The sequence below is a fragment of the Anabas testudineus genome, chromosome 11, assembly GCF_900324465.2.
Source record: "Anabas testudineus chromosome 11, fAnaTes1.2, whole genome shotgun sequence".
NCBI lineage: Eukaryota > Metazoa > Chordata > Actinopteri > Anabantiformes > Anabantidae > Anabas > Anabas testudineus.
The window spans coordinates 14,196,959-14,339,898 of NC_046620.1; the positions used below are offsets into that span (position 1 = coordinate 14,196,959).

Below are 142,940 nucleotides of genomic sequence, written 5' to 3' on the forward strand. Positions count from 1 at the left end.
TTGTGATTATGACTAACGAGAAAATTATAATAATAAAAAAATAATAATACAGTGATCAACGCTCACATCACATTTAAAAACATTTACCTAAAAAAAAAAAAACTTCACTTGTTATTAACCTAGTTTCAAAATAAGTCGTAATTTACACTGATAATGTTGTGTTCGTTCCCCAAGAAAACATCTGTGACAAAAAGCGAAAAAATAATCGACGTTACATTCATTTACAATCAACTTCGACGTGTTGAATTAGTTGCGTCAGTGGTGTCATTTTAGTAGGTTAAAGTAGGTAGTTGTCCATTAGAGGAATGTTAATTCAGTAGTGTAACTACATCTCGTATAGCATATATAAAAGTATAGTGTGATAGGTAGTTATTGGGCTGCCGCTTTCTTACGCACAGCTTGTTCGAAGTTTCAGTATGGAAATATAAAACTCACATCTAGAGTCTGTTTTTAATGCTTGTTACTAAACGCATTCATCTGTCTTTGAAGTTATTTGCTAGATCATGACTAGTGTGGGACAGTTCGTGGGATTTTACTGTCCCCCTGTTTAATGTTGGGTATATTTTGGTAATGTCCTAACTGTCAGTCTCTTTGTTATTTTGCAGCTTGTGCAAAGTTTCTGACTCCAGACCGGGGCTCCGGGTGTCTCCAACTTCACGTCCCTCGGCCTCGGGAACCGCTCGAACAGCACAGTCTGTTTCCGCGGGGTTCGACACCGGATCGTCCTTGTGGTCCTTCTTCCACTTCATCCTGCGGTTCTGAAACCAGATTTTAATCTGCCTCTCTGTGAGGCAGAGGGCTTGGGCTATCTCGATCCTCCGCCTGCGAGTCAGGTACCGGTTGAAGTGGAACTCCTTCTCCAGCTCCAGGGTCTGGTGCCGTGAGTAGGTCTGCCGCCCCCGCTTTCGATTTGGATCTGTGGGAGATATGATGCGTTGGCTGCATGAAAATACAGTTGTCTTCATGCGTGAGCTGTGATACAGTATGACGCATTAATTAATATGTTATTAATTACAAGAAGAATAAAAAATTGAAAATATCCTGGGTCTCTTTTTTTTTTATTGTGCAATAATTGTAGCTCATGATTTAATATTAGCCCCTATTCCCACACTCATTCACAAACACACACGCTAATAAGCAGGAGAAAACTGTTTTAATATCTGTGGAGCTGTGTCCTGCTCGTGTATTTGGCTCATGATACTCTCCATGCCTTTCCAATTAAAAGCCAACACTCCGCGCACCATAATTAAATTACAGCCTTTACGCATTTTCTTTCAAAAACGATTACAAATGTCTGTGTTTCAAATTATTTGCTTTCTAAGTCCGCCTGACTTCTTTATAACAGCACTGTTGCGTATTGATCCAGCAATGTGCTCGAACGAGTTTCAGAAAATAGCAGAGCCTCTGCAGTGCAGACCCAATTAGAAAAAGGAGCTGGAGAAAAACTGATTTACACAACAGGCTGGTCTTTTTTTACAACCACAAAGGGGAGAAGAGGCTATAAGAGTAATAGGAGTGCAGAGAAAACCCCCAGCGGCAAGGTCTCTGCGTACTGAGCACAGAAGCGCTGGCCAAATGAATTTATGGCTGCAGAACTCATTAGTTGCGCAATAAAACTTTTACGATTCTTTCCATGCAACACCAATGGCTTCACGAAATTAATTGGACCACTAACGATCAGTGTAAATATCACAATGTTTTGTAGAAGTATTGACCTGAGAACAGAGAAATAGCGCATGAGAGACCGTGTCAGCACGTACCTGATGCTTTCATCCAGGGGTACATCCGGTACTGTTTGTCCAGTGGCGAGGTGAGAGGTCCCTGCCCAGGATTGCAGCAGCTGTCGGCGAACAGGCGGCTCTGGCCAAACCGGCTGCAGTGCAGCGTGTGTGCGTCCTGCCCCTGGCTATAGGGCGAGGTAAACATAGGGTGGCTCTGGCACACGGCATTATTGACGCTGTAAACTCCAGACAGGGGTGGTGCAAAGGCGATGGCCGCAGCTGTCCGAGCCGAGACGAAGTCCTCTCCACTGGGTCCACTACTGCAAGAAGCCCGCTCCACGTTTGGGAACAGAGAACTACCCGCCGTATATTTGCTAAGAAGACCATCCACATAATAAGAACTCATATTTTTTCGCTCTGATTTGTTGGCCCAGAATCCTCAGTGTCGTTTTTACGAGGTAGCGTGATATATGACAGCAATACACCCTAGATTTACACCAAACCCCATTTTTACTCTGGACCAAAGAACTCACCCACGTGACTCAGGCCTTGCTCTCCCTGTCCAATGAGAGACGGACTTCATTGTGGCGCAGACTGCAGAGTGGGATTAACGCTTTAAACACACATAAACACACACAATGGAAAAATTCACACAGGTCCACTGATATTTAGAGTAGCCCACATAATTTACAGCTATGTATTTAAGTCATCTTTGTTTACCACAGTTTTGCAAATATTCATATTCTAGCTTTAATTTTTAATTGCATGTACATTTGTTGAACATGCTATTTGCCACTCTATGACGACAGTTTACCTTTAAATTATAATTATAACTTCTGTAGTAAATATACTCTTGGTTTTTGTATAATGGAGAAAAAGAAACGAATTTAAACAGATCTAATGGGAACTTGCTTTAAAAACAGCACATACACTCTCGTGTCATTAATAATAAAATGCATTATTCTTATATATTTTAATGCTGGAAATAACAAGCGCTGCGCGGAAGGAAATATATTGTTTATGTCCTGTTAGGGTTGAAATGTGTAGTTTTAGATTTTTCTTTTTTTTCTTTTGTCAAAGTAAAGTAGCCTGTGCTTATAATTAAAACAAAAAAAATGCGAATGATCACATTTACATATACATTTTGAACGGTTTAAATAAAAATACATTTTGTGGAAACTAAATCTGCATGCAGTGAGGAAAGGTGTCATGATTTTATTACTACATAACCCTGCTATTAAAGAAATTCTCTTACTCTTAAATTATTCGCGTTTACATTTATGTTTTTAGGAAGACAACAGTCAACAGAGCGCGGCTCTTTGGGGGCAGCAGCAGTGACTGTGCAGCCGCTGAGAGCTGCCTGTTTCATTCTTCCCTGAAGAGCTGCAGCCCGAAGAAGCGGTTTCAGAAGCGAGACTGTAAAAAAAAGGTGTGAAATTATTTTTGCTAGACTCTTAAAAATGTTACTACAGTTTGTTCCCCTGTGCAGGTTCATTAGGGGAGGGAGGGGGGGGGGGGGGGGTGTTAAAAGCTGTGATGTTGTGGAACAGTGGCGCCACCCGCTGGCGACTTGTAGAGACGGCAGGGTGGGGAGACAGCAGTGCGCAGGCGTGTTTTCCCTCTTTCTGCAGCAATCAGGGCAAAAAAAATAAGACAGGAGAAGGAGACAAAAGCTAAAATGTGACTTTATGGTTTAGTTCAGCAAAGCGCGGACATTCCTCACGTCTTAACAGACTCGTTTATATTAAAATACATACACAGGCCTGACTACAGGCCAACTACTGTGCTTGAAGCTAGCTGCTGGCTTTATTGCTCCTTCTCCATTAAGACAGGCCCAGCGAAAGACCAGAGGGCGGAAGGTTCCCAGGTAGAAACAAAAGATCCATCCAAATGACCGTGAGTCCTGCGCGTCCCCGTCGGGAAGAATCCAATAAAGCTGATCATTTCCGCTCGGCCTTTTGTCCAGAGCCCAGTCTCACAGAAAAGGGAAGGAAAAAAACAAATGGGTGCCATTCTGGAAACAGCCTAATTGTGTCTGGACGGCCATAAAGCCATTAAAACTGGAATGCCAGACAGTATAGCAGACCAGGCGTTTTATTGCACTGTCTTTGGTCGAGTCTTTGAAGTTTGGGTCCATCTGCGTCCTCTAACGCGTCACAACAGCTCTCCAGTTGGACTAAAGTCCGACTCACCTTTTACTAAAATAACCTGTATGCGCACTCCCCTTATTGATGATAAATTGGCTGTATGTGACAGAGCCTGATGGAGCCTCTCTGCAGCTCACACGGGTTTTACTTTTTGTATTTTGTGTCAAATACTTTCTGCAGCGTGCAGAGACTTGAAGCAGCCTCACACATGGAGGACCTTTCGTTTCTTGATAAACTATTTCAAGCTATTTTACCTACTGAATTAAAAAAATCACAAGACAGTTTAATTCACACCATACTGTCATTATGAGGTGGTTGTTACTTGTGTGGAGATGGTGCTAATGACGGTGGCTTTATTCCGAGCGGCCCTGTCATGTCTGAGCTCAACAGATACACACCGGCTGCATTATTTTGGGCTTCAGCCGTCGAAGCCCTCGATGTCTTTTTTTTTTTTTGTTTTGTGTCCTCTCGCCTCGCAGCGCTTTGCACCCCATAAAAGGTTATAGCGGTAATTGTCTTTTATGGCTGTATACAGCTAACAACATCCTCTGCCAAGACACAGCTCTGTCCCCAATCCAGATACACACACACACACACACACACATTAGGTGTGTACATTTAATTGGTGTGTGTGCTACCTGCAAAATAAAATGGTTAAAATTGGTTATTTGCAAAATATAATATGCAGTCAGTCCAATTATCCAAATATATATTGTATATTTCCATGTGCGTATTAATAGCTGGTTTACAGAAGCATTAAGTGTTTGTGTGCAGCAGGAAATTGCGAATTAGGAAAATTATGGAGCATTATTTCTTTTGATGACAGGGCAAAAATGAAATAAGAATATAACGTGGATGCGTTCGCAGATATAATTTGTTTTATTTAATAAATAAAGTACAAATTACATTTGTGAAGTCAGACGGTCAGCAGACCGTGAGGTATTCAATAAGTAGCCTACAGTGTTTTATTTCATGTTCTCTCACTAACAAACATTATATTCTTTCAAAATGTTACTCCCTGAAATTCATAGTATCTAATGCAAGCAAATCGACTATAATCCGCCATCGAAAACGTAGGTTATTGTAGGTAGTTGAAAGACATGTAGGTAGTCAATCATGTAATATAGCATCTATAACATATTATAATTTAGTAAGTATTTTCAAGAGGTTTCTGAGGTTTATGTAGCTACTTCGAAATACGATCAGTCTTGTTTATCTACGGCTCCAATGTTAGATTCAAACTCATGGTCATCAGTCATAGTTCTATAGCAGTGAGGGAGAAACAACAGGAAAAATAGTGGATATTTACAAACTATACGTTTCGGTAACTCTGAGATAGACAAATGTCGCTACAAACCAGGAAACACACACAGCTAAAAACACCCATACACAAACGAGCACAGGGACCAGGCCAACTAATACACATATACCGAGGTATTAATTCAAATTAACATGAGGAACGAAATTTAGAAAAATCATAAGAATCATCATCATCATCATCATCAGACGAGTGGGCACTGTTAAAATTGTGCAATATAAAGGTAGTCGCATCAAACTGAAGCCCAGCATGCTTTTTCTTTAAAAACAAGACAAGCCTAACAGCTTCTGTTATTATGGAACAATAAGACAATGAAGTTTAAAAACAAGGTCCAGCAGAGTTAAGAGCTTTCCACACGCAGAAGCTCGCCAACAGACTAAATACTGGTTCTCTAGGGTTCAGTCACTCGTCTTTCGGTGCGCCGTCTTTGTTAAACTTCTTCATCTTCATCCTGCGGTTCTGGAACCAGATTTTAACCTGTCTCTCGGTGAGGTTTAGCAGTCTCGCCACCTCGTACCTACGGTCCCTGGTCAGGTAGGTGTTAAAGAGGAATTCTTTCTCCAGCTCCAGGATCTGGTGCTTGGTGTACGGACAGCGCTTTTTTCTCGTGGCGCTCGCGTGGAGCCAGTTGGACACTGGGTTATCTGGAAAGAGTGGGGTGCGACAATGATGTGAGGGACCTGTGCTGTGCTGAGGGGCCAGATTTTAAAATAAACAAAAAAAAAGAAATACACACACACCGTTGCTAAATTGGGGCTGAGTAGGTAACTGTATGGTGGCTGCACACGTGTGGACGCAGCCAAACACACTGCGCTCCACTTTTAAAGCTGCAAAAGGTTATCTAATATAGCAATGGGAGCTGGCCCATTAACAGTCCCCATAAGGAAATGGCACGTTCAGAATGGCATCTGTTCAGACGCGCACCCCCCCATCACGCACCCCAACCCTCGCAGCTTAATGCGGTATAAATAGTATAACATAAAGGACTCGGCAGCGACTTACTTGGATCCAGGCCTGGTTTCTCTTCGCCCTCCCCGGTTATTTCCGCTGCTTGGCCGGACAGTGCATCCTTTTCCACCGGTGATGCCGTCGCCACGGTCCCGTTGGCGTAATCAGAGAGCAGCAGCGCTGTGTGGGAGCCCGGCATCGTCCCCTCAGCTCGCGCTCCCAGACCCTCCGGTTTGATTCCGTAGTGATGGGTCGTCGGTAATCCGGTCAGAGGCAGGGAACCGGACATGGGCTCCAGCAGCCACGATTGATATCGGCCATCTGTGTCTGCAGCCACCGGGCCCTGTGGATGCCCATAGTGGTGATGATAAACAGAGGAGACGGTCCCTGGGAACTGAGTGGGGACGTGGCTCCACGACGGCCCGAATACTGGAGGTTTGGACGCGAAGGTGCAAGTCCCAAGCTCGCTGTGGTCGCTAATGGAGGCGGGTTGTCTTGGGTGCTGAAGCCCAGGACCGGAGGGGTATCTCGGCACAGAGAGCTCCTCGTTCTCGGGCAAAATGAGGGAATCGACGTAGTAACTAGTCAGCGTTCCGGATGTCGACATGGCAAAAAAATTCTACTTTCACATGTACACAGTCATACAAACAGATGCATGCAAGAGTAAAACGCGCACACACACCATGCACACATACACATACACACGCAGTAAACCCAGCCTCACAAAATAACAATGTGGAGAAATCAAGTAGCAACTTGGCCCCACAGAGAACTACAGTGGACTAGTAATGGGGAGACAGGCTGCCATGCCATTGGGTAGCAGACACACGTGATCATAAAGGCTGAACAATAAAGGATAAATCAATCCCTCTGGTCATTAAATACTCACCCGCTCTCCTATAACAACCTCTAGTTTTAAAGCTGAGAATTATCAAGATATGTAAAAGATCTGCTATAAGTGGGACGGAAAATAGGAATAGCTGAAGAAAAGGATCTTGTTTTTTTTTTACAGTATCTCGCGCAGTTGCTGCTGTTTAAATCCCTCCTAGGTTATCCAAAACGATACAGTCTGTTTTTGGAAGCCTTATTTTACGAGGTACTTTATAGGACACGTAAGCACCCTACCATTGCTGTTCACCAACACATATTTTAACCACCACCGTATTAAAAAAAAAAAACGTTGCAACATAAAGCTCAGACGACGTCTGGATCTGACATCAAGTTGGTACAAATTGCATTTTACATATTTTGTCGCGTGTTGGCACTATTAAACACCGTCTTCTACCTTCTCCTCTTTTCACCTTCAAATATCAAATGCTCACAGAGAAAAACAAGACTCGTAAAAAAGCTATTTGCAGTTCAGCATTTAAATAAGATAAATCTGTGTAGGTCCGGGTTCAGTTCAAATAAAAGAATAGACTGACCCAATGCATATCGTAAAGGAGAATATATATATATATATATGTATATACATATATTTTTTACAATATCCAAACACCAGTGATTTGGACAAAGATACTCACCATACGCGTAACCGCATAAGATCTGTGCGTAATTTTTACCGTAAATATTTCAGGACTGCATTTTACACAACTCACCAAGAACACCAATATGAGTTATTTCAGATTATTCAAAAGATTTTATTTGGACATTTTCAGTCAGGTTTTAAAAAAAAAAACAATAAAGAAGCATGACTATTTTAATTTCAAGTTTGTTTTGTTAATTGTAGTTTACAGACTATTGTTAGTCTGTAATTACGGCGTCAAACTGTGGTTTTATACAAACCTAACATGCATAACCTCTAACTGCGTTTGCAAAAAAGAAACTTAAAGAAATGTTTGTTACAAAGTAGTCACAAAAATACAAAATAAAATAGAACAACACTGATAAAACGAGAAAGCAAGAAAAAAAGAAAAAGAATAAATATGGCGTACACACTGTGTTACTGAGCTACTGCGTTAAAGATAGAGGGCCATTTATTAATTATTGAATTAATAAAAGGAGAAAAGAAACAAAGCTGACAGTGACTCCCGGTTTCTTTAGGCTTAACCCGTTTATTGTTGCACAGGTCTACATGCTCGTATTCACCGCCATTATCAAATAAACTAATGTCTGCTAGCAGCCCAAGGTCCGGTGTAAAGTTACACTTAAATAGAGCAAAGAACATGCGTAATGTGATGTTTGTGGTTTCCTCCTTTTAAAATGAAATGGTGCAAGGAGTGGCGGGAACACATTTCAAACATACTGCGCGTAGTAGCGGTTCTGGTATTTGTAATAAATAAAAATAAATATATCATCATATGATACTGCCCGATAATGTGTTGTAGCGTTAAAAGGAAATTATACATCAATAAACACCTAATTAACTATGTATTATCCTTAATTCTGAGCTGGAGTAGGAGATGGTTTCATATTTTGTTATTTAAGAAGTAAGCGCAGTCTCACAAAATAAAATCCATGGAAATTTGACAGAAATCTGGTGGCTGTGTGTGTATAAATAAATATACATCTTAAGCTCAATGTTGCAGATCTACAAATCAGCAACCTTGAGTTCTCACATATTCCGCTGCACGTTTTTTTTTTTTTTTTTTTTTTATTACCAGCAAATAAATGGAGAGCTTGGCCAACACCCCACAAGGCCACAGGCAATTAAACGCACAGGAATTCTCCCCACTCTGCTGTTACTATTCTGCATTTCGCAGAGGAGCACAGCAGACGACATAAGGTGTCTATAATGTGCATTCTAGTTACAGTCTAGCACCTCACTGTTACTTGCACATTATTTGGCCAACAGACATCAAACAAGCCGAGGGGGGAAAGGAGCGGCTGTGCGCCTATTTGTGCACTAAAAGTTAGAATAGACAAACACCTTTAGAGCAGGAAAAGACGCCACTATGCCAATGGCTCTCAGGCTGTAAACCTAAATCAGGGTGTTTTTTCACCCAGTTTACCGCAGGGGCTATTCACTTCTTTTGCTTCTGCAGATAACAGCCTGTCTGGCGGATCTAAATATCGCCATAAAGCCCTTCCCCTCCTTTTGTCTGAGCCACCATTGCGCAGCGGAAGCATCCGGTCTCATTGCCCACGGAGGTCGCTGTTGCCCCATTCACCTTCCCCTTCCCCTCCACTGCAGTGGTCGTAACCGAGGCCTTGTCTGGCGTGTCTGCGTCACTACTACTCACGGAAAACACTCACGGCTTTAGTCTTAATCCCACATCCACGACGCATGCAGCCCGGATTTGAATGTGTTTCAGCAAATTCAGCACACACACCCGCTCATGCTCATGTTAACGACAAAAACACGTATAGAAAAGACAACATTAAACAGGCTAACATTACACACATCTGCTACCCATGCACCCCCCCTCTCCGATTTATAAGCCAGACAGGGTTTTGTGCTTCCAAAGACAACCTATGCACAATTTCTGACAAATCCCATCATCTTTATGTCTCCGATTTGCTTCCCGTTTGGTTTCGGTGTATGTAACTGGGGCAATTAAGACAGTTTCATGTTGCAGAGTTAGAAAACGACCCCAACAACATGAAACTACCTAAACCACTCGACAGTCGCTCTGGGCCTCAAGTCAAACACACTCAAGTCAATTCATAATGCGCCGTGGTCGTCGGTTCCGTCATCGAGAGTCCACAAAACCGTCTGGATTGAGAGAGTATACAACTGCATTGTACACACTACAGTGAGGCCGCTGCAACAAGGCGCAAAATGAACAAATTCACAATGATGGATGGACTTACCCAAACCTTCAAATGTCAGTCCCAGTATTCCCAAACTAAAGCACAATAATGTTTTATCCACAGTGTGTCTGTACAGATCAGATTAGTAGCTGAGTGCACGGCCTCCTCTCCGTCTGAAAGGCTCTCTCACGACTGAAGCTGCTCTTAGAGGAGAGGGAGAAACCTCATGTAGCAGCCAGTCATAAAACTCTACAATAGCCGGCTGGGCATGCAGCTAGACGGCTTATAGCCTAATATCTTAATTATTTCCGATGGCCATTACAGTAGTCCCTAGAAACATTTGTGACTCACAAAGAAACAAGCACATCACCAGTGGAGGAGTTCCTACTATTTTGAATTTGGGATTTCAAACACAATCATTTTCTTCTACTGTATGACGCTCATTGACTAAAAAAAAAAAAAAAAAACATAAACCACAGTACAAAAATACAAACACCTAACTTCTTATAATGCGAGCTTATAATTTATTAAGCATTACACAAAAAAACACAACGTCATATGTACACAGAAATATACAATTAAAACAATCCTCCTTCACTTTGCGCACCGTTGTGGGTTAAACGTCCTCAACGTGAATAAAGACTCAGTTTATACATTTAGGTCATACACGGAATATCCTATATCATCGTAGACTACATCTAATGCTCAAGGATGAAATATTCATTACATTATATTTCAGAGTGTTTAAATTGGATTTTTTTTTTAAAATGAGGGTAAAGTTTAAACAACAATTCCAAATTTAAATCAAATAGTTTGGAATATTTTTCCAGCTGTGGGGGGAGAGTGAATAATCGAGTTGAAGAGGCTCTGTGTTTTATAAATTGCACTGATTTAACTCCACCGACGACACAATCCGACCACACGACAAGAGGGGGACAGAAACGGGCCATCTAACAGAACCCACAACACTCACTTGTTTTCTTTTTCTCAGTGAGTCACAGCGGACGATGCGTTGACGTTAAAGCGTGTGTGGAAATTACAGAAAGCTGTAACCCGCAGTGAAATTGAAATTAGTCATTTGGTGGGCAAAGTGATGCGGGAGTGTGGTGGGGCTGGAGAAAAGGGGGCCTCGTTGATTTCGTGGATTTTCTTGTATTTTAATATATTCACCTCGTGTATCATGAAAATCCGTAGTTGGAGGTGAGCTCGCGGATCCTGTTCTCCCGCGTCATTTTCTTCAGTTTCATCCTGCGGTTCTGAAACCAGATTTTAACCTGTCTGTCCGTCAGGTGGACGCTTTTGCTGATCTCTAGGCGGCGCTCTCGGGTCAGGTACATGTTGAAGAGGAACTCCTTCTCCAGCTCCAGCGTCTGGTGCTTGGTGTATGGACAGCGTTTCTTCCGGCCGCTTTTTGCTGTCAGCCAGTTGGCAGTGTTTTCACTTTTTGGGTCCCCTAAAGAAAATGGCAGACAAACATGGGTTTTTACGCACTGCATCACGATATCCCGCAGTGTATGTGACACTGCACAGGCATCATCTGGTGTGTGTGTGTGTCCATGTTTGTATTAAATCAGGTATCATTTACACATGGCAGTAACATTTGGGTGTGTGTGTTGTTTTAAGCTTTGTCTAACATGCCTTGGTGGTTAAAACAGGGAAAAGTAGTTAAACAAATATTACATGCCAGCACATACCATTTGCCATCAACAGTCCAAAGTGGGAAAAACATTTTAGTGTTAGGACAAGGTGCAATATCCTAAAAATATTATGGCAGACATATTGTGTGCCTGGACTAATTCATTTAGGCGAATTTTACGCAGCGGGCAAAAGAAAGACTGTCTATAACTATTACGTTTTATTACTTAAAAATAAACTATTTGTGGCTAATCACACGGTTCAAACAAATATGGCACATTAAAGAAAATCTGGTTTTAACCCATACTTATTTAAATACTAATGTTTAAATGATACGAAACGTGTTCATGCGCAATTACGCAATTTTAACGCATTTATTTCCATAGCAACTTTTGTAATTTGAGGTATATGAGTTATTAGGGTTTCCAGCACCTTGACTTGTCATTGCAGCCTGTCCAGTAAAATAAAACTAGACAAGCGCCACTAAAAACCGCCACTCTACCTGTGTACAAACACAACAGTGCCGCACCACACCTGTGTCACACCGTGCTCACCTTTCGTGGTCTTCGCAGGTCTCTCTTTGTCATGCTCGTCTGTCTCTTCTGCTGAGGAGGCTTCTGCATCAGAGGAGTCGCGTGCCTCCTCGGCCCCCGGTGCAGTGTGAGGCTGCAGGTCGGCTTTTCCCGAGGACGCGGGCTCCTCGGTGTTTCTCCCTTCCTGCGCCGTCGCTGGAGCAGAAGTAGAGGTTGGCGGCGTGTTGAAAGGAGCGGGAGCAGTGGGGTGTAGGCCAAAATGAGAATGGGAAGGGTTCGGTTGGGGGCCGTTGGTGTTGTAAAGTTTATGAGAATGTGTATGCGTCTGAGACAAGCGGAAGTAGCCCGGCACAGGCACAGAGCCCCCGCCGCCATCAGTAACTGTACAAGCTGTAGTTAATCTGGAATATGTAAGATCTTCGGCGGTGGAGGCTTTGGGGCACTTCGGCTGCTCATACAGGCAGTAGGTGCTCTCTTCCTTAATGTTCTGCGGGAACGAGCAGGGCGCGACCTGGGGACCTACCGGGTGCTCTTGTTCCATTCGACATGACCTCTGCGCGTCCATCCACATCTCCATGCTGGACATGTACGCGCCCGAGGTGGAAACCATATTTTGGGGACCAACCTCGCCACGCTTACCCACACCTGGGAAATATCCATAGTTGTGTAGTCCGTAAGGCACTTCTGTAGCGGTACTATGAGGCACGCACACCGCACTTCCCGTGTAGTGACCTCCGCCGCTGTCGGTTCGGCCACTGATCAGAGAATCCACTAAAAACGCATTTCCTGACGGGCTGTCCGAACATGACATTATTGTGGTGTATTTTGGCGAAGGGAGAAGATAGCCCTTTCTGGCTGACATTTCTTGTGCAAAACATGCTGGATATGATTAGAGGCACCCCCTCTCCGCTGTGTGAACTGTAAAACCAATGGCAATGCTGGAAGATGGACAGCCCCTCCCACTGTGAAGCTACGTAGCAGAGCGTTATCCATCATGGAGCTGAGGCAGAGGAAGGAGATAGCACAGCAATCAGTGCGTTCCCAAACCCTTTAATACGCTACTATTAGCCCGTACAACGGGCGAGGTCCAGCACGATGCAAAGTCTGAAAAAGCATTTTCATCATACAAATCTGCATTTAATGAATACATTACCTAAACAAGCTTGTGCAACGCATCTCGGCTGCACAGATCACCGAGTAATGTTTGCAGCAGTGATTGCCCCACATGCAAATGTGACCACAAAGCTCAGCAACATATGCAACACAGGCGAGCCGTGCTTATTAATACTCAAACCTCCGAACTGACACATAATGATAGTTGTGGAAGTACAAAAATAAAGCTAAAGAATCCAACTGCTTTTCGTTTCCAACACATCCAAACTAATGTACGTGAAGGAAAAATGTGGATTCACGTTGGCAAATCAAGTTTTAAAAGTGCATTGCTGCTGAAAAGCACCACAAAAAGACATAAAGTAACAAAGCCTTTGGATTTAGTGGTAGTAAAGTGTTTTAAAGTGCAGCGAGAATTTGCCTTTGGCAATGTGACTTGGCAAAAATTCGTTTTATAGGACGCATCCTTTAGCCTGGAGAACGTCGGAGCTCTTCCGCACCAAGGTGTTAAGACTAATGTTGCCTGGAGGATACAGTAAGTAATATCCAACACACTACTGTGTCAATTTTATTCAGATTTTAGTTTATGTGTTCTTCCAGCGGGACGGTCTTAGAAACAACAAGTTTACATTGTTTCATTTCTTTCAGTACTACAGAAAAATACTGCATTAGATTAATAATAACCTAGTTACAAATACAATGGCCTACAGCAGAGGTAAATTAAGTCAAATTAATTTTAGTTGCTAAAACTGTGCTCGTGCCTAAACAAAAGCAAAACCGTTCAATGCAACACACGAGCAAATAGAATTACAATTACCAACACGCCTATGAAAAAAAAAGAAAAACAAGTAGCTCATTCAATATTTGACAAATAATTATTTGACATATTTTCGCACCTATCAGCCTAAAGAACATCCCCCATATTAACTATAATACTTTGTCTTAATATAAAACTCAGGCGAACATAATTTAACATTTCTAATACAACATGAAAATAATTTTGAGGGTTTGTATTTTAGTAGCTATTATACAAGCATGTTTTGTTTTGTTTTACTAATATAGTAACAGGAAATGAGCTCTAATCTCAATCTCTACCCGAATAATCATTACGCATGATGTCAAAACAGTTAAAGCTGCGTATACAGACATTCAAAGGCATTTGGGGCAAATGGTTTATTTCAGGTTTTACAACAGCATTATTTTATATTTCGTGTAAATATCAAATAATCATAAGAACTGCTGTACACACATCTGACATTGTGCAAATGGCTAAATTTGTGCAGGAGCAGTCACAGTGTGCCACAGCAAAGCAGACGTAAAGCCTGCACATACAAGTCATCCTGTCGGTCCAATTTGGGGCAATAAGGCCAACAATAAAACTCTCCTTCCATCTCATAGTGTCCTTGGCCATGTGCACTCTATAGCTCTCTCCAGGTTGAAGTTAATCTCGGCCAGCTTTGCCATTACCAGGCCCAGGTGGCCGCTATCCCCCCCGGGTTTGTTTGCAGCCTGTTGTACTGAAACGGGGAAAATTTGGCTGAAATTCATAAATTGAGCCCATTTAGGTTTTCAAAGGTTTAGGTTTCTCTCTCACTGACAGCTCATTTATGGACTTTGGCTTAGATTTTAGCGCGTCCACGGTGGAAATTTGTCAATCGCAGCTGTTCAAGGCGCACATATTTCAAATAACTTGAGTGACTTTAAGTCGGTCGTGGGTTATTTATATGTACATGAATATGACACAATAGCCTATTTTAAAAGCATTACATGTTATAGTTTTTTGTTTTTTTTTTTTAAGCCAGGAGTATTTTCCGCAGTGCAGGACTGTTAAAGGCCGCGCGTCGAGCAAATTCCCCCCAAACCATAAAATAATTCACATGAATATAAAGAAAGGCAACTATAAGCTTACTACAGCTATAAGTCCAAAGTCTGTGTACTCTTCCCCACAGTGGTCTGCTCCTTAAGAGACATATGAGCCGGTAAGGAAACTGAATACATCAATTAATTACGTGCGCGCAGTATTAGGTTGTGTAATCCTGCACACTTCGTGGCGTTGTGCTGGCATGGAGACCTATCGATATCTTTGTGTTACAGTTATTAATTGTAGCTATTAAATCTTCATTTTCACAGCTGCCCGGCTATTAGATCCTCAAAACAGTTTACTCTGACCACTGGCTTTGATCAGGCCCATATAATCGTGGCCGAAGAGGCCGTTTGAGCCGTATCATGTTCGTCCCGAGTGCAGTTATGAACAATAATGCGGCGTTTTATTACATCCAGCGGAAGCATTTATTTTTCACGAGAGACAAAAGAGCTAGAGACTCGGTCCACACGCATTAAGGTCCAGAATAGCCACTAGTCACTTGGACTGACACCGAATAGCCTCACAGTACAGATCGGTGTGTGTGTGACAGGGAGGAAAAGGGAGACGCGATTGTTGCTCTATCACAATCAAATCGACGCTCCTAATAACGGCGTTTGCACACTTGGCACGTACAGGGAAGAAATGCGTCTTGGAAGGACGTCAAATGTTGTTAGCGGATTCTTTGAAGAGGAGAAAGGCGAAGACGCACACGAGCCAGCTGCTGTAATTTCAGATGAGCTGCTTTAACACGAGAACCATCTGAAAAATGAAATCATTTGTTTTGTATCCAGCCCCCACTGCTTACTGCTGTGTCATTAAGATACTAACTGTAGCCATTTTTAATCATTAAGGCAGACTTTCCCCCAAATCCAAAACATTTGTGGTTAGATTGGACGGGGCTGCAGATCTCTCCAGGTATAAGCCGGCCATGCTATACTTCACCCATTAAAAAGCTCAAGCTCAGCAAAATGAATAGCACATGCAGCATGAGGGCTTGGCACAGATGTGTTGCCTTATTAGGGCCCCCAGGAAGAATCTCTCTACCGCACGGACCAGCGCACAGCGCCGAGGAAACTAGACATGAAAAGGTTCCTATCTCAAAACCAGCGCGTCTCGCATGCCAGAGAAGAACGAGTGAGGCAAACGCGTACAGAAAAGCTGCTCTCGCAGCAGATAAACTATTCAAGCCCCAGTGTGTGTTGACAAGTTTTACCTGCTCCAAGACGAAAAGATCCACGGCCATGACATTGGTCCCAATGGCGCCGCCCGGTGGCAGAGGAGAGGCTAATCCTGCGCGCGGCCACTAAACTGATTCGAGCTGTCGAGGGGGGAAAAAGCCTCCAGAGTGAAGTCTACGCTGCAAACAGGCAGGAGCTTTTCCAGTTCGTCCTCTCCTTGTCGTTGCTCCTGCTTCCTTGGTAACACAGTTAATAACCTTGGGTCTCAGACGGTTTATTGCACTACACTCCAATTCTACAAATGCTCCAGACTCTCAGACAGCTTTTATGGCCGCGTTGCTGCGGCAACGGGGAGGATGTCCCGTAATTAGGGACGGAATTCCAGCGCGCAGTAAAGGATGCGCAAGGCAAGGCCGGACTATGGCAGAGAGAGGCAACCATAAACTTCAGCCTCTCTCCCTGCCTTTATGGCCCTTTTGACTGTCATATATGAACGCCAATGCGCTGCGGCTAGCTCCTATAAACACTGTGATAACAACAGCAAATATGGCGACCCCCGCTACAGGAGAGGGCTGTTGGAGTAGTGTTTCCAAAGCCAATCAGCGAAATGACAGCTTGCACACACACACACACGCAAGACAAAAAAAAATAAAGACACGAATGGAAAACAAAGTGTATGATGGTGAAATTCTGAACGTGTGGTGAGAACAAAAGTCATGGAGACTGATAAATCTATAAGCTATCCACGCAGGTCCACTAACAATTTCCTTAAGATTAAATTCCAGAGTTGTAAAATATGTTATATGTCTATAAAAGATGGTTCAAAGTAACATGACAACACAACAGCATGATAATAACAACGTTTTCAGAGCTTATGTGTGTGTGTGTGTGTGTGTGTGTGTGTGTGCCATCTATCAAATCTGCATTAAATGACAGCACTGTTTGACAACAACTGACAGCTTTTTAAATGTAATTTCTTACTTTATTAACATTTATTTTAAACATCAACACGTTTAATTGGCAAGAGGTAGTGGGTGTGTGCGCCACTATACAGTCGGACTGTTTGTAATGTGTGTGTGAGCCCTCAGATCTGCTGCACGTTAGCGTTTGTTTGTTTTGTTTTTTTAAATCCCTTTTCTACGTGCTAAGGCACGTAAATGTGACAATGCTGCTGCAAACGTGGCCTTCATGTGCTGATTTTGCGTGCGTAAAATGTTTCCTATGTGCGCTTTTCTTTAAATTCACCGGACCTACATTTGAAAAAACAAATCGTGTGAGACACCAAAATGAACACGCAGAAATCGATTTTCCCCAATAATCATTTCATTTTTTTTTTTTTGTTTGTTTGTTTTTAGTTTTTTTTTTCTTTTGTTTAGTTTTTTTTTATTATTATTATTATTTGGAAATACAATACACAAGAGTTTGGGCATACCAAGCAATTGATTCAACGCGATGACCCTGACCAGCCTTGTCCTGACAGTACATTTGAAAATGTAGCTTTTCTCTTCTTTAGACTGCAAGTGTCAAAGAATCACGAGTCATGAAAAAATATTCTGTTATGTGGAACTTCACGCCGAACACCTCGGCATATATATATATATATATATATATATATATATATATATATATATATATATATATATATGATTATTTTGGGCGTGTACCTCAGTGCAACTCCACACGGATCCAATGGACAAGCTTATCTCTCTGGTTTGGCCTGGTTATCAATACTCGACTAGTCTCCAAAAATCACAAAGACACTGTGGATTTGTATTGAAAGATGAGCTAAATAGAAACACTCAGCCCTTTTTTCTACCGGCTGCAGGAGAGACGACAAAAGCTTGTTTTGGGGTCAGCCAAGACTCAACATGAATCCCAATAGCCAGTTTTTAATAATGGACTAGGTTTGCCGTGGCATTAAAGGAGATAGTAAACGAGTGGCTACAAAATAAATAGGCACACAAAACAAACACATTACATTCTCATCCGTTCGGACGTATTTGGTCACACCAATATAGATTCAGTTATTTAAAGTCACATATTCTCCATCATTCTAAATCCACAAGTTTTCTGATTTCAAAACAGAAAAAAAAAAAAACCAAATAAATCTTTTGATTACAAAATACACTGGGTCAGTCAATTACTGACTGCTGACTGCCCCCAACGTGAAAAGAAATGAAACAAGGCGTCTGTGAGATGTAATAATATTAACACGGGCCTTCGTACGCGCTGTCTTGGCGAGGAAAAAAAAATCTTTTTTTCTAAAGTTTTCCCTCACAAACAGAGTCCGAAGAGCGAGATCAAAGTCCACAGACTGTCTTAATTCACGCTCACTCTTTAGTTAATTCAGATCACAGGGTGCTGTTGTCCTCGAACTTGAAATTAACCATTGAGCAGTGCTGTTGCTCCTGTCGCGGCCATTGTGGTATGCAATGTGCACAGGCAGAGTCAGTCAGTCTGTAAACTCAGCCAGTCCCTCAGCATGGGACCGCTGCTGAGCTGTGGCGGTGCTGTTGTGACCCCCCCCCCCCCCCCCCCCCTCTAAAGCAGAGGATTGGACGTGTAATACTGTAATCTATCTCTGTTCAGTTTCTTCTCCTTCATGCGGCGGTTCTGAAACCAAATCTTCACTTGTCGGTCGGTGAGGTTGAGCATCCGAGACAGTTGCAGGCGTTTCTCTTTGTTTATGTATACACTGAAAAAGAATTCTCTTTCAAGTTCTCTGATCTGATATTTGGAATAAGGGCATCTCTTCTTGCGCGTCCTCTGTCCATCTGAAAGGAAAAATATAAACATATCAAATTAGCCATGATTATGTTACATATATATATATATATATATATATATATATATATATCCGTTCTGGATATTATCCCGATTACGCACGAGCGGATTTCCTGTACATAAAGCATTAATAAAATATTTCCCATTTCAAACGTCATAGCTTACACACTGATAATATATTACACTAGAAAAATCACTAAACCATTCGCTGCTGGTTCACTACACAGTACAGTAGGGTTTTGACCTCTTCTAGCAAATGAAAACAACAAGCTCAGTTTCAAATATAAGCAGCTTACAGCTACAGGAAGAGGGGAATGTGTTGCATTACACAGCTTATATGGAAATATTGGTTTTATAGAACACATAAAGGGCAAAACGTACAAGTGGGAACACAGACTCCATGATAGCTTTAACACAAGAGCTCAGGCGTGCTAAAAGTCAAACCCGAGGCACCACCCTTATGACATGCAAAGTTCTCTTTTAACGTTAAGAAACCGTGAAACAAGCGCGTTTATAACGCGCAGGTCTGTGTAAAGACATTTACATTCATAACTGTTTTTTTTTTTTTTGTTTTTTTTTTGGAAACGTCAGGAAGTGTTGCAGAAAAATCACTGGCCTGAACATTTTCACGGCCAATTTCAATTCCAAACACGTGATCCTGCAGTTTATAACAAAGTTTTGTTGGGGGTGGGGGGTCTACGGGCCCTCTATAAACCTTATATGCTTATAAAACAGCATATAAAATGTTTAACAGCGGCGCACAAGATTGCAAACTTTCTCTCATAACCAAGGCGCTGACTTCAATACGTACTGCTGCTGCTGCTGCTGGATTTCTCCTCATTGTTGCCGGAAGATAACTCCGGGCTGCTTGTCTCATCTCGAGGTTCCTTTGCTTCGGTGTCCCGGCACGATGGCGCGTCCTCCGGCGCTGAGATGGGCTGCTTGCTCGCTGTTTTGTCCCCCGAGTAGCCATTTGTGGAGGAGCTCTCCGACGCGTTCCCGTACGCCGTCTCGTAAAACTGATCGAAGGCTTGTGGCAGCACGCCATTTCTGCCCACATTCCCGTAGAAATTGGAGGCAGTGGAGCCGGCGCTCGAATGGTGGTGGTGGTGGTGGTGGTGGTGGTACGCCGCGGCGGCGGCGGCGGGGCTATTTTTACCGAACATGTCCCCTACGACAGCTGTTTGCGCCGAAAGACAGTCTCGGTGCACCATATCCTCCGCGCTGGGGTAGCACTGGGGCAAGTTCCCCCGATGCGGCCATTTACTAGACGCGTCAATGGCTGCATAGTCCCTGAACGTCACCTCTCTGACGGGCTGGACCTGCGGCAGGTTGGAGGAGTAGGAGTATGTCATGGGGCGAGTGGACGGGGTCTGGGATAAAAACGAGGGCAGACCGGAGAAATCAGCCCCGGCCGATACGTAATAAGTGCAACTGGGCAAATACATGTTCGATCCGACGGGGACCCTCTCGTCAAAATCCATCATCGTAGTTCACCCTCTACTATAACTCTATGTTGGGGTTTGGTTCCTCTATAACCGCCCTGAACATGGCTCTGAAGCGCCGTGCCTCTTGCCTCTTTGAAGCAGGTTCGCTAAGCAGAAATTTGGAGACGTAGGCTGACGTGGAGAGCCATCTCCATCCACTCCACGGAGGAGGAGGTCACGTGACCGCGCGGCAGAAATTGACAGATTTTTCAGGCTGTGTGTTTGTCCGCATGTGTGTGTGTGTGTGTGTGTGTGTGTGTGTGTGTGTGTGTGTGTGTGTGTGTGTGTGTGTGTGTGTGTGTGTGTGCGTGTGCGTGCGTATGCGAGCGTGCCTGCTTGTATGTGTGCAGGAAAGAAAAAAGAGTGTGTATAGGAATGCAAGAGGCATGACTGCTGTGTGTCCTAAAGCTTGACATTGGTGGTTTATCGCCATGTCGGCATAAAATGAATTCCTCAACATGTAACGAAGTCAGAAGAAGAGAAAACCAAATCTGAACGTTGACTTGTAAAAGGCAGAAGATGCATTTCAATCAAAGCCTTTGCAAAAATATCAATATCAATTACGCAGACGCCCTGTGCGCTTCCACGTTGGGTCCGTAATGGAAAATGTTTGTCTGTATTTTGAGCTTCTGTGGTGCTTCCTGTTTATGAATTATATATGCAATGCAGGAGAAGTTGCAGGATTCTGTCATTAACTTGCCTGGATCCTACCTGGCAATGACATTGTCTTAAACTGAGTACACAGAACACAGCCCTGATTTGAAAGAAGGGGGCACAGCCAGCTTATCGGTAAAGTCTGCTTTTGGAAACGTCTTAGTCATCATCATTTGGTGGTTTTACAACACAGCATTCAACCCAGTGGGTATTTAGTTATCAGGGTCATGTTCAAAGTAGCGACTAATGTTTCAACTGGCTATACCCTTGTGTTTAGTTCCAGTATAACAAAGACCAAAATACACGCACAGGAAAATGTGAAAGTTTGTAGTAAACAGGCTCCAAACAAAGGGTAAACACAGAATTATTATTTGGCTGTCTGTGTCACCTTTTTCAAACCACCAAGTAAGAATGAGAAATCGTAACATTAAGATTATTTGAGGCAGTATTGATAATATCAGTCACAGCAGCAGAGAGAAATAATACAGGTTTGCACCGAGCGTTAACATCTGACGCCTACAGTCATTAAAAACCGCCTGGTCTGTTATAATAAGCTCCTTAGAAAAATAAACTTTTCTGTTTTTATATGAGCCGTTTCTCGTTATTTTGGTTTTCCTAATACAAACATTAAAGGATTCGCCAGCAGCTCCCAACGTTGCAACATCCAAGGCCGTGACACTTTTACGCACGGCTATTTCTTCACGTTTTGGCACAAATATTTATTCAGATGTGCTTCGGTCAGTAAGAAGAGATTCAAGAAATTTACAAGGCACTTTTATGTTATGGTAAATAATAGGTTTCCACCATTTCCCCCTTTTGTGTTCATTGCAGTGGCGCATATATTTATACGTTTCATCAACATCGTAGTGCTAAAACAGGAGGTTTTTTTAAAGAGATTGCGTTGAGGAGGGTTTGTAAATATGTGCAGTTGTATTTTGTTGTTGTGATTTAAAATATATAAGCACTGTTTTATGTTGATGTTCATTTAAATTTTTTGAATGTAAACATGCCACACATCTTGAGGTCATAAGGAAATGTTGTGCAGGTTTTAGTTTTCAAGCTAAAGTAATGTCAGACCAATAAGCAGAACCTGTAAAAGCAGAGATTTCTTCTATTTGATTTGGTAAACACTTCGCAGTACACATTCCCTGGCTCTCTGCTCTGAGGCCACCGTGGAGCTTGTTTTGAGGAGGCTGCAATCTGACTCTAATGTGCTGTGAATGAGAGACCTGAGCTCGGATTAAGACCGCCGCGGCTGGCCGGGCCCCACAGTCTGATATGCACATGGTGATCCAAGGGACTTTTGATGGCACATGTGAAACACAACCTTAAAATATCACACCCACTAAGACGGTGGAATACCAACTAACGCCCTGTGAGTGTATGAAAACAGTGGAAAAAAGCATGCAGCCTGAGTACTATCCACCGTCCTTCTCACTCGCCATTTTACTAGGATAAATTGCTGGGACAAAAACAACTCAAGTGTCTTTGCGACCACACGCTCCGCCTCTCAGTCAATCCAGACAAATTCTCCGAGTTGTGTTGAAGCTTTTAAGCTGTAATTGAGCACAGGATGCCCAGGAAAAGCAAAGCCAGCTCTGCACAGACCTGCGTTTTTATAGCTGCTATAGTATTCTGCTGGCTTTTTTTTTTCCTCCCCGGCCAGACAGACACCACAAAACTGGCCAAGCGTGATAGGAAGTCGCCACCTACCCGGACTCAAAGTCAGCAGCTGAGGATTCTCAACGACAAAGAAACATATTATGTCTGTGTACATCTAAGGTAAGATTCCTATTTGGATAAATTATAAATCTTTTTAGCCATTTAACAAAAAAATCAATTGCAAGTTGGTAAATTATACAAACAACAATTCTACTAATAGAAGAAATGAAAAGACTTAGTATTTGTAGAGGAAGTCAGTGTGATAATCATCTGGCCATTCTTTTTCTACCACCAAAAACAACAGTCTAGTGCTGCGTAAAAAGCTCTCAAAGCCAAAGTTTTGTCTACACAGTCGACTTCAAGTTCGGGGGAGGGAGACCTTCACAGAGAGCGTAGGGCCCACTGTGCCCCGGATGGAGTTCCTTTAATTGCTTTTGCATTTACGCAGGCATTGGGTTACAAGATTGGTCGATAATGTGAGCGCGTAACTCTAAGCTGAGAGAAAGTCAGATGAGCTTCACCTTTGCTGGACGTAAGGCCTTAATATTCCGTTGGTGTGTGTTTGAATTTCTGTCTAAATAGGCGTATAAACCGACAAATCATGGACACGAAAACTGGTGCTAATCAGACCCGGTAAGTGTGATGGTAACTGCGTTTTATGCGCTTTACGCAAAGACGGATGTATTACAGCAAAACTGAAAACAGGGTTTATAAGATAAATATGAAAGCAGTGATGTTTGATAAATAAACAGCAATGAGTGACTGTGAACTATGTGACTGTGAGACAGACTTAGACATAGGCCTAGTGTATATTTGTCTTTAAACGAACACACACATACAACACACAAATACACACATGCGCAGTATACTGTTTTTGATTTTTCTATGCGACTTAACTCTTAAGTCCAAGAGATGTGATATATATTAACACAGTATTGCTTTAAGTTGAGAGGAATTCCTAATCTAGGGTGACAGAAGGGCAGTGTCAGGAAGAGAGTGCGACACACTAGATTGCCCAATCCTTGTACCATAAAACCTTGCCAGACAACAAGTAAACAATCAAGTGTGGGGATGCTCTGGAAGTACAGTTTAACGTCGTGTCAGGTAGGCCTGCAGGCAATAAACGAGGCTAAATAAACGCATCTAGTCTCTTGCAAAGGAGCCTCCTGTAGCGTTAAGGTTTCAAGTGGAGAAAAAGCCTCAAGCGTTAGTGCAGGCTGTTTTGTTTTCACCATTGTAGAAAGAGACAGCCACCACACCTGCGCCTCAAAGCATCCATTGACTGTATTGTTAACCTCAAAATGCAAACACTGTCTATAGTGCACTGTGCTGTGCAGGAGGCTGAAAGGATAGACAGGCAGTTTGGCCATGCGTAATAAGGAGATGGCTGCTAACTGAGGCCTTTCATTTCACAAAGTCTACCTCGTGCACAAAGCAGGTCGCAAAATACACTCATGCTAAACATGGAGTTCAGTGCACAATGGTGGCACAGTCACTGCCCCATTTTCAGCCAAAATAGATTCGATTAAAATGTAAATTTACGCCTTCATTAGCTTGTGTTAGCCTGTGGATTCACAGGTTTTCCACGTGTTTTTGAACTTGAATAGCACACGGTCTTCAGCTCAGTCGTTATCACGTCGCTGCCTTTGATATGAGCCTGGCGCAGCGCGTGCATTATGAAATCCCCGGACTGAAACATGAACTAATGGCAGTTTTGCGTTTAAGTTGCGTACAGATGAAAGTGCAGGAATCGATAAGTAAAATTGAACCTGGTTCGACAAACATCTGTTGATTTATCCACAGGTGACAGGAGCGGGGGCCGACAGCGTTTGTAATGACAGACGGGGCGAGGCGGACCACACACGGGCCATGCAGGCAAACTGACCAACTCCATGGTCAACGGGAGCACAGCTGACAAACCAGTGGAGTGTATCCAGGGAACCAAAGCGCCAGGAGAAGCAGGCCTGGACATAAGGACATTAACTGGACTTCAGTGGGGGAATAAATGAAATTTTACAATGGAAAAAAAAAAAGAAAATGAAAAAGATAAGTGCAGAAAAAATGTTTAAACCTTTTGAAACAGGAACTCTAGGTACAAACGTGACATTTTTCAGAAACGTTGCGTCTTTATATCCCTTTTAATATTGATTATATTAAGATACAAACTTTCACAAAATTTGAAATGAAATGTCTACTTAGGACGCAGCCTCCAAATAGCTCAAATGAGAACATATCATAAAGAAATAACTGTGGAACCTGGTCAATAGTAGGCCATGCATTACTTAAAATGCGTTTTCACCCTTTTGATTTTGTGATTTAAAAAGAAAATAGTCTAAATCCTTTAGGTTTTCAGAATTTCTATCCTTTCCCACGCCGTTATAAAACACAGTGTTGAGGCTACCAGCTATGGACATGACATTGACGTGGCAGATGGAAAATATTTCGCCCAAACCAAATCTGCTTAATCCATAGTGTGTTTCAACAGGAAATGTTGAAATTTGACCTTCTGTGTAAAAGTCTTAGGATCCAGAATGTGAAAATAACAATTAAAAGCAAGGGCAATAAGGTTATTTAGGCTGAACGGCCAATTCCACAAAAGCGTCGCCGCTGAATTATATTGTTTTCCTCTCTACAAACATCATATTATGTTTAATAATCACTTTTATATCTATGTTTGGATCCAAACTCAAATAATGACGAGGGGATCTAACGACGGGACAAATCACAGTTTGGTTTAAAGATTTCAATAGATTTAATTTGTTGTGGCCCAGTAGATGATCATCACAGAAATATCTGTTGTACCGAGTGGATTTTACAAATCACATAGATTTTAGTTAGTTTTATTTATTTTGGATTAAAGCAGCAAAGGCGCGTTTGCAGAGAAGTAAAAAGAATCAAGGACACGTTTCCTGCGCGTCTTTTTTCTTCTGCGTTAATATTTTCAATGTAGAATATATATATATATATTTAAAAATGCTGTAGAGTGTAAATTAAGTGTAATTTCTTTAACAAGATTTGAGGAACAAACTGAACGCACCTCCTGCAAGTTTAGGTCTATTCTTTGATTTCAAGTAACGTGAAATGTGTTTTCGTTGAGCGGTTTTTACTTCATCTGTTTACGCTGCGGTCAATGAAGCACGGAGGCTCCTCGCAGTGTCTTCCTCTCAAAATACAAGTCTGTGAATCGTTAAGAAAGGAATACTGGCAACTGTTTGACATGTTGAAACCAAATGGGAGGATGTACGGATGTATCAGGGCAGGAGACCTCCGTGCGTACAGAAATGAGGCTGGAGCACGACGGAGGATTTCACGTAATCTCGGTCAAGTGCTTCCATTTGACCGCTTTCACGGTCTTAGGTGAAATTGTGTCGGCTCAGGTGTTTGTGGTGCATTAAGAGATTATCTTCCAAACTCCTGCTTTTAAGCGTGCAGAGCTACAACGCACTTGTCGAGCTGACTGAAGGTTGCAGGCCGCGCCTCCATCACGCACACAGACAGTGAAGGTCAATGTAAAGAGCAGCGGCCGAGTCCTCGCAGGCGAAACCCCCTTTTAGATGTTTGGGTGCATCTGGCACTGAACTCAGTGTTACTACACTGGGTTCAGTCTCTGCACAGATTATAAATTAGGCTGTGTTTAGCATGCAAATCGGTCTCTGCAGTTATCATTATTATCTGACATTTCCACTTTTGGTGCACCAAGGACCAGCTGTAAACTCTTGACTTTAAAATATTTAGTTTGGAAACAACCCTTAGCAGATATGTCTTTCCTTCATCATTCACCGCCTTCATCTATTTGTGATGAAAGTAAATACACAGTGAGACGCAGTGAGCCCCATGCGCAGCTTCTTTTTTCCTACTGAAACGAGGTTAATTTATGCTTTTAACGAGCATTAAATTAATTGTAATTCATGGTGTTTCCTTAGTGTGGCAGCAGAACACAATTCTTGAGCAGTGATCCAGTCTCCGGTTTTCCTGCCTCAGGAAAAGGTCTGTCCCATCAAAGATGGCTCATGAGAGGGGCCGGGAGAGGCGGAGCAGAGCGCTGCGAGCTTTGGACTCTCACGTTATGTGTCAGGCCGGAGGCGGGACTTGCAGGCTTGTTTTGGTCTCGACCGAGCCAATGAGGAGCTGCCGTGCTCTCTGGCAGCCAATGAGCTCCAGCAGAGGCTGCGGACCACGTCGCTGCTGCAAGCTTCCGCTCCACAGCTTCCGCTCGTCCCCGTCTCCGGCTCCAGGACGCACCGATCAGTCAAGACATCACTTTCATCATAAAAAACGCGTGCGTGACAGGCCGTGCCCACGTCAGGGGACGTGGAGCCAATTCGGCGCTCGTGTACGTGCTTTGTTCCATTCCTCCCAATTAGCCCGCTGGCCACGATCAGGCCGTAAGCACGAGAAATATGACTACTGTCTGTGTCAGATGGGCGCAGGAGTCAAGGATTTAATTGACCGTGAGAATAAGGCTGAATGTGGAATGTCTGTCACACAAACATTTAGAAAGAGGAAACTCGGTGTATAAACAAAGGCTGTTACATCAGAAAAACCTTCGTGTCCTAATTGGTTGCTTCCTACGGATGAATATGGGAAACAAACACATTCAGGACCTTAGAAATTGAATTTCCACATACATTAAATCTATTCCAGTCGCCGACGTGAGTTCGTCTGCTCAAAATGAAACAAAGAAACGCGTCGATTGATTCATTTACACAGAGTAATGTGTGAATCGTCACTGTAGCTAATTAGGATACTAATTATTTTATGTTACAATATGCTTTGAAATAGTTTTTTGATGACATCTTACAATATACTAGATACAATTACAACGGTATTATTCATTAGCACTAGAACCACTCCTACTACTACTCTATCTGCTAATACTACGCCCACGATTGCTAAAAATAATAACATCTCAATTATTTAAGACACGTCCTTAAAGCGAATCAAGCCATAAATTCATTGCAATTTATTGCACAAAGATGGCCCATTTATTAAAACAAGCTGAAACGTTTACGTGAGCAAGTAAATCAGACAAACAGGTGGGGAAAGCCAGCCAGAAGGAATAAGGAAAAAGGAGGGATTTGGGTCCACGCCTGACATTTGACTGCCAGTAAGACTGAATCATTTTTATTAATGCAGCCCAACCGAGCATGCTGGGATGACGGGATTTTGGCTGTAGCGTCGTTGACTGCAATTAATCACTAACAAAGAAAATCTTTTGGGATAAAAAAAAAAAAAAAAACAAAAAAAAAAGCTAATATTTACACAGCTACCACATCATTTTTCGACACTGAACGACACCGGAGAAAGAGTTGAGATAGAAATTATTATTATTATTTAAATTAAAATACGTTTCACTTTCACGGAGTAAGCGTTTTAAATCAAATACTAACACATGTAACTAATTTAACAAATGTACATACTAACAATCAACTTTAGAGAATCCAACAGAAAATGCAACAAATAAAGCTTCAGATGAATTTTTCACCACAGTGGCCGAGGGTGGTTTTTAACCGTTTAGTTTATATTAATAGTCATGGAAATCATATACGGATAGCAGAATTATATCCAAATACATATAGGCATCCAGACGATTCGTATGTATACACATAGGCTGTACTATATTTAAATATAAAGACTTTTAAACAGAAAAACGAAAACTCGGCCGTTCAGCGCTTATATAGCAGGAAATCTAATATTGATTTTAAATAGTACAAAATAAACTCGTAGCCTACTCTACCTCCTGCGTTGTTTGGAACCTGTCTCTTAAATGCATAAATGTAGTCCAAATTTTTTTGAGTCATGTTTGCTTTTATCAAAAAAACTATTTACAAATTTAGCAAATGTCACGCAAAAACCAGTGGAATCCGTGAACGCAACGCGCTTCTTGGAGCAATGGCGTTATCAGGGCAATTATCAAAAGTGACTCTTGTTGAGAAGTAAAAAATAGCACGAATTGTACATTTAGCGTGTCTGTTTTAATCTTTTAATCTTCTAATTTAATGAAGTTTAAACACTTTTTTATTTTTGTGCTTCAGTTTTTAATCGTAAACACAAATTCTCTGCAGCGCCCTTCAAAATAAAACGTCCTTATAGCAATAGTTATGCTGCATAATATTTTGCCAATTGTTTCTGTGTACGGTCACGTTAAGGGATGTTTTTGCAGTCTCTTCTACATGTTTATAACAAAAATAAAAAAATTTCCTATACATTCTACTTGTGTGTGATTGTTATTACTATAACGCAACTATACTGTTATTATTAGTATTATCATTATTAACATTATTATTATTATTATTATTATTAGTCTTATCGTTATTATTATTACTATATAGTGCAATCTCTGCATGGGATGGCCACTGATCGTGCAGTTGAGTATGTCAGAGAGCTGTCGCTAGATGGCAATGTCCGCCTATGTTTGACTTTATGACTATATGACTTTTTTTTCCTCTCCTGTCGGTGCCAGACAGAGGACAGAGGTTTGCTTCACATTTAAAACAGGCCGATTTGAATTTCAAAATAGACTTTGTGTATATCTGGAGGAGGTTTATTACAAACCCTACAAAAGCCTTTAGAAGACACTATTTCACTGTTCTGGCCTTGTGTGTGACATGTGGGCCTTGTTGATATTTGTTTGGTTCACGGTTGAATGTAAAATTATAAATAAAAAGAAAAAAGCTGAGCCATCACCAGAGCCTCAAACGATGAAACGGGTCCATTTTTTTTCAACAAAACTTGGATAAAGTTCAACCAAGTCCATATTTTATTGGGACGGACTTTAAACAACGACATATGGGACTCACACACAAACAACCTGGATATCATGCCGGATTTTACTTTATGTACAACCACATGAATACGCACGCATTATAAAAGCTATGATCGATATGAACACATATCCCGCATGATTATCTAAGCATTATAATAGGATTTGCACCATGGATTGGATAGGAATGAGAGTACGGATTCCTATGATAAGACTAAACTTCATACAAGCTAAGCATGTGAGTAGGTTTTAAGGGAAGCCAGGAAAGATTAATATTTAACATTCCCAAGGTCCAAATCCGTTACACCGTCACTTCCTGTGAATCTTCGCCTTTATCGCCCTCGTTAAACTTGCAGATAAAGGTGTAGCTCGGTGGCGCGCACCTTTCTGCACAGGGGTCACTTTTCCTGCCTTTGCGAGTGAGCATGCCAGAAGAAAAAAAAAGTGCAGATATATATGTTCTCTGTTCTCACACTTGACTCCTTAAACAATATTTAACATCAAGTGGAAATAGAGGCTCCAGTATTCGCAGGCCTCAGAAATGTTGTTCGGAAGCTCCGGGAAATCATCTGGCAACATACAAATGAATCAGGTTCAGTCAGGAAGGAGTTTCTTTTTTTTTTTTTGGTTGTTCCAATCCATGAGTCCAATTGTGTGTAGTGTTGTGTAGTGTAGTGTAGTGTAGTGTAGTGTAGTGTGTGTGTGTGTGTGTGGGTCTGGTAGTTTCTCCCACAGATACTGTCCGTGATTTAAAGAAAGAATTTAAAAAAAAAAAGGAAGAATGGGGGAAAAACTAGCTGATAGTCTTCAACTTGTTGACAATTTTCTTCTCCTTTACGCGTCTGTTTTGAAACCATATCGTGACCTGTCTCTCGGACAGGTTGGTCTGGGCTGATATCCTCCTCCTTTTGTCCTTCGTGATAAATTTATTGGCGGCATACTCGCGCTCGAGTTCCTTCAGTTGCACCTTGGTGTACGGGACGCGCTTCTTTCTTCCGCGCCGATAGGAGCCGGACTCTCCTCCGGCGTGGGACACTGCGTCTGAGGGAAGAAGAGACAAAAAAAAAAAAAAAGGGGGGGGCTTTCATAAGTTGCTTCCCAACAAGTGTATCCTCCTCAGCAGACAGACACACTAAAGTGGTCTTTTTTTGTTTGACTTCTACTAAATAAAGCTGCATTCAGAACTGAGTCACACATTCTCATTTGGTCCAAATCAAATTATTTTAAGGTCAACTGTGTCTTCGACACATAAAAAGAGTTTAAAACACAGGCTGACTAATAAGAAACACAGCTGACAATTAATTCTGTATAGAAAATAGGTAACGATAGCCTGTTTTATTTGTAATATACACATGTCAGCGCATATTGTTTTTTAGTTTTAAGCTATTTAAATCATTTTGAAGACCGCCTGCACACATTATTCCACTAATTTTTTAGCCATACTATAATGCTGTTTGTTCTATAAGTTGACACAGTAGCAGACACTTGATACACCCAAAGCTGTGTGGTGTGTATTTTTGTACAACACCGACATATAAAAGAGCTCTTTCCTATTAAGGCTGAACACTCAGGGATGTATACTACCTGGTAAGGACGACTTCCACATGTGTCCAGGCTGGGGCTGATCCTTGGGGCAGTAAACTTGACTGTTCCAGCCGTTGGCTGCGAGAGTCCACGGTTGGTAACTCTCCATAGGCAGCAGGGACTCGTGTCTGGCCTCGGACGGTGCACTGATAGTTGGCACCACGGGCACGTCCAGGTAACTGGGGACAGGTTGATATGGACCTGAAGGGTAAGTTGGATAAAAAGCGAATTCCTTTGCCCGAGAGGCGAAGTCGTCTCCTGACGCGGACGTGTCCATGTATTTCTCTCCATACGCGGAGGGCGGTTGCGCTCCGCACGGTTTTATGCTGCTGTGATGCGACATTCTGCACGGGTAATAGCTGCTACCGAAATACCCATATGGCAGGGAAGCACTGGATGAATTCTGGGCTGCAGAGCAAGGGCTGCACTGTTTCACTGGCTCGCCCATACCGGAGGTGGGCACGTCGCTGGAGGAGTAAGCCGTGCTGGGTGCCAGGGACGCGGGGTGCGCCATCAGATTCCTGCACTGGTTCGCAGCAAAGTTGCCACCAGTAAAACCCTCCATGTTCTTGCTCACTTCATCGGAACCGCCGCCGTTGTCGTAGAGGAACATCACCGACTGGTCGACCCAGCGCGGACGGAGGAGCAGTGACGTTGTCATAGCACGGCATCCAACATTGAAGCTTCTGGCTCTTTTTTAAAAAGCCCAGAGACTGAAAAAAGGAGATACTGGTTCTCAGAGCGTAAAGCCACTCTGACGTGAGCAACAGCGCCGAGGGTGCGCAGTCATTGGCCCAGATGTTGCCACGTGACCGGGCTATGCAAAGAGGACGGTAAACATCACCCAGTACAGATAATTAAATGGAGAAAAATGCGGCGAAGTAAGGTGGTCGTGTGTGTCAAGGGATTTAGATTTTGGTCAAGTCTGCGGGGAAATGTGTGGAATATTGTGTGAACTTTGAAAAAGTAAGATCCTCGTCATGTAGGTACCGTCGTATGCATATTAGGTAATATATTTCAGACTCCCAAATATCTTATGATCTTGATAGCTCTGTTTTCTACACCTTCTCTTCCTAGATGAAGTTTAAAGGAAAGTCGCTTATTTGAGAGTGATCAAAAAAAAAAAAAAATCTGAGCACAGCTATGATTCGTCATGTACGCATTACTAATGCATATGGCCTTGACGCACGCACACTCACCAGGCTTTGTCTGCGACTCAGTAGAAACTGAGTCTCATTGCACAATCATTTACATTTAAATATGTTAAAGAAGTATCTACTGTACTGTAATGTTATTACACAGTGAGCTACAGTAAATTAAACATAATACTATTGCTTGTTGATGCATAGATACACTTCGCAGTATGTATGTTACACCCGGTGTGGATTTTGCACAAAGAGCGAGCAATGTGGTATATAGATAGATAGATAGATAGATAGATAGATAGATAGATAGATAGATAGATAGATAGATAGATATGTACAGAGGGTTCACACATTTCAAGTACTGCATTTTACGCATACAAAGATACTTAACAGTAGCTCTTTACCCAATCCAGATAAAAATACAAGGAAAATCGGATGTAACGTCATGTTTTAAGTGAATATTCCGGATACTTCGGACATGTTTACAATACGCAAAGACACAAAACAGCTCTCCGCTTGGCAGTGCGTGTTTTTTCTTTTTTTTTTTTTGTTTGTTTTGTTTTTTTTACATAGGAGGTAGACGCGGCTGGAGGCCAAGGTCAAGTTGAAAGTTGCTGTCTAGCCATCCAGCCTGTCGGGCTTTTCAGGCTTTGAAGGAACCGTCTGAGCTCTTGAAAAGAGCGGAAGAAGGGTGAGAATTCCTGTCCCAATGAAAGCTATTGGAGGACATTAACTTTTACTATCATTTTGTTTTCTCCACCGTTTAGTCTCACGGACTAGTCTGTACCCGCTTGACTTGGGTGGTGCGTACTTTTGTACTTTATCAGCATTGGGAATAAGAAAAGAGCATTCCTTTTAAATCTGCAAATCTTCTGGAGGTGTTTTTTTGCAGATACGTGTGAAACTGATGTTGATCCCTGAAAAAAAAAGGGGATGGGGATAGACGTGTGGTATGTGTGTGTGTGTGTGTGTGTGTATGTGTGTGTCTGTCTGGTCTGCTGCTTTGTCTTTACGATCAGTGCCTCTCCTATTCTGTGCTGGAGGAAATGGACCTAGTGGGGCTTCCAGTGGATTTGTCACCAGAGTTTCAAAGTCGAGCATGGGCTTCGGCCCATGTGGAATTGGATGTATTTGTGCTGGTATGTTATCTGCTGTGAGATTGTTAAAAATCAACCAAACAGAAACTGGCACCCAAGCGCGTAAAACGTTGATGCAGAAGGGTGGTTTGGCCTAATGACGCAGACTTTCTAGTCAAAGTAAATTCTAAAAGCTATTTCTCATCATCTTCATTTGATATAGGTAAATATGGACTTTTACGCAGTAAACGTCAACGCAAAGTAAATAAAGAACATTACATTTTATTTATGATCAAGAGGGTTTTTAAAAAATAAAAGCCTGACAGAACAACATTTTACAAATTTTAAGTTAAATTGACAAAGGTGATTCGGTTTTATTCAGGAATATTCAGAAGCATTTGGCGTTTGTGGTGTTGTCTTACTGACACTGAAGAAAATTTACAAAATGCAATTCAAAATGTGCCGTACATGGCAAACGATGATTAAAATAGTTCTGTCTTTATAAGAGCACAGATGTAACGCAGTGTGCATTATTGTAAATAAATAACACGAAAGATTTACGTTTTGTTTGCTTGTTTTTTTTTTTCCTTTGTTTTTTTTTTTTATTGTTGAGCTGCATCCTTTCTGATTAATTCCTTTAAAATGTGATTGTGTTATTTAAGATGATTTGATTGAAGTAATGAGTCGCTTTGGATTCAAATAACAGTTGTTATCATACTGAAAGTCTAATTAAAGGAATATGAAATATGTTATAATCACCGTATTCTAATGGGCATTAACGGGCAATTAAGCACATGCGTACACCACTTGGGGTAACCACTTGTTATAGCAACAAATAACAACGAAGCAAAAGTTAAAGGTATGATAACCATGCGTATAACTTTTATTGATCGTTGTGCATTTGAATTACAGGGACTTTATTTAAGATATTTTCCATTTATCAATTCTCCACTTTACAGTTTACATTAGCACATTCACCTCTGATGTGACTATATCATATATTATATTTTCAATCCAACGGCTGTAGCTTTTCGCACTGTTTTACTGTTTCACTTGACAAAATCCCGGAGGAAATGCAAAGTGATTCATTCCAAGCTATGCACAGTAGTCTCGATTTCTCTCCAATCTATCATATAATGAATAAGTAGCGGTGATATCATGCAGCAACAACATGCAGCAACAACATGAGTCAAGGAATGTACAGGGCCTAGCCTGTTGCGTACTGCCCTGTGGCATTTTCTTCAGAGCAGGTAAATCAAGCCTCAAAATAAACACATTTGTCTTAATCTCTTTTTTTTGTGTGTGTGTCCATACGTTACAGTTGGTACAGTTATATGTCATGTATTCGCATTGGCTTTGGCTTCTGCACGCTGCAGAGAGGTGTTTTCAAAAGATCCTTCTTGATCTTTCCACTTCCCATTTTGCGTCTTTTGATTATTTTAATGCAAGTGTGGCCGTCATAACAATCAGGCGTCCTCGCCGAGGTGGCCGCCGGCGCGCACATGTGGTCAGTCCAGACTTTAGGCAACCCAAATTACAACGAAAACGCACACAAACACACAGTGGGGACACAAGCATTGTCCCGCCAAAAAGACACATTTCCTCTCCAACACTGCGCCCCAGGAACCCTGGTGGAAAACACTTGTTACCAGTTAAATTAGGTTAGAATTTATGCTAAACTAACAGTGGAAAGCATGAGAGAGATGATCAAAATGGACCATGATTTAGCTTCTGCAAGTGGCAATGAAGATCAATAGGTCACTTGATGTCCATTTGAAGGATCCCTAGAGGTTTCAAGGGATCCTAGCCTAGAAGGCTCCACTTTGAGAACAGGCAGCACAGCCAGGAGGCTTTTCTCTAAGGTTGTTATCAAAGCTTAACCCCTTCTTTGCACTAGCATTCAAATTACGCAGCCAGAGAAAGAAAGAACCCGTTTATTTCCACGGTCTCAGCGCCGTAAGCCTGAGCAAAGTAGGGAAAAGGTCCATATAAAGTTATCCTCAGCTATAAATTTCCATCGTTAATAGCATACATTGTGTTATAAAACAGGCTGCTAAGACGAACTACATGCAGTCTTGTTGATGACACGTGCGTAAAGCAGGCGGCTGTCAAAAAGTTGTCAAAAACATAACAGCCTCATATGCTTTGGTGGTCAAAGCACTAAACCACAAGGGCGGTCACACACTTGACTTTTCCATATTTTTTGGACGCTCGCCCGCCGTGTGATTGTGAAGGATTGCATCTAAAAAAATAAAAAAATAAAAAAAATAAAAGGAACAAAACGGACCCAGCTCGTGTTTGGACACACGGACACGCATACAAAGCCACCTCAAGGCAGGCACTTAAGTGGAAATTTCACTCCCAAGGTGTTCCTGGTGTGCGCGTTGACTGGCACGTTTGCTGCAAACTTCGGTCGTTTCAGTTTCTCCACCATAAGTTTTAAATGTTGCGTTTACAGCCTGCTAAAGCTTTGGCCTATAAGACGCATGTGAAATCATTTATTGGCAATCCAGGAATCTCGCTGAAAAGAAAGGTCTGCAGTTTGTTTCATTGCAGGTTTCCGCCGGTGCTCAGTTCCACAGCTGGTGTATGTTGTGTTGTAGAAGCCACATCTGCAGCCAGGCGAGCTAAGATAGAGGGGAAAATCGTATTTGTTTTTTAAATATCATCACTGTCTGCAATGAAAGAGGCGCTACAGGCCTCAGCATTGTATTGTTATTATTAATATTAATATTATTAGCAGCAGTAGTAGTATTGTTAGTATTATTATTATCACTTTTATCATCGTCATGATCTCATCTATAGAACCTCCTATTTTGGCTTTTTGATTTCTGCAGACTGCAGAAATTAAACAAGGCCCAAAAAAAAGGAAAGGCTTTTCTCAGTCCAGCTCCAGCATTCGTGCACCCCCTAAATTAAATACGAACTTCATGCAGTGACACGACTTTATGCGTCAAACAATCCAACGTAGCAGGGGGTTAACACGCACCCATTTTACATTCCAGGTGGTGTTTGGTTAATTATCTTTTTGGAAAAAGAAAAAAATAAAATCAAACTCTTGGTGCCACTTGTACAGTTACACGAAGAGACAGTCGTAAGTTTAATTTGGCTTGAATTGTAGAACTAATTAAAACAAAACGAAAATATTTAAAGATCCGAAGCAGACAGCTCTGAACAGCCTAAACGACGTTTGCATTCATTTTAAAAATTGGTTATCTTAAGGTGAAATGGAAGTATCGCTGAAATGTGGAGATTTCGGCTTGACTTCGTTTATTTGTTCTAAATAAACAAGCATCCTTAAAATAATGCATCACAGTGTCCTGCGTAATATGGTTATATATGTGTTAATGAAACATTTTTGTGTATTTTGTGATTTAAGTTCTTCATGAAATAACGACTATCATCTTCATCCATCCATTCATCCATACATTAATTCATTCAGTCATTATTGGCTACACCATGGCTTGAATTACTGCGCAAATAAACAAGAATGGATTTAAAATGGGGAATAACACCTTTTCATGTCAGAAAACATCATTTCCAATTTGGCAACGTGAGCCAACTGAGGTGTGAGAAATAACCTGTAGCTCTGCATGAAAATCCGCAAAGCTGCTTTTCGGAGCGCACTCAGCTCCGTTCAGTGTTTTCTCTTACACACTTTCATACCCCTGCAAATCAGCTGGATGCCATCTGAAAGTAACACTGCACCCGCACAACATGTGCACCCGGACTCCAGTCGCAACTGAAGTCCTGAAATTGGGCAGAATACTTCAAAAAAAAAATCCAAACACAAACGCACACATCCACCTTTCCCCAGTGCTACTCTAATGCGCAAAATACCCACATAAAAACTGACAGGTAACAGAATGAAAGCGGTGAGGGTCGTTATATACTTGCAATAGAACTGATGACTGCAGCACTCTCTAAAAATAAAACACCATTCGCAAGCAGAACCCGCAAATATCACCTCTTCCCAAGATGCCAAAGGCGCACAGACCACTCTATAGAATTGCCTGCACTCTTGTGAAACGTCGGGGCTTTGCACCTGGTGTGCTGCGTTGCTACTGCTGAATTGGTGGTAAGCCATACCCCATGATGTTTCCTTGTTTAATGGGGCAATACAGGCCTGATCTCAGTGGCTGGCTAAGCCCTTGGTGTAATAGCGCGGGGTTTGCAGGATGGAACAGGGAAGAGCGATAAAAACGGTTCTTACAGCGCACAGCAGAGACCTCCAGCTGTATAGTCATCAGGATATGATTCGCTCCAAGGTCAGCGAGTGAACGCTCTGGTCGCTGCGTCATCCTGTTTCAAGGCCAAGTTGAAGCAACGGAGGCGGGAGGGGCCACAATAATGACAGGGAGACTAGATTTTATTTTCCTTCAGGTTCTGACTCCTTGTGCTGAGCGCGACGCACCTCAGCCAGCGGCACACTGAACATCCACCAAACCCACCCTGTCACACACTGAACCAATTTTTGGTGCTAAAAGCAAATACTCTGGCGGGTCTGCGGTGCCATGGATTGGATTACATGCGTACTGCGCAGGCTCCATGGTCAAGTTCAAGTTGGGCTGGCTAGTAAAACTGAGGGGCGCATTCTGCAGTGTCTGCCGCGGGGGGCGCTCCCCGTCTTTGATCTCCAGACGAAACTAGACACTGAAGCACATGAGTGCAGGGCCAGGTTTTCTGTTCTGCTGTCATCATCATTCTGCAGGGTTTTAGACAAACTCTGAGGATGAACTGCGATGTATGGAATAGTTGTTGCTTTGTCTAAACAAGGACATGCGATCCCACAATCAGCAAACTCTCCAAACCCATCTGCTGTCCTTCACTATCTAAAACACACACAAACACACACACACACACACACACACACACAATATAAGTGACACTACTGTAAACCCACAAGGTCATTCGTCTGTTGCGCAAAACTCTAAGTGTTATCTCCGGATGATCACAAGATCCCATCAGCCCTGTCTACGACCCATTGCATAACTACTGGTGAGCAGCACAACAAGACCTTTGCCATCGTTAAAAAGAATTAAACTAAATCAGCCTCTAAAATCCAGGGACATCTCTACACGACCTGCGCATCCAGCATGTGCATTGTGCATATTTCAACATACAAACACAAAACACCTGGATGTGAAAGAATAGCAGCATAACCAGAATTTATAAGTTTATGCACGTCATTTGACCCAACCCGTCATAGGCAGTATACAACAAATTACCGTGTCATGATGAGCTAAGGGTAAGTTTGGCCTGAGTGGCACAGAGTGAAATGAAAGAAAGCCACTTTGAGTTTTCCCCTTTTTTTATAATTTGAGTGAGTGAAGTTACTGCAACTTCAACAGTTTGTGGTTCTTTATTAACAATCTTCAGTCTGTGGCATTTAAAACAGTGCTTCGTGGTGCAGTCTCCAAATACCCTCATGAACACGTTAAAAGGGCAGTCAGCACATTGACAGAGGCAGCACCCGATTTGAAAAGCTGTGATGCTGTGATTCTCTTTATCAGATGTAGAGATGCAAAGTGACAAGTTGTGTTTTACGCTGCCACAAGTCGCCAAAGGCTCGGGTAAGAGGAAAAGGAGAAAGAGAGGGACAGAGGTGTGTTACTTTTTTTTTTTTTCCTTTTGCAGGCCAGATGAAAGAGTCGGAGGAGAAAGCCAAAGGAATTTCCCTCACTTCTCAGAGGGTTGGCTGGGGGAGGGGGCGGCCACCGCTCGGGGCCATTTCCTTCTTTCGGACAGGCGAGGGCGCACAAGGACAGCGGAGGCTGCCTGAAACGCCACACTCTGCAGACTGCCACACGACTCCACCTCTCCACACAGAATCATCACCGCGCGAATCTGCAGATTGGATCAGAAACGCTTTGAAAACAGTTTGGCCTCAGGTGTGGCCAGGTCACCGGGAAGTCGTTTGAACCACAACTGAGCGGCGCACCGCAGATCTTCCCAATATTACCACCACAGGAATCATTGTGTCAATTTCAGATAACTCAATGTGCTTATTGTGTTTTACATATTTTAGAATCCATTATCTGATTACAGGTAACAAGGAATGCAGGAGAACAACTAAAGAAGTGGATACATGTCGCAGTCACTGGTTATTATCAAGTTGCAGTTGAAGTGAACTTGATCACATACAGAGAAGGCACTAGCCTCAGAAAACATCCAGTGGACATACATATGTGCACTCTGCATCCTTCAATTAAAAAATTCCCACAGGATGGAATCATATTTAATTCCCTGAAGGGACAGGACACTGAAAATAAATTAATCATCCCTACATCTGCCCCTAAAGAACATATAATAGGCTACACATACATAATAATAATACACATATAATTTTTCCTTTTTACCCAGAAACAGTTTTTAATATGGAAGAGCGGAATGATCACCACCTTAAACGCCTGCATGCACCACCATCAGTGCTCTTTACTGGAGCAGCACAGACACCGCCACACTATAACGAGTTGCAGTGGAAATGCTGAGGGCAGTAGAGGATTGATGTATACAGTTAATTCAAAATATAGCACAACAACGTTTATGTTGGTAATTTCACAACTGCAACATTCATAATAGGTTTTATGAACCATTGTAGACAAATAGTGAGTGAAGTGCTGATTTCTTGTTCTGGTCCATGCTCTGCCAAATGGCTTCTTATCTAAACTCTGACCGCAAGACTTGACCTTTGAGGACTTTACTTGACTCTACTTAAGGTGAGAATGGGGGGTGGGGGGTCATAACAGATGAGAGAGGAATGGGGCGGGGGAAGTGGTTATTTAAGGGTGCACATAAAGCAAGTAAATCATTAAATTTCTATTGTATTATTATTTATAATATACAATGATGCAGACAAAATCAATATATTGTAAATTTGACATTATTTTTTATTTTTATTTAAATTGTTTGTTCTTCGTTGATTTTGTTTAAATATGTTTTTTTTTTTTTAAGAATAAATGCATTGGTTGATATGCTCGGGAAAAATAAACTGCACAGAGGGACAGACGCTGTTTCCTGTTTTCCTCTCAGCTTGTTGTGCCCTCTAACACCCCCCCCCCCCCACACACACACACACACACACACACACACACCTCCATCTCGACGTTGCCATTGCTCCGGTTTACCCATATATCTAATCAATGCGTGTCGTCATCAGGGGGGGACCATAATGACGACTGGCCTATTAAGAATGACAGCTCTGGAGAAAGAGAGAGAGACAGGGTAAATGGTGATCCCTCCCAGAGCTCCCTCTTCGCACTCTGGAGCTCTCGTCTCTCAGGGTCAGACCGGATTGCATCCCCTCTTTTCCAGAAACCTCTCCTTCTCTTTAGGAGTCAGCCCCCCCACACACACACACCCCTCGTCCACCTCCACCACCATCATCACCACCATCACCACCGCTAGACACGCACACACCCCTCCAACCAGAGAAAATCATCGCCTGGATATTTTTGACGGCTTGCACTCTCCTGCGGAGTCGAGGCTTCGAAGTCGTGGTTGTGATGGAAAGCAGAGAGGAGATGATGATGCTGGCGGAGGGAGGTCAGCTTGGCAAGAACGGAGCTAATTTGTCGGTAGCAGTCGGGAGCCCCGTGCCAGAACCGCAGGGGAAGCCGAGCCACAGAAGCTGTCTGAGCCCCGCTGCTGCGCCCTATTCCCGGGACAGGACCGAGCTGCTGGTGGAGGAGAGCGCAAGGAGGAATATGTGCGCCGATATGAGGCCGGTTGGCACGTCCTCCTCCGAGGAGAGGCACCGGACCGCAGATCATCCCCACAAAGACGCCAGCAGCTCAGACACAGAGTCGGACTTCTACGAGGAAATTGATGTCAGCTGCACGCCTGAAAGCATGGACTACCCAACAGCTAAAGGTAGGTATAAGCTGTGTGTTTGGGTTCTGCATGCCACTGCAGGTTTTCTCTGAGTGCATGGTGCTGCTAATGAAGTTGACTCAAAGACAACGACTGAATTATGCCAGTTAAAAAATAAATAAATGTCAGGATTAGGGAGTATTAAAAAATACATTTAACATACACGAAAATGTACAAAGAAAAAGAAAATGACAGATGGCAGAAAGTCTGCTCAGTGGAATACAACTAAGCCTTAATAACAGAGTACAGAATAAAGTGTAGCTGCTGCACAACTGTTCTGACAAGTGACTAGTGTGGCTGGAAACCTGCTGAGGTGACACCCACAATCTAACCACTCATTTTCCAAAGGGAGTCTCTCCTACAGCAAATCTGCCCCGTGTGTTTATTTGATGCCTGAGAAATGATCAGGATTATGTGGCAAACAGGAGAAATAAAAACGTAAAGGGGAAAGCCATGACAAGGTTTTGTAATTTCTGATATCGTGTATGTGTAAAGACTGTAAAGATACATCTGTAGCTAAATTATATTAACAAATAGCAACATCAGTGTAAATGTATCATCATTTTTATTTGCCTTAAATCAAATTGGCTGACAAAATAAAAGTGATAATATAATGTAATTGTGAAGAGCAGAATAATGGGATCAACAGATACAAATCTAATCTGGAAATTACAAAAAATAAAAATATTAGCAGGTACATCCGCAGCATGAACACTGAGCTATCTGTGCTGCTATGTCAGCGATCCCTCTATCATGATGTCTTAATTATCACTTCTAAAACATTCTCACTAAATACAAATAGAAAACGGTTTCGTTGTGTTTTTGTAGCATTTTAAATTTAATGTTTTACACTCCTGCTAAAAAAAATTCTTCTTCTGCACGTTCATTCAGGTCGAAACGGAGATTCCCCAGGTCACCCGAGTGATACTGGCGTTGACCCGGGTAAAACTGTCCCGGGTCAGGGCTCTCTGTCCTACGCAGCGGACCAGATTCGTCGGTACCGGACTGCGTTTACGCGGGAGCAGATCGCTCGGCTGGAGAAGGAGTTTTACCGGGAGAACTATGTGTCCAGGCCGCGCAGATGCGAACTAGCGGCGGCCTTAAACCTTCCTGAAACTACCATTAAGGTGAGATCACTTCGTCAAAAGAGAAGGGCTGAATTAGGCCTCGGTGGCACAAAGCGTGTTCCCATTTATTGAGCTTTTAGTTCTAAAGTTCTGCAAAGTCGAGACATCTGCAAAACTGGTTTATTCTAAATAACCAAAGGCTCATTTTATACAAACGATAAGGAAAGGGACCTACAAAATGCCGATCAGAATTTAAAACCTGTAGACTGGGAACACAGGCCGTTTTACATCCTATGATTCACGTTTTCCCAAATATTAAGAAGAATGCATGTAACAAAATTACAAAGAAAAACAATTTGCAGGACTCGTTCCGATGAAAAGTCGTGCGTAAAAGCGGAAGCAATGAGTTGCTTTTGTTATTGTGGTTTGGCTTTGGGTTAATGGAGGTCCGTGGTTAATGTTTGACCCGACGTGTCTCTGCCCCAGGTGTGGTTTCAGAACCGCAGGATGAAAGACAAGCGCCAGCGTCTGGCTATGACGTGGCCTCACCCCGCAGACCCGGCCTTCTACACCTACATGATGAGCCATGCGGCGGCCACGGGGAACCTGCCCTACCCCTTCCCATCCCACCTGCCGCTACCTTACTACTCCCACCTGGGTGTCGCAGCTGGCTCGGCTCCGGCCACTACCCCTTTCTCCAACCCTCTGCGCTCCCTCGACAGTTTCCGGATGCTGTCTCACCCCTACCAGAGGCCGGAGCTCCTGTGCGCCTTCAGACACCCCTCCCTGTACCCGGGTACGACCCACGGCCTCGGTCCCGGAGGAAGTCCCTGCTCCTGTCTGGCCTGTCACTCCAGCCAATCTAACGGCATCTCATCCAGGCCCACCGGCTCGGATTTCGCTTGCTCCCCAACTAGCAGGACTGATGCTTTTGTCACTTTCACGCCTTCAGTGCTCAGCAAATCCTCGTCTGTGACGCTAGACCAGAGGGAAGAAGTGCCTCTTACCAGATAAAACGAAAACAACTATTGTTCTATATAAGCCTTTACCATAAGCTTTTTAACCGAACATATTATATGATCAGGACTGATACAGCATGAAGATGTGCCAGCTTAAACTCGAGGCAAGATAATTAGTCAGATCTTCAGCTGTGTGACGCACAACGGATCTCCTATTACTGAAAAAGAAAAATAATAATCTCATTGCGAGCCAGGGCAGAGTGATGAAATATGACAGCATGGACACAAAACCAGATTTGATTTTTTAGAAGATTAATTTGATGTGTGAGAGAAGGAATCGAGAGAAACGTTTAAATCTCCGTGATGGATGGCGCGAAGGTTTTTATCATTACTTGTCGTCTCTTTACGCGTCCAAATCGACCTCCATGTATTGTTAGTTACGCGAGAATGATGCTTTCCATCTCTCTTTTTAACAAGGGGATTTGTTAACAAGACTGCGGCCGTCTCATTAGAAAGCAGCTCTCCACACCGGGGCCTCCAAGGCGGTCCGGGCCGAAATGTGCAGATGCTGGTAAAATTAGTAAGTGATGTATATGTACGACCCGGTGATTTTTGGGTGTTGAATTAATGATAATACCAGGAAGAGATGGTTGCTGCCAAAAGGTAACAAGGCGCCAGGGGAACGGATTACTACAGTCTGCACGGGCTGACGTGGGGTGGGGTGGGGGGGGGGGGATTGAGAGGAGAGGGTGAAGAGGAAGAAGCCAGAAGAGGATGGAGAGACAGAGAGAGGGGACAATCAAAACGGGAAAAACACTGAACGGGTTTAAGACCATCGAACTCTGGTTCTCCCAATTAGTAATAAGAGCTCCTCCATACATCTGATGATAATGTGATTAAATCATTTGTCTATAGGCCTTTTAAAAAATATTTTTCCTCGCTTTGCACCGGTTCACCAACATGGTGGCACTTCCTGGAGAAAGCGGACTAACGAATGATGTTTTATAATTTTTTTTTTTTTTTATTATTTTTCTTTTGGCTGGGTTGTCCTCAACATCTAATTTGCAATAAACATTGTCAAAGCACCAACGGAGCAATGTGTTTGTCTAACATCTGAGATGAACTTATTGAAGCAGAGTCTGGTTTGAGGATTCACCAAATCTAAATGTACTGACAACTAAATAAAATTAGATTCCAGCATGTTGTGTTCCACTGAAGTCACTTCACTTGCGTTTAGCAGGCATGTAAGGCTTTTCTCTACTGACAGCCTAATCCAACAGCCCCCTACGATAACAACACTAATTTTTTTCTCAAGTGGTCGGTGTCAAAACACCACAATGTGGCCCCCATGTCTCCTGATGGGACCGCTAGATTGACTGTGACAGTTAAGTGGTCCCCGGACTCCGTTAACGCCTCTCATATTTTCTCTCCGACCACTTAATAGACACGACAGAATTAGTCTGAAGATAGGCTATTGGAAATGCAAAAAAAAAAAAAAGAAAAATCGATGATTCAGAGAGGCCCGCCACCAATCAGCGGCATCTTAATTGGCCGCATTTGACCGAGGCTGAGCAAATTAAAAGAGTTTTCAGGGCGTAACGTGGTTGGCGAGGTGCTGGGGTCCGCAGAGAAACGCACAAATCACGTTTTAAAATGGGCTTTGCGCCTTGGTTTGCGTCGACATGAGATTTATCCAAAGTGTGCTTGGGAAATAGCAGCTCTTTAGCACACACCTTGACGTGTAATAGAATTATTTTACACGAAATTCTGTCCAAGTACTAACGACTTATTTCATTAACGTTGAACACCAATGTTATGCCCACATGGAAAAATATAGAACCCCCCCAAAAACGTGTTATAAAGTCAGATTTTCATCCTCTTCTGAGGTAAAAGGTTCATCCTAATCAGTCACCACTTCAACCCACACACACCGCACTACTGAGCCCTCCTCCCTCCTCCCACCCTGCCTCCCGCACAAGTGTTTGATTGATGGCCTTATTAACTGGAGTTCTTGTAAGTGTGACCAAGCTGATTAAAATGCATATGTTTGGAATAATACACCGTTTAAGCCGCCCGGCTCGGGGCGAAACCACAAGGCAGATTTATGTAAACTATCAGCCGGTGTCTTTAAGCCTGATAGGGACACGGGTCACGCAGGAAAACGACTTAGGTTTTGTGCATAATGAAATCGCACCATAAAATAAAGACGAATAGAGCTGAATATTCAAAAGGCGCAGTCCCTCCAAAATTCTGGTGTCAGTGCGGGATATTTGTTAACAGGCTAGAGAGAGAGCTTGAATCCGATTTTCATTTGGTTACGCAGGAGCAGCAGCACTATACGATCATCCTCTAAACCCGAGTCACCCTGTGCCAGAATGACACATTAAAGTGAGGCAAATTACGGCCACGTTCAGCCAGCCAGGCGCATGGATGGCGTCTCCTCACTGTATAAACTATACGGCCCGATTCCTCAGCGGCCTGGTCCGGCATCAACATGCCATTTAATCGCTGGAATATTGTGTACGACTGTGCTTCAAGATGTGATGGGTTCATAGATTGCGCACGTAACAGCAATTACATCAGCCTTGTAAGATCCTATTAGAGAGAATTGGCTCAGGGCTCCCCCAGCTCCCACAACTAGCACAAAGCGTTTTGATAGGGGCGGTGCTGTGCAGCTGTCCACTGACTTGAATTAAAAAAAAAAAAAAAAAAAAAAAAGGTCTGTGGCTGTTAAAATTGGATTACATCCTAATTTACAGGCCCTTGTCGTAACGCAAGGGGCTGGCGAAGGCGTGGACGGACCAATCACGGTATAATGATGATGAATGGGAGATTAATGCACATACAAGCAAGACAATTTAAGCCTTCATCTGTTTAAATAGACTTCCAATATCATTTCGAAAAAAGGAGGTCACGATAAATCAATCGGGGGACGCGTGAAAGTCGTTTCCCCGTGGCGTCTTTATCAACATTATTTACGGCGCACCGGAGACAGCTATGCAGCAGGAAAATGGGGCCGGCTGCTACATGCTTATGTGACATACAAGAGCAACAAAAAGAGCAGGATGGATTCAGAATATCAATCGATCCCTTTAAAGCCTCCTATTTAGTTGTTCGAATCAGAGCTTCTGTGCACAGTCGCACAGAAAAATACTACATAGGCTTCTAAATATTCCCATCGAGGGCTGAAAACGAATGTCTTTAATGAAAGTGAACTTACAGTGTTTGGTTTTTGGGACAAATGCAGCTTTGATTCGATACAGTGTGAGTTTATAACAAAAAAAAAAACAAAAAAAAAGGCTGATCTGATAAAAAATACTTTCATCCCAATAAGTGCACTGTCAATCAGAAATCCAGCAAGTCTGCGAGGAAGTTTGCAGCAGCTTTAACAGCTAATGAGCTCCAGCAAACCATGATTTGTCCACATATGTAAACTAAACAACAGCAGCACTGGACACTTGAACACCTCACAACAGCCTCATCAGTCATCACCTCTCTGACATCTCTTTTTAACGTATCCAAAAAGTGGCGCGGACTCAAACTCGGAGTAAAATGAATAAATATGCTTAAACCCATAGAGATGCTGTCGGATTGACAGCTGAATACTTCACTTGATACGAATTGTAAATTGTGTGGTGCGGTTTTTATTTTATTTTCACAGGCCCTGCGCGTAACGGTAACTAATGTGTGCTGAGCGCAGACAAGCTGAGCAGGTAAGAAAGTATCATGTAGGATGGAACAGAATAGGCAAATTAATAAATGCAATGAAAATGAGTAAGACACGATAACCACTATATAAACACAGATTAACGCTGTTTTTGCACCAGACTATACGCTGCTCATCAACATAGCCTGCTCCTGGAGATTTTAAGCATTTGTGCGGAGGCATGTGGATCTAGCATGCTAGTGGTAGTCTAGAAAAAAAAAAAACACCTAGTTGCCATCTAAAATCTCCAAATTAGTAAAAGATGAACACATACAATTATTGGTAGTATTGAAAATAGTTAAAAATAAATACATTGCTTAATACAACAATGCAGTCAATTCAGTGAATTGACTATCAGTTTGTCAGTCTAGTCAATACAGCACCCAGTGTTATTTATATAGATCTGTACAGAGGTCAGAGTTTGACTCATATTTAAGTGTTAAGATTTCTCTCTTTTTGAAAATGAAGAAATATGGGTACAAACAAAGGGAGTTGTACTAATTCTGCCTGATTGAAATGTTGTTGAAAATGGAATTTGTTTCTAGGACTTGTGTCGCTGACAAATTAAGGGACTGAAATAAAAGTTAAGCACAGTACAAGTACATTTTGAAAGGTGGTGTAAAAGGAGACATTTGCCTGCACTGGCAAAGAAAAACTGTGACTTGGAGACTTCACTTGGCTTTGCTTTTGAGCTTTGTGTGAAACATTCCAGATTCATCTGTATTTACAAATGCACAAACATGTCAGTGTCCTGAAGGACACTACTGTGAAGTGATGTACCAGGAAAACACAAAGGCAGAATACTGAGTGCAATGAGATTTTTAATACAAGTTGCAAGAACAGGGAAATATCTAACTGAGGCTGTAAACATCTTATGTGCAGAAAAGCAAAGCTAAGTGGCTATCACAGAAAAACTGTTTATCTGTTGAAATTAAAGGTACAAGATGTGAATAGGGTTCACTGGAGTGTTACCTCTTGCAAAACAGCTGTTAGGGTGAGGGTTGGTGAACCAGAACAGCCTCCTGGGTGGGGTGGGATGGGGGGGCCTTATTTAAATTGCAGTGCCGATCCTCTCATTTTAATCCTCATTGCCTCATTTTCATCGTTAGATCTTGGGCTCAGAGCCATTTCAGATTTTGATACATTTATGAGGAAAAAAAAAAAAATATATATATATATATATATATATAAAAAACTAGCACCAGACTTGAGAGTTGAGAGCATCATTTCAAAAGATTTCAGTGTTTAACTCAGTTAAGTGAGACTGTGCAATATTCTTCTTTTTAGTTTACGGTTGGTCTGGGTGAGTAATACAGATATCTAATTTTGCAGGAACTCTGAAGCATCCATCTGAACTTTCTCATGTGGAACCATTTCCTGTGTCCTGATTGATGAAACAGGGAATGGCAAGAGCATTTGACACTGATAGAGATTTCACTTCCTACGTTGGTTATTAATATTTAAATGCATACATACATTGAACTCTGTTTGTTTGCTTTGTGGCAGTCATCTGTCAAGCAAAACGCCAAATTACTCAAGTAATCTGTTCTTTTCCTTCAGGGACTAAATTAATGCTTGTGGATAAAGTTTGAGTCAGTTTACATTCAGTTACTGGCTGTCATAAATGTCTGGGCTAGTTTGGTATACTCAGACATGGCAGTAACAGAATGGTGATCTTGAATAAGAACAAAATTTGAATTGTAAATATGCAATGATAAGGTATAAAAACATAGTAAGGGGAGAGAATGAGGGAAAGCAGGAAAATCTGTTCCCAGCTTTCAGAAACAACTCCATCAGGATGATGCTGGATGATGTAGTCCTGTTTCATTCAAGTAGCACAGGCTGCCTAAGTAAGTCATTCACTGTAGCTGTATTCTAACAGATTCATTCGTACTAACTCAATCCATTCAACTTCTATAGCTGATCATGGTGATTTCCCCATAATGCAGTTTCCTAATAATGTTTTCTCCCTTTGTGTGCTGTGTGACCTCTCACTACTAGTCCTGTTGCACGAATCCATGTGAAAACTCTCGTCAGTGCTCCCAGCGTCTCCATTATGAGCTTTAAATGATCAAAGCTCACTGCAGAGAGTTCTACTTCACCAGCCGCGGCGAGTGCAAAAGAATGACTGCAGATAGTAAAGATGTTAGGACGTGTGTGTTTGTGTGTCTCTCCCCACCAGGCAAACCATCCTACAGAAGGTGTTATTGCCTCACACTGAACGTCCAGTAGAACATATAACATATTGTACACATGCAGTGTGCATGTGGCTTGTGGTTTTGTTTGTGTGTACACACACACACACACACAGCTGACCCCACCCACACACAAGAAAATAAATAAATAAGCAACACCACAAGCCTATTTTAGACATACAGAAGAGGCTATGCTCCTCTGCTCCTCTGCTGCACAGTTGTCACTTAAAGTCCAAGTAATGGCCACATAATGGTCAAGTGTCACTTTATTGATAGAGGCTAAGCCACCGATGTCTCCCAAAAGTCTTACTCAGCTTTGTGATGATGAGTAACTTATTAAATTTCATTTGATTGTTCAGCTGCTTTCCCCATGACATCTTGGTGGTTTTGTGAAGCTGCTCTCGGAGCACACCACATCGTGCGATATTGTTGAAAATGATTTAATAAGCACTTTGTTTTACGACAGTGTGTTATTTTACGAGCCTCTCTGCAGCCAATGGCTTCGCAGATCAGTTCAATTCTCTCCACACCTCGTTTTATTTTACTGCACGCTGGCTGCGTTACTGCTCGGCAACGGTGGTGGCTGAAGGCGACAGGAAAAGTTGTTCCCTTCTTTCCCAGAGAATCAGACTCAGTTGCACAGTGTAGGAGAAAAGCCCTGTTCCCACAGCCTCTCTGGACGTCACTGCTGGACATCACTCAAAATGCAGCATTTTCTCTTTCATAGTGCAAATGTGCTGCAATTGAGGTTTGCTGTGATATGATTAAGGGTTTGATGTCCATGTGGTATCTATTGGTGATGCGGGTGCATGCTGGCTTGTGCGTGCCTGCCTGTTGGTGTGCCTCCCTGTGATAGAGCACCTCATTGCTGCGGTGATGTATCCTCATTAGGCCTCCATCCCATGACCGTCACACCCAGCATACTAGTCCTCTCCTGGGGGATTGGGGTGTCTGGGCTTCCCCTTCTCCCTGCTTCTCTATCTCCCAACTCTCTGGCCTCAGTCCTCCCCATCCCCCAACCTGCATTCAGAGTGAAGTGCTGAGTCGTCCTGCTGACCAATGCCTATGGTTTGGTTTGGCGATGTGAGGTAAAAACAAAAAGCTTACATTTCAAAAGTTCTCACGATAATTAAAATGTAAATATATTCATTATATTCATTCTTTATTATGGACATAAATGTTTTATGTTCTTTTTGGAAAGAGTCTATGAGGCAGTTAACTGACTATTCACTAAAAACCCTCTCAGAGCAGCGACAGTCCAGTCACAGCTTAGCAAATGTGACATCACTGTGGTTGGTGAAGGTTTTTAACTCCACATGCTGATGCACACATTGCTGCAGTAGGAACAATCCCCAGCATTTAAGGAGTATTGAGGGTTTTTCTTTATATAAACATTTACATGAACCGGTAAGGGAGATGACCTTTTGGTATAATATCATGTGAGTTAGTCACCATGTGCATATTCAAGATGACATTACATAACATTTGTAATCAAATGAGTAATAAAAAAAAAAAAGAAAGAAATATACTAGTTTGATTAGACAGTAACTGAGGTAGCTTTAAAGGGCTGTGTGAGGGTTTTAGAGCTAAGGTTAGGGTTCAGGGCAAGTGTTAGGTGTTTAGTTGTGATGGCTAAGGATAGAGTAAGGGGCAAGGGACTGCAACATGTCAGTGAATGTCCTCAGTGTGATGGCCGTACTAGTGTGTGTTTTCATATGCGTGAGTGCACGTGCGTGCACGAGCAGAGGTAAGATAAGTTTGGGAGGTAAGGTTACACCATGGGAAAGAGAGGAGAGGAGATGGTGGTACCAGATAGCGAGGGCATCAGAAGAAGAGCTAAGAGCCTGTGCTTAGTGCTTTAATGGATGATTTGAAAGAACACTCATGCTGTTTAGCCGGGTGCGGACCTCCCCAAAACTATAAAACTCTGGTGACTGACCGAGTAGAGGTGGGGTCAACACTGTCTGCGTATTCAATGCTAAAAGAATCTCAACAAGCAAGCCTATCAGGATTTTGTCTTATTTATATCTTTTCTTTTTTTCTTTTTTTTTTACATAGAATGATTCCACAGAAAAATACAGTATATGTTACGTGTAGTATAGTAAATCGTATAATATTACATTTTATGGTTTTAATTCTGTCTCTCCTTAGTATCATATTATTAATCTTGATCCGATGTACTGCCTGTAAAACGTATTCAGTCCCCTTGAAGGTTTTTATCATGTAGGTTTTTTGTTTTAAATCAGGGTCAGTTTAACTTTGGCTTTTTTGGCACCGATCAAAACACAGACTCTCCATGTCAAATTGAAAACAGCTCTCTACAAATTAATGTAAATTAATGAAAAATAGAAAAGACTAAATTATTGATTGCATACATAATTCCTTTAAAGTAACTCATAGATTCATCTACTGACATCAAGTGGGCAAATGCTTATGCAATCACTTATTTTCTCTTTATTTTCATACTTTTCTTAATTTAAATCAGTCACAATTACACTTTTCCAAGTCTACCTTAAAATTCTGTATTGTCCACACTTCTTCTGTTACAATCTTTGCCACAACTCTTCCTTCTGCCAAAATCCTACCAAGCTCCTTCATCAGTGTAAATTAGTCACATCAAATTTGTATCTTAAAAAGACATTTTAATATCAGTGCTTGTGTAAACACGAAGAGAATGTAAAACAGAGGAAGCTTAATTTGTTCTATCTTGCAGAAGATTTTATCACTGAGATTTAGTAAATCAATAAAGCTACAGTAATGTATGAATTTTTATGACTGCATACATGCTCAGATCTGAAATGTTAAATGATTCATATGAAGTTCTATACTTTTGATTTAACTATATAAGGAGTTTGCACTCACTGCTCTTGCCAAATATTGATTTAGTACAGTTCTTCTCTTCAGGAAAACCTTTATGTTTCTAACAAGTCAGTGTTATTTGGGTCTATATGGTGAATGAGAAGTGATGTTTTGTTTCTGGCAGAAACCACAATTGTTGTGCTGAGAATCAATCACAGAGGAGCTGCTTCGTTAGCATTTTGCAACAATAGAATGGAAAAAGAAAAATGAAAGTCATTGGCAAAGGCAAAAACGAGGCAATGTGAGATTTCTTATCTTAAATCCAAAACTTTGCTGATTTTGTAACTAATCGTATCACTTCTATGTTTTTTATATTCACAAACTGAGCACAATTGCTTCAATTCTGCAAATACTCTAATCACATTGTTGGCATTTCTCTTTAGATGAACTTGAAAGCCGTCTGTGAACAAACGTGGATGAATGGCGAGCCGGTTTAATAAGAGAGACTGGCTGACGCTGACAGATAGACCTGTGGCGTCTTCAGCTTGTGACTCACAGACCAGGAACCCAGATTAAGGGAGTTGAGGGTGTAACGAGGGAGTCCTGTTTTGTTCATCCGAGGGGGAGGCAAAAAGAGGAGGAAGAGCGTAAGCACGTAAGTAGAAGAGGTAATCCTTTATTTTACAGATCCCTGTTTAAAGCGCTTATTATATGTAGGGTATGATGCTGCTCATTGTGATTAGAGTTAGAGAAGAGCTATGAATAAAGTATAGTAAAGAGAATAAGACAGTAAGAGAAGTAAAGGATGAAGGGGAACAAGACAAAGATTATGGGAGCAAAGGCTGTAGAGATCAAGAGAAAGATGGAGGTAAGGAAGGAGGACGGGGGTTTATGGTGATGCTCTGTTTGTGACGGCTGTCTGCTGGATGAAAACAGGGCCTCTTTAACTCCTCGCGGGTTAATGGAACTTTTATGAGTTTGTCCTGCAATCATGTAACCCCTGGCGTCTCCTTTCCTCTCTGTTTCTCTCTCTTTGTCTTTCTCTCTCATTCGCACTCATGTCTTTTTTTTTTTTTCCCTCTCTATCGCAGATCAGATCAGAGGTGAGCCGCTCCTGTGTTTCTGTAAACACTGCACTCTCTCTGCACAGGGTTTTATGAGGACAGGACCAGTTAGGAGGAGTTCTAAGACAGAGGGTGAGTCACTGACCTGGCTTGGTTTACATTAGGTAAAGACTTGTTTAGGCAGTGGTTAGTATAGTCAGGTGGAGTATGGACAGCAGCAGTTTAATAGCGTAATGGTGGAGGAGTTAAGCAAGCACGGGTATGTCCAAAGGGCCCTTTTGTCCAGCCACTGTTTCTACTAGTGTGGGAAATAATTAGTTCCACTTTCCAGAGGGTGCCAAATTAAAATAAAAAGTAGCAGCTCATTTGTTTTATTGCAGCAACCGCATTTGCAACCCCAGACACCAAGACTTCTGTGACACCATTTGCCCAAACCCCACAACTAAAGGCTCTCCCACCACCAGGAAAAAAGTGGTTTAATGCCTGACAACACAAGGTGCAATAAGTAGGGGAGGAGGTAGATGTGGTGGATTGATGGAGACTGGCGCAGAAAGGCGATGGGAACCCGACCAGGTTTCCCAACCATAAAGCACGGCTGAGAGATGAACGGCTGTGGACAAGAAGCAACTTTTAATGCCCAGCTATCACTCATTTTGACTGTCAGTAATGAGTTTTATTCACTTCCATCATTTGAGTGTCGATTGCGATCATGGAGCTATCTGAGAGGTGTGATTGACGGAAGGGAGTCCAGAGGTGCACAGTGGAAGTGCAGGACACAGGACAGGAGTGAGCTGGACGCTGAATCTGATTTGGATGAAGATCTGTGTTTGCTGCAGCAGTCCACCACTGTTTATAGACATGCAAAGAGAAAATGCACAAACAGCGATCTGGGGCTTTGTTTTTACAAACCATAAAATCATGCCTTTCCTAATTTGTATATTGCAATCTCCCTGACATTGTCCTCCCTATCTCAAGTTGCTTTTCCATTTCTCCCTTCAGTCACAAAGCCCCAAAAATGATAAACCCAGAACTAAAGTCTTCACAGCCTTTTATTCTTTCCTCAATCCTTAGACATACCTTTAGGGTACATCAGCTCCTGAAGCACACAGTCAAAGACAGGCAGTTTAAAGATGATAATCAATATTGATCCCAGTTATAGAGTGAGTGTGTGGTGATGTGGTGGTGGCAGGGAGGGGGAGCGGGTCCTTACGCCGCCTGGCTGTTGATAGAATCAATGAGCTTTAGAGGACTGAGAATGGATGGTTCTCTGTGTGTAAGCTCTGTCAGCGGTGACAAAGCCAGAGAGATTACACAACCTGGGCTCCACATCTCCCGTGCATGTCTCCATTTCCATTCTTTATCTCTCCATTGTCCAATTATCTTTTTACATTTTAACACCATGATGAACATGCATGCGAAAATGAGTGCATTGACAGTGTGAGTATGTGTGTGTGTGTGTGTGTGTGTGTGTGTGTATACAGGACAGATACTGGTAACTTGAGATGAAACACCAGCTTTATTTTTCACCCATGCAACAGTATTGATTTGGAGGCAATAAGGCAGTAATCTGCTGGGCAGTTACATTAGGAGGACATGACTTACATACACCTTCTTGTTTTTTATGGACCTAGACCATTAGTGGTAAATTAGAAACGGTGCACACTGACAATAGTACAGAAAAGATTTAAGCATGAGATAAGAAGACTTCTCTGAATAGCTAAGAACAACTCCATGTGGAGGTAAAGATCTGTCCGAATCAGTCATGGTTACCCCTGACAGTAACAGAGCTTTTTCTATTCTAATAAAGCCTGTCCTCGCTATATTTACCTGCTTAGCACAGTCCATTGCTCTGGGGCTACTGTGACCTGCCTGCTCCAGAGTGTATAGTGTGTGTGTGTGTGTGTGTGTGTGTGTGTGTGTGTGTGTGTGTGTGTTGGAAGGAGATATAATGGTGACTTAGCACCTGGACACGTCAACAATATGTAGATTCAGCGATGTTTGTACAGCATCTGAATTGGCAGTGAATGCAAATTTATTTGTGGCCCAGAGTGCTAGGAGGTGGACAATAAAGTTCACAAAGTTTGTGTCTGTGTGTGTGTGTGTGTGTGTGTGTGTGTGTGAGTGGGGGCATGTGGTGCACAGAGAAGCAGATTAAGATTCAGCTGTGTGAGAGTGTTGGATCAGAGATGACAGCCAAGACCGAGGAATCCCATCATTCCACATCCAGGGAGCGCTCCATTCACCCACTGACACAGGCCACTGGGATTGGGCAGCATTGGGGTGCAAGTTATGCCCTGTCAGGGGGTCTTATGACCTGATGGATGCGGTGCTGTGGGATGCAGGGAACACCCTGAATATTGCCTATCACACACTGTCATCCAAGAACAGAGGTGCCCTCTCTGACATCAGTGCTGCACAACACACAGCCCTTACAGCTGTCTAATTTGCTCATAGTATCTCTTTGCTCTGCTAAAGTAGTGCTATATGTTGCAGTACATAGTCAAAACATGCACGGGTGAGCAAACACACAGTCTGCAGAATCCCACATGACAGAGCTCGACAACTCTCCACACCTACCATTGAACGGAAAAGCCCCAAAGTTGCATCTTCTTTTATTAGAATAGCATAATAACTATCCATCAACTCAGCTGGCCGAATGTATCTCTCCCTTCTGACTCACGCAGCCAATGGGATAGCTCGATTTTTGAGACCTAATTTGTCACAGTCAGCAACGTCCCTCCTATTTCATTCTCTCCCTAAAGTGAGTGTTATTGTCATGCCGAGTCTCCGAGGATGGTTTTATCATTCCTGCTTAGTACAGCACTGGGACATGCAGAATAAGACACACATTCACAGACATGTTTCCACCCACACCAACCACTCTGCAAGCACCGTGATGCCTTTTATGAGTATTTAATTCTGCTCCTCTTTTCTCTCTCTATTCCTTACACACACGGAGAGACAAGGACGGTTGTGTGTGTGTGTGTGTGTGCGTCTCTCCACTCTGCCCTAAACGAACCAATTATAGGTGTTTATGTAGCTTTAATGTGTGTAAGCGTCAGGAGAGAAACATTGCACCACTCACCACCTAATCAATGAGGCCTTGCATGCTACACCACCCCTCGCTTCGTTCCCCTCACTCGTCCTCTATCACATCACTCCTTCCTCCCCAGTCTTCTGCATTTTCTCTCTATCTCTCTCCACTACTCTGCATCACTCTGTTGTTCCTTCCCTGTTCAATTAGCAAGAGACAAGCGTGAGGTATCAGGTCAATTGGCCATGAAGAGAGCTTTAAACAGAGCAACATGAGGCAGTCACTGGAGTTGCTATGCTTAGGCACCTATTGTACTGCATTTCAGACAGTGCAGCAATTTGAAATTGTGTTGTAATAAGCGTTGTGTCTGTAAGTGCACTAAAACAGTTTCATGCTGTGAGGTAACCTAGCTACACAGATTTTAAATTTGGGATAAAGAGAGGACTGGTGTCAGATTGGCATCGAAGGTTGCCCAGACTGTTATTTGGCTGATCTTATCGCATTTTCTTACTGTGCACCTGAGCTTCGGCTGTGTTGCTTTCACCTGATAAAAAAACATTTTCCAATTCAATGGTTGACACAGAGCATGCTTGGTGTGAACCCAAACCTCTGACCTCCCTCATGGTCTGAGGATTTCTCACAAATCTTGTTGATTTGTTTTGACTCTGGGAACCATTTGTCATTTGAAACCATTATAATACCATAACAAATTAATCCACAGCTCATCATACGCTTTGCCTGTTGTTGTTGTAAAACAGAGGATGTTATTCCCTTCTGATTGTTCACCCAGGATCAGGCTCTCACCTACCCTCACCTATTACAGGTCTGAAGCAGCACCAGCATCCTCTGGATCAGGCCTTCTCCCCCAGCTGGTGGCAGAGATGAATGTGACTCAGCGGGAGTTGCACCCCCTTGGGTATTTAAGGCCCACCCTGGTGGGTCTGACAGGAACCGAAAGGGCCAGAATCCTGGTGCCGACACTGGTGATTATTTACCGGGCCTGGGTCTCCGTGGGAACTGGTTGGTGATGGATTCTGATGGGGCTGATGATCACTCTTCCAATGAGAGTAATTAATATAATGAAGAGTTACTGAGCATGTGCAGCAGGGTGTGATGAATAGAGAGTGCATGTAGTCATTACTCACAGGTGACAGAGTGTGTGTGTGTGGGGGGTAATGTGAAGATAGAACTGTACTGTAAAAGAGAAGGTACGAGTAGTAAAAGAAAGTTGGAGTAGGGTAGAAAAGTATGAGTGAATCAAAATGTTGATGGATAGAGCAGTGTTGAAGATTTGGAGATGAGTTGACAAACTGATTAAACTATTTACACCCTGTCATATTTCCTGCTTGGAACAAGTGATAAAAGAGGCGAGAAAGGCAGGAAAAGTAAAACAGACAGCATTACAAGACAAGCAGGGGTGGATTTAATGGGGTCCTTTCTCTTTTATGTTTTCTCATATTGTTGAGATGCAATGTTTAACAGCGTACAGGGTCCATGCTTCACAACAACTCACTACACCCCATAGATATTCAAATGAGCACTTCATAGTTATAATTAGCTGCTGTTATGTGTCCCGCTGTCCTTGTGACATGTTGTGTGCTGACCCGCTGTCTGCAATGGAATTATCTTCACTAATGAACCTAAGCAGAGTCAATGACTCAGGCTGGGGGAATGTTGTCTACAAAACAGGAAGACTTGTGTGGGTGTTGTGCTGATGTGCAGACAATGTGGGTGTGGATATGAGCTAGTGCTAAATGTCTTGACAATTATTGGTGGGTTCATGTAAAAGATATCAAGGCCCCATTGCTACATAGTGAGACAGTGGGTTGTTACGCACTACTGGGCAAGCTATTATACCTGCTAGATTCCAGCCACTAATTTAGCCACATGCCACTTAACGTGCATTTGATATGAATCACAGGGTGCTTAGAGGAGCCTCACCTCCCTCCCTGTATTGTGACCCCACTGCTCTTACTTTCTTAAAGAGCCGGTCGTTAAACAGTCGAGAGGATCCACCAGCAGTTGTAATGGGGAAATAATGAACGCCACTGCCCCAGGTATTTATCACAGCAGCCACTCTCAGAGCAGAGACTGTTTAATTCTCTAACTGGCAGAGGGGCAGGGGGGGTCTAAGCAGGTGGGCAATTAACTTCAAAGTCTGAGAGCACACCAGCCGAAATAGAAAAAACACAAAACTTTATCATCTGTGTAGAACTTATATATGCAACTTCAAGGCTGCTTTAGCTCCATGAAGCAGTGAACTTCTGCTGACACATCAGACTGGTGTTGTAGCCTGGTGTGGACACAGTCAATGTGGTGTGTCTGGTGTCCCACCACTGGCTGCCTGGCTGAGAGGGTGAGGCCCTCTGGCTCAGACCTGCTGGCTCGGAACACTGTCGGTCCCTTGGTCGCTCGCGTCCCCTTCAGACGTCAGTGCAGGCCGGTCTCACCGCGGCTCCTTTACAGGCTGCTTTCATCTGTCCTTTAATGAGGAAACCGCCGGCTCAGCAGCCGGCTATAAAACACAGGCAAATCAAAACACCCAAATATGAATCAGCTTCGGCGCTTAATTCAGCAGGCCAGGCCAGGCCAGGCCAGAGGCGTAGCTCTTCTGTAGGGAGACCTCAGGAAGAGTCTAGATGGTGTCTAGAGGGCCAAGATGGAGTCACAGGCCAAAAGATTTCAAATCCTGCTAAAAGAAATGAAAATTACACAGGTAATAATGAAACATATCTGCACATATATTAAACCTCCTTGCATACCCTCAGTTTTACAGTCAGATAAAGATAATCTTCAAAGCACACAGCCAAGGCAAGTGCCAAACTTCCCAAAGAACAATAACAGAATGAGTCACAAGCCCACGACATAACTCCTGCCACCAACGGCTTGCCACAGTCTGCTACAACTGCGGCTGCCACTTAGACACAGCAGCTCTATAAAATGTCGCAAAGAAACACCAGCCCTAAAAAAAAAAAAAAAGAGAGTAAAATAAAACATAACCACATTTGTTTTTTTCCTCTCATTTCATTGTAATGATGGAAATAAGGGCATCATTCTGAGATTAGTGCTGCTATTTCTCCCTGGCTGACGTTAAAAGTTATGAGCACATGCTGCAGAGCTTTGGAGAAACAATGGAACAATAAGGTGCTAAAGAGCAAGATGGTGGAGTCACAGGCTAACTCCAGGCAGCATCACACCAGTGTTTTAGCCTCTGAAACGTGGAGCCAGGATGAGATGCTAAAGATACCTATGGAAACCCAAAGTTTCACACAGCTCCTTCTGTTACTGTCCTGCGTGCAACACCCTCCATCCCCTAACAACTGATGTGAATATGATCAAACCTTACAAATAAAAAAGAAATAAATGGGAGAAACTTGAAGAAGTGCAAAAAGTGAAAGCACCGAGCATTATGTCAGGTGATAGTGGATGATTTGGTTAGATGGGCTAGTATGATATAAAAGTATGACAAATAGATTTGGGAAGTTGTAAATCTATGTGTTAATGTAAAAAACCAAAATGCTAATATTTAACTACTGTCAATTAATCCACAAATTTGCATTGTCCCCAGAGGATACATCCTAAAAACTTTGGTGATCTCCTCTATTGCCACCATGCTATTGCCACCTACACTAGATATAGTAACAGGATTGTCTTTATACACTACATTTTACAAAATCAGACACAAACACCAAATTCCCAGAGTATCTTTTATTTTAGGCTACAGTATGACCTAGTATCTGTTTGACACAGCCTAGACAAACTGTGGACATTAATGACTTTTACTAAAAAAAAAAGTGGCATTTTGTTCAGATTTCTTTTCAGCACTACATCATTAAATATACATTATGTACACTTGCACAAAGCAGCAAAGAGCAATTCCTCACTGATGCTTGACACAGATGTTGAAGAAACAGAGAGGAGAAATCTGTGAGGATAGACTTTACAGTAAAAACTGGCAAGTGAGAACTAGAAAATTAGAACATTTGGTAGCAAACAGTATAAAGTTGGTCATAAAATAATACTGCAGTGGCTCACTAAGCACATGTAGACAATAGAGAAAAGAGGTAAGTTCAATGAGATTCTGTAACTGTATCAAAATGGTCCAGCACATCGCACAGCGATGCACACAGTGCAAAAATAACCATATATTTATCTTTGTATCTAGTATTGGTAGAACAAAACTGGTCCATCCAGTGAATAGTGACTCAAATGAAGTGCCAAACATACAAAACTAATGTAGGTTTAGTGTTTTCAGTGTACTGAACAAAGTAGTACACTGGCTGTGATAACTGGAAGGTTGACACCTGATGACTGAATGACACCATCTTTACCAAAAACAGACAGAAATGACAAAACAAGTACACAGCATGGCCATTACCATGTGAATCCTTTTTTTTTTCTGTCCTCTATCTAACAAGGACAGATCAAGGTCATTTGGGTAACAGGCAAGAATCACAAACTCGACGAAACATCATTAAACCTTTAACATTAAAGCAATGATTACTTAACAGTTATCCTGAAAACCCACACATACTGTATGTATAGATACATGTAAACCTGCAGCGTCTTATTCTACCTCTCATTCCCTCCCACCCTCGCCTCTAAGCTGTGAGTAGCAAAAGGTATTTTTGTCTCTAGATACTGATCTGAGGTCAGTTTTAGCATTTCCCCAGTCCAGAGAGAGACATATCATTTGAAAATATGATTCAGCCAATGCAATGAGGGGACATGTGTCAACATACAGTATGTTAATTGGACCACAAAACTGTGCCAGAGGGCAAGGCCTTAGTCTCTCCTGAGCATATTGGGATAAGGGGTACTGGGGTGTATAGTTTGTGTGTGTGTGTGTGTATGTGTAGTAGCATTTTAAGCGACTGTGCTTTTATTCCTCCTCGCGTAGGAACTGGAAGACAGATGAGAAGTCCTTGTTAGCATAGCCGCGGGAGCACATGACTCTGTAGATCTGGTGGGCAAGGGAACCCAGAGGGATAGGTGTCTTAGTGTTGGTGGCAGTGTTTTGGGCCAAACCAAGATCCTAAGAACGATAAAAAGAGAGGCAGACTGTCAGGTTACATTTTTGTCTATGTAATTGCTGACATAACATCATGCACCACATAATACACAGACTGACCCACACAGAGAAGCTAATACAGTGACAGTAAAATCAAATGGAACAAAAAAAAAGCCACAGATGGACTGGGGAAGAGGAATGCAGATAGTACCACAAAGAGACAAAAGATCAGTTAGAAGTGAAACAAGGCAAATGAGACTGAGAAAAAGGAGTAAAGGAAAAGAGAGAGTACGAGCTGAAACAATTATTTCATCAGCAGAAATTTAAATTGTGTGTTGCTAACTAATGGTGGTTCAATCTTCTCAAATTTAAGGATCTGCTCCTTCCCTCTATTCTATTCTTTGTTAACGGAATACATTTGCATTTTGGACTCGAAAAACAATAGATCTAAAGATGTCACCTTGGGCTCTGGCAGCATGTTATAGGTATTTCTCATTATTATGTTTAAAGACTCAGCAAATCAAAAAATGAACAAGAGATTAATTGATAATGAAACAAATGCAGTTCTAACACATTGCAGATGATAATGAACAGGAAAAAGTGACACAAAGAAGGAGAAATGCAGGTTTTGTACCTTGGCCATTAGAGTGGCTCCAAAGCCACCTTGATAGTTGTTGGCAGAGGGGACTCCCTCCATGACTCCCGGGACTGGATTGTATGTGTCACTGGACCAGCAACGGCCTGAGGACATGTTGAGGATCTTTGCCAGCAGCTTGGGGTCTAAACCCAGTCTGGGACAAGCAGAAGGGAACAGAAGTCAAAATCTTCTGTGGAAAAATATTACTTTTGAAATCCATTGGTCACTCATCACTGTGGATTGGTCGACTTTTCAATATGGCTAAGTTCAGGGGTCAGGTGAAGTCATAAAGTGCCTCTTCTGTCTGCATGCTTATTTAAGAAACATTGCACTGAAACGATCACTGAAAGCCCAGAGAATACTGCCTTATATAAAGTGTGATATAAATGTCTCCTAAAAAAAGAACCATACAGTCACCCTGATTCTTGTGTGACAGGGGAAGCGAGAAAAAGGGAATGTGGCAAGATTTGCATTTTATTTTTTACACACCCAGTGGCACGTGAGAAGTATGGAGGAACTGGGACAGACAGGCATGAGAGGACAGGAGCGCTGATCATAAAATTCTTCATTTTTAAAAATGAAGAAGGGACAAAAACGGGTGTGGGGGATCCTGGCGATTGTAGTGACCCCAATTGAACCTTATGCCCAGCTGTGACCATTCCTCAGTGTTAATGGTTGAAGGCTTTGTAATGCTGGCTAATGCAGTATTGATGTTTACCAGCACATCTATCCTTCATCGTCATCGAAAGTGGAGGAGGAGGAGGAGGAGGAGAAGTGGTTAAGTAGCACAGGGGAGCCATAAAACTCGTTGTCACGTATGGAAGCATACTCTTACTTCTGCTGCCCCATTTTGCAGCAACCTACTTTCTTATGCAAGAGGACGAATCTCCAGACAATCATATAGTCTGGAGATTTGTATAGAGATGCAAAAGCAAATGAGACAAGGGAGCGCAGACATCAAGAAGCAGGGAGTGAAACAAAGTGCCAAGCATTACAGTAGAGGAGGGTGTAACTGCCGCGTCTGTCGGCTGTTCAAGCTGCCTGTGTAGTGCAGCTTTCGTACATTAATGGTTTAAAGGCCAGTGTAAAGCTGACCACATCAAGCCCTGGCTGCTTCACTTCACTGTTACTTACAGGTCTATAACTCTATTCTGCTCTCAATATGACTATTAAACCATCATAGGTCCTTAAGGCGAGCAGCCACCCTCTCTCCCTCCTTCTGCCTGGCTCTCATTCTGCCATTACTACCACAGTTTTATTAGCTGTCTACTAACTAATTAAGAGTGGGGATCGCATTTACACTCTCTCCATCTCTCTCCCTCCTCCTATTCCCTTCTTTTCCATTGTGTCCGCTCACACACATAGTGTGTGTGTGTGTGTGTGTGTGTAAACATGTGTTTTAGCTTGAAGTTTTTTTTTTTATGGCAGACTCGCTCATGATGGCTTTTTTAGTTTGTCTGTAAGCATCCCTCTCCACCCTGCTTCTCCTCTGCTCTTCCTGCCCCTTGTCTTCACTGCTGACACCTCCCTGTCTGAGGACTCTGGGGGACATATGTTTGACATCGACACAAACCCCCCATCTCCCCACACACACACACACACACACACACACACACACACAGACACATAGACACAGGCAGCCCCTCCTAGCGTTCTGGGTCAGCAGCTGAAAAGGTTACTGGCTGAGCTACAATAAAGCGCGTCCAAGCGCGCAGATCGTTTGTTATAGCGACCAGAGACGCTGACGGGGAGCTGTTGTCCTCTGTTAACGATAAATCAATGAAGTTCCCCTCCTGCTCCCATAATACATACACACTTGCACACATACACACTGCCGTGGTTATTAGCTGACGCAGTGGTGTTGTTCCTCGCCTGCGGTAATTTGCGTGGAGAAGAGGACATGTCACGCTTTAACAAGATTGACATGTATAAACACACACGGACATGAACAGTGATACAAACGTGTTGCTAGTGCAATGCCCCTGCAGATTAAAGCAATGTGAGCGAGATGGAGATGCGGATGAAAGTAAGTGGGGCTGTGTGTTTATATGCCTGGAGCTGTGGCAGGTGGAGTTCATTTGCAGTGCTGATATTAACTGTCTATTTCATTGTGATTAGCTTCTCATCCTTGCCTGGTGCCAGAGGAGAGGAAGCCCAACCCTTTCATCATTTATTATTACATTAAAGAGATAACGAGCACATATATACACACAAGCATTTACTGTCCCATTTATAGAGGCAACAAGCACATTTATCACCTTTAATCTTCATTAGAACATATGCTCACAATTCATTTGATCTACAGAGGGAGGAGGAGATATTTGTGCTTGTGTGTTGTGGCAAACCTATTTCTGCTTCTCAGCACAAAGGGCTGTGTGTTGTTATACCAACTCCCTCTATTTTCATCTTCAAGTGCATCATTAAAATCACTGCCACCCTTTACCACTCCACGTTCCTTTCTGCAGCTTCTCATTCCCCCTCTTCCACCGACTTGTTGGGTGCATGCAGAATTTACGGCAGGCAGGAAAAAGGCAGAGGAGAGTCGTTGGGATTAAAAGAAAAGGGTAAAATGAGGAGGTAAAACTAATAAGAAAAGGGAAGAAATGTCAAAAGAGAGGGAGACATAGAGAAAGAGAAAGACATAGTTTGTATGTGGGTGTGGGAGTGTGTGTGTGCGCTCATAATTGTCATGCGTGGCCATTCCTTGTGCTAAGAGAACGTCATGCTCTGTTGGAGACGGCCCGAGCTTCCATCTGAGATCAACAAATTAGTTTCACGAACAGAGCAGTCTGTGTGTGTGTGTGTGTGTGTGTGTGTGTGTGTGTGTGTGTGTGTGTGTTTGTGTGTCCACCTGCATGTACAGGTATGGACACGCGCAGACACATTTGAAATAAGGGCAGCTCTATCAAATACAACAAGATAAAATGTTATTGCCATTTTGCTCTAAATTGGCTGTGAGTGCTCCGTCTCCTTTATGTCACACTGTGCTTTGTGTGTGTGTGTGCGTGCGTCTGTGTTGGTACACGAGGCCTAAGAGAGCATCCTCTCTGCATAAAAGGTTTGGCCGCAAAGCAGCATGGGAGATTTACGGGTGTGGGCTCTCTCTAAACGATGACAGTCTTTGTCAACCCCTCTAATAAAGCCCTAGAGATTAGCTAGTAAGAAGAGGGGAAACACAGAAACAGAGACACACAATCACGACTGAATATGGGTCAATATAAAAATTATTCACAGGCAAAGTGAAGAGATATAAGAAGAGAGTAATTAGTATTCTAATTCTTTTTAAGAGGCATATATTGTAATGATGGGCACTATTTGTAGAAGTTGTAGTTTGGTAGAAAACTGCTGTCTTCAGTATCTCTAGATGTAAATCTGTGTGTATACTTGTGTGCATCAAAGACACTGTGGCGGTGTAAATCTGCGTTGCTCCCTTAATGCCTCCATATTTCAGAGGCCTAGTGGGGGGATTTATGTGCAACTGCTCATGCCAATTTTCCTCTTCTGTCTCAGCACAGATAAATCAGCTGCACTGTGAGAAGAGCAATTCATGCACACGCAGATACGCACACACTCGCACATAAAATGGGTGCTCACTCCATTAAAGTTGCAAAAGCCATAAAAACACATAATGATAAGATGGTGGAAACAGTCTATTATTGACAAAGTATATGTATAAACACAGATAATAAATTCACACTGTCAAAACAAAAATCTAATCTACTCAGCTAATTTCATTCATGTGACGATTAACTTATAAACCTACTATTGTAATCTAATCCCTACTTTCAAACAGAAAGGAAATCCAGGAGTAAATCCACACATAGATGAGATATGGATGCTCTGAGATGCTTAATTGTACCTGCCCAAAATCTCTGAATCTTATTTCAAGTCATAAAAGATTGTTGCAGCTTCATTCAGATGACTTCAAGTCCCATCATCCTCAGTCTCATGCCCATAGAGGCTTTGCACCAAGATGAGGCATGATGAATGAAGGGATTTCTAGGTGGTGTTTAGGGACAAGGGTGTGACAGGATGCTAGTGAGAGCTCAATCAGCAGATTTAAATTAGAATCTGTGGCTCCACCTCCTCATTTGTCTTCCTCCTGTGGAGCTGGCATTGACTCTGGGCAGGGCTGACCCCAGTGCACGTCCATAAACTACACTCGCACATTTCTAAACTGTATTGAAGTAGTAAATTACTACCACAGTTACAGCCATACCACCGGTATAGTAATTGCATTTATAGTGATGGCTATATCCAAGGGCGAGTTTATAGCTGTATCGATGCGTGCCTAAAATGTGGAAGCTTCAAATGTGCCATCTTTAGCTTCATTCTGCTGCCACTTCTCATGATAACCAAATGTTTGAAAACCCCCATTGTTAATATCCAGTAGATTAAATACACTTCTCCACAGCCTTCAATGAGAAAAATGTGCCCAAATAGCCTACTGAACCCTTGGTGGCTCCAACTTAGAGTGGTTACATTTGCATTTCAACAAATTTTTTATTTTTTTTTGCACTAGTTTTCTTTTAGTATAGCAGGTAGGAAGCTTCTTAGCCCATCATTAACTGACAGTACCTGATACCAAGGTTCATGGTCTCTGCCGTCCCAATCATCCCAATGGCTAGGAGCATATTGTTGCAGATCTTTGCAGCCTAAGGGGGATTGAAAAGACATAAAAAGATGAACAGAGACTATGCCAAATCAGGGGTCTTATACATCTCTGAATAAGCAAAGTGAAAATTTCATTATTTATTAGTGTTATATATTCAAAACAGACGATTGATTGAAAGCAACTACAGAGTAGCGCTTTAAGTAAAATAGAATACAACTTTGAGATAACTGTGCAAATTTAAAAGCCACATCAGATGCATTACTATTAACTTCTCCTTGAAGATATAATGCTTACTTTATGTGATTTTTTTTTATGCTTCCTTAACCTGAATGAAAAATAACGATAACAAAGAAGCTAATGTATGAAAATTATTTCAACATTGTATTTTGGTGTTTTTGGTGTCTTGTATGTCCATGTGGGTTTAATGAAATACTAGATCATATAACTATTTGCATGTCCATTATGTTTGCATGAAAATGTGAATATGTGTAGGTATCTATGCATTAAAATATATTTGAATATAAATAAAGATATTTATCTAAGTGATGAACTAGCTTATTTAATTTAGTATCTCTTAGTTCATTCATTTCCATTTATTTTTACTAGTTAACTATGATGTGGGTGGACACAGATTTGAGTGGCAGCCTGAGTGATGTTCACAACCTAAAGTTACAAGTTGAAAATGAGATGGAAATGAATTAATCCTCAAAAAACTGTGACAATAAGTAAACTGTACAAATAGCAACAGAAAGTAACAATTGTTGATTAAATATGTATTTACACATTAACGGCCTACTGACTTTGAAGCAGTTTTTTCCAATAGCTACTTGCTTTAAATATTGAAGCCTTGAATCAAACGTTCATCTGTTGATTTATTAACATAATATGAAAAAACCTGTAACTGGGAGCTTCTGACTACTGAAACCTATGGGACCAGTAAATGTCTCAGTCTGTTTGAGTTGTTGGACCAACAGAAACACTCAGACCACCCTGATTATTCTGCAGTTTTACAGAGTGACACTTCTTACCTCACAACAATCTTTGCATTGCATATTGATTTTGTTTGTTGATGTCATTATTATTATTATTGTTGTTGTTGTTGTAAAGACTTCCAACAACAGCAAGCTTCATGTTAGCCTTGCTTCAGTTTAAGCCATAGAATGAAAAGGAGTTAGATGCCACTGGTCACCCCCACACACCCAAATAATTTATCACATTCACACACTGTAGATTTTATTCTCAAACTGTAGCTGTAAAAGTCTGTAAAAGATGTTGAAAGAGAAGGAAGGAAGTAGACCTCCCTTGTCCACTATAAATATTTTTGTGCTCAGTTACATGATTCATGTGGATGATATATTTGGACATAAGGTGCAAAAGCAGATGGACAAGTACTCGGTGTGTGCTAATGTGTGTACCGTATGCATGTGGTTTTTCACATGTCCTCTCATGGCCTTTACCTGTCCACTGCCAACCTGTCCACAGTAGACTACATTGGCTCCCATGCAGGTGAGCAGCTCCTGTGCAGCGTTGTATTCCTCCTCCACTCCACCTACCATGAAGGTCAGTTTGGCCATGCTGGCAGCGCCAACACCTAAACACGCAAAATATGTTAACACATAACTAAGGTTAACTGAGGTGAGCACATGCAAGTAGTCCAACCAAGATTTGTAGACCTGCAACATACAGCAACTTGATTTAAGTTTTACATACAAGGTTAAATAAGGAGTTAGTTTGTATTAAAGTCCAGATTAAACATTTTTAACATGACAACTGAACGTGAGTAGGTATATACAAATAAAGTAAGTGCAACAAAAACTATGCATCAACCACTTTTTCCACCAGTACCTTTTAGACCCAGTAACTGTGTCTAAAAGGTCAGTTGTGTACTTTTCTGTTTGTGTGAGATATACAGAGTGAGACAGGCGTGTTAAGTGTTGGTGCACCAGAGGGACAGAGGTACCTTTAAAAGCCGATTGTTGCCATCATCCACTCCACAACCCTCGTGGGAGTTTAAGCCTTTTGTCCTGTCACCCTACTCTCACACACACACTAACACTAACAGCTGTGCCTGAGGCCAGACCCCCTCCTCTGGGTATCAGTGACAGGCGTGAGGGGTAATTAACTTTACACTTTATCGTGTTCAATTAGGCGTCCCTCCCCATGCCTGATGGCTTAAGGAGCATGCCATGTTGTAGGAGGTAACCTCACCCCCCTTCTCTGGGTCCTTAATGCAGAAATAACCCCTTTTTAGAGCAGGTTGGACACAGTCAGCCTGACACTCTTGCACAATGATCACTTATTATGACTTCCGTGACAAGGCTAAAACATCAACACAGAGAACTGATTTTCACGCATGTTGTAAAACTAGGTAAAGGGAACCCAATCAAGCAAATATGACAAAATAAAACTATCAATTAACTTGAAGGCAAAGTTAGAGTCAGGTGTCTCAGTTATTGGAGTCACAATGGGACCCAATTCATGAAGATTCTTACATACACCATTGCTTTCCTATGTGGGATTTGTTCTTCGGTATGATCAACATTTATACACAATAAAGATCATTCTTATGCACATTTGAGACCAAAATAACAGTTTTTTGTTGATTCTACAATATAATATTATAGGATTTTTATGATTTATAATATTTTTAATAAACATGGTCTTTTGAAATTAGTAAACAATGATAGCAGCACTTTATTTCACATGGCAGAACATCACCATGAAAAGTAAAGAGCCACTTCTCTCTCAGCCACCTCAAAAACAAGAGGAAGAAGATTCAGATAACTCAGAGCAAGCCTGTCCTCCAGAGGACAAGAGATTTTTTTTTCCCCTCAGATTTTAGATCAGACTCTTTTTGTTGTACTTCATCAGTTGTGCACAGTTCTCTAGATACAGTGTTCACTGTGTATGTGGGTTATTTTACATCCACTACTGACAGTACCAAATATGATTGCTCATTTGCTGTTCACTTCCTGCAGCGGTGCCTTAGACTTAAGTTAATACATTCAAGGTGAAGTCTGGTGATCTAATGTCTTCAACTTTCCTTTTAATTTTCTGTGTGAGATTTGTGTGTGTGCAGAAGACCCTGCAGTCTTGTGCCCTTTTAAGAATCTAATCCCACCTGTGAAATATGGTGGTGGTATGAATTCGGTCTGATTTGTTTTGATTTATTTATTAATTATTGAGGAAGCTATGACTTCATAATATATGAAAACTCTACAAGAAAATGTCACGTTATTCATGTGTAAACTGAAGTGCAACAGAAAGTGGATGTAGTAAAACTAAAGAATGGTTAAAGCAAAAGAAATTAAATGTTTCACACACCAATGTACATGAATACAAAAAAAAAAAAAATGCACAAAAAGTAATTTTCTCCAAACAAAACAAGGAGAGAAAGAGGGCTGTGGAGAGGGAAGAGGGGATTCAAATCCCTCTATAGGGTGTCATCTAGCTGTAATGAAAGGCCTCTTAATAGTAAAAGCCTAATAATGTCAGTGTTAATAATTAAAAGGGGATTACTGGGGACAAAAAAAAAATCACATTATCAGACTTCTCTGCAAAGGATAGAAGAGGGGAGAAGTACTGCATATTTCCATGACCCATAAACATAAATATTCCTTTTTCCCACCACCCTTGTTTAATTGGCTTACTGTTGTCAAGTATATGACGATGCCACTTTACTGTATATGTTTGTGTGTGTGTGTGTGTGTGTGTGTGTTTGTGTGTGTTGTGTGCATGCGTGTCAGTGATGAGCTGTCAGCGGGTCATTAAGGCCACATAATGAAGCCCAAAGCCTACGCCACAGCAGCTGCCTATAGACCACAGAAAACGAAACACACGCTTAACATAAGGCAGCCACACACACCAATCATACACACATATGGTCAACAGACCAAGGACATGATAGACTTATCTCCTTTCTTGTTATGTTGACTTTTTCCATCCAATTTCTACATCTGACTTAATCAATTTCAGCCTATTTTAGTAATTTAAGTATTTATTCAGTGAAACTGTAATTGTTGGTAGGTAGTATACAGCACATCTATGTACTAAATAATAGAGGCTCTCTTGACAATGCTCCCATAACAGTTTTGATACAAATACAATGCTGGCATTATTAGCATTATCTTTATTTACAGGTAGTTCAGCCAATTGTATCAGTTCTCCTCTGGTTTTTACCCATTTAATTTTCTTTTCTCAAGAAAATGACTGCAGTCTGAGCCTCTCTGTCTCTTGAAAGTACAAATACACACACACACACACACACACACAGAGGCACAGTGAGAGCAGCGTGTCAACTGTGCTGGTTCATTAGTGAGGATCGCTGTTCGTGGACGACTAAAGAGGAGATTATTGATAACTTAGTCAACGTGCTGATCAATATATCTCACTAAAGGAGAGAAGAAAAAAAAGAGGCAGAGGAGGAAGAAGAAGAGAAAGACAAAAGAGAGAAAAGAGGAGAGAAGTACTGAGAGATGTAGAGAGAACAGCAGGAAAGGAAAGCAATCGTTCTCTCTCTACCTCCCAGCATTGCTCCCAACTCTCCCTCCCTCAAATTAACTAATCACCCATAATAAGCTCTTATGATCTGTAGTGGATTTCTATAAGCAGTGACACTGGGATGATTGAAGATCCTTGTTGCTATTAGAATAACACATCATTAGCATAACAATGTGAGTGTGTGTGTTGGGGGTATCAGAGTATGCTCATTGTGCATGGACTGAAATGCATTTGTGTCTGTGTGTGTGAGTCTATGTAGAGTGTGTGTGTGTGTGTGTGTGTGTGTGTGTGTGTGTGAGAAGGGACGTCCCATTCTTGGGTCCGTCCTGTCAGAGACGGATTAAAAAGGAATCCTAATGAGGCTGCCTGAGCGCTGGGTCCGTCGGCTCATCCATCCCAGCGGGAGTGACAGTCCTGGATCGTTAACACTGCACAACTACACAACGCCCCCTAGGGGGGGGACACAAGCTGTGTGTGTGTGTGTGTGTGTGTGTGTGTGTCTGAGAAAGAGAGACAGTGTAGGAGATGGGTGGGGTGGGGTGGGGGAGGGGTGGGGATAGAGGCTACACATGAGAGATTTGGAAATGGTACTGAGAAAAGAAAGAAAAATATTTATGTAAAAAGTTAAGTATATAAAGTTTATGTATACAATGGTACCCCAAATACTACTTATTAAAGTCTGAGTAATCTAATGAATACAAATACTACTGTAACTACAACCACCTCTCTCCTCAGTTTTCCTCCAGCTGCAAGGGACAGGTTTTGGTTGGCTGAGTTGTAGGCGCCCAACTCTTCACACACAAATCACCCAACATAAATATTTTGAGACCAAATTGATGCAGGCTGAACTATAAAGATATAAAGAACTATAAAGAAAACTGAGCCACACTGGTTTTCATTTTCTACAGTGGAAGGACGAAGAGGGTGAAAATGAAAATGGCTCCTATACTATGCTGTATAAAGAATGAGACACTAGTGCTTTTCTGTATACCAGTGTGCGAAAGAGCACAGAAGGAAATGGCGGTATCCAGCAACAGACCCACAGTGAAGGGATCAGTCAATCCAAAAACGCTAAAATGTACTCATCAATCTATTGAGTATGTCTGCCAGATTATGAGACACACAAGTTTTCCAACCAAGAATTTAACGTTGCTCTGAAATTCAAAACTCAATGGACTGCATTCATCATTTAATTTGTTTGGGTGATGAATGCAAAAAGCAAATCAGTCTGTTATTAATGTTTTTAGTTAAACACACAGGATTGATGTTAAAGACCTACATCATATTGTCAGTGCCTGGGTATTGTAGCTTCAAACTAAAATCATCTCATGTGGGGACTCTTTCTGTAACAGTCGTGCATATGTCTGAATGAAGCTGTGAAGCTTGTGAAACATTTAAAAAACAAACTGGCCGTAAAACTGATCAATATTTGAAAGCCTTCACCTCAATAGAATGATTATGTTACCTATCCTATGTCTGAAAAGGACTTATTTCAATTTGGCAGATTAACAGAAAACAAGACACAGAGGATAAAGAAAGTAAGAGCAAGATGAACTAGAAGGATTTGTGCCCAGGAGAGGACCTGTGTCTGTAGTTTGAAGGTTTGTGGTTTAAAAAAAGATCTGAAGCAGATAAAAGGACTAAAGGCCACACCAGCAGCTTACTCAGTATCACCAGTGAAACTGTGAAGCCAGATGTTGCTTAAAGAGATATGTTCTCAAAGCGCCGTAAAGCAAGCGGTGACACAGCATTACGAATGCAGTAACAATCCACCTAACATATGCTACAGACAGTCGAGAAAGACAGGTTCAGAGGAATGATAAAACACTGACATGAGCCAAACTGCTCTGTACGTTGAAATATAATATTACTGTGCGTAACATTTGGAACATTAAGTTTAAGTAAAGATGAACTGTGTATGATCAAATCCTTGAATATTCTGGTTTGAAGAATATCATTGTGTATTAATACAGAATATATCATTAGGTTTGTTTCTTACTTGGACAACAAAATGTTGGAGAAATATCAAGTGGAATACTTTCTGACATTCGTCTTATTTTTACCCTAGACATTCAAGTAAAGCTCCTTCTTTTGATCTCCTCTAATAACAATATTTAAGTTAAAAAGCGAGCAGCCAAACACTGTTAGGACAGATGCTTAACAGCATGCTTTGACTGCAGGCATTAACCTTGAACATCAGATACCGAAATTGGTTGTGTGACGGCAAAGGAAGATTAGAGCAACAACTTTGGTTTGGCCTGTTTGTAGTGAACACTAAGTTCATTAGCACTTCTTTCATTACACACTAAATAATCAGCCAAAGCAATTCACGGCAGCCTCATAACTTTTTAAACTTCAGCTCTTTTTGAAGTGGTGTGTGTATGTACAAAGTAAAGGAGATTGCCTGTGTACATATACATGCATTATCTGTGTGTGTGTGTGTGCACGTGTGTAGACAGGTGCAGATCCTAGAACCGGCCGCCAATAAGACATCAGTTGGAGCTTCTGAGGCTGTGTCTTGAAGTTACGAGCTGCATGTTAACCAGTAGGCACTTTTTATTGGTGGTGGGTTTAAATTGAACTGCATTTCTAAGTATGAGGCTACACAAGCAACACACAAAAAGGGATGGTCCCAGAGTGTGGTAATGAATGACGCATTTGACAGTGTGCCACAAGCCTGCCCTGCCCCCCCACCCCCCCACAGTATATGGAAAAACACTTAGAGCGAAACAACACCTAAACATTATTAGAGCTCCTCCAAATACCTCATTTCCTCAAATGATAATATAACTGCTCTTACTGCGAGAACACCAGGAGAGATTTAGGGATACGCCAGATTTAACGTCACACCTTCAAGTCCAAATGTAGCTGGTGTAAACAAAGTGCGGATTTGGCAATATGCTACACTGTTTTCTACCAGGTTTTAACTATATGCACATGTAAGATTAAAACTTTGGCTCTGTTGGAGTCATCTTTAATTCAGGCTGAAAAGAGCTTTCACACTTAATAGTGTCAGAGACTTGAGTCAACAGGAGTTGACTGCTTTCAGTGTAACCCGGAGGAGGTAGGATGTTTACAGGGCAACAACGTAGCCTAATGTGGTCCACCATTATAATTACACCCAAGGGCAGATCTTTTTCTCAAACACATTAAAAATCCAAACAGGCCCTGTAAAAAGCATAACGGATATCGAGTGAAAAAGTAAAAAAGTACAAGGATACGCATTAACCAAAATTGCTCACTCATAAAAAAAAAACAAAAAAAAAACAAAAAAGAATCTGCACTTTCAACAGTTTATCTGCCAACTTTGCTAATGCTCCTCTGTTATGTTAAAAACAGGCTCTTTATCGGCTCCAGTTAACGAGCGCAGAGCCATGAGAACTGACTCCTGCACACAAACAGTCCATGAGAACCTCGAGCGAGTAGGCGACTGGAGAAAGTTTGGGTTTCAGTGGGAAAAAAAGGGGGGGTGGGGGGCATAGTTTCTTGAATATAAATGTTACTACAGCCTTAAGGGTTTTGTTTGCAATGTCTTTCCATTGACCACCAGGCCAGCCCACATCATCATCATTATCATCATCATCATCATCATCATCAGTAACTGCACTATTCCATAGGGGAGAGGCTGGTCAATGGTTGGTGGCAGAGGATTTAGAGAGCAGGAAAGATCCACAATCAATCCTTTCGCTGGCCCAACGAGACTCATCTAGGACAGAGCAAGTTAATAATGATCCCCAATTAGCCTGTTAGCAGGCGGGACACAGACATACACACACACACTCACATGGCTGACAGAATGCAAATTCCCTTTCTGACATGCAGTGTGGCGTTTGGGTTACATTTGATGGACGGAGACTTTTTGTATTACTCATCCACCAGCTGACTATTTGTGTACATGCGTTTCTCACACACACACGCGCGCACACACACACACACACACACAGAGCAGATGACATAGGGGCAGAGATGCAAGAGCCAGTCCCCAGCTGCTGTGGCTCTACATCCATCTGGACCATAGGGTAGAGCCGCTCCCCTCATCACCATCCGTGGTCACTTTACTGCCCTACACCCTCCCTCTCACTACCCCCCTGTCACCAAACCTGTCAGTGAAAGGCTTGTTATGCTAATCTAGTCTTTGGACCACTGAAGCTCTCTAGTGCTGGTTAGCCATCAACATGAGAGACTGTGACAGCACAACCCCCTGCCCATCCAGCCTGATTCCTTAACTCAGTGTCAGATAAACATCACTAACATTCACTCAACAGCCTACAGGCTCCATTAATCCCATTCTCAGACTGGATTAGGTTGGCACGAGTGCGCTCCTGCTCCTTCCTCTGACCAGACGTACCCATGGCAAACACATTAGATTAATCTGAGGAGATACTCAAGTCTATAAGTGTGTAAAACATGTGCATGCATTCACTCCGAACCTGCCACTTAGTTCACAAAATTTATTTTCGCCATTTAAGTGTAAGAAATTTGTCACAGTACACAGTAAAGCGGTACCCATAACGTGGATGTGAAAAATGCATCATCTTCACATCTATTTTTTTTAATTTACAGTGGCAAGAAAAAGTATGCGAGCTGAGTATGTGAGATGTTTTTCTGCAGTAATTTGCCATAAAACATTATCTGATCTTAATCTAAACAAAGATAATTAACAAATATAATGTGCCTAAAATAATAACACAAATAAAAAGTTTGTTGAGAACAGCCAAACAACCTCATAGGTCTAGTGGAAAAAGTATGTGAACTGATAACTCATAATGATAATGATAACTGGTTGACTGCCCCCAGAAGTTGGGTTGCTTCTCCCAACTTCTACAGTTTCAGCTGACATACAGACAGTCTCACATTATCCTGAAGAATTTTTTTTGATTCACCTGGGAATTCATCTTCCCCTCTATCACTGCAAGTTGGCCAGGCCCTGGCCTAAAGCAGGCCCAAATCATGATGTTCGCTCCACCATACTTTAGGTTAGTTGACGATGAGTTGATGATAGTTTTCATGATGATATGCTGTGCCCTTTTCACGTCAAATGTAGTGCTGTGTGTTCTTTCCAAATACTCGCCAGTCCACAAAACATTTTGCCAATACTGCTGTGTAGTGTCAATGTGCCAATGTCCCAAACATCAGGCAGATGTTAGCCAGTTCAAAGGATGCCTTCAAATATTTGGCTGTCACTCGGGGTTGTTTCTTTACCTCATTAATGAGTGTTTGTTGTGCTCTTGGCGTCATTTTGACTGGCCGCACATTTTTTGGTAGTGTAGCCATAGTCCTAAAGTGTCTCCATTTGTAGATTATTTGCCTAACTGTAGACTGGTGAATATCTTTGAAATCACTTTGTAGCCATTTCCAGCTTTATGTAAATCAACAATTCTTGATCATAGATCCTCTGAAAGCTTCTTTTGGCAAAGTATGGCTCACATAACCATCTTCTTGTTCAGAGCAGAGTCAGTCAACGAAGCTTTAGTCCACACCATCACAAATAACTATGAGATTGTTAAGGGTTGTTCTCAATAAGGACAAATAAAGATCAGAATTTATTTGTGTTATTATTTTAGGCATTTTTTATTACTTCTGACTTGATGAGGTGAAGATCAGATCACATTTTATGACAAACTAATGCAGAAAACATTGAAATTCCAAAAAAGTTGACATACTTTTTCTTGCCACTGTATATATTTTTTTGTCCACACTGTCCAAAACTCATAGATGTTATGTTTACAAATTGCATAGAAAAAATGAAATCTCTCAAAATTTAAAACTTGAAACAAGAGAAAAGTAATTTTAGCTCCCAAACAACTGAAGGTTTATTATAAAGACAGCAGCAAAACAGTGAACAGTGAGGTTTTAAGTTTCAGTTTGACGAAATAATCCTATTCACTATTTTTTTATAATTGATTTAGAACTTTAGTGCTTGTAGACAGAGCACATTAGATTTGTTATATGACCAGTACATTGGTCGATTTTTTAATTCTTCTCTGGTGCCTGGAGTCTTTTAATTGCTGCAAAAATACAGGACATAATCTTTTGGAGAAGCCTTTGATCTGTTAGAGTACTGGGAAATTTAAAAGGTGAACTGAAAACCTCCATTTTAGCCTACATTTTGATCTAAATATTTTACGCTCTCTAATAATTCTGTTTATTAATTAATTTTATTGTAATTTAAATTTAAAATGTGCTATACAAATATATTGATTGATTTGCTGTAAGAGCAGCTACCAATTAAGTGATTACCTGACTAAGGCTTGAATAATCTCTAATATCTTAGTGATTATTGTCTCCTTGACCACATTTTATAACCAAGGGCTATTATTAGTTTTTAATAAATCTGTTTTAGTTTGTTCATTTCTGATATCAGGCTTTCAGCTCCACAGTGTGAAATTCATTTCTCTCCTATAACATTTATGTGCATGAAACTTTCCCTTAAATTGAGCTGAACATACAGCCTTATATGTTGGGGCGTTCATTATGTTAATGATCAAATCTCATGGAGTTCTCAAGTTTGGGCAGTTGGGAAAGTTAAAAGTATAGATAACCACGACTAATAATATGTTAAAAGTAGGAGATATTTACAGCAAAAATACAAAACCATTGCCACAGTGTATGTCTATGTATTACCGGTGACTTAGAGAAAGATCAGATAGTTTTTTGTGACTTATTTATGCAGCTACCCAGTAATTCAACAGGGTTCAAATAATTTTTCTCTTCATTGTAATATAAAAAGCATGTGCATGTACTTTGAGTTTTAATTATTTTGTCAACCAGTAAACTAAGAACAACTAATTACAACGATTTGACTTTATATCAGTATTTGTTGAAACAAGAGCTCGATTAAAGCTAAAGTCAGTTGATCTTATCAGAACCCTCAGGTCCTGTTGGCCTGGAGGGAGAAACAGAGCTTGTATCATACAGCAGAGGAGTGGATTGGCAGCATTGACTGACGAACCAACTGGTGCCAGGCTTGGCTCTAACAAGTTTCTACAGGCTGGAGAATGACGTTCAAACTGTCAGCAAATGACACACTGCAAAACTCGGGCTTCAGTTGATGTGGTACGGATATGATTAGAGTGGTGTTGAGATTCAGCCTAAATAGGTAGTTAGCTGAGGATTATAAGACCTCACAAACAAGTAACATTAGCTCGAATGCCCATGGTCCCACAAAAGCTCGGCTCCTTTTTGTTTCATTTACACCAATAGCTGACTTTCCCAGTGCTGGGAAAAACACAATGAAAGGTTTTTTAGGGCCTTTTTAAAGCCATCGTCCCTTAGCAATGTGGCATCCCACCATGGGCACAAAGACACAAACACAGGCATTCTGGGTAATTACTGCTAACGATCCTGTCGCTTGTTGGCCAGACCTCCTATTTTTGCCATTACTGTGCTAACACCCTGGGCCTGTGACATCAGAGCTTGTTTTGTTGTGGGTCAACCTTGCATGCGGACGCTTTTAATGACACCAGACAGTACTGTGTGTGTGTGGGGGGGGGTGTGTGCAAGCATATGTTAGCATGCCTGGTAAACCAGTGTCTAAGTTAATATAACAGTCGCTACAGAAAAAAATCACAAGCACATGTGAACATGTGTGTGTGTGAGTGTGTGTGTGTGTGTCTATGCAGGGACACAGCTTGGTCATGCAGTGCTAAAGCCATGACAATGGTCAGCATGCAAGAATGAAAGCCAGCAGGATTCCCATGAGAAGAAAGTCAAAGTTTTTTGAATACTTTTTAAAAAAGGGTTATGACTCTGCAATTCTGATCCCACGGTTGGCTGCCAAACCTCTAGTGACGCACACGCAGACACACACACACACACACATAGATTTTTCATGTATAGTATGCCACCTCTACCACCACACACATGAAATTATTCATTTTATATTAAAAAATAAAAAAATAAAACAAATACAGAAACCACAAAAGCTAACAAACAAACAAAAAACAGCCTGTGTCGCCAAATGTTTTAGAGCATGGGAGACTACAACATGACTGTGCTGAGTGAACTTTATTTATAGTGCGTGAAACAGGTTTAGATTTGATTTAGCTTTAAGTCACTTCAACCAAATGTATCCAAAAGACATTATTTTATATATATATAATATTATTATATTGGAAAAATATTTATATATATGTGTTTTTGGAGTCTATTTGGAATAGTGTTAGCTTTAAAAAATTGTGTACTTAACATTACGTAATACAGTGTTTCATCTGTGGACATGTAGTATGTATATGAGTGATGGAGCTGAGCTGAGGTTTCTATTCTCTGTTGCCTATACACACAAACATTATGACTATGACAGTGCCCAATTTGGGGAGGGTGCCATCTCCTGGTTGGAACACAGCATGTAACTTCACATCCCACCCAGAGATGTGAAAAGTGGAGTGAGGGTCTTGAGGATTGGGGCAATAGAGGTTTCAGCTATTTCTCATCAAGTTGTCACATGCTGGAACTGTTTTCCATGACCTGTCTCGAAGGGTTTAGCTTAGCTTATCCGGGTCAAAACACTGCAACCAACTTTCATTCCCTAAGTCATAGCTTCAGTGTGTGCATTTTAGGGATGCAGCGTAACTTTTCTTTTCAATTAATCACTGATTTGTTTAATTTCTTGATTTTTTTATTACTTGTTTGTTTATTCAACAGTGGACATCTCTTTATGGGTGTCTTGGGTGTGTGCATGTGTATGTCTATGTTATGGGAGCATCTGCAGAGCTAGTTGCAGAGGCCAGAGGTAGCAGGTAAATCATTGGTCATCTCAGGCTAGTAAAAGAGGCTTAGTTGAGAGTCAGGAAAAGAAGAACCTTCGCAGAAGGCTGCACACACTAACTGTGCACTGTCTATAGTATGTAAACAGAGTGTGTGTTAAGGAAGAGTAACAGGCTTAAGGCTCTGATCTCACTGACTGCATTTGGTCTGTTCTGCAGACGCCAGCTGGTAAACATGCCCGTGTGTGCCAAGTCTGTGTCTGTATGAGAGCTCGAGCTGCAGTGTCCATTGTGAATCAATTAAAGATTGTGCAATATATAGCAAATAGATCATGGTCAAAGGTATTATTAAGAAATGCAGGCGTGTCAGGTTGTAGCAATCCCAACTCAAAAGAACTGTGTGTTTAAGAGAAGGAGAGAAAGACAGAGTGAGATGGAAAGATGGACAGTTTTACTGCAATGTGTCTCCTTCATGTCTTATCTCCCTCCTCTCCACTCCTGCACTCCATGTGAGGGCAGTTTCTGTCCACTTTATGACTCTTTATCTGACATGAAAGGCACTAACATGGGATACCCGCCATTACAGCTCCATCAACATGAAAAGCTCTGACACGGGGATTCTCCACAGCGGCTCAGCCCATTAAGGATGACAGGTGATCCTGTGCTCTGTCAAGGACCCGTCACCAGCAGACAGCACCAACATAATGAGGACCTAAAACCTTAACCTTGCCTTTAAGACCCCTGGTCGAAAGCAGCAGTAAAAAGCTCAAGAGGGCACCTACTGGCTGGCGCGCTCAGTAATTACAATCCATGTCCTAGCTCTAACCCAAAAAGGTCCTATAGTTTAGATATACAAAAGAGTGTAAGACAGCTCAGAAACAAGGCTGAGGGGTCATAGGCTTAACACTATGATTGGTATTCTCAAATGAACAAACTAGCAGTCTGATTCTGCTGTGACACTGTCTCCTACGTCTCCCTTTCTCTAAATGACCTGATCAGTTGCAGTACTTTTGGACAGAGATATAAATCCCGCTACTCCATTTGAAAAATGTAATATTCTCTCTTCATATGCAGCTTGCGTAAGCAACTCACCTTTCACTTTCTTTAAGTTAAGAACTATACAATGAAAAGCAGCCAATTCATATTTTCCATAATAAAAACAGAAAAGCAAATTACAATAGTGAAGTTGGAAATGTGTTTTTGATTTTGTTGGTATAAGGTAGTAAGTCATTCACTAAAGAATTTTCCTTACCTCCTGACACTGGAGCATCCATGAACACAGCGCCCATCTTTTCTGCAGCGACTGCCATCTCTTTTGACACTGAAGGGTCAATGGTGGAGGAGTCAATCAACAGTGTTCCCTTCTTCACCTTTCTGAAGAAAGCAAGACATGAGAGGTAATGTAAAGCACATAAAAGAAGATTTGACTTTCTGTTTGTACATTAAACACTTTGCAATTATACCAAATTGGTTTGTCTGGTTATCTGTTGTTTTCATTAATGTCAAAAAGGACACACACAGACCTTTGATGCTAAAGTTGGCTTACTTGAGGATGCCATTTGGGCCTGTGTAGACATCTATGACATTGGGGCTAGAGGGAAGCATTGTGATGATACGGTCTGCTTTTTCTGCCACCTCTGCTGGGGAGTCCACAACCTGAATAATGCAGTCACTGTTAGACAATATCATCAACACAAAATAAATTAATACATTTCAACATATCGCTCTTGTATTAAACTGTTGGCTCAATAGCACATTGTTATATAATCAGCTGTTTTAAAAGTTGCAATGATTGAGAAAAGGGTGTATGTGTGATTCATCAGCATGCAAACATTCATGACTATATTTTTAGCTAATCTTTACCACCTAAATAAGGGCTGAAATGTGCACATATGATGTATTATTGAGGACATGATACCTGAGCACCTAGGTCCAGCAGCCCCTTGCAGGACTCAGGGAAGACATCAGTGGCAATAACAGGATAACCGTTTCTTAACAAGTTTTTGGCCATGGGACTGCCCATGTTTCCCAGACCAATAAATCCAACGGGTGTTTTTGAGGCCATCGATCGCGTTGACACTGAGGAAAGAAACAAGAAGTGTGAGGAAAAAAAAACAATGGAAAAACGTTGTAAAAATCTATTTCAAAACCTTGACTCTGAGAGAGATTGCACAAAACCTGTGATAGCATAGGTACAATACAATCCTGTTGTCGTAACAGCAATAGTTTAAATCCATTTGGCTAGTTATTTACCACTGCAGCAGTACAGTGAAAAACTTGGGTCCCCTTGGCGAACAACTGTCAGTTTAAATGGCAATGAAAAGCCACTTCCTCACAGGAAATCCTCTAATTATAATCAATAACAGCAGAGCAAATGTAACTTACAACTTGCGTTTAGCCAGTCTGGCCAGGCTATTAAACATTACTGGCTCAATCGCGGTCCAAGCAGGTTAACAGATACTAAACAATTCAGTGAACCAACCAGACTACAACAACAGGAGTAGGCCTAAATAATGAAGGCTAAACAAAAAGCCATAATTCAAATTCAACTGGCCATACAACATAAACTGTATATACTTGTATTATCAAAGAGGGATATGTTACATCTATGATGACAGTGTCAACAATGTAAATGCTCTGAAACACTGACAAAACAAATGTATTCATGTAAAATAAAATCTGAGTTACAGACCAGCAGCTTGTAAGATCAGTATCTTCTACCTTACATTTATATAATGTGTGAAATTAAAAAAAAACACATGAACAGAATGGTTTCTCTGTTACTGAAATATCATTATATCATCTCCAAGTACTTTATAATTTCTGATCTAATAACTATTTTTTCCAAGGTGGGAAAAGGGAGGCACTTACAGTTACATTAACGTGACAACAAACAGAAATGCAAGAGGGAAAACAAGGCTGATCTTCTGGTTAGGCTGGAATTGTTCTTGCAGTAAATGTGACAACACAATTCTTTATCTTGCCTGTTTCCTTGTTTTTGAGGACTTAATGCATCAGCGTGCCATATCACAGATAACTGCACATGGTGAACTGACCCAAGAAATTTAGTGCTGATTTTTTTTTGACAGTCTCAGAGCAAAGCATGGATAGTACCAAACTAAAACTATAATTAAAAAGCTTATAGTTAGAGATGGCTCAGGTGACTCTAGATCATCACTTACTTATGCTGCTATACATTAGCCTGCTGGGGGACCACTACTGACCACTACTACTACACTGAGCTCCTCTCCTATCCTCTCGTCTATCCATTCATTAACATCGTTTTTTGTCTCTTCCGTAATTGTGCTTCCTCCTCTCTCTGTACTCCTCTGCAGGAATCCTCGTCCTTTTTTTGTTGCCTGCTGTTTTGTTCTTTCTCCTCTTTCCACTCACCTCAACCGGTCGAGGCAGATGGCTGGCTGCCCACCCTAACCCTGGTTCTGCTGGTGATTTCTTTCTCTTAAGCGAGCTTTTCCTCTCCACTGTTGCCTAGTGCTGCTCCAGTGGGATTATTGGGTTTTCTATATAATTCTGTATACAGTTATATTTTGTAAGGTCTTAAACCTTAAACACTGTAAAGTGTCTTGAGATGACATACGTTGTGATTTGGCACTATACAAATAAAGCTGAATTGAATAATGCGAGCTCCTGCAACTCTTCTTCTTTTTTAATTAACTTTACATTTTCTAAACTCTACACTGCTTAAACATTTTATAATTACTAAAACTAAGATTGCAACTACTGTAATTATTTTCACGACCAATTAATATATATTAATTGTGGTAATTATGACCAATTAATATATAATTTATGTAGTTGCAGTGCTGGGTGATGGAAACTATTCAGTACACACTGATTACTTTTCATTGATTAATTGGTTTGATTTTATTTCTAATTTCTACACTTTCTCCAAGCACAGCGATCACATTTTGTGATTTGTGCCAGTGTTCTATTAATTTCAAATAGCATCACTCTTATCAACCATTTTCACTGTTCCTCATTAAGAAAACACAGTTATGTCTTGCACTATGGGATGGTCAGGGAGAAGTGGATTGAGCAGGCTTTGTGGTAGTGTTGCGAGGCTAATCCATGGTTTTGTGTAGTGTAGAATTAACTTGTGACTGGCTACAGCAAAAGCAGATGAAATATAACGTGAAACACAATACAGACATCAGGTTTTAGCCTTATAGAGATAAATCGTTGATGTCAATTATAATTAGGTGTTGCCGGGCATTGTTTCACATTTCTGCATGCTTACGTGCATTACGCACATTGCACTTCTACAGCTGATCATCATAAATCAGGTGGCCAACTCTCAGACACACTGTGTCCAGACTGTAGCACAACAACATCAGTGAGTACTCATGGTACTTCAGTGGGCTAGGAGCCTTGCTAACAGGCTGTAGCAGGCGGCTTGCATTTTCCTCTGAACACGCACTTGTAACCAGGAAAAACGGCACAATTAAACGGACAGTAGAGGCGAATACGTTACCGTGAACAAGGTCGACATGTTTATCCCACTTTAACAATAAAAGTCGAGAGCCTCTAAGAAGCGCGGCCATGCTTCTCTCCCCTTGACCTCGGCGCACAGTGACAGCTGTCAAGCCAGGAATCACTATTGAGATTGATTACCATTTCCGCGCCAATCGCAGCTCTCGCTCAGTTTCGTCAGCCAATGGTAATGAAGGGAGGCGGGATATCCTGTGCTTTTAATTTGTTAACGCTATTTTAACTGTTACCGTCACAACCATGTTCACAATATGGATATTGTCAAAATAGTAAAAAAAACGGTGGAATAGCCCATTATTAAGTTAGTTTTATAATGCATGTTTTGCTTTGTGATGATGAGAATTATAGATAATTAAAAGGGTACAAATATAAATATTTTTTTTTCCAGAAGGAGAAATCTTCGTATATAAAAAAAGAATCAATTATTTGAATTATTAATATCCGATACAAAGGCAAGTGATTGATCTAAATTATTGATTGACGTCTAGTCATGCTTTCCACATCTGCCGTCTCGAGCATCCTCAGCAGCCTTCGTCCTGCTCAGCATCCCGGAAGTTCAGCATCATTTGCTCCTTCAGGAAGAGACGCATCATCGTCAGAGCTTTGACAACAACGAGGACAGTGGCAAAAACCAAAAACGTCGGCCCGCCCGGCAGACATTTACTCTGTTTTTTGCAAGTGGAATTCATATAAAACGGGTATTTAACTACACGTTGAATTAACGCCTGTAATTTCTTCTGTCAGCCAGCTAGCTGCTCGACTAAGGTAATGTTTAGCTAGCTAGTGACTTGACTCGACATGGCCTGTTCACAAGCTAATGTTAGCTGCCTAGTCACCGTAAATAAGATCATCCTCTGGTTAACTGAGCTGCCTCATGACGGTTTTACGAAGCCTTTACAAAGTGTTAGTCGCTGTTGCTCAGTGTGCAGAAGACGTTGCGCTAGCTGGTTAGCTGAAAAGCGCTACAGTCATCATTTAGTCACGTTCACATTCAGTTGTCTTAGTCAGGAGTCGAGGGCTGGGTCACATGGACATGTAGGGCAAGAGGATTTGTTGTTTCAGACTTGTTGTCATCTAGGGAAAAATGGAGGACAGTGATGTAAAGCGACTGTATCACCTGCTTCTAGCTACGTACATTAATACCATCATTTCTTTCTCCTTTTAACCAATATCTTCGTTTGAGCTGTTTACAGTGAGTTGTCTTCATTGAGGCACTGGGTTTACTTAGAGGGGTACTCCAGCAATTTAATGTTGGTGCCACAGAGATATCCAAAGAGATATCCAAACTGTAATATCTAGTTTGAATCATGCTTATGAAATAATGGGCTCTGCATTTCCTGCAATGTAACTTACTGTTGTGTGGTTAAAGCCCTGCCCTTGACTCAGCATGCCATTACTTTCACTGAAGACACATCACGCAACAGGTCAACTCCTTTCATCATGACTAGTCAATTTACTATGAGTTGTAAGATCATGAATTTCCTTTAGTTAACAGTACATATAACACTATAAAATTGTATTCGTCCATTTTATCTATCTCTACAAATCTTGTAGGTTAAAACAGAGAAGGAATGACAGTGCATGCCTGGGAGAAAACACTTCCTTATAGACTGAAGTCAAGCAAAAGTGTTTATTAATTAATCATGAATGATTATTCAACTGAATCACTAAAGCTTTGCTTGACAAGATATCACTACACCTCTTGTTAGTTATTAACTTTAATTATACATATTTTGTGAGGTGTCTAGGAACTGAAACTAGAGCTCTTTCTGTCAATTATTTTAGTCTTTTTGATACTCTACTAATCTGCCCTCTGCTGCTCTTCTCTTACAGACAAATGAAGTGACCAATAGGATAAAATGTCATCATTCCAGGTGGTGGATTCGTCGCCGGGAAGCAGTGTCAGCGTCATGGAAACATCCAACTTTGCTCATGTCATCTTCCAGAATGTGGGCAAGAGTTTCCTGCCCCAGGCGCCCCTGGAGTGTCGCTACACCCTGACCCCTTACATTACTCCCCACCCAAAAGACTGGGTGGGCATCTTTAAGGTACAGCACATGCACACACAGCAGCAGCTGTTACTCAGGACATGCTCCGGAAACCTCACAAAGCATAATCAGTTAAGAGCCAGACTTTTATTAATGTAAATCACTTATGCTACAAAGAGATACTTAGAGATTGGAGCTTTTCCCAGACCATTACATAAGTGTTTGCAACATAGATTATGTGTTAGGGTTTCATTAATAGGCCATAGGCTTGTAGTGGCACATTAACACACACATCTGTCTTTGTATTAATGTCTTAGTTCTTCACTACATGCTTAGTGTACAACCGACCACAAGCTTAATGTGGTTGCTCTGCATGCAGAAAGAGGCTGAGTGTACATGGTGGGCTGGTTGAAGGTCTCGCTGGGGGGCAAACATTTGGTGCTCTTTATGAACCACTCTGATTCTTATTAGGACCTCTTTTCCCTTCTACTACACTTGTTCATTCCCCTCTGTCTTTCCATCAGTAGTTTCTTTGCTTCCTGCTAACCAACCTGCCCCTCCGCTCTTTTATCAAGGCCATGAAATCTCACACGTAATTAACAGGAAATGTGAACTAGGAAACTTAATGTCTCATAAAGTCAAAAGGCAAACATTTTATCGTTGTTTAAGAACTAACTTCAAATCCACCAGCTCAATTAAAAAGAATAAAGACGCTGGGTTTATTTGGAAAAAGTCGATTGGAAAATTTAATTGTCGTAATCCTTGCTAATGAAACCTGTTTGATGGTTAGTGCTTCATGTCTGGGAACAAGCAAACTGTAGTTATTTAATCCTTTTGATGTACTTGCCTGTGTATTTCTGTGTTCATAGACATATTTATCTTATTTAATTCTGTCAAAATATTGACATTGTATGTATGTGTTTGACTAAACCCAGTCAACTTATGACTGTCTCTTCTGTTTCTCAGTGACGCATGCGTAAAAAGGTCTCTATCTCTGTGTGCTTTTTATAAATAATAACCACTTATTTTCAGCATAGGAAGACATAGGCAAACGCCACTGTACAAACGTTGATCAGTCTTAAGTTTTGCCTGGAGTGTTTGGAAGCTCAAATGCAAACATCAACAGGTTGTTGTGTTATTAAAACTGATTGATTACATTTGAGTTTCTCAGTGAGCTTAGATTGATGGACATTGTTGAAAATGTTAGTCATCTGTTATGTGCAACATGACAGAAGTGATGACTCAGGGAGGGAGAATTTTCTGCTTCTTACCTTTCACGTCTACAGGCCTTAACTGTTTCAGGAGAGAGAGAGAAATGCGCTGCAATAAAGCTGACTTGCAGTGAGGATGACTCAGACTACACAGGCAGGCACTGTTCATTAGAGTTGTGCACAGACACCTCCTAGTGGCCAAAAGCACTCATAATACAACTAAGAGTATCCTACTGAAACAAACTTGCTCATGCTCTCAGACAGTAGATATGTAACACACAGTAAGCACCAACAGTGTGCAGTCTACAACTTATGTTTGTCATGTTTTCTTTTCTTTTTCAAATGTCTCTGATAAATTAATATACATCTTTTACTTTATTAGTCCAGTGAAAGTTTGGTTTAGTTTGATGTTTGACACAAGCATACACACACACACACACATACACAACTCCCCAAAAAACCCCATGGAGGTTTTTGGTTGTGGCATGTTTGTTAGGCCGGCAGGGAGAAACCCGTTGTGTGAGTGTATAATTAACATGTCATCACGCTGTTCCCTCACACCTTGGCTGAATGATTGATAGCTGCTTTGCCTGTGATTATTTTATAACATCACTCCTGTGCTGGAATGCCACCCCATACCTAACCAAACGTCAGTCAACTTCACTCTACAATTAGCAAAATTATTTATGTCTCTTCTGTCTTAAGCAAACACACGTGAGTACACAAGCAAACTTGGCAGGAATCCATCGCAGCTGAGCCTCTCACTGAGATACTTGTGGAGGTGGAAAGAATGTTCTTGGCCAGGGGTTTCCATGTTGACAATTAACATTTGTTTTGAATAGCATTATTCTCAGTGTAATGGGTTGATAAGGCAAAAGTGACAATTACATATCATGCAACAGCATTATCCAGCGTGAGACTTTGACAGATGTTTTGAATAGCTTGGTTGATTTATAGTTGCCAGTTGAAACATCCAAGTGCTTTGCCTATTGGGATTCTGGATTGTTTCTTTATTTTTGTTTGTTTGTTTTTTAACCATTTCCATTTGCAAGTTGACACACATTACAGTTAACACTTACTGGCATGTTATTGTTTAAATTTTAAAAATTATGAATTATTTAAGTTATTCAACAAGACAAATCCCTCCTGGTATTTTGTCCATCCTATAATTTCCTGTACTACACCATGGCCCACCTGGGGAAGCTTTCAAAACAGCAGTGTTTCTTTGTACTCATTTTTAAAATATATATATATATAAAAAAAGATTCTGTAGTACAACAAGTGGTTGAGTTCTTTGCAGCTGAAGTGTTATTGAGTTGAGTTATGCAATGTGAGTTGAAATGAGGATGTGTGTGTTTGTGTGCAGCCCAAAAAGGAAGAGTACACAATTTGTCGTTTGCGCACGACAGATTTACGACGCAGGACCTGAGTTACGATGTTCACAACTCTTTTTCATCATCTGTCACCTAACAACACATGAAATTCGTGGAATTACATCTCCCTTGCCATTTTGTGTAAAATTTTCACCTTTTCTTTACCACGTGTCTGATTCTGTGCCCTCTCATGTTTGAACATGAACTCTGAAGTTACGTACACCCCTGCCCACCCTCCCCATTCTCACACCTTCATTGCCCTGATTTTTTTTTTGTGAGGAGGAAGTTCGTGAGAGAATGAGGGGCAGGGTTTTAAATGTTTCCATTCTTGCTTGAAAGCTACATGTAATCCTCTAGGCTCTTTTATTACTTGTAATGATGATAACATGTCATTTGGGTATTAATTATATGTGATAAAATGTTGTGTTTAAAATAAATTATTTTTAATATAGTGTGGAATGTTTTACACTGTCAACTCTTTTAGTCATTTGACAGACGCTTTAATCCAAGACTTACAAGTGAGAAACAAGGTACAAGGGTAGGCAGAGTAAGCGTAAGGAGGTATTGCCTAAGGACATCCAGTAGGGGTCCTTTGGCTAGCCGGGATTCAAACCCCAGTCTACCGCATGAGGGGCGGAGATCTTATCACTAAACTGTCCAGCCGTATAAGTTTAACAGTTTTTTGTTGGTTGGTTTGTTGTTGTTTTTTTTTATGTGGATTAACACTTTTATTCATGAATTCTCAGGTGGGTTGGAGCACAGCCCGGGATTACTACACCTTCCTTTGGTCTCCTATGCCTGACAACTACGAACCAGGAAGCACTGTGCACAGGACTGTGGTGTTTCAAGGTACATGCATACACACCCACTCTATGTAAACTGCGTTACAGACCCAGGGTATTCCAAAGCAGCTCCTCCATTTTACGGTGCATATAAAAACCAGCACTTTTATTTAATAAGGGAACACAACCGCAAACGGCAGCCTGGGACCTGAGCACCTCTCTAACCACACACACACACACATTAAGGGGCTGCAAACTGGTTTTAATGGGCCTGGAACAGTCAAATATTACACCGTGAAAATATGAGAGCATGCTGTGGTGTGTCAGTAGTCAGTAAAACAAGTTGGCTGCTGGATGTTCTATACTTACTCTTCTCTCACAACTAGGCCTATGACATCAATAATGTGCTCTGGTGAGAGCTCAGATTCTAGCTATGGGCCGTTTGAGATATTAGCCTATGTAAATACTGTGTTCCCATCAAAATATGCAGCGATCTAATAAATTTACCTGCTACTGTGCTTTGCGAAAGAGGCAGTGCACCTTCACATCATTTCTCTACTGCGTACTAGAACTGTAGATAACGTAGTAATGTTTTCGCCAGGCTTACTTCAAATACAACCTAATTAACAGAAGTAGAGCCTACTTTCTATTCTAACTGAATGTGAAGTAAAATAATAAAAAAATAATAATTATTTTAATACATGCTCTCTTATCTCTTTGCACCATAGGTTATTATGTACCTAAATCTGACGGAGAATTTTACCAGTTCTGTTATGTTACACATGCTGGTGACATCAGAGGAGCCAGCACACCCTTCCAGTTTAGGTCGGCCACTCCCACTGAAGAGCTGCTGACTGTTACTGAAGATGACAGCAACTCTGACATACTGGTTGTCACTACCAAGACTGGATTGTTAGAGGTAGGCCAAGCGTGATGAACTTGTTTCTCTTTTGGTTTTCCATCAATCAGATCTATAATTGACTGTGACCTCTGATCTTGAATACAGGGGAGGTAAAAAGTGCAAGTTCCCCTTTTGTCATTTGTCATTGTAGGATACATGAGGTCTGTATGAAGCTCAAAAAACTATGTATGTCAAACATCTGTGGTGTTTTGAAATGAAATGGTCACTTACTGTCTTAATGGGTGCACAAAAAATGCCAAAGCTAGAACCCAAATCCTTTTGGGCAGGTGCCCTTCTCATCTTTGCTGTTTTTTCACTCAACTTATCTCCTGCTTTACAGCGAGTGGAGGAGGCGCAGCAGGAGCGCAGGGAGCTACTGAAGGCTATGCGGCTCCTGCAGGAAGAGAAGCAGCAGTTGCAGGAGGAGCAGAAACGACTGGCCAGGGAGAGGGAGCAGGAGAGAGAGACATGCTGCCTGCTGCGGACACATAACCAGGTTAAGGAGAGGGGATGGGATAGAGTTATACCAGAAAGTGATGCACTGAGAGAAAAGTATTTAAATAATACATTATCAGCAGTAACAGAAAGATATGGAATGACTGGATATAGTTTAAATGTCTACATGCATCTAAGAATAAGAAAAGTAGCATTTCTAGTCAAGAGGTATTTGTGCAGTGTTAAAAATTGAAGGTGAGGCAGTTCCAGTGAACCTGTGCATGTGTGTATTAAATGTGCGGGAACTGTGTACACACATAGGGGTGAATGTGTATATAGACAGACAGACGCTATTTGCATGTGTTTGGAGCCGGTTCCTCACCAGTGATCACAGGTCTGAAAACTTCAAAGGCCCAGTTTTATGAATAATCTGTGTCCATGTTTGAGAGACACACAAATAGCTGAAGCATGTGTGTGCTTGAGTGTCTTGTGTGTACGCGTGCGTGTATGTGTGCGCGTCGTTTTTCTCTTCGTCTTTAACAACCTGACTCAGTGGGCCAGAACGGAATTGGGATGCAGTTTTCTTAAGCATCTGGCGTCAGGGACGATGCCATCGTAACCACAGAGTGAACAAACATGACGTCAAACACACACACGCACGCGCGCGCCGATCCACATGCACAAACTGCCCCCCTTCAATCTCACACTCACGTTCAGGTTCCACACCACAGGGCCCCTTTAATGTGCATTCACACATGCACAAGCGCACGCACACACACACACACAAACACACTCATTATGCCACCCGCTTGCAAACCCTTTTAGTCTGTGTGTGGAATGAGAGGAGGGTAGTCCACAAAACCGCCTGCCTGAAAGAGCCCTGCCCAGCCTCAGGGACAAACACCACTCAGTCACGCGATTCAGTGGCCACTGCTTTTTCACTGTCTATTTTCTCCCTGTCTGTCTGTCTGTCCATTCATTCTTCTCTCAATTGTCATGGATTTCACTTTAGGAAGGCAAGAAAATTAATTTTTATTTTTTAAGCTTAGGATCAATAAACATACGTTTATAAAATGTTAAAATTAGTAAACCTCCACATTGATTTTAAACACTTCTCCCCCTAATGTCTTCTGCATTTAGTCGCTCACCAGGAAGAATCCAATTTTAGTATGTATGAATTGCATGGCACACACCTCTAAAAACAGCCAACTCAAGGAAACTGGAGGGGGGGGAGGAAGAAAGGGAGAGGTGAAACACTGAAACTTTGCGAGTTTGATTCCTGTATCTTATCGCCCCCTAGTGCTGCTCTCTGGTCTAGGCCCAGAGTAAGAACAGGCTGCTTTGAGTTAGTCCGCTGCTTTTTTTTTTTTTTTTTTTTTTTTTTTTTTTTACGAAGGACAAAATCGCCATAAATTACAAGGTAATACACACTCACACTGTTATTACCGTGTTGCTTTTCATTCAACAGGCATGTCCATCTGTAGATATACGACTTGTGTGTGTAGATGTGTGTGTCCTCTATAGAGCATTTACAGTAGGTGCATTAGCACATGCCATGCTGATGAAAATATCCTTTGAGTTTAACATGAAAACATAAGTACATATTTTGTGGCTGCTAATTTTACGACTACGCTTTTTATAAGGTCTTTATGCACTGCTAAAGTGCTTCCCAAACGCCAGCCGTAAAAATCATACAGTAATCTACGCAGAGCCAAGCCCAGAGGGAGACAGGCTTGAGTACGCATTGGTGTTTGTATGTGCACTCTGTCTTTTCTGGATTGACGTCTATACTCTGTGCTATTTGTCTCCCTATATGTCCTTGAATGTATAGCAGTGCATCTGGTTTCTGTGTGTGTGTGTGTGTGTGTGTGTGTGTGTGTGTGTGTGTGTGTGTGTGTGTGTATGCACACGCAAGTGTGCATGTGCACTTGTTACACGAAGGGTGTAAGCTGAGGTATGTTGTCCTGTCAGAACCAATATAGCTATGAATGATTTAATGTCCCTCACTGCTGATTAGCAGCAAGTTTAAACAAGGCATTTCCTCAGCAGGCACATCACATGGACAAAGCTAAGCTTATGTGATCTATTGTACAATATCAGTAATTAATTTTAAGAAATCCACTGATAGTAGACAGCCTTCTTTCATGGATTCACCCCAACTGCTTGTGTTTGTTCAGTAAAGGCTAATGAACATTACAGTAACTCCAAATGCAGTTATACAGTTTTTCTTCAATCAAAAGACTCATGGGAAATCATAATTTGTAACTGGTGATTTATGATTGATAAGATAAGACTGCACACCCCTCAGGGGAATTTCATGCTACAGCTGCACTAGAATTATGCTACTATATATAGGTAGGAATCAAAACGATATAACAATTTAAAATGAAGACATTACAGGACCATACACAGGAAATCTTTGACTTGACTGCTTTCATTTTATTTGGGTTAGGGTTAGGGTGTGCCTAATAAAGTGGCATTTGAGTGTAGGAATAAACAGTATATACAACAGTACATATATACTTACAGTATGTGCAACATACAGTATGTAATACTTAGAACATGATTGTTGTGCATCTTATGAAAAATTACCGTCTGTGATTAATCATGAGTGTTGCATAAGCTCCTGACGTAGTCCAGCATTCTTCTTCACTGCCAAACTCATTCAGCTGCTGTGATTGGCTGAATGCCTGTTGTTTGAGCTGCAGCTTTACGGCCTCTCTGTCCCACAGGAGCTGTTGCGTTCGTCGCAGGGTCTGTCAGAAGAGAGGGAGGAAGTGAGGAGGAGGCTGACAGAGGCCACAGACCGGGTCCGCCAGTTGGAGGAGGACCTTCTGGGAGTAACCCAGAGAGGCCTGCAAAAGGAGACAGAGCTTGATTGGTGAGGGTGGAAATAATAATAATAATAATGAGAAGCTAAACCTATTTCATGCAGCCTCAGAAAAGCTGCATGAAATCAGCACCACTGAGATTGTAGTCTGACTAAAAAATAAACAATCAGAATATGAATAAATATATAATCTAAATGAGGACCATTATCTCTGATTCTTTTCGCATGAAGGGTTGCAGTGGCACAAGAGCCTGTTAGGCCACATTTAATTAAAGCATCTTTATGTTTCTCTTCATTCCCCTGGAAATGTTTGCTTGCATATGCAAAAATTTGTTTGATCATTTTTTTATTTATTTCATTGTTCCAGTCTGCGTGATCGTCTGAAGAAGCTGACAGCAGAGAGAGACGGTCTTGAGAACCAGCTAAAGAATGAGAAAGATGAGAGAGACCTCTATAAGGTAATAGAAAGACTGGGTGAATGATAATATGTGTTTGAAACACGACAGTTACCCTGTGCATGTTTATGTTTATCTCTGTTATAAGGCCCACCTGCGCAGCACCGAACTGGAGAACACTAAGCTAAGTGCAGAGCTGCAGATGCTGAAGGCAGTGGAGCTGAACCGAGAGGTGACCATTGCCCAGTTCCAGGAGGAGCTGGAGAGGCTCAGGGCTTGTGTTGCACAGCGAGACAGTCTGGAAAAAGAGCTGTTAGCACACAAGGCTGATAAGGTAGTAGGGCTTTTTTATAATACTGGCATTGCAGGAATTTAGTTGTGTTACATGTCTGCTCCATCCTCAGTATAACTGGGTGTCTATGTTTTAAAACCGGTAATATATATACAGTACTTATTTCCATTACATGTCTGCAGGCAGAGCTGGTCCGGGTGCGTGAGCAACTCCGTCAGGCTGAGGAGCAGCTGCAGGCATCCCGGCAGCAGGCCTCCCTGCTGGCCTCAGAGCTCCGTGACTCAGCCAGTGCCCGTGACCACACTATGACCGAGCTGTACCGAGCCCGTCTGGAGGCTGAAAAGCTCCGTGCTAGTCTAGCTGATGCTCAGGCTGAGTGCCAACGCATGGAGAGCCAGCTAGACCGCATGAGGAGTACTGCACAGAAAGAAGTGGTCAGTGTCGAACTTCCTCACTCTATACCTCTGTCATTCACTTTCTGGGATGTGTTAGGTATGAGAGGAGAAAGATTAAAAAATGTTTTTTCTTAAGAGATTTTCATGTTTTTTGATCATTTTTATTTTTATTTATTTATTTTTATTTAAGAAGAATTGTCTGGCTTATTATACATTCACTGTTTATCTTCCCATTATTTCCATTTTTTCAGGGTGTTGGGACCAGTGAGCAGGCGGCACCCAATATGATGGTGGTTTCAGAAGCGGAAGCTGAGCTGCAGAGGGAAGTCGAGGAGTTGAAGCTACGGCTTCATATGGCTGCTGAACACTACAAGGAGAAATACCGGGAGTGCCAGCGCCTCCGCAGACAGGTGGCTAAACTAAACACTACTGAGACACAGGCGGTGAGTAACTGAATAATAAAACTGAGACCCACTGAATAAAGATAGATTGACACCTAAACAACAGGAAATTAGATTGTTTTGATGCATTGTTCATGTTACCTTGCATCTTTTACAGGAGACAAAGAGAAATGCATCCACTGAGACAACACGGGAGCCACTGACTCCTAGTCCAGAATCACCCACAGGAGGTAGGCACACATAAACAAGCATTAGGGATCTATTTTTCCACCTTTAGTATCCTCGCTAGACCCTAATGCTTTGCATTTTCAAGGCATATTTCACTTTTCACTTTGACTTTTCACTGTTAAAGAGAAAGTAGAGCAGTAAGTACTTACTAAGCAATGATTTAATGATCTTTTCTAAATTTTTTCAGGGAATATAGCTATTGCAGTCCTACAAGAAGCAGCTGAGATGACAATCACTCCAGAAGTCCATAGCAGGGAACCTACATATACAAGCAGAGAGAAAGAAGAAAGGCTGAGAGAGGAGACGTCCAAAGAAGAAGTGAACCAAAAGGAAGACAATGAAAAAGAAGAGAAGGAAACAGAGGAGAAGAAGGAGAGCCTGCCAGAGGAGAGCCTGAGGATGACGAGCTGGGTGGAGGTGGAGAACAAGAGGCCATGTTCTGAGGAGAACAGTGAGATTGAAAGTGGACAGAGTGCAGAGGAAGTGAGAGATGATACCGAAGAGCAGGTGCTACTGGAGGTGGAAGTGAGGAGCATGGAGGAGTCAGAGATGGAACAGACTCGCTCCGTGGAGGAGGAACTGGCGATGATGGAGGAGAAGTGGAGGGAGCAGTGTGTCATTAACGAGACACTCAAACAGCGGCTGGCCGACGAGGAGGAGCGATTCAGAGTAAGACACACACTGGGCCACACACGGACATTTACATCATGTTGCTTCAACTTCAGGGAGTTGTGACTAACAACTTCGCAGAGTGGCTAGAAACATGAGGTGATCAGCAATTGAGCCCTTGCCCTCAAGCAAAGCACACTCGGTAAAACAGTCCTCTTTTGTGAATATGCTGTAGACTATAGGTTAGAACCACACACAGCTGCCACGTAAAAACATTTTTCTGACTCACTCTGTTCATCTATGCACCACCACTACAGAGTCTGCTAAATTTCCCCGCAGATTTTTTTTCAACTTTTGTGACCAGCTTATAAGCTGCCAGGTTCTTCTCATCTTCTCCTCATCAGTTCCCCTAAACTGCCATTTCCTCATTACATTGTGTGTTTTGCTGGCTTCTTGTAGCCTTCTCCTGCATTGTGGGCATCAGTAACTTTAATTTTTAGAGTGTTGCGCAGCTGCTTTGGGGAAGCCCACGGTTGCTAAGTGCTTGCACAAGGTTTGAAGAGTCAAAGCATTTACTAGCTCTGACTGTGGCACCAGCTGACATTTCAATTCTTGAAATGCCTCTAGCCCAATTAAGGCCTGAGACCCCGTAAAAACATCTGAGGCTTCACAACTTTTAAGATGCAAAAACCTTGACACATACCACAATGATTTTCAGATCTTTGTTTAATTTATGGCATGAAAAGTAACTGTTCATTAATATTTGCTAACATTTTTGTAATTCATGTTTTATATCCTATGAAAACTGTATTTGCAATGTTGCTATTAATAACCCACCAAACCATGTAATTTATTAAAGAGTGCCCTAATGTCTGCTTTATTTTTACCGTTCAAGGAGAGGGGCAGCACAACTTATAAATGGCAAGAATAGATGTTGGTCACAGTGTGTCAGATATTCATAACAGTTTATTTAAGCACATTTTTAGAACAGAAGATCCCGATCATGCATTCAAGCTTCGGCAAACGTGAATCTGTGCTACACGTGATTCATTGTGTGTGGTATGTAATTCAGCCTGCTGCATTTTGTGTGCAAACATGCGCCAAAGAACCTACTAGCATTTAATCTCCATGAGTGAGTGAGTGTTTATCAGTGCTGTAAATAAGGCTCTCCCGTTTCTTTGATAGAGTCTCCTGTCTGAGGTGAGTGCCTCAGGCCCCAAGCCACTCTTAATGGCCCCAGAGACTGACAAGAAAGGCAGCCGCAGAACGCCATGCTTTACGGCTGTTTACATCAGCCACCCAGAGGATGGAGTGAGGGAAAGAAGAGAGGAAAGGGGGGAGGACAGAAATTCACTGTTGCAGACTCCCTTCACCTGAACTTAACCCTCTAATGCTGCACCCTAAATTTATGAAAGAGGGGGAGAGCGAGAAAGGACAAAGGGAGATGAAAGAGAACGAGTGGGGAAAGCGAAAGAAGCCACGAGAATTTAAGAGTGAAGCTAGACAGACAGACATGAAGCAGAAAGAGAAACCACGGCAGAGGAGGAGATTTGGAACCTTTGTAATGGGATGAAATAAGAGAAGAGCAAGCACCTAACCATGTTAACTATCCCACAGGGTCAGCTCTGTTAGAAAGTAAAAGATTTACTGCGATCCCCTGGTCTGCTCCTCTCTGCACTGTACACAGACCATGTCTCTGTGTTTAACTGGGTGTCTTTCCGTGAGCAGCACCCATTTGACACAGCTCTAGATTAAATAAAATCCAGTGACAGCGAATATTTTGTTCACTCGCCTGTGTAAAAACTACTGATATCTCCCGTCATCAGCTAACACATGCAGAGAGAGAAAATTCAATATGGAAGCAAGGAAAAGAGAAGGGGTTGTTCTCAGTGCTGGAGAAGAGATGATGTGTCTTTCCCATCATCTCTGAGTCAGTTATGTTTTCTAGTTGTTGTGGGAGCTGAAACACTGCCAAAATTGACAGCTGCTTTGATTATTGATTATTTCCTACAGTAATGAAAAAAACATTTAACAGCCTTGATGGTCAACACCTCAGTCTCTATACGACCAGGAAGCTGTAGTTAAGCATTTTTAATTGTGAATAATTTATCACTCCAAAAAGGAGGCCATACATGATTGATCAAAGACAAACTCATAAACAAACTCATTCTCAGAATACAGGACGACATGTTTAAAAGTAGGAGCAGTGTTTAAACACTGCTACTAGTGGGGATGGTTAATCTTGTCTGGTTTCACCCTAGACAGCACTGGTCCTTCATTCTAAGTCCCCTCGCACAAATCGGTGGAAACTAGTTGGTCACTGGAATGATTTTCAGCACACATCAAGTAACTATGGGGTGCACTATTATGAACCTCACACTTTTTTTTTTTGTTTGTTTGTTTCGTGCCTGTAGGTGCAGATGGCCGAGCGAGCCAGTGAGGTGACGGAGCTAAAACGTAACTTAGCACAGGCCCTGAGAGACAAGGAGCAACTACAGGAGGTAAAGCAGCAACATCAACGATCTCTGTACTGTATACATAACTAGTTGTTTACAGCACTGTGTTAATGTGCTGGTACAATATCCATTCTTCAGAATTAATAGACAGGTGTGTGGTTGTGAACTTTAAATATTTCATCCCAAAGCAGTGATAATGACTTCATAAATCACATCACAGATGTAAGGAGGGTAGTGTAAGCTCTCATTTAAAGTCCACAGAAATATCATAGCATTCATTCATGAGCACTTTAGTGCAGTGTCTGTAGCTTTTCATTCCCTTCCCCATACTCCTCACCACCTGCTAATTAAAACATCTATACTTGCTTCATTCGCTCATGGGTATAGCGCCAGTAGACAGTTCAAATGCCACGTGACGTGTCTGTTTCACCTTCCTAACCCTGGTTTAAATGTTAAACCTGATAGCAGCGCGCTAATGAAGTCATCCAGAGAGGAGGTCAGGAGGGAACAGCAAGAGGAACGAGAGAGCTAAAAGAGGGAGAGGGCGAGTGACTCTATCAGCAAACCATGAGCAGAGGGAGCCAAAGTCTGACACCCATTACAGTAATGAGTAGGGTACTAATGCTCTCGCTTTAGATGTAATCACAAAGGGCAGCAGTATTGTAGAGGGAAACTTCACTCCTAGCTGAAAGTGCTTATTCTCCATGTGACGAAATGTGGAATAGAAATGTTCGCTCTGAAACGGATGATGACGATAATTCTGCGCTTGTGATATTTACATATTAAACAATAAAACAGAGTGAAATGTGTATTTATTTAAAATATAATGAAACAATATATGAGCATATTGGGCAAGTAGAAATTATTTTGTTACATATGTGTTCAAGCTGCATGATAAATGCATGTGTGCAGTTGAGATGTTGTAAACTTGTGTAGCTGGGCAGCAGAGAATAATAAGCAACACAAACTTTTAATCCATATAAATACATAATATTGGTGTCATGAAATTTGGAGATGGCTGCTCTCTCCTCCAGGAGCTGCAGCGTTATGTGTCCAAACAAAGGCAGCAGGAGGCTGGTGTTCAGGGTGCTGAGGTCAGGCAGCCAATGGTGCTGCGCTACCCAATGCCCTACCCTCAGGACCCCTCCCCTCCGCCGCTGGTGCCACTGAGGCCTGCTGAACTGCAGTATGGCAATCCCTACTCCACCGACACCGCAAGAGGTGGGAGGAATTCAAACTTTGTGTATTCCTTCTTTAAATTCTCTCATCTGAGAAATGTCGCTGCTGCTCTGTGAGAACAGTAACACTTCAATGTCTACCTGTTTCAGCAGATCGAGTGGATGTTGCTCTTTCACCTGAGCACATATCCCGTCCACCACCCGAGGCTCCGCCCTGCACTCCTCCTTGTGCACCCCCACTCACACCCCCAAGCCCTGGGGCGCCAGGATGGGACCAAGAGGTGGTCTGCATCCAGCCCTCTCGTAGCACGAGCCCCCCTGAGAGCCTGGAGCATCCACAAGAGGAACCACGAAATGTGAGTACATTTACACACCCGGGCTAAAGAAATGTATGTGTATTATTATAATTAATTATATTTAAATAAATGTTCTCTGTTTTTTTTCACAGTGAAAACATGTAGTCATTAAGTAGCAAGGCTGTAACTGGTAAGAGTAGAATTCTCTGTCTGCAGATTTTGAAGCAGCATAAATGAATGAACGCATATTGCCTGATTTACAAAGACCCAAAACAGCAAGTACTAAATTGTGTGCACAGTCTTGAATATTGCATGTTTTGTTGGTAAGCGTTTTGCACATTTATAAGGAAAAAGTGCAAAATCCACAGTGGGCGCTACTTTGCTCATTTGAAAGATGCAGTCCTCACTGCACACCCTGAGTAGATCAGTTAGATTTTTGTGAAGTCAGGCCCTAATTTGATCATAGCCTCTTTTTTTTCTTTTTTTTTTGCCAATAAAGTCCCGTCATTGCTTGCTTATCTTGCCTCTCTTTCTACGTCTGTCTCTGGTGCTCCATGTCACAGAATGAAGGGAACTGCAGCTTGGCCTTAAAGATGAAGTTTTGATCTCATCTGCATAAAGCTCTAATTAACGTCACTCCTTCAGAGCTCAAGAGAGATGAGGATAATGAGGGCCAGGAGAGAGTAATTAGGGGAGCTTTTGCATAGGAACAGAGCTAAGATCAGTTAGTGTCTGTCAGATTAGATCGTTGGTTGTTTGGGAACAAAACTGAACGGGGACCAGTGACCGAGGATCACACTAATCTTTACTGGTTCAGTGAATACTTGGCTTTTTACATACACAGCTCTGTGAGTGAAGAAATGCTCGCGCTTTACATAATGTGCTTGTGTTCTGTTTCATAGGTTGCTGACGCGGTTCAGCCATCCTGTGACCATCAGTCGAGTAGACGCAGCGAAGCCAGGAGCAGTTTCTGCTTTGACTCCAGGTAGCACACCTACTCAAGAATAAAAGAAAAGGGAAATACATAAACAAGCAAAACAGAAGAATAGTGCTTTAAAAAATTGATGTGGGACTATAATCCCTATTCCATGTATCAGTTCATCTGTGTGCTGATTGTGAAGAGTAGCTAAAGTGTTTGACTTTTAAAACCATTTATCGACTAAAGAAATAGCTGGTGCTTAATCTATAAAGCTCTAATTGTGTCCATTCTAATAGATAAATCCTAAAATATTCAAACCCCTTGACTTTTGCACACTTTGCATCGTAGATTCAATTTTAAAGTGGGTAATATTATCTTTTCAAAATCAAAGCTTTTCATTTCCAAAGGCATTCAGACCTTTAATTTTGTAGAAGCCTCTTTGGTTAAAGAAAAAATACAGCGGCTTGGTTAAGTCTCTGCAACTTTTATCCTTTTCTGTCAGACTTATTTATTTTTCAAAATACAATTTCATTGTATTTAATTGTTACATCAGTAAGTCAGAGATGCATACATTTAGAAATAGTGTATTTTAAAGGGAGCCGTCGCGATAGTGGACAGTGATGCAGAGCTTGTTTTGCAAGACAGAGGCTTCACTCTCCCGCCGATACCACAGCAGTGTTACAGTACATGTACTTTTCCTATGCCTGCCAGAGACAGACATGTAGTCTGTCATTTTCCAAATACACCATATTGAAGAACATATTATCAATGTTTAGTCCCAGCTCCACCACTTAGCTTTTTCCCCCCCCCCTCATCCCTGTTTTCACCACTACCCCCCACCCCCTCTCCCTGGCATTCTTCAGCAGTGACGTTCACAAGCGCTGCCCATTATGCGAGGTGATCTTCCCGCCCCACTTCGAGCAGCGCAGCTTCGAGCAGCACGTGGAAAGCCACTGGAAGGTCTGCCCCGTCTGCTCTGAGCAGTTCCCACTCAACTGCCAGCAGCAGCTTTTCGAGAGGCACGTTCTCACGCACTTTGACGGCCACGTGCTCAACTTTGAGCAGATCGAGTGAAGGAAGTAAATGCTGACATATTGTGTGGGTAAATGTGTGTTGTCAACTATTAGTTCATTTTGACTGGGGTCTGGTTAAGTTGTCTTGTTAATATACAATCATTAGCACTTTTTTGCAATCTTAAAGGTTAGAAAGAATGTAATCCACTTCTGAAAGGAAGCAGAGTTTGTCCTTTGGTGGCTAGCTTCACCTTATTACTCAGCAGGTAAAAGCATTATTAACACTTGGGAAGAGTGCCATGGTCCTTTTGTATATTTTTTAAAAGCTTTCTTTTTGAAGGGATTAAAACACCACTGGATGTGCATGCATGTTATTCTGCATTCAAAACTAGCTACATAAAACAAAATTACAGCTGTTCAAGCTAAAAGAGTAAATTGTAGCAGCAGCTGCCCTTCAATTAGGGCTTTGAAGAAGAAATTTCAAATCGTCCTTGAAAAACGTCCCTGTTCCTTCACAACCCTGACTATTTTTCTTTGCATTATGTAGGATTCACTTGTGGCAAAATGGCAAGGACTTTAATTTGTCCACATTATTAAAAAAGCTTAAAAAGGCAGAGGAGATCAAATGTCAAGTGTGAATGCACAGAGATCTGAAAATGTGATGTCTTAATTAAAAAATGAACTTGAATGGGAAGCGACGGTTTCAACAAAAAACAGCACTACATCTTCATGTATCTGCACTAAATAAGGCTTTATTCTGAATGTACTGTACATATAAAAAAAAAAAACAAGTTGTGGAGAGACCTGTGAATTACTGTTGTGTCCCTGCTTCCCCTCATTGCCATCCCCCTCATGTTTCAGTGATGAAAGGATGACGGACCAACGATGACTTACTTAATGTGCACTTTCTGGTCTCTAGTCGGTCAGTGAGAGATACTGTACAATGTTGTACAAATACACTGCAGAAAACTAAGTTACAGACACTTTTGTTGTTATGTACTTCCATGATTTTAAAGTTAGAACTGTTAAGAAAAAGTAATTGCTTTGTGCACAGCTACATGTTAGCCCTCACGAGTGAATGTCATTTATGTTCGTCTCCACGGGGCTTCATACCTTCGCTCGTCTATTTTTATGTCGTATCACAGGAACCACTGACAGTGTTGTGTCGAGGCTTTTAAAAATTGCACATGCCCAGTAATCACAAGGCAAACGTGTGTGAGTTTGTGCGAGTGTGTATGTCATGTGTCCGATGCAATATTTTTCATGTGAGAATGTCTGGATGGTGGTTAAAAGTGTGCACTGCAAAGATCTTTATGAATAAAGGCTTGTCTAAATGCATTTACCTGTAACGTCGTCCTTTATTTAGATTTAGAATTAAGGAAAAGAAAGAACTCCACCATCAGTCTGAGCTACAGAGCTTTTTTACTTTATTTTACTGTTTTTTTTTTTTTTGTCAGTCATTTCCTGTTTACATTTAAGCAGCTTCTCTTTTATAAAGAAAGACAATTTGACATCTTTTACAAGTCACTCTGTTCAGAACCTGTTATCCCCCCATACAAAAAGGAAACATTGGTCTCCACGTTACATACGAAAATATAATTTAAAAGCACTTGACAACAGACACACGTTACAATACATTCACTGTACACGGTATATAGAGATCCTTCCCTCGTCCCCTCCTCCTGCACACAACCTCCGCTCCTCTCTCTCTCCCACATTTGTAATACTGCAGTTGTCGCCCATGTAAAGCTCAACCTACCACCACCTGTGAGAGTGGTGGGAGGGATTTTGCTAATGGAGACTCTGTCCATCCATCTCTGCTCTCATCACAGCCAAGGACTCTACCCCCTTTGTCAAAAAACAGGAAAGAAGCTTCTTTAATCAGACACAGACATTATCTCAGCATTATTTTCAGGGCGATAAATGTACTGGTGCTTCAGGTTCGACACTGATGTCTTTAGGTATTTGTGCTTGTTTGTTGGGCAGCACAGTACTTGAAGGCATTGTGAGTACAGTACAGGTGCGTGGTGAATACTACAATTGGAACAGGATGGTAAACATGCTAACCCAGAGGTTTCCATGACAATGGCAGTGCGGAGGAGAGGAGGGTGTGTGTAGGTCAGAGGTCAATGGATCCATCAAATGGAAAGAAGCTCATCCTTTGAGTCTTGCACACACAGGGAAATGATGTCATGAATGAATGTGTCTTGGCACGCGACGCGGCACTGCGCCGCTCTTGTTTTTCTGGAGGCAATGAATGATGAAATCCCGGGCAGGGGCAACACTACGTGACGGAACGCCATCCAACCAGCCAGCTAGACCACCGTCCTGCTCCACAGGAGTCCAACCAGCGGCCTGGCACAGAAACGCACAGACTACAGTAACACTCTATAGGCTGATGACTTGGATACTGCTGAGAAAAAACACACAACGCCCATACACATCACTCACACATAACCCTCTCTCACTCACTGACACACACACACACACACACACACACACATACATACAGTACATACATAAACTGGAATGCTGTCGTCTACAACACACACAAATGTCAAGTTGGATGTGGTAATCTCTTTCAAATACAAGTCCACCCTCTTGTTTCACACATTGTTTCTCTCGTTACAACACAGAACGCATGCGTGAGGACATTCCCGTCGATGGACATCAACTCATCCACACTCTCTGGAGGCGCAAAGAACAAGAAAATCACGTCACGTTTGGCGACCTCCAGCATGAAACCGGTATGAGTACCCCCACCCACCCACCCACCAACCCTCGACATCAGGCACATGGTATGGTCAATGTTTGGCAGTGGAGAGCTGCTGGCAACGATCATGGAAAAACAAAACAACAAAAATCTTGGCAACTGCAATACAGTGTGCTGCTTAACCTGCTTTCACGGCTAAGTCTACGAAACACAGCTCTGACACTCTGAATGTGGAGACGCCAGGAATTTGAAATACATGGATAGCTTGAAATGTCTGAGACTTGGATTATTGACCTGGGCCGTGTTCTAATACATTGTCTTTCTGAACAACAGTAAAATATCGTGTGTCAAACCGAAAGTCAGCCAGTTGTTTGACTTTGACCTCTGAGGTGACAAAACTGGCCTTCTCAGTAAATAAGGGGGGAAAAAAAAAACACTTGCTTATACACAGAACAAAACACTACCTAAAACACTGACAAAAATATATAAAATAAAGCTTGAAAATAAAGTGTAACTATGTATATGTTCATGAATAGGTTTATATTTTTATGTACACGTATCTGTCTATTGTTTATATATCAATATATCTATTTAAAGTATAACTTAACTCTCGCACTTAAAGCCCATAAGTTACTGTGAAGGCACAGATCTAAGCTCAGCTGGACTGTGGAATCAAAAGGAAAGGGAGTGTAAGGACAACTGGACTTAGATCAGCACTAGAAGTCAACTTTATCCCGCTATAGGACGGGCAGGGAAAGAGCCAGGGCTTCGTAGCACTTCCTGTTTCACATCTCCTTTGTACGTTTACCGTCTTTTCTTTCGTTTGTTTTTTTGTCTTTTCTTTCTGTTGTTTTTTACAGTTAGCACCTTATATAAGTCAAACAATAAAAAAAAAAAAATAACATGATAGCATATACGAATGTGCAAATGTACAATAAAAATACTACAAAGATACATTTTTTTTCTCAAAAATACAAGTGATATAACATGGATAGAAAAAATAATGTAACTCAAACCAAAAGATGAAAAAAAAAAATTAAAAACAACTTAAAGCATGCACTTGATCCTTTAGTGTGAGTGGGATGGGTATAAAAGGGTCAGGGAAAGAAGGTTGGGGATAGGACAGGGCTATGTTTGGGGTAGTTGACTGGCGAGACCGTGGGCTTTAGCCTTGAATCTTGCGCAGGATCTCGGTGGAGACAGGTGGGTGGAAGTTGATGGTGTGGTGTCTCAGGCCCTGTGAAGTCTTGTAGCTCTTTCCACAGCGGCACTTGAACGGTTTCCTCACACGGATCTGTGTGCGGTGGCCGTTCTTGGCATGGTACTTGATACCATTCACATTCTGATGAGAAAGAAAGGGCGTGTGGGGAATTACATGATGTGAAACATCACCGTAAACGTGCAGTATGGAACAATGAGGGAGCCTCTATCGTTAATATAATATGATATTAGAGGAGATCTATACGTATATACATCGCTTTCAAGTTCGCCACTAATCATTAACTTGTTTAATTAAAGATGAATGACATGTTAAGCTTAGCAAAATCAATGCACATTTTAAATATGAAACTGCTGTTGACACTCATAAATCCTACACAGGATGTAGACAGTTAACCTCGTGCTATTGCAAAATCCAGATTTATTCCTAGGAGCTGTTTTGCAGTCGTTCATCTCTTCAATGCCAAACTTCGCGGCAGTGTTTATACTTTTACCTTTCAAAATTATGAAAGTTTCTGAAGTTTATTTCCAAAGGCCTTCTTTGCCTATAAATTTCTCAATAAATATTAAATAGACATTTATGGTTTTCATACAATGTATTCTAATGACTTTGGTGATACTGTTTACTGGCATGCGGCTCATATTAATGGTTTGTGTAAGACGACCTGTGTTGACTCATTCCCATCAACAGCAAATGTGTCTTTATCTCCCGTAACTGTTTTGGTTTGGAAAGAGTGTAAAGCAGTAATGTTCCCACAATGTCTATTAAAGAGCACGGATGACAAAGCTGAATGAGGGGTTTGTTACCAGCAGTAATAAAATTTAACCAAAGCAAATATACCATGATATATTTATCACAGCTTCCAATCACGACATTGTGGATTTATAATGTGCTTTTTTAAACATTAGGTCCCGACATGTGATACTCAGACAAAAGCTCTAGTGTTGACTTCGGCAGTAACTATTAAACCTCGTGTTCTGCTGCTGCGTGGCTGCAAATGACTTTATCCATCCTCTGGTGTAGCCTTACCTTGTATCTCTTCTTGCAGCCAGGGACGGGGCAAGCAAACGGCTTCTCCTCTCCCCCGTTCATGCACATGGAGCTGAGGATGGATTCAGAGCTGATGGCGCTTTCTGTGGTCCACGACTCATCGCTGTCCGACTCCTCGTAGTCTACCTCCTCCTCATCATACTCGCTGCCTGGGGGCACAACGGAGACACGCAGAACAAAAACAATTCTAGTCATCCAAGATGAAATATGGCTGGAATTTTTATCCAAATGGACGTCATGCCTTGGAAATTTACCAAACCAAAAGAAATGATATACTGTATGACTTTTTATTAATGCTTTTCTCTGTATTCTGCCCCGGCTGTGGTGCATTAGCAGCCCACATGTCACTGAAAGCGCTGTTCAGTTAAAACAGCAGTGGCGTGCATGTGTGGATGTGCTGCTGTGTGTGCCTGTGAGTCAAAATGCAGGGATTGGCACTGAGAAAGAGATCATTAAGTGGGAGTAATACCCATTGCTTAGCCTGGAAAATGTGCTTTGCTAAGTGCAAAACATTTTCCACTCGCATGCATGCACACACACACACATTACTGAAATGTTTAGGTACACACACACAAACACTCTGACCCCCCACCACCTCACAGGAAATGCTGCACCTCAGCATGAGGAAATGGATGGCACCCTGGCACATGTTGAAAGAGGGCATGTATGTGTGTGTGTGTGTGTGTGTGTAATCTGTGCTGGTGTATAAGCCCAGACCTAACACTACGTTTGGAACCATTTGGGCTGGAATTGGACATCTGCTTCTGGGCTGTGCAACACACGGCCCCATGCAAACACACAGCGTGACAGCTGCTATGTAATTAGCAGAGTGTTGACTGGTCTGCTCACTGCAGGAGCCACCAAGTACACAAATAACACACACATACACACACAGCTCTAGACAGTTGTTTGGTTTTAAACCTCTTCCACTTTCCACTCTGGCAGAATATCTATTTCCCGACACAAACAAGTGAGCAATTATTGGCATAAACATCTATTATGAAATAACTTTTTATGGTAAAAAGAGGATAATGAGTGGATGCTAAATGAAAGGTGAGCTGGATTGTGCTCTATTGGAAGATATATTTTGAAATTTCCTGCACAGTCACCAGGTTTGAAATGAGCGGCATTCCATTAGGGTTACAAACATCTTCATTTACTCATCAGGATGCTGTTTTTGAATTTGATGAATATCCTGCTGATGGCGCAACCATAACTGTAAGCTTTTTCTGTTACCAGTGGAGATGATTTGCATTAGCCACTCTCAACACCTCCATTCACTCCACACATATAAGCAATTCATCTTTCTTCTTCTCACACATTTCAACACACACACACACACACACACACCTGTCGTACCTGTAGGTGTGCTGCTGCGGAAGGAGGAGGAGGGGGTGATGGGGGGTGTGACAGGTGGCGTCAGGTTGCCGCTGGTGTGACGAGGAGGCGTGGCCGTACTGTTCCTGGACATTCCGCCTGTGATGGACAGGGACAGTTTGGGCGTGGCCTTCTTCTTCATGGTCTCTTGCTCCCGGCGCGCCGCATCTGTCATGAACCTGACAGCACAAATAAGTGTCATCGTTACGAGTCCCTGTTCGTCGTATAATAGATAATAATATCAATATGTGGTCATCAATACACTGCATCAGCCAAAAATAGGATTTTTTTTTTCTTTTTATGTATTGAAACTGCTCTAGTCCTGGAATCTAATGAGCCACCAACACCAACAAACCTCTAATGTCACTTATTTTTATATTTTCCATTATAAATAGCATGGGAAAATCTGACCAGGAATCATGCTGTAAGACATGATGGATGACGACAGTTTGGATAATAATCCTACCAATCACTGGGGTTTTCTCTCCCACATTAATTCAGATTTGTTTAAATCCCATTTGATCGTTTGCATGCTGCTGTTTCCTGCCACATCTAACGTCTCTGTGACGATGTTTCCCAGATGTCAGCAGTTTCCCTGATGAGTACAATGGTATTGACCCAAGTTGTGATTAAGTGAAATTGTACCATAATAAAGCTCTATTTAATGTGATATCCTTAAGAAGACTAGAGGTTTGTGATTTCCCACTTCTACAGTGTTGCTGTTTCTATAATAGGAGCCTTTACAGTTGAATGTCATTGAAGTAAGGGTGTCCTTCACACTGATGCCTTTAGAGGGAAGTCTGAGCTTTGACACTATACATCTGAGCTAATGAATTAACTGCCCGTCTAAATACAGTCATCACTACATTATACAGTAAATACAGATGACATTTACAACCTTTCCACTTGAACAATTACAGCAAAAAACAAACCTCACTCTCTCCTTCCCCCTTTGTTTTACCATTATCTTTCTCAGTGTTGCCTCTTGGAGTGATTTAACGGGGCATTAAGTGGGGATGTGCCACATTGGTTCACCACACAAAAACATGCCATAATCCTTAGGCGGCGAGCCTCTGGCTGTGCCGTTTGCAGCACAGGGAGTCAGGAATGATTGTCTTGTGTGGTTTTCTGTGCTGGTCTACGGATGAGTCACTGCTGTCTCTATGGGAAGGCATCAGTCATTTGAGCTGCTCCCCGCAAGCCACACGTACACACCCTTAAGCACGTGAGAAGGCTTTGGTGGTGGAGCATTGCTGCCCTCTATAGACGGACACCTTTGGTTTTGTGTGTGTGTGTGTGTGTGTGTGTGTGTTTGCGCATATACCTGTTGATGTAGCTTAGGGCCAGATAAGTGGGCTGCTGTTGCTCCTGCTTCTCCAGGACCCGCGGATCTGTGTCTGAGAGAGAGAGAGAGATTCCGATTAATCACTGCTCTCTGTGGAGGGAAAATGTTATGTGAATACTCTTAGTATGTAGCTGACTCATACATCTATTCTTCCTGCCAGGCTGGCTGATAGATTACTGGACGTTTCTCACACTGTGTTCTCTGTGTTGGTCTATAATGTGTGGCGGCCTGCAGATACATTTCGGATGCTTTCATAAACGATGCATTATTTCCCCACTGCCAAGCGCTTTCTAATTTACTACCAATGACTTTCCTGGAGTGACCAAAGGCTGCTTAATCATCGCCAGAGTGCGTTGAGTGTGAGTTTTCAGGCTTTCACACCTCATAATTAAAAAAGAATGCAGACTTCCCACCGTGAAGGAGAATACCAAGGAGACCAGCAAACAAGCAAACAACCCAGGAAAAAATACACTTTCCTAATGCTGCTGCTGTACACACCAGAGTCCTGAACATGTGACTTGACATTAAAAGCACACAGAACTGAAATGGCTGATTTAAGAGAAAAGAAACCAGGGTGGTGGATCAATGAACACATGCCACACACATATCTGAGGTGGTCCACGAAGGTGGTCTTTGACAGTTTTTTATAGCTGCACCTTAATAATCCTACCTGCTGCTCAGATGTAGAGACCAGAGCTGTCCAAGCACACATGAGCGTGCAAGCACACAAAGAATGATAACACACCTCGACTTACATGCCTGACAGAACTGATTCACATTTGACTGTATGAGCCAGTAGCATCTTGTCTGACCTTTAAATAGACACATTAATCAATAACTAAATCATTTCTAAAGCTGCACACCCTAGTATAGTAATATAGTAATATAGTATAGTAACACAGTACTGGTAAATATCCCGATTGATACCATAAACCTATAATGACAATGTTAAAACATGTTGTTTTGTAAATTTATGAAAAATCAAAAACTGAAATCTCTCATTTACAAAACTGTTCAGACATGTTGCTGCTGCAGTCCAAGCTGTGGTCAGGTGACTACTGTTGTCTTTAATTATCCTTCAGATGTGTCTAGGACCTGCAAACCTGCCACCTGTAGCAAAAATAATAGACTTCACATCTTTCAAAGGCACACAATTGTGAATATAAGATACCACAACTCACACTGCATGTCAAGACAAAACCCCAGGCTTAAAGTCGCAGGAACCCGCTATAGACTTCTGAACTCTAATTTGGTGGTGATCAGGGAAGAGTTTTAATCCAGGTATGCAATTATAACTTATAAAAATTGTAAAAATTTCGGAATATCGGAAAAACACTTATCAATCACGTCTTCAACTCTGATTAGGAGCCAGATTACAGCCAAATGTTTTTTGTGTTTGCCAACACCATTTAAAAGACTCCAAGCGCTCTGTCTTACAAACACACGCACAGCTCTTCGTCTGGCTTATATCATTTCTACAGTGAGGCATGGTGGGTGTTCCTCAGCAGTGCAGAGACAGAGAGACTGGTCAGAGCTGATGGAAGGATGAGTGCAGCTAAATGCGAAGAGGCCTTGAAGAAAGAAGAAAACCTGCTCCAGGGTGCACATGACCCAAGACCGAGGTGACGGTTTACCTTTCACCGCGGAATGGCCCCAAGCATACAGTCAAGACAATGCTGGTCTGGCATCAGGACAAATCTCTCATTGTCCTTAAGTGGCCTAAGCAGCTCACACTTACACTTTATGAGAATGTGTGGAGAGACCTGAAGACGGCAGTTCACAATGACAGAGTGAAGTAAGGGATAATCTGGCCAAATCCCCAGAAGACTAAAATCTGTAACAACAATGCCGTACAGTAATGAATTTAGACCCTGAATGCTTTATAAATGAGACATTTATTTTAAATAAATGGCATATTAGAGCATTTCTAAACCACGACTTCACTTTGAAGGTTATTGAGTGCAGACGTTTGTATATGTTTCCCATATAGGTCTTAATCTTATGCACAATGCCTTGAGATGATTGCTATTTAAATAACAATGATTATATTGGCTATATTCAGAAGCACTATGATTATTGTAACCATAGCAAAAGGTTAGCAAAATGTTTTTTAGACAAACCTTGGACAGCGAAGTATTAAAGAAGAGGAAAAGTGAAGAAAAAACAAATGCCAGCATTAACTTGGGATGTACAAGGAGCTCCTGATTTTAACATGAGGTAAGTGTGTGCATGTGTGTGCGCAGAAAGGAAGAGAGAAGAGGGGTGTTGGTGTAAATGGAGTAAACCAGGTGCACAGAGAGTCGCAGTAAATGTTCACCGGCTTTACGATTTCCACTCACCTAGCGGGACAGGAAACTAACATGCTGCTGATCCTGCCGCTGGAGGGAACTTGCACGCACGAACGCGCGTGCACTTACACACAGACGTAAAGAAAATTTCACAGATCTAAATCCAGTTTTACATTTCACTTATACAATGCATTACCAGAAACCTACTCAGTGTGTGATCAACATCTGTGTGTGAGCTTGTGCTGCATGTTTAAGACATTTCAGAGTCTCAACTCGCCAGGGTCTATAAATATCTCCCTAATTAGCATTCCTATCATTAAAAGCAGCACCCAATCAACAGCTGCTCCATGCAGTTCAACGCAGATGGCCATCTCTCACCCACAGCACACTGCTGCCCCCTGCTGAATGCACGCTGTATGCATGCTTCCACATGTATGCGCACATGTGTATGAGTCTGTGTATGTCTTTTAACATGTGTGTATGTGTTGAAACTGAGTCAAGAATGCATGGCTTGTTTTGCAGGCTGCTAATTAAGCCACAGAGAGCTGTTTAACATGTTTCTAGAGCAGCAGGCAACCGGATGGAGGGAGAAGAGAGGGGGAGGAGGAGGAATAAGAGCAGGAGGGGACATGGGTGTTGGGGAAAAGGCTAACTTCTCTGTAATTACACTTCCCAGTGCTTGGTGGGGCGCTCGGGCCCTGTGACTTCCTAAAGGCAATCTGTGCGACTGTTTGTGTGCATGTATGTGTAGTGTGAAAAGAGAGGGTCTGCAGTTTTCAGTTCGGGATGCCAACACACTAATTGCTCTGCTACACCCTGACAGGTCATTTAGGACGTTTGGTGAACACACGCTCTTACACGCAAAAACACACACCTATTCCCATGTCACACCTCTGAAAGTAGGAGGGGAAGCACTCTGGTAACTAGAGCCAAAAATTATTCAATCAACAGAAATTTGTAATGATACCAATAATCTATAGATTGTTATTAATACATTACATATAGAAAAAATAATCATTACATAAATCACAGATAACGAGTTAAGTTCACAGCAATTCAATTAGATTCAGTCTTATGATTTCAAAATAATACAAAAAAGAACAGCAAATGTGATTATTAGGACTAGAAAACACTACTCTTTTCATGACTGGATTCTGCCCACTAGTTTTCTCAATTATTCACAAGACAATCGTTTTGTCTTGTGTGTTAGAAAATGTAAAAAAATTGATTTGATGATTTCCTACAATTCAAGATGATGTCTTCAAATACATTGTGCTATCTTAACCAGCTGTCCAAACCTAAGAGATATTTAATTTGACAAAAGTTAGAAATTGTGGTCAGTTAAATTTCTGTCCATCAAGTATGAAAATCATATCATCACAAAATGACAACCCAATCAAACATAAGCACAAAGAAAAACTTTGGTAGTTCACTTAATAACTCCTTAACTACGCACTTATCTTTTTTTCAGAATAACAAATACCACAAAAGGGGATTTTCCGATGTGTTGGTGTGAGTAGTGTTTGCATTTCTCTTTGATATAGCTCTTTATCTGCCATGGCACTGATCCCGCTCAGCTATGCTTTGTGTTCTCACCTGCCGTGGCAGATAAAGGGCTACAGCCAAACTGTGCCTGTGGGCTAAGTGATTATGTCTTTAAAGGTTACTGTAGGTTAATTATCTGCATGCTTTAGCAGAGCCTATATTATTACAACACAACGGTGGCCTGGCTCCTCTTATCAGCTCACAGCTCGGACTTGGTTTCCAGCTGTAAAACCAAACCAAGGAGGAGAGGAGAAAAAAAAAACTCAAGTAACTTCTGTCCAAACAATGCTGAGATGTTTGGGATTTCCCTGTACTCGCCCCCATATTTTTCCTTACTTAACCTTCTCTTTCAAATCTCTTCCTGATTTTTTTTTTTTTTTTTATCTCTGACTGCCTCCCTCCTCCCGCCCGTGCTCGCCTTTGTGAAGGTACCAGGCAGGTATGTGCTTGCACAGGTGAGAACACAACACTTTTGAGCTGTGCACGCAGGCAGCTTAGCCTGACATCATTACATTCCTCAGGCCTTACCTAGAGTCACCACACAAAGCCTTCAACAACAACCAAACACCACAATAAACACACTTCACCTAACCCATTTCCCTGTGCATTCAGGTGTTATCTAAACAGTGCGGGTATGTTGTTGGAAGGTGGCTACGCTTTCTCCTGGGATGAGGTCAGCGCTGAAGACATTATCCAGTTTTCTCACGGAAAGGATCACAACAGGATCAGCTATTGTGCGCTGCTTCGGCAGAGGCAGGAGACTTCGTAAGTTACAAGTTGACGTAATTGAGATACACAGCAGGGCCAAACCAAAGTCAGAACCAAAATCTTTTTTTTTTCCGTGCAGCACATTACATCTGATACCACACGAGGGCAGCACAGTCTATGGTAACTAAGGTTTCTAGCACAGGCCAGCACCCTGACCTGAGATCCCCACTTACTCACTTTTAGCTCTACTTGTGTCTGCCATCACAAACCTGGTGTCACCTCAAGATTATCTGATTTATGGTTAGGGTTCTGCTTTTTTGTAATCTGTGGTTTGCAGGATACGCCACACACAAGATCACAGCAATCTGTTTTTTACAATGCCTTAACACTGCTTATCTGACATTTCACATGACTTAACTAGGAAGATAAATTAGCTTATCTTTTGATTATTGATCCCACACAGCATCACCATCTCAAAAACCAAATAGGAGTCAAGCATAAATATCCCCACCACTCTGCCTTTCCCACATCCTCACCTCCATCCCCCTGCATCTTTCGCGTGTATCCCTGTGGTAACTGATCTATCTGCCAGTGGTATTGATTAGATTTGTGTGTTCTTGATGCCAGTGATGATAAGCTGCAGTATAAAGCGAGCAGGGGGGGTAACTCATTAATTCAAGCACTGTGCCTTGTAAACTGCCGTTCTGCTTGGGTGATGGTTAGGGTCAAAAGGTCAGTCTAAGAGCCAGATGGAGCATCTATCAGTGTACGTGCGGTTTAGGTTGTGGGATAGACAAAACAAAAATATCCTAAAGTAGTTTACTAGTGGGTTTGGGGAAACTTTGCAGTTTACATAGCAACAGATCAAAAGATATTTAGTGTAAAAAAACAAAAAAACAAATGGAAAATCAGAGTGTTGATTCCCTCCTCTTCGGATAATCTGGAGGAAGCCCATCGAGCATATGGTAGAGTGGAAAATGGCCCACAACAGTGCCACCCGCCCAACCTACTCCACTTTCTCCTCCTCCACAAAATTGATTTTCATTTGAAACATCAGCACATCAGCCCCATGCTATATGTCACACACGGGGTATGCTCAGGAGGCAGGTGTGCAATAACTCAGCCACCGTACTGTCCCCCAACCCTTTTGGAGACAGCCAGTTGCCATGGAGACCAGCTCAATGAAGCATCCATTCTACCCCCTCACACCAGCCGCTCACCCCCATCAAACAGCCTCCTGATGATAGATACATGCCACAAATAACGATTAGCCTCCATTGACTTTGTTACAGGTTATTGAGTGTTTCAGGGGCTCACATCTGCCTAAATGCTTCTATAGTCTAACATGCCACAGTGAATTATAGGTTAATCTACCAGAGTGGATTACTGCAGGTTTAACCAGAAGAGAGAATTTGATCTGTGCTTCAGAAAGGTGTTGCATATCTAACAAACATTACATTGCAGGGCAGTATTTAGGCTGCATCTTGCTTTTCAGTGCCATGCAACAGCAAATACCTTATTAAAACTAGGCAATGCTATTGAATAAAAGTAATACACACTCTTGCTAATATTTTATTTACAGAGCCTTCACCTGCAAATTCTAACAGCTTTAGCCTTATTATTATTCAACTCTATAATCAATGCAGTTATAAAACACATTAACAATGCAATACGTTTGTTTGTTTCTTTGCCAGAAGTTAAATAACTTGCCATCACTGCACAAAATCCCCAGCTGTGAGGTTTACTCTGCTTTTTTTTTTGTCTAATGTTAAATGGTGGATAAACCCGTCGTGAGCAACAAGTTGAAGCTTGTGCATGTGGAAGAAAATCGAATTACGTTGGACACACTGCCCCGACTTAGATCAAGGGGACCAGTGTGTCGCTGGTCATTAAGGCGACAACAACACAGTTGCAAAGCACTGCAGAATGCATTTGTCTTGACACGATCAAACACCTCCAGTGTCAAAAGCGGCAGACCTCCTGTAAGCAGCTCAATACACAAGCGCCGCGAGAGGAGCCCCGGCTCCGCTCGCAGGCCCGGAGACGTAAACACAGACTCTGCAGCGTTAGCTGTGAAACCGCTGCCTGCTCGGGATGCTAGTTACCTATGACTCCTACGCGGCCCTCGTAGTCGAGTTACCGCTACAGAGAAAGGTAACTATCCCCGCTAAGGCTACATAAAGCAAGCTGGCCCACTTATTCCACTTAAAGGCTCTAAGAGAATTAAAGCCCCGTGCTGCTGAATAACGCCGTCTCCGACGAGGCTCCGCGGAGAGCGAGCAGCGGGAATAGCGGAATGCAAAGCCTGTCTGCGTTTAGCTAACTAGCTAGGCTGCTAGCTAAGACAAGCTAGCAGCCTAGCTCCGTCCGCCCCTCTGGCCCGACTCACCGATGTGATTGTCCTCGATGTGGACGATGAGCTCGGCGAGAGACTCGAACTGGAGACCGCAACCCCCGAACCTGCAGGAATTAGAGAAGAAAGACGCAGCGGCGATGCCCGTCATGGCTTCGGCGCTGGCGCATCCAACGGGTGGAAGAAGGGGGTTTCAGGGGAGTCGGGGTGGTGAACAAGGAGGCAGGAGGCTTCGGGTCCGGGGTGGGAGCAGGGGGCAGAGCGCGGAGCGGCGGCGCAGACACCGGGCGACCAGACAGGACAGCGGCGGACGCAGCTGGGAGGCAGGCGGACGGTGGGGGTGGGGGTGGGGATGGGGGGAGGCGGAGGGCTGGTTGGTGGCAGCCTACGTCACGACCTGCCTACCTGTTGGGATGTGATGTGCGAGATCAAACATATTTTAATAAATCAAAGTTAGCATGCAAAATTCAGGCTACACACACACACACACACACACAGCAGAGGATCATTCACCACATATTCAAAACACGGATAGTTTCTCTCTCTATTACTCTCCTCTAGATCCTCATTGTTCAGCAGGCCTAAAGATTTGCATCAAATTATTTATTTTATTTTACTGTAGCTAAAAAAAAAAAGGTGTAGCCCTGTATAATGATCATTATTACAGTGTAACAGCATTTAAAAATGCACATGTATCCTTTTTAATATAAATAACTGGTGTGTCACACACTGTAGCCTGCTCCATCAAATGAAGCAGCTATAATAAATAAAGTTAAAAGGGAATTTATTCAAATATATTGCATTCGCAACACACAAACATTAAAAAAATATATAGTTAATCAGAAAATAGGAACATGCATTTAACATTTTAACTGAAAATGAGTCACTCTAAATCACCGGTAGCAGGCGATAGACTGTGTATTTTCCTACAGATGATGATTTACGCGTGCACTAAAACTCCAAAGGGATTTCTGATGAATAGGCCTGAGCTGTCATCCACATATTATGTGGAGACAGAGTTGTAAGTGGAACCAAGCTCTTGTTAATCAGCGTGATAGTCCCTGAATAACGACTGAACAGGACAGATGCTCACAATCTCCATTCCTTTTTAAGCATTTATCATGCTAAATAGCTGCTGTGCTAAAATGTTCCAAGTATTAATTTTAGTAATGTACTAACTATAAATGCCTTCTGGTGTATTTCTTTTATAATGTCTTTTATGGCGTAATTACTCTGAATTGCTTGTGTGTATGAAGTGTGTTATGTAAATACTAAAGTTGCCTTTTTGTTTTAATAGCACTGATTCCATTATTCCCATGAAACAGACTGGAGCCAACATTTAGATGTTTAGAAAACATGTCAGCGCTTTAACTTGCGATTCCTTATTAGCGGATCAAAATGGAATTTTGAAAATATGAAAATCGTTCATTGTTTTGGGTGTTTAAAATTATTATCATTGTTATTTCCAGTCGCTGGCACAGTCGCTCAAACTTGATTTCACCATAGTGAGAAGTGTCCATGTATCTGTGGGTGTAAGTAATGTTACCCTATAATGGTTCAGTGGTGATGACAGATCTTTGAATGTGTGTGTGGCTCCCAGAGAGAGGAGAATGTTCTTAAATCACTGGTGTTGGCTAACTAGGACCGGCTGTCCTATGTTGGACCTGTTAATCAAGCGTTAAAACGGCCTGTCATAAACCACTGGCCAGAGACTTCAGCAAATAACCTTAAGACCTGGGAACACACTCACTCTGTTTCAGACCACCCTCTGTGTAGCCAACCATATGAAACACGCAACACACAAACAAAACATGAAATGTTCACTCTTATTCCTACCAATAAGTCCCAACTTTTACAAACACGCAAACAATCTCATAAACATGACGTCGCTGACGTTCACACTGTCTCGCACATGTACAGTGCAGAAATTGAGTGACTTCACCCACATTAAACAGATGTTCTCTCTTACACACACACACAAACATGTAGACACACAGTCAGCATAAACACACTCATTACACACATGGTGTATCAGAACTGGGGGCCGTGACGCAGTTCCCGGCATCATTACGTAATTGAGAAGTGCTAGCATGTGGTGCGAGATGCAAGAGAGAAAGGCAAAGACACGGAGGGCATTTATGGTGCATGACATCATCAAATCGGAGCTCTGTGGGTGGAGTACGATGTAACAGGTCGGGATAGATTTCAAACAAGCGTGGATTTGCTGATGATCAGAGTCTTTTTCGTAAAAGGCGAAACGGTTCAAACTGTGCCATGAACAACACAGATCACACATGTTGTGTGGTGTAGATCAGAATCATAACAAACATGCACACAGACCAGTGGTCTGCTCTTGAGTGGGTCTGAGTTGGATATAAATTTAACTGCAACCATCACATTACATAATCGGATGACTGTAACTTGTATTCTTGGATGCTGTTTACAGTATCTGTTTCCAGTTACTTTTTAAGGTACACACCAATCCCACATTAGTCTGCAGTCCACCGATAGAAATAGTAAGAAACCACCATCTATCAAGTGTTTGGCAGCTGAGTCAGATGTGTGATGTAGCTACAGTAAGCATAATGTTGCACAGCGATGGAGCTCAGCAAAGCTAGTTTGGCATTAGACCTGAAACAACATATTTCTATAGACAGGATGACATCAGGCTCCGAGCAGGCAGCTCTAAAGCTCCCAGTCTGGCTGTTAAAAGCCATGTTAAGGTGAAAATGCCAGGTGGTAATGGCTAGCATTGCCACTGAGTTATGGAGGTAGTTGTAATCTCAGTTGCATTGTCTGCTCTAGGGCACCAGCTAGAGACATTGTGGCTGCCGTCATACACTTCTTAGCGAGACCGTGCACTCTTCACGAGCATGCATGCATGCTGTAAAACATCCCTTATCTCCACTACAAACAAAACTCATGTGTGATTCACATCCACACAGGGGAAGAGCTCAAAACACAGGCTGACATCATCACAACTTCCTGTTTCTTCTTGTTGCCAGGGCCAGCCGAATTTGAATACTTTAAGTGATTGGTGGATGATGAGTCAGTAGGGTTTGGTCCCATTATGCACTTAAACCACAACAAACCCATGTCCCAGCTCAAGTAGCTCGAACCTGGCTGAAGCGCCGGAAAGCCTGACCAAACATGGCAGAGATATTAGTGCATAACTTAGCACAGTGGGGATGTGAATTACCAACGTCTCTGCTGATGTTCTGGATGGCCAAGTGGGAATTTGTGGGATTAACAATCATAACTGTGGGAATGTGTTTGTTTTTGGTAGCAGGGAACATTTAAATACCTTTAAAAACATGAATGCACTGTGATATAAAGTTCATGTACGTATGCTTGTAAATGTATATGTACGCATGTATATATACAAATTGAATAAACAGTTTGAGAGAGATTCTTGCATTTTATTTGGAGATTTGTTTTTTTTTTCATTGTAATACACTGCATCGGTGTGTGTGTATTTGATTTATGTTTGTTGCTTACTATTAGTTGGTTGGTTGTCTGTAAATCTTTACTGTCTTTAAAGGGATCAATCAGACTGGAGGCAGTAGACAGGCAATAACACCTGAAAGCACAATAACACTTTTTCTTAACTGATGAAAGAATATATTTAATACATTTAAATATAAATGTGTTGTTGTTGTTATTATTATTATTAGTAGTAGTAGTAGACTAGTTGTTGTTGTACAGTAGTAGTATAGTCTATAACTGTGGACTAACTATATAGTTCTTTAATCCATGTTTTCAGCTTCCTTTGTTGAGATCATTTGGGGACAAAGTGCCGACTTATTCCTTCTCCCCACGATCCTGTTATTGTTTTATCGCAACTATTTTGAAACGACTTGATAACTTGGTCTACGCCATAAAATTCGCTAAAGGTTTTCCAAAAACTTATTGCTCGTTTGAACAAACTCGGACCGGGACGTCCCGTCCAGTCAGTAGAGAGAGAGAGAGAGACAGAGAGAGAGAGAGAGAGAGAGAGAGGAGAGAGAACTGGGTCCCATCCGCCCACCCCCGTCTGCCCCGTGTCCCGTCACGTTGCTGCCGGTGTGTCCGACCTGGGGCTCGTCTGTTGGTTACGGATCCGCCACCATGCCGCTTCCCCGCGCCCCGTCGTCCCCGCACCGGCCGGCCTCGTAGCCCCGCCCCCCCCCCGCCCCCCTCTCCTCTCCGTACGGGACCGCAATGATTTCAAAGTTCAGGAATCCCACGTGACGTCACCGGGAGGGTGATGTAATGCTTCTGTAAATAGATCGTATTGTAATCTCGCTCCAGTCCAACGTGGTTCCTCCGTGGAGCGCCGCTCGTCCCCTCTCTGCTTGTAGGTAAGCCTCCGCACTTCACTTTCATTCACAAAACTTTCACCTCCGCGGCTCCCGGCTCTCCTGACACTAACCCACCGGCGTGCTGTCACTCTTTTAGACCCGTAGTGGTTTTTTTAATTTTTATATATATATATATTTTTTTTACGGTACCAGAAAAGTGAACGAGGGAAGTTTGTGACTGGCCTCCCCCCCCCGGGCCGGTGAGCTCTCATCACCGGGCGGACGCCGCGGTGCGCGCTGCTGTGTGTGTGTTTTTTTTTTTTGGTGGGTGTGTGTGTGTGTGTTTTTTTTTTTTGGTGGGTGTGTGTGTGTGTTTTTTTTTTTATGGTGGGTGTGTGTGTGTGACAGCGCTGTCCGCGCAGCGGTGCCGGTCGTGTTTTGTGAGAGGAACAGGTTGTTTTGCGGAAAAACGCACCGGGGTCATGCTCTTGAGACACACACACACACACACACACACACACACACACACGCGCGATGACCGCTCGCCTGCCGGAGGAGCTGCTGCTTAAGTTGAGCTGAAACACACGTTGTTGACATTCATCCATCAAACATGTGAACTTCGATCATGAGTAAGTTGGCGCGTTTTAAAAGCGGGACTGTTACTGTAGGTGATGTCCTGATCGCAGTTCGACTTTAAAACCTGTGTTGTGTGTTGTGTCATCCGTCGTGGTGATCGTGACTGTACAGTGATGACAACGGGCAAAAGGCGGGAACATTTAAAAATTTCATATTAATCCGGATTTATGGATTAGGGATGACGTCACCGTGCATTGATGTAACCACTTTGACAGAAGGTCCTGGTGGAAATGTGCTGAGTCTGCTCGTTTTGTGCTTGCTGAAAGAAGGGGGGGGGGGGGGGGGGGGTAAAAACTGTCCAACATGCTGATGATTCTCTTCAAATGACCTGTTTTGCCTTATCTATCTGTGAAATATTATTATTATTTAATGTGGCTGCAGGAAAAGCAAACACACTGTAAACTGCAGTCTACAGCCACTCTGACAGTCTTAGGAAATGATCTGCCTCTATATGTTTCATCGTGCTGTGCTGTGGACACTCGCTTACTCTTTCCACCTTGTAACACACATATGTACACACACGCACCTATGAAGTCACCTCTGCTTGCCTAGGGTTGGAAAATGGGGGCTGAGGCAGGTTCAAACCTGTCAGGAGTAGGCCTTCTGCACAGCCCTCCCCCTCTCCTCCTTCTCTCTTCCATTCATTGGGTCTTTCTCTCTCTCTCTCTCTCTCTCTCTCTCTCTCTTTCCCAGACTGCCACTTGCCCTTTCCATTTCTCTCTCCATCACCCTAGTGTCAACCCCTTCCACGCACGCACACGCACACGCACACTTTCCATTTCTTATGGAAGCTTGTACTTTTGCCCTAACTCTCCCTGCTCCTCCTCTTCTTTAGCTCTCACTCTTTACCATAACACCAGGAGCCACTTGACTGTTTTCTCTGCGATCTCTGCTCACACGAACACAAAGTGTCAGCATGTGCGTGTGTGTGTGTGTGTGTATGTGCACCTGTGAACAGGTATCCAACTCTATTTCCACCCAGTTCAACACGTGATCAATAGACACATTCTTCTTTGCTCTATATTGAAAATAAAGAGCCTGCAGCAATTCTAATAATTATCCCCTATCACTGACTTAACATTTCCACAGAAGAGCTGAGCGGGTCAAGCCCGGGTTAACACGCCTCAAGCGTATTTATCATTGTGCTCTATTCTGTGTTGGTGTTGATATTTTTATCCTATGATGACTTGATTTTTATGTAAGGCATGGTGAGTATGCATCCTTTCATCACACTGATGCCCCGATGAAAGCCTAATTGTAGGCTGAAACAATTGCACTACACTTAGCACTTTGCTGCGTAAAATCATGTAAAGATCACGACGCTGGAAGACTTTGATGCCCTTCTGGTGCTCACATGTTATTAGTAATGTGTAATGAATAGTTAGGGAAAAAAAGGCAAACAGATTGTATGTATTATAGTACTTGTCCTAATAATAATGACTACCTACAGTGTACAGCAATGCTGTCAGAACCCAAGACTTTTGCATCCCCGCTGACACCAAAGGGATCATTTTCCTCGAGATAATGTTGTGTCTCAAGGAGAAACATTCACCATCTGTGGCATCTACCTCATTACACAAAACTTCCACAATTCCTCCACAATAACATGCCATAATAGGAGGATAACTGCTGGGGGCCTTGACGGTGTGTAAATAGACACACAGAACTGAAAACTGCAGACGTGTGAATGAAACCATCACACAACAGCTGTGACCTGAGAGAGCTGCTGTAGTTCCACATATGAAGTGAAGTATGATGATCCTGCAGGTTCATGTTGGGTTTTTGTTGTTGCTTCTTCTCTTCTGCAGGCTTGTGGATGACATGAATGACAAACAGGACCGGCCTTATGTGTGCAGCGCTCCGGGCTGCTCTCAGGTCAGTTGGCTACAGTCTGTGTATATATATTGTGATGGAGTTAATAGTGGATTTATCATTTATGGAACAATATGTAGTTGTATGAACAGCCTTGCTGTACCAGGAATAGAAACTCATAGTCAATATTTTATTTGTCACCCTAGTATGTGCATTAAAACACATAAATAAAGGATTGAGGAGAAGTACAAAAAACAAAATATACAATAATAAACAATATTTAATACACATATTTTTCATTTGCTAATCATCTGATGTCATATTATCAATATCAATCTATTAATACTATTGAGACACAGTCAGTTAAAAGGCATAAGTTCATTCAACTCATGCATCTCTTCATATTCTTCTCACTCTGTGCTGCAGAGCTTCCAGTTGGAGGAGCATCTGATCATCCACAGACACAAGCATGAGATGACTCTCAAGTTCCCCTCCATCAAGATGGACACGGCTTTTACAGGTGCGACTATCACCGACCTGTTGGTGCTGCACTTTTTTAAATTATAGCGCTTGTGTGTGTGTGTCTCAGATTTTTTTTTTTCAAATTAGCACACTTTCCCCTTATCGCCACATAGTAACAAACAAATCTTCTTTTTTATCACAACCTATCTAGGTTGTGCTACACTATATATCGCTTATCTCAGCTGCTGTCTGACTGCATGTGTGCCTGGTGACCTCTTTTTAGGATCAGTGCTTGATGAAAAAATGATGACGCTACGTGATACTGTATGAAATCAGATAAGCTCAATACAGGCTTCCTAACCCTCAGACAGTCTGTGCTTTGACAGAGAGCCGAGACCAAAATATAATGATAACGCCATCAGTGATTTAAAAACTCAGATGGAAGAGGAGGCACTCAGGGGTCAGTGCAAACTATAAACTATACGCTTTCTAAATATTTTATTCCGTAGCTTGGATGGTGGGTAAAGGTAAAGGGCAGGAAATCATCTAAGATGGCTAGATGGATGTAACCTTATAATTCTGATCAGGGAACAATGAAGATTATATTAGTGTGCTAATTAATTTGACATCATATTTGCAGGTATTATGTTGGAGAGTGTATGTACTTAGAGCTGCATTCCAAAAACACCTGCCAAATATTGTCTCTGTCTTTTCTTTGTCAGAGAATAGAAAAAAATCATACAATCATGATTCTCAAAAGTCCAGAGTGATGTTTTCAGTTAGCTTTTTTATCCAACAATCTCAAAGATATTCAGCGTGCTATCATGTAAGACACAGAATAGCAGAAAATTGTCATTTTGTTTTCCTTGAAAAGACTAAAATACTGAATCATTTATCTCATTATTTCCTAGTAGTGAAAAGAAAAGGGTTCACTATGTATAAAATAACTACCAAGCCAAGGAGAATTTAATTATCATGGGATTTAGTAGGGGAAGTGAATGTCTCATGATGCTGGATTCTGGAAAAGCAAAAATAAGAATTTAGAAAAGCTCATTTGTGTGTTGCATGTTACAACAAGTTAATAATGCTGCAGTTCTTCCTCTGCTGGGACAATTAAATGAGGCACACTTGCGGCTTCAAAGGTGAAACAAGTGATCAGCTATTTGAGTCATGGTTTTGCTAAGGTTGTAAATGTAAATGTAAAAGGCCCCCGACATGATTCACCCACTACAGAGCCGTGTGTTCAAAACATTGTCACGTGACGCTGTCTGTAACCACAGAAACAGCTGGCTGCACACAAACATCAGCTTACATCTAACATCTGCAGACTCTCCCTCCGCGTCTCTTTCTCTGTGTATCTCTGTCCTGCAGACCGTCACGCCTCCTGCAGGAAATCTCATGTCAAAACAAAGAGCTCAGCTGAACTTTGACCTCCGCGTGTTTAGACGACACAGAGAGACAGACTGATGTTATCGGAGACAGAATACGCTGGAGAGACGACTTGCTTCTCCTGTTGGGATCACAGGATGGACAGATGAATTAGAAGGACAGGCTGTTTTGGCAAAAGGACAGTGACACATGGACATCTACTCGTTTTTTTAAACTTTTTTGTGTGTGTGTGTGTGTTTGTATGTTATGTTTCCAGATCAGACTCCAACACCAACACGATTTCTGCAGAACTGTGAGGAAGTTGGTCTGTTCAAAGAGATCGAGGAAGAGTTCCTACAAGAACAAGAAGAGGAAAAAAGCAAGCAGGTACTTAAATTAATTTGAACTCTTTTTGGCGACCTCTCACTGAGGCTAGAAATCAGGACTTGTGACTTATTGCTGACAGGTTTGCTTGTGAGGTATGTTGCACTCCTGCCAGTTAAGCAACTGCAGATATCTGACCAGCTGCATGGAGAGACACACACACACACACACCGGCGAGCACCTTCTGCCCTGTAAAACTAGCTCCCGCTTCTCCCCACAGACGCTTTCCCACAATGGGCCGTCTTGTATGAACCAGCTCAAACCCCAGCTTCAGCTCCAGCACCCACCCCAGCCCCAGCACCCACATCCCCAGCCACCGTTGCACCATCCCCAGACCCAACCCCTGCAGCATCCCCAGTCCCACGGCCCCATGATGGGACCGAGCTGCAGCCTGGCTGCCCGGCTCTCCCTGTCCTCCTCCCAGGGCGGATCAGTCATCACCCAGGCTTCTTCCACGCTCACACACTCAGGGTGAGTACCGCACATATACACCTTAAGGCATTCAAAAACACATGCATCTTGTATCTTATTTTATGAATCCATACAGCGGTGCATGCGGTATTCTGTCCGTCACATAAACATATTCTTCCCTTCTCACTCTTTCTTTATTCTCTAATGCACTGAGAACAAGAAGAAGGCGAAAAAAGCAAACATTAATTTAGCAGAGTAACAAAATAAATGGAGAACTGTTGTGGAACACCCACTCAAACTCAACGATAGTACCCACCCTACCACCCAACTACCGCCTCTCTTATGTCTGTTAAGACTCAGAAGCCAGACTGGAGTCTCTCAGTGCCTGGGTATCTACCCTGGCTCCCTGGTTATCACCCAGTTTAACTGACAGATTAGAGTAGTTCCTGTCTTTCATCTGACCAGTTCCCAGCAGCTGCTCTTACTCTTCCTGACAGCTCTGTTTTATGGATTTGAGGAGCTCAGTAGACCCACTTAAGAATATTAGATTACATGGACACACAGTGTAGTGTCAGTTTATTTATGGCATTTTGACCAATGACCAGATTTTACACCTGTAAGATTTACATTTGTTTAATTACCCACTGTTTATTCTGTCTTTAAAATTGTAGCAATTGTATCAATTACACAATTAATTAGTTAAATTTGCAAATATTATAATTGACATGTGAAATGTTGCTTAAGTAATTCAATAAGTATGCATATTGTGATCGGACAGTCAACACTTCTCTTACCTTGAGTCTTATCCACATATTAAAATCTTCATACGTGTTATCTACAGACCTATAACTGTTTTCTGCTTGCAACACAAACTAAAGTTGAACAAAGCCACTGCCACATCTATGCAGCTGATTAGATGAGTCAAGGTACCAGATTTAAGTCAGTGATATAAGCTGCAAACATCTGTCCACGACCAGACACGACATGACAGGACAGTGAGGAGAGGTAACGGTCCATTATGGTGGAGTAAATCAGTGCCGGTTAATCCAGACAGCATGTTAGTCAGTGAAACAGCTAAGTCTTACTACATGAACCATGGTTTGGGTGTCTGACTGTTTCCCCCTGTGTTTAACACAGGTTTCCATAGCGACCTGGTCTTTGAGTGTCTGGCTTTTGGCCCGTTAGAACTGTTGTGGTTATGTTAGGAAACGCTGTTTTACTTTTCTGTACTTTGGTGTATGTTAAACGGGCCGCATACCCCAGATTCAGTGATGACATCATCGCTGATGACCTCAGTGCGGTCACAGAGGCCCACGCTGTCCGATTGGCCGGAAGCCAGAGTGGTTAGGTCAGCACATGGCACCCCGGGTCTCTGCATCCCCCGCTGTGATCCCTGAGCTTCTTTCCTACCTCTCAAGCTGTTACTTTTTTATATATGTTTGTTGTCTTGAGGTTGTTTTACCTCATCATAATTTCCATCGTCAGTGCTTCACATTTTTATTCACATACAATAACATTTAGGTTTGTCTTATTCAGTAAATGCTTTTGTGCAGATTGTCCAGATATGTTGCTTCACTCACATGACAACACTGAATATTTTCCTGCTTATGTGTAATAGATTTAGATTAGATAGACTTTCACTTTTACCATCCCACACTTTGAAGATATTTACCTCTGAGATTTGTTTTCTCAGCCAGTGTTGCCATATTTGACTAGATAGTCCACTCAGTATCTGGTTTCTATTATTATTATTATTATTATTATTATTATTATTATTATTATTATTGTTGTTGTTGTTGTTGTTGTTGTATGTCTAAAGAACTATGCATGAAAAAGTTTTGAGGATCACATTTTATTAAATTGATATGACAGCCACCTGGCTTTTGAAAAAATAATTTTAACAGGAAACAAATGATTAAATTTTTCAAAATCCCAAATGTACAAAGGAGAGTCATCAGATGTAATTGATCTGATTACATTATCAGAAGTGACCCAATCGGTTTTACTTGCTCAAACAGAGTGGAGGTAGAAATCACTACTACTGTCTACTGTAGCCAATTTTGTACTTGTACTTAATCTGAGCATTACTTCTTCCATCTAGTCCATGCAAAAAATGTAGTCTTCACTCTATTACATTTATTTGAAAGCTATTATTAGAGAAGCCCAATCCCCGACACTAGGTCAGCCACTTTTAGTAAAGTGTAAAATTGAACCTGTTTGATTTATGTCGTCCATTCATCCATCCCTGGTTTCCACATTTACTTTTGTTTTAGCTCTGTCCAACTATCCCAGGCTCACCTCCACCTGCCATTCAGACCCAGCTATAAATGTTTCAAGCTGCACCTCTGTGTGAACTCGGATTAGTGAAACTCTAGCTGTGAATAGCTGTCTGGCATGACCCATTCCTCTCTCTCTCTCTCTCTCTCTCTGTGGCTGACCACAGGCCAGTTCCCGGGCCGCTGTCGTCCCTCCGCCACATGCAGAACAGACACAGACAACCGCTGCCAGCCTCCTTACCTGGCACCCTGCCAGACCCCGCCATGCAAGGGGCATCTGCACAGCACATGTCTGTAAGTATAGAAGAAATGGAGAATGATTATTCACACGTTCGCATTCAGACACACATGCATTATGATTTATAGATGCTGCTTTAATGGCCAAAGTGGTCAAGAGCCCAAAGTTAGAATAATTCATGGTTGACGAAAAAAAAATCACTTCATAATGTGGATGAATTAATCAAAAGTGTCAAACTCCAGATGGATGTGACTCTTTATACTTGAGGTTATGCATGTGCTGATGCTTTTTCTTCTCATGGTTGAAAGGTTATTTTTGTGTCAACTTTTTTCCTTCCTTCAGATAGAGAAGCAGATGTCCTGTGTAATGGGTCTACCAGGTCCAGCACACAACCCTTCCTGTTCCCCGTCTCAGGTACTGACCAGCATAGATATTGTCTTCCTGTCTACAAATTATTATTTTTCTCATCTGATGGTAACATTATGCTTTGTCGAGTGTGTGCCATATATGATATTACCATTTATGACAACATTAAGTACGTACAGTAAATACACAAGAGGTGTTTTTTTTGAAGAAGATGTGCTTTCTATGTCTAAATAAGCAGTCAGATATCTCAGCTTAGCTTAAAGAATGGGTAATTAGAATAACTAAGCCACACACCAGCACCTCTAAAGCTCTAAAGTCTGTATGTGTTATATTTCGTTAAAACGTCCAAAAATCTAAATTCACTGTTTTACAGGGAGTTATGTGCCAGACTATTTCTTGGCGAGGAGAAGTAACTTCCTGGTGTCTCGGCTTGTGGCCTAGCAACCGCTCAGAGCCAAGAAATAATCTGGCACACAAAACCCCCAGGAAAACCGACTTAATAAGTCAGACGTAACGTGTTACATTCTGCCACTTTTGGACATCACCAGGCTGGTTGTGTTGCCCTCTTTTTGGTTTTTTGTGCTTAGTGAAGCCAATCGGTCACGAGCCAGACCGTCATACTTTCTTAACAGACATGAGAGCGTGTCATCTGACTCTCACAAAGAAAGAAACATACAGTATGTCACATAAGGCTAAACTAATTATTTGAATAAATGACTAATTAATTAGTAATTAAAATGACTAATTATTGAATAAAAATCATATATTATCATATATCAAGACATGGGACTTTTAATATATGTCGCTCTTCAGTAAAGGTAAAACATCATATTAGCTGTGTAACTCTAGCTCTGCTCTCATTCTGCTTTCGGCTTATTCCTTACCAATCACAATAAACAGAAAACTGAGTGTAACTCTAAACCTTAACACACACACACACCACCAGGATGTCAAGATCTACATGCCCTCTCGGATTTTCCTGGTTGTTTTATTTTCCTCGTGTCTGAATATCTCCCCATACTTACATTTTACATTTCCTCTTTCTATCTGCGTGTTGTATGAATTGTGCCATCAAAAGCAAGTTCAGAAGGAAAGAACTGTGAAATTACCCTGCCATCCACAAACACTCTCTTTCTCTCTCGCTCTCTCACAGACACACACACACACACACACACACACACACACACACACACACACACACACACACACACGGGTTATGACTTCATGAGCAGAGCTTGTAGATAGAGTGGTAAATGAAAAGCAGCCACTCAAACCACAGGTTCAAATCCGAACCTCTCGTTTCTCTCTTGTTCTCCTGCTTGCTCACTCTCTCCCTCTCTCTCTCACACACACACACACACACACACACACACGTCTCTAAACTGAACCAATTTTTCTTCTATTCGGGTGTCATGTTTTGCATTTGCGAAATGTGAAAATAGCCCTCTGCTTTAGCCCCTGCTGTACAGTGACTCTGCTCTCGGCTCGAGTGGAAAAGTAAACGCTGGACAAGTGGATCAGTGTTTCATGTATAGTTTTGTGTCTTCATTCACTGATCCCTCCAGACAGAAATATCTACGTTGTGTGTCATCCAGGCCGTGGCGATCCATGATGTAATCACAGGCCCTCAGTGTCAGGGTGTTTCTATGTAGTAAACAGAGCTGAAATACTCATGTCACGTCTTGTTCAGTGTGTGTGGCTGTGCATGTGTGTTTGACTGGCAGCCTGGCTGGCTGCTAAAGCTGGTACAGAAGACTCGGTGACCTCATCCTTGGCAGCCGCTAAATGTGCTCCCTCTTTTTTTTTTTTTTTTTTTTTTCGCTGAATGGTTGAGAGAAAGAGAGAGAGAGAGGAAAAACTCAGCTTCTTCTCTTAAAGAAACATTGTGTAACAGAGAGCTGATAGCAATATTGCCACGGACGGGCGGTGATGTCATGCTTCAAACACGACCTCTCCCTCTCTCCTCTCCTCTGCTGAGCGTAGGAGAAAGGTGAGATGAGGTTTAATTTAGCTCTTACAGTCTGTTTAGTCAGATGATACGAGGGAATGATAAAGTGTGAAGGTGTCACGCTGCAGACGGCAGCATTTATTGGAACACGCTGTCCAACTCATCCGCACTTGACGTCGTGGTTGTGGATGATTAGGTGAAACGGCGACGATGGACTAAGTGGGTGAATTGGACTGAGAAGTGTTACTTAGCGTCTGGTTTAGTGATCTCAAGACACAGAAGTAGGATACTGGAGCTAGTGACTGACCATTTGGCCTTATTTGACCTGAGGTGGCTTGTAGGTTAGGAGATTAGGAGACACCCCACCCACAATGACAGAGATGGAAATAGTTCAATCGCAAGCACTTCATACATAGTTTATCACATATCAACTCCACGCCACATGTGATGGAAACAGTGTTACTAAAGCTCTCCTTAAATCAGTTCACAACTTTTCGTGCCTGTCTCAAAACAGGTGCCATAAAAACACTGAAACACTCAAACTGGTTTTGCATGTTGTAACAATTCCTCTTCTTAATGGTGGCACTGTGGAACAGTGACAAAATCTCCGGTTCCCCATTTGAGCAAAAATGTATGTGTGCGGTCATCGTTGGTGTTTCAAATGAGTCATAGTAGGTGGATATCTTGCATAGCTTTTAGAGCACAATTCATTCTCAATGGGGAAGCGCTGACTCACCGGAAAAACACACAAAGAGGAGTTTTATCTAGGACTTTAAAACCAAAGTTAACTTTGGAAAAGATCCACTTAATCAGATCGACTAAGACTGCTGAAGCAGCCTCTTTCAATGTTCATATGAACGCCTTTTGGACCTATTCTGATCCTTCTGAGTGCTGTATATATCTCAGAGTAGAATTTGGTTGACTTTAGCATACCTGGAGGCCATAATAAACGCAAAAGGAATGTTTCGCTTAGGTGAGATGATATGAAAACATGAAGGTTATAGCGAGAATCGCAATTACTCCAGTTACCACTCCAGTTACCACTCTGCTTCTCTTTCTTGAAGGCGTGAAATGTACATGTACTTTGTTTCTGTGACTAGTGCTGACCCGAAACATAAATAATACAGGGACCTTTTGTAAAAAAAGAAAAAAATGGTAGAATATTTAGGAAAATGTTAGTAACTAAAAAGTTACAGCACATGTCACGCAACCATAGCATGATTCAAGCCTTGCTGAGGACCTTTGGTGCCTCTGCTGTCTGCCTCCTTACTAATGCTATGAAATAAAGGCTAAATAAAGAAAAAGGATCTATACTATGTTATATTGTTACACGTTGGCTTTAGTAGTTGTCCTTCTGGCTCAGGCTTAATTTCTCATGTAGGGATCCTCCAATATTTCAGTCATCTGGACAATATACTGTAGCCTACAACAGCTGGACACTACACAACAGGTGCAAAGCATGCATTTTCGCTTTATATAAATTGAATATATAGAATAAAAGTGTAGTATAAATTAAGTGCCGTTGATTTTTATCTCCACTCAGAGATCCAAACAAACACTGAGCCATCATTTCCAACAGCACCACCCAGGAATGGGCGCCATCAATAACCCTGTCACATCCATGGGTCATATGATGGAGATGATGTCACAACGTCATCAGGCACCTCCCCTGCAACATCCTCACCACCCTCATCATCATCATCACCATCCTCATCATCCACAGCTTCCAGCTCCACCCCTCACCTACCAACAACGATGCCATGCCCCTCCTCCACAGCTCCTGGGAAGTCCCCACAGCCACCAGCTTCACCAGCCAGTGAATGTACCGCACACTCAGGCTCACCAATCACCACCTTTACAGCTGCACCAGGGCTCACCTCCTGCAGCCCCCCTACCTGTCCCAGCACAGGTGTGATGCTTTATAATTACTGTTCAGCTTAATGTTGTCACAAGTAGCATCCCACTTCGTGGTTCTACTCTCACAGGCACACTGAGGTTACCTGTTTGGTTTTTTGCAGATATCACCAGTTGCACAGCAAGTGCAGCCCTCCCAGCCTTCACATTCCCAGCATGCAGTGCAGGCGAGTAGTAGCTGCAGTGGTGGTGGAGGAGGGACCGGAGGGGGAGGAAGTGGAAACCGTCGCAGGAGGTCAGCGGAGCAGGACCCTGATGAGCGCAGGCAGAAGTTTCTGGAACGTAACCGGGCTGCAGCCACCCGCTGTCGACAAAAGAGGAAATTATGGGTGTCGTCGCTGGAGAAGAAAGCTGAAGAGCTGACGCACACAAACCTCCAGCTACAGGTGGGACATGCTATACACGCAGATAAGTGAGCACTCGAACACAACATAGACTTTAAGGATTGTAAGCATCTTCCTGTGTCCTTTCCAGAACGAGGTGACGTCACTGAAGTCAGAAGTGGGTCAACTGAAGCAGATTCTGCTCACCCACAAGGACTGTCCTGTCACCGCCCGGCAGAGAGAGGCACAGGGGTACCCCAGTGAGTAAAATCCCATACCCAGTACGCCTCGCTAGAAATATCACCAGCTTTTCCAGATGCCAGATATCTATGATCTTCATCCGTCACTGAGGATGATTCAGATACACTATACTGCACATGTGCACATAAGGCCGTACCCCATGGTTACATGTTGTTTTGTTATGAGAATCAATCCCTCAGCACACGCAAGGGCCTTCATCTGTATATTCAGAGCACAACCAAACAGCACTTAGCGTCGCTTTTTAACCCGGCAGTCTCCAAATATTAGTAAATGCACTTTTGTTACTGTGGAGAACAGTCAGCCAGTCAGGGGAAAGCATTGCACTCTTAACTCTCCGTTGAGAGGAATATATTTGTTTGATTTTCACTTTCATACTCGCTTAATAAACCAGATGTTGATGGTATTTGTAATACTCCGAAGTGCATTTCTTGTGTTAGCTGTTCTGCTTTGCACAAAGTCAGCATGGAACAAAATGCAGACCATGCCCATCTTGCACTCCAGTCAGGGTAAAGCTAACGTTCAACAATAGCTAAACCTGTTACTGACCTGATATTAAAGAGACTGAATAAATACTGCACCTTGTGGCTTAAATGGAAAGCAGCTATTATATTTTGAGCATTGAGCTTCAAAGAACAAATATGGATGCAATATTGGCATTTGTTACATTTGTATATTTCTATTGTTGTTGTTTTGTTTTTTTACCTGTATGTACAGTATTCATTTGTTAAAATAAAAAGATATTTTCCTTTAACTGTAACTTTAACTGTGACTTTCATTCATTTTGACGTTCACATAAAAGCAAAGGCAAATGCTCACAAGCCCATTCACAGAAAGGACAAGCCACACAGGATCAGTGACTGTGATTGACAGCTGTCTCTGTGTCCAGCTGCAGGGGTGAGTCCGGGAGGAAGTCCCACCCCTGTAGGTCCAGGGTCTCATCTAGAGGCCATCCAGCACAACAGCATCTCCACCTCCTCGTCAGCTGGAGGTGACACGGGGCATGACCCACAGCCTGGACGCTAGCCATAAAGCTCACCATAAAGAGGACAGGGTGGGACTGGATAACTGAATCCTACCGGACTGAATAATCTTCCTGTCATATGTCTTTACGTTTAAATCTAACCACATTGCGGAGCCGTGTCTCTTTACATTGTAGACGATGAACTGGGTAGGTGAATTTTTAAATCCACGTGAACACAGGTATTTTATTAACACTATTATTATGGTTGGAGAGGAGACCAAAACCACATACTCAGTGTTCGCTCCTGATTTTATTTAAGTATGAAAGCCTTGTTAAATACTGTGATGGTTACATGGCAACTGGAGCTCGTGTTTATTCAGGAAATACTTGATTCTGTTCACAGCAATCCCACCATCGCCTGCTACCCACCGACTGTGCATGCACATGATCATAACATATTATGTTAGTCTCTCTTGCTCTTATGTCTTGCACTAATTTAAAAAAGAAAACAAAACAAAGCCTATATATTAGTATATAATTTAACTGAGCAGCTGCAAGTGCGCATCACGTGCCTTCTCTTTGACGCAGAGGCAAAAGTATGTATTTTTGTACAAATAACTATTACTAAGACAAAAATGTTTATTTTAAGATGTCAAACCCACGACTGTCTAGAAAAGCCATTTAAGACATGATTGTACAGTGTTTCCTTTCAGGCACTTCTTTTGTTTTTAATTTCCCTGAGAAACTAAATAACTTCAAACTGCTCTTCACATCTTAGTCCCTGTCAGTTTAATTTAATTTGTGTTCAATTCTTTTTTACTGTAAAGATCTTGACAATCGCTGTAAATCTAATGCTAAAATAAAAACACTTATTCTGGTATGTTGTGTGGGTTTTTTTTTATATACATATATATGATCAGTGAGATTATTGATACGAGTTTGTTTCTGTATGTACAGTATGGTCTAGTCTGCCATCTAGTGACTGGTTTTGTTAGTGGTGTTTCACCATGACAACTGGAACTGTAAATCATAGCGGGGTTTATGTTTAGCCAATACTTTTAGTTCTGAATATCTAACGCACAACTGAGTTGCTAAATTATTACTTCCCCTCCCCTTCATTTCAAAGCTAACTCAACTGACTACATGTATCGCCATTAAAGTGTTTAGTGAAGTACGTAACATTTGTTGTTATGTTGTAAATAACCAACTGAGGATGTTATATTGAATGTTAAAGATGTCAAAACTGTGAGGTCTCAACTCTTTCTGATGATATGAAAATACTTTGTGCATTTATGCGTATGTGTTTTGGACTAAGTGTGGGAGGCACTCCACCCTGTCTGTTCAAACAAAGGGACTGCTTAACTGTTGCCAGACTTCAGCTTGACTCACACACAAAAAGCATGGATGCACATGGACACACACACACACACACTTACTTGTCCTACGTGCTGCTACTGCTATCCTCCCTTTATCTACCCTCATAGCGTGTGGCAAATAGCAGTTGCACAGGAAGACAAATCTCAATAACTGTGCCAGGTTTTAAAACGTCAACAACAAATCTGTTAAAGCTAATATGCCTGTCAATGGCAAGAGACCAATTTTTATGACCTACAACATGTGTAACACCACTGACTTGGCTAAATGATGGCATCTCTAAGCATGTGGAGCCCTCCTGAAAAGAACAATAACAATATTTGACTTCCTTGGATGAGACATCCTTGTGTATGAATGTCTTGTTTTATGTATTTGTATATGTATTTAGAAAGTACTCTTCATAAATGACCCCTATTTGAAGAAATATAATTTAGTCCTGCTTTACGTAAACAGTGCATTATGCAGATTTAGATATTTAAACTCAACAGATGTAGTAATATATATATTATATGGCAAAATTATCCAAAGGCACTCAAATGACAAATCAATCACATTATTGGGGATTTACTTTTTTGTGTAATGTCAAATGATACAATTGTTTCATATAAAAGTATAAAACATGATAGGTGTGATACAAAACAAGTGTTTTTTTTCCTGCCAACCAGCAGCCATCATTACATACTGTACAATTACAAGACAATATAATGTCTAGGAACTCAATATTAGCACCATAGTTGAAATCAGTGGTCCAATGATTCATTCGTACACACTTACACTCACAATAAATCACATATTTAGAAAAACACTCGCAGGTGCAAGGAAATCAAAGAGGAAAAGGCACAAAGCAAGAGGAGGAAGTCAGAGGGATCAAACTTCCTCTGGTGTCTGAAAAGTCCCGGTAAGCTCAGCTGTTCATTTTCTTGCGGTTAAATGAAAAATATAAACACACAACAATGGTTTGGTTTGTTCACAGCCCCATAAGCAAAAGTTTGGAAAGTGTATTGAGAGAAATGACCTTGTATTGTCTGTACAGTGTCAGAGTTTTCATGATTCTAGTCTGAGAATCTTTGCATGTCGCTGTCTCTGCGAGCACTGCTGTTGTCCAGAAAGCGGTCACACGGGAACTCGATGAGGTCCCCCTCCTCGAGTGGTGCAAGTCGTGTTGGACGACTGCTTTGGTAGCTGGTGAAGTCAGTGGACACAGAGGCGGTCGCCATCGTGGGACGAAACTGTCGCCTCGTGGAGTACATGTGGCGCACGTGCACGGCCGACTTCCTCTTCTGCAACCTCCTCTTCAAGCTCCGCCCCAGCCAGACTCCTCCAATGACCAGGAGCAGCATGGCGTTGCTGGCCAGAGTCACCACAGTCACCAGCTGGAGGTCAAAGGTCAGTGTGCCTCCATGGCTGAAACCTTCAGGGAGTGTGACCAGTCCCGCACAGTGGTCACGAGGGGCCACTTGGCACACAGACCCTCCCACTACCCCTTCCACACAGACCATGTAGGTCACATCTGAGCTGAGCTCTCGAAGGGTTACAGAGCGAGCTGTGCCACGGGCGTAAACGTAGCGGGGAAAACGATCTGGACTTCCAAACCGGTCGAACAGGATGCGGTAGTGGACTTCGTCTAGACTGGGCCCAGGTCCTGGTGTGTAGCGGTGATGGTCCTTCGTGGTCCAGGTCACCGTGACGGTGCTGGATGTCACTTGATCCACTGACACGTTAGTGATGAAGTTGTGATTGAAGGCACAGGGATCTGTGATTACAGGTAGAGTATCCTTCTGATCTGACCTCAGCAGATCAAACTTCTCTCCTGACTGCACAGCGGACGTTGTGGTGAGCTCTGTGTTTACATAAGTGGAGTTTATGGGACTTTGTGTAGATATGGCTGCTGGATCAGATTTGGAAGAGACGTTTGACCTTTGTCTCCCTTTGGCACGTTTCCCAGATGACTCTGCGGCGGGTCGTGACCTTGGATTGAGCGACTCCTTCTTTGGTTTCTTTTTTTCCATGGACAGAGGGGGTCCTGCCACCTCTGGGCCCCCTTGGTCTCCTTGGATTCCCACCCCTTCCTGTCCCTCTCTCTTCCTCTTTTCTCCATCCTTCCTCACCACAACCCCATTCCCATTTTTATGTCCTAAATCTACACCTTCTCTGCTTCTGTTCTCCACCTGGTCTTCTCTACCCCTCTCCTCATTCTTTATTGCCCCTGCTGTCTCTATTCCCTCCACCTTTACCAGTACCACCCCTCCCCTGCTCTCCTCAGGCCCTGTTTGCCTCCTACACAAGTGGGTCCAGTTCCCAAAAGGCTGCAGCTGGGAGCTGTTCACATAGTCTAGATATTTCCCCCTTAGAGCTACTGGGTGATGACACTGGACAAAAACAGTCAACAATTTACCCTGAGAATGTGCAGTAGTCATCCATCTCTTCAGCTCCTCCAGGCGACAGTCGCACGTCCAGTTGTTACCATGGAGATCCAGGTCGTAAAGCCCTTTGTTGAGGGAGAAAATGTCACCAGACAGACTGGTGAGAAAGTTGTTCTTCAGCTTCAGCACTTTTAGATGCTTTAGTTGCGCAAAAGCCAAAGCGTTCACGCTGGAAATGCGATTGCTGCTGAAGTCGAGCTCCTCGATCCGCTCCAGAGGGTCGAGGAGACCGGCGGGGATTTCCTGCAGCTCGTTGCCGTCAATCAGAAGCTCCCTGAGGCTCGACAGCCCCTTCAGAGCGCCGCTGTCCAGGCGAGAGATTCTGTTGTTGCTCAGGGACAGTTTGGACAGCTTCTTCAGGTTTTGGAAGACGTGGTTCCCAACGTATTGGATTTCATTCTCGGACAGCAGCAAAGTTGTCAGAGCTCTGAGTTGGGAAAAAGTGAGGACATTGCGCACGGCTGACTGCTTGTTGTTGGCCAGATTTAGAAAGCGTAGGTTGGCGAGTTCAGAAAAAGCGTTTCTGTGAATGTGCTGCAGTTTGTTAGATTCCAGATGGAGATAATGAAGACTGGTCAAACTTTTAAAAACAGAGTCCTGCAGGACGTCTATGGAGTTGCCATCCAGGCGCAACTTCACAAGATTATCCAAGTTGGCAAAGACCTCCGGCGTAATTTTATTAATGTTATTATTGTTTCCATACAGAATAGTTAGTTTCTTCAGGGGCTGTAAAGTCCCAGCGGGTATATTTGATAAAAGATTGTGTCCGAAGTACAACTCTTCTAGCTTGGAAAGTTTGTCAAATGCTTTAGGGTGAATCGTTTGTATTTCATTATATTGTAAATTTAACCGTACAAGATCACCGTACCGTGTAAAATCGAAGGCAGAGATGTTACTGATGAAGTTACCCCCAAGGCTGAAGATCAACACCTCCTCGGGTACCCGCGCAGCGGGTTTGGGCACCGTGCGCAACCCTCGGTTGGTGCACATGAGGTGCTGCGGGTGTTGACAGTCGCAGCGGTCGGGACAAAAGCCTGTCGCCGTTGAAGTGGAGATGAACCCATTGAGCAAGAGCAGGAAAAAGCATATCCTCGTCAGGAAATTGCCGGTTTCCATTCCCACGGTGCGGCTGGCACAGTCAGAGACTGATGCTGCGTTCGCTTGGGTGTCGTTCAGGTGCAAATGCCCCTCACCCTCCTCACGCCCGAGACCGAATCCGCCATGATCCACTTGTTGATTTGAAACGTGGATAGAAAAGTCAAGCACGCAGCTCCATCACCGTGCAGCATAATCTAGCCTATAGAGCATATTAATTTGTTCAGTGCGCTCTGATGCTGTCTGAGGAAAAAACGCGCACCTCCCCAGTAAAGACTCCATCCCCCCAAGTGGTCATCTGCTGCGAATTACAGTCCCGCAAAAAAAAAAAAAAAGAGAAAAAAGCAGAGTTCAGACTCAGAGCGTGCTCTTTCACACACACACACACACACACACACACACACACACACTGAAATGGTTCCACCTCCGCAACACTGCGACCCTGTGCCAAAACCAGATGTGCGCACAAGTCATGGCGCACGTGAGCCAGAGTTGTCCGCGTGCACGCAGGTAATCAAACACACAGACACACACGAGGGTACAATAAGAGAGGGCGGGGAACCGACATTGAGAAACCCTGTGACCGAGTTTTTCTGCGCGGCCTCGCAGCCACCGGGGGGTCTGTCTGAGATCTGGATCGGATCCCTGGTATGGACAAAGCAGACAGGAAGATCTCCTTCCCATGGACTGTGGTGCGCAGAGAGCAAATCGCAGCCACTCATAAAACAAGCTTAACAAAACAGTGACAATTCATGATGTCATGTAGATAAGACATGACAAGTGATTCATAAGAGAGCGGTTGTGAACTGTTATGTTTTGCGCAAAACCCAGGAGAGATCCAGGCTCAGCCGTGGCACAGCCCACTCAGAGCGACTAAGCAAAGCTGCAATCAACACATCAACAGCTCAAGCTGCATACACGAGTGTGTACAGTAGGAACACCCTCATCATGCAGCTCGACTGTAATTTACCATTCTCTCATTAAGGCGCCCTCGCGTTGCCAGGGCCACAGGGAGCACAGATGGTTCACATTTGCTGATGAGGAATTCGAGTTGCGACGAGGAGAGAGGTGCCAAATCTGAGTCACAGATCTCCAAACTCGAAAGTAAAGGAAATAAATGCAGGCGTGAGTCGGGCATGTGGAGACTGAAGAGTGACTCTCTGCAACGTACATGAAGGTTTCTGCTGCAGGCCGGTCTGAGAGGCATGCACGCGGTGTCACTGCCAAGACATCTGCACATTTATGGCACATAAGGTGGATCCATTTGCTCAGCCTACACACTGCAGAAATCAGTGGCTGTGTCACTGTGTGTGTAGAACAACCTTTTGTGTGTGATGTAACTCCACAGCTGTCATTTCTCCTATTTCCCACTATTTCTCATTAGAAAAGTGGATATTGTTATATATTTTTATAAATATTATATTTTCCATACAGCTGAAGTTGAAGTTTTTATTTTTAACTTTGTATCCGTTACATTTTCAGCAAACCATTTGAAATCCTTCTGCCCACTTTCTAACTAAACTACACACAATCAAAACAGGTGAGGTCGGTGTCTATGAATAGAGATTTGTCAGCCATGGATGGATAACTCACTCAAACACACACACACACACACACACACACACACACACACACATACATACATACTGTACTTTATGCTTTTTCAATGACCCTTGAGATGCGAGTGCTGCAATGGTTTCCAGAGCCAAGCCAGTGCAAAAACTGCTGCAGTTCGTTGTGTTTCCAGTTCTGAGTAAAAGCCCGATTGGCCTCATTTCCATGCATATCTATTGGTAGACATCATAGTCAGACATTATAGCTCTCTCTCTCTGTGAGCGATTGTCTGTGCACGAGTGAGAGAGAAGGAGGCTGAGAGAAACACAACCCTTGGGGAAGCCCCCTCTTTCTGGGAGGTCATTTCCTGCCTGGCCATTTCTTCCTAGTGTTTCTGCATCTCCACAGTATTTCTCCCCCCTTTGTCTCCTTGTCTTACTGCGCTCTCGTTCTGTCTCTCTGAGGAACACACACATAGAGAAAACACTCTGGACTCAGACAGAGTGGGACCAGTGCAGTTGTTTAATGGCAGTAGCCTGGTCTTTGTCAGGCTTGAAAGGAATACACAAATCACTTCATCAGGATACAATGGCTCTCGCAGTTGCCCCCGTGATGTTAGAAATAACTAACATCAGAGCTTCGATTTCAAGGTGTTAATGAAATGGACAGATAGAATGAAAGGTGAGTACAAAAGGAAGAGATAGAAAGTCTGAGGAAAGCGAGAGCTGCGGATCAGACGAGGAGGTAATTGAGTGAAATGTTAAACTACTGTAAACAGAGATTGCTCTGGAGTTGACCTAGATTCACCAGCGCCAATGACCCCGTGCAGAGCTGCCTTCTCCCGTGCCTGTAGAAAGTATAGACCGCAGACTGGTTTCACCAGCCCATCCTATTCACCACATCTCTTTCCTTCCCAGCGGGCCTCTCACTGTCCAATCAGCCAGCTGTATGACATTTCAGCGTCTCAGTAGGGAGAGAGGGAGAGTACGTGGGAGAGACACACGATTCCATTGGCTGAAGACAGAGAGAGAGAGAAAGAGAATGAGATGGGATTGTATATTCCTGCACCTAAAGAGTGCCTGTTTCATGGGAGTTGTTTCTGTATGCACAAAAATGTTGTCTGCATGAAAATAAAGAGCACTCAGGTCAGAGCAGGTGAGTGTGTGTGTGCGCGTGTACATGTAAATGAGCTGATGCTGCGGCGTATGTAGGTCGGACTTGCAGTGTGAGAGTGTTACATTTCTCCTATAGTCTTGAGGTGAAGCTGCTCTACAGTATAAATGAGAGTCTAACTCCATGATCCACCAATAGTAAGTACTTCAGGAAATGTGGAGCTTTTACTCTCCCAAATATAGGTCATTTAGACTTCACTTGTCATAATAATCAAAGCACAGATGTTGTGAATTTCTTGCATGAAAAAAACCCTTCATTAGCCTCATAAATGGTTTCAGTCGTCTTTCTACTTTACATTTAAAACATCTCCAGCCGGCCTTGCTCAGATTAATGGAAAGTTCGAACACTTACAGTTGCTCTACAACTATCAAAAAGAGTGAGATGGCAGAAAGTCCCAGAACCAATTTTACAAATGCAATAAAAATCCAATTCAAATTATTAACGTGTGAGTGGAGATTGGTTTGTCAACAGCAAATATAGCATGCAGCAGTATAATTATCGTATACAATATAAAAATGCAACTTAGATCAGTGTATGAAATGCCTTCTGTAGAATGAGAATCTTTTTGACATAGATACATTTCTTTTAGTCTGTTACTGTTTTCCACTGCTTATTTGCTTTTGTGATGAGAGTTAAACAAAAACATTGACAACATCATTGCACATACGGCTCCAAAGACCTGCCTACGAGCACTTTAAAGCTTCCTTAATGTTCAGACCAGGCTTGCTGTTTTTTCCTGTTTCTGACTGCTCAGACGTGACAGCAATACAGAACTTTAAATTAAACTTTTGACAAGAAAGCAAACTAACACAAACACGTTTATACAGAGGACTACAGAAGTACAATAAAAACAACATGCAAAACTGCTGATGTAATCATTTATCATGTACACCACAAATAGAGAAATATATTGCAAAAGTGCAGCGATGTAGTCAAACACAGGCTAATGAGCCTCACACAAAGTCACAGACTTACAGGATGTTATGCTGATGGAAACATATGCATCCTATTGTATATCAGAGGGCAGGCATCTCCATCTCGGTGGCTCACATATTCCCTGCGGGCTGAACATGCAACAGAAAGAAGAGCTGTAAGGGACACATCCTGGTAATGTAACCCTGCATGAAACTATGATTATGTATCCGGCTGAGGTACAATGAAAATGAACAGCAGCTTTACATTAGCCCTTCTATAATGTTCCATCCAAAAGAAATAGTTGAAATAAATAACAGATTGTGCCCGTGTGTAGCCATGTTGGAAAGCATGTGTGGGTTCATTTGTGCATGTGTGTAATTTCACATGTTTACGACCATATGTATGAAGATGCGTTCAAATACTTTGCGATGGATTGTTTAGGTCCTTCAAAGAGACTAAGTGGGAATAAAAGTAGGAGAGCAAAGCAAAGA

At 42.2% G+C, this 142,940-nt stretch overlaps 11 protein-coding genes across 14 annotated transcripts; 3 read left to right on the top strand and 8 right to left on the bottom strand.

The window, feature by feature from the left end:
- Positions 1-530: 530 nt before the first annotated feature.
- On the bottom strand, positions 531-2,127 carry LOC113153861 (homeobox protein Hox-A7). Its single transcript, XM_026347732.1, has 2 exons — positions 1,761-2,127; positions 531-916 (listed from the first exon to the last, which is right to left on the bottom strand). The coding sequence occupies exons 1-2, from the start codon at positions 2,125-2,127 to the stop codon at positions 576-578; spliced, it is 708 nt and encodes a 235-aa protein (XP_026203517.1). The 3' UTR covers positions 531-575.
- Positions 2,128-5,588: 3,461 nt separating this feature from the next.
- Positions 5,589-6,777, bottom strand: hoxa9a (homeobox A9a). Its single transcript, XM_026347727.1, has 2 exons — positions 6,189-6,777; positions 5,589-5,830 (listed from the first exon to the last, which is right to left on the bottom strand). The coding sequence occupies exons 1-2, from the start codon at positions 6,739-6,741 to the stop codon at positions 5,589-5,591; spliced, it is 795 nt and encodes a 264-aa protein (XP_026203512.1). The 5' UTR covers positions 6,742-6,777.
- Positions 6,778-11,005: 4,228 nt separating this feature from the next.
- LOC113153846 (homeobox protein Hox-A10) lies at positions 11,006-12,857 on the bottom strand. Its single transcript, XM_026347717.1, has 2 exons — positions 12,017-12,857; positions 11,006-11,280 (listed from the first exon to the last, which is right to left on the bottom strand). The coding sequence occupies exons 1-2, from the start codon at positions 12,855-12,857 to the stop codon at positions 11,006-11,008; spliced, it is 1,116 nt and encodes a 371-aa protein (XP_026203502.1).
- Positions 12,858-18,688: 5,831 nt separating this feature from the next.
- On the bottom strand, positions 18,689-20,544 carry hoxa11a (homeobox A11a). Its single transcript, XM_026347723.1, has 2 exons — positions 19,743-20,544; positions 18,689-18,921 (listed from the first exon to the last, which is right to left on the bottom strand). Exons 1-2 carry the CDS (start codon positions 20,416-20,418, stop codon positions 18,689-18,691), a joined length of 909 nt encoding a protein of 302 aa, XP_026203508.1. The 5' UTR covers positions 20,419-20,544.
- Positions 20,545-30,290: 9,746 nt separating this feature from the next.
- Positions 30,291-31,742, bottom strand: hoxa13a (homeobox A13a). Its single transcript, XM_026347722.1, has 2 exons — positions 31,082-31,742; positions 30,291-30,538 (listed from the first exon to the last, which is right to left on the bottom strand). Exons 1-2 carry the CDS (start codon positions 31,740-31,742, stop codon positions 30,291-30,293), a joined length of 909 nt encoding a protein of 302 aa, XP_026203507.1.
- Positions 31,743-40,807: 9,065 nt separating this feature from the next.
- Positions 40,808-43,255, top strand: evx1 (even-skipped homeobox 1). Its single transcript, XM_026347713.1, has 3 exons — positions 40,808-41,174; positions 42,066-42,301; positions 42,728-43,255. The coding sequence occupies exons 1-3, from the start codon at positions 40,808-40,810 to the stop codon at positions 43,253-43,255; spliced, it is 1,131 nt and encodes a 376-aa protein (XP_026203498.1).
- A 16,444-nt stretch (positions 43,256-59,699) lies between these two features.
- Positions 59,700-84,049, bottom strand: hibadha (3-hydroxyisobutyrate dehydrogenase a). Its single transcript, XM_026347719.1, has 8 exons — positions 83,959-84,049; positions 81,385-81,545; positions 81,013-81,122; positions 80,719-80,840; positions 67,719-67,852; positions 66,225-66,301; positions 61,644-61,800; positions 59,700-61,033 (listed from the first exon to the last, which is right to left on the bottom strand). Exons 1-8 carry the CDS (start codon positions 84,026-84,028, stop codon positions 60,881-60,883), a joined length of 984 nt encoding a protein of 327 aa, XP_026203504.1. The 5' UTR covers positions 84,029-84,049; the 3' UTR covers positions 59,700-60,880.
- A 483-nt stretch (positions 84,050-84,532) lies between these two features.
- tax1bp1a (Tax1 (human T-cell leukemia virus type I) binding protein 1a) lies at positions 84,533-103,009 on the top strand. Of its 4 annotated transcripts, none has more exons than XR_003297988.1 (17): positions 84,533-84,673; positions 85,809-86,023; positions 89,294-89,396; positions 90,058-90,248; positions 90,571-90,726; positions 93,398-93,546; positions 93,863-93,953; positions 94,039-94,224; positions 94,365-94,616; positions 94,829-95,020; positions 95,136-95,208; positions 95,394-95,875; positions 98,230-98,316; positions 99,306-99,492; positions 99,600-99,805; positions 99,898-100,730; positions 101,528-101,575. XR_003297988.1 is itself a non-coding variant. In XM_026347659.1 (17 exons), the coding sequence occupies exons 2-17, from the start codon at positions 85,835-85,837 to the stop codon at positions 101,736-101,738; spliced, it is 2,838 nt and encodes a 945-aa protein (XP_026203444.1). In that variant the 5' UTR covers positions 84,533-84,673; positions 85,809-85,834; the 3' UTR covers positions 101,739-103,009. The 4 variants fall into 4 exon arrangements, 3 of the variants coding, with proteins under 3 accessions (XP_026203444.1, XP_026203446.1, XP_026203445.1); XM_026347659.1 differs by having other exon boundaries at positions 100,648-100,730; positions 101,528-103,009; XM_026347661.1 differs by having other exon boundaries at positions 100,648-100,730; positions 101,531-103,009.
- A 1,444-nt stretch (positions 103,010-104,453) lies between these two features.
- jazf1a (JAZF zinc finger 1a) lies at positions 104,454-116,609 on the bottom strand. The gene is made up of 5 exons (XM_026347730.1): positions 116,312-116,609; positions 109,361-109,433; positions 108,019-108,215; positions 106,639-106,808; positions 104,454-105,732 (listed from the first exon to the last, which is right to left on the bottom strand). The coding sequence occupies exons 1-5, from the start codon at positions 116,424-116,426 to the stop codon at positions 105,556-105,558; spliced, it is 732 nt and encodes a 243-aa protein (XP_026203515.1). The 5' UTR covers positions 116,427-116,609; the 3' UTR covers positions 104,454-105,555.
- A 3,908-nt stretch (positions 116,610-120,517) lies between these two features.
- LOC113153834 (cyclic AMP-responsive element-binding protein 5-like) lies at positions 120,518-135,487 on the top strand. Its single transcript, XM_026347693.1, has 11 exons — positions 120,518-120,615; positions 123,000-123,066; positions 123,430-123,523; positions 125,111-125,220; positions 125,438-125,688; positions 128,072-128,198; positions 128,485-128,556; positions 132,000-132,365; positions 132,475-132,756; positions 132,845-132,953; positions 133,841-135,487. Exons 2-11 carry the CDS (start codon positions 123,013-123,015, stop codon positions 133,975-133,977), a joined length of 1,602 nt encoding a protein of 533 aa, XP_026203478.1. The 5' UTR covers positions 120,518-120,615; positions 123,000-123,012; the 3' UTR covers positions 133,978-135,487.
- Positions 135,488-135,569: 82 nt separating this feature from the next.
- Positions 135,570-139,000, bottom strand: tril (TLR4 interactor with leucine-rich repeats). The gene has a single exon (XM_026347666.1). It carries the CDS (start codon positions 138,826-138,828, stop codon positions 136,342-136,344), a length of 2,487 nt encoding a protein of 828 aa, XP_026203451.1. The 5' UTR covers positions 138,829-139,000; the 3' UTR covers positions 135,570-136,341.
- Positions 139,001-142,940: the final 3,940 nt, after the last annotated feature.

Excerpts from the sequence above, each read along its gene's own strand:
- LOC113153861 (XM_026347732.1), bottom strand. The coding sequence starts at position 2,127 with ATGAGTTCTTATTATGTGGATGGTCTTCTTAGCAAATATACGGCGGGT. Across the intron at positions 917-1,760 it reads CCCCTGGATGAAAGCATCAG|ATCCAAATCGAAAGCGGGGG; the intron begins GTACGTGCTGAC and ends TATCTCCCACAG.
- hoxa9a (XM_026347727.1), bottom strand. The coding sequence starts at position 6,741 with ATGTCGACATCCGGAACGCTGACTAGTTACTACGTCGATTCCCTCATT. Across the intron at positions 5,831-6,188 it reads GAAACCAGGCCTGGATCCAA|ATAACCCAGTGTCCAACTGG; the intron begins GTAAGTCGCTGC and ends CACTCTTTCCAG.
- LOC113153846 (XM_026347717.1), bottom strand. The coding sequence starts at position 12,857 with ATGTCAGCCAGAAAGGGCTATCTTCTCCCTTCGCCAAAATACACCACA. Across the intron at positions 11,281-12,016 it reads ACCTGCGAAGACCACGAAAG|GGGACCCAAAAAGTGAAAAC; the intron begins GTGAGCACGGTG and ends CATTTTCTTTAG.
- hoxa11a (XM_026347723.1), bottom strand. The coding sequence starts at position 20,418 with ATGATGGATTTTGACGAGAGGGTCCCCGTCGGATCGAACATGTATTTG. Across the intron at positions 18,922-19,742 it reads ATCCAGCAGCAGCAGCAGCA|ATGGACAGAGGACGCGCAAG; the intron begins GTACGTATTGAA and ends TTTTCCTTTCAG.
- hoxa13a (XM_026347722.1), bottom strand. The coding sequence starts at position 31,742 with ATGACAACGTCACTGCTCCTCCGTCCGCGCTGGGTCGACCAGTCGGTG. Across the intron at positions 30,539-31,081 it reads GTGGAAGTCGTCCTTACCAG|ACGCAGTGTCCCACGCCGGA; the intron begins GTAGTATACATC and ends TTCTTCCCTCAG.
- evx1 (XM_026347713.1), top strand. The coding sequence starts at position 40,808 with ATGGAAAGCAGAGAGGAGATGATGATGCTGGCGGAGGGAGGTCAGCTT. Across the intron at positions 41,175-42,065 it reads GGACTACCCAACAGCTAAAG|GTCGAAACGGAGATTCCCCA; the intron begins GTAGGTATAAGC and ends ACGTTCATTCAG. Across the intron at positions 42,302-42,727 it reads TTCCTGAAACTACCATTAAG|GTGTGGTTTCAGAACCGCAG; the intron begins GTGAGATCACTT and ends TCTCTGCCCCAG.
- hibadha (XM_026347719.1), bottom strand. The coding sequence starts at position 84,028 with ATGGCCGCGCTTCTTAGAGGCTCTCGACTTTTATTGTTAAAGTGGGAT. Across the intron at positions 81,546-83,958 it reads ACATGTCGACCTTGTTCACG|TGTCAACGCGATCGATGGCC; the intron begins GTAACGTATTCG and ends TTCTTTCCTCAG. Across the intron at positions 81,123-81,384 it reads TGCTGGACCTAGGTGCTCAG|GTTGTGGACTCCCCAGCAGA; the intron begins GTATCATGTCCT and ends TGCATTATTCAG.
- tax1bp1a (XM_026347659.1), top strand. The coding sequence starts at position 85,835 with ATGTCATCATTCCAGGTGGTGGATTCGTCGCCGGGAAGCAGTGTCAGC. Across the intron at positions 90,249-90,570 it reads CCAAGACTGGATTGTTAGAG|CGAGTGGAGGAGGCGCAGCA; the intron begins GTAGGCCAAGCG and ends CCTGCTTTACAG. Across the intron at positions 94,225-94,364 it reads TAGCACACAAGGCTGATAAG|GCAGAGCTGGTCCGGGTGCG; the intron begins GTAGTAGGGCTT and ends ACATGTCTGCAG.
- jazf1a (XM_026347730.1), bottom strand. The coding sequence starts at position 116,426 with ATGACGGGCATCGCCGCTGCGTCTTTCTTCTCTAATTCCTGCAGGTTC. Across the intron at positions 108,216-109,360 it reads GCCCTAAGCTACATCAACAG|GTTCATGACAGATGCGGCGC; the intron begins GTATATGCGCAA and ends TTGTGCTGTCAG. Across the intron at positions 105,733-106,638 it reads GCTGCAAGAAGAGATACAAG|AATGTGAATGGTATCAAGTA; the intron begins GTAAGGCTACAC and ends CTTTCTCATCAG.
- LOC113153834 (XM_026347693.1), top strand. The coding sequence starts at position 123,013 with ATGAATGACAAACAGGACCGGCCTTATGTGTGCAGCGCTCCGGGCTGC. Across the intron at positions 125,221-125,437 it reads AAGAGGAAAAAAGCAAGCAG|ACGCTTTCCCACAATGGGCC; the intron begins GTACTTAAATTA and ends TTCTCCCCACAG. Across the intron at positions 132,954-133,840 it reads AGAGGCACAGGGGTACCCCA|CTGCAGGGGTGAGTCCGGGA; the intron begins GTGAGTAAAATC and ends CTCTGTGTCCAG.
- tril (XM_026347666.1), bottom strand. The coding sequence starts at position 138,828 with ATGGAAACCGGCAATTTCCTGACGAGGATATGCTTTTTCCTGCTCTTG.